At 47.0% G+C, this 144,179-nt stretch overlaps 1 protein-coding gene and 1 long non-coding RNA gene across 4 annotated transcripts; one reads left to right on the top strand and one right to left on the bottom strand.

The window, feature by feature from the left end:
- Positions 1-32,570: 32,570 nt before the first annotated feature.
- PMEPA1 (prostate transmembrane protein, androgen induced 1) lies at positions 32,571-85,339 on the bottom strand. Of its 3 annotated transcripts, none has more exons than XM_074843248.1 (5): positions 84,808-85,339; positions 67,991-68,029; positions 44,660-44,814; positions 38,036-38,089; positions 32,571-37,935 (listed from the first exon to the last, which is right to left on the bottom strand). In XM_074843248.1, exons 1-5 carry the CDS (start codon positions 84,908-84,910, stop codon positions 37,387-37,389), a joined length of 900 nt encoding a protein of 299 aa, XP_074699349.1. In that variant the 5' UTR covers positions 84,911-85,339; the 3' UTR covers positions 32,571-37,386. The 3 variants fall into 3 exon arrangements, with proteins under 3 accessions (XP_074699349.1, XP_074699350.1, XP_074699351.1); XM_074843249.1 differs by having other exon boundaries at positions 32,571-37,932; XM_074843250.1 differs by lacking the exon at positions 67,991-68,029.
- A 137-nt stretch (positions 85,340-85,476) lies between these two features.
- Positions 85,477-89,198, top strand: LOC141931303 (uncharacterized). Its single transcript, XR_012625542.1, has 2 exons — positions 85,477-85,587; positions 88,648-89,198. It is a non-coding gene; the product is annotated as an uncharacterized LOC141931303 (long non-coding RNA).
- The last annotated feature ends 54,981 nt before the right edge of the window (positions 89,199-144,179 follow it).

The following is a 144,179-nucleotide window of genomic DNA, read 5'->3' as shown; positions in this document are numbered from 1 at the left end:
GAACCTCCCTGTGGAGCAGATAGGACATGGGTCCTCTGAAAAGTAATCCAGATAAGTACTACAGCTCGCAGGACATTGCAACATCCAACCCAAAGTTCGTCGACTACTTCATTAACATGCTGATCTCTAGGAATTACAGCCAAACAAAACCTCTTCAATTTCCCTATGAGAAGCAAAAAGATCAGTGAGTTATCACTGAGCAGAATGTTTTTTATAATTTATTATCTATAGATGTATCCATATAAAAACACCATGTCTGAGGACAAAGAATAAGCAAAGCTATCACAACAGACCACGAGTAAACAGACTCCACGAGAGTGAAGGGAAGCAGAAGAGATCATTTCAGAGCCATAATTCATGTCTAATCTGTTCATCTCTCTGAGCACACCCTTTTGAGCAAGAAACTATTTGCCTTTGCTTCTTTGGGACAAGAGTCTCCCATTTTCACACAAAGAGCCCATGTTACAGTATCTTGCAGGTCTGTGTTCCTCTCAAAGTCTGCCATGGCTCAGGGACTTGCTGTTCTTCTTTCTGGAAGTTAGGGCCAGGGAGATTATCATACTAAAGTAATTCTTACACCAGTTAAGAGGACTGCAAACACAGCCACCTCAGCTAATCCTTCCCCTGCTCTGGGAGGAGGCCAGCCAGCAAGCAGCAGGCATTTGCCAGTTTGCTGCAAAGAGCTTCCTAATAAACAAGCCAAAGAAAGTCTTCTTAAAACTTTATGGTCCTTTTGTGCTGATGATTCTCAGAATGGGAAAACAAGTTTTGTAACTCAGTGGGAGTGAAGGAAACAGGCTCCTTCCAGGAACATCCTCCATCATCTCTCCAGCCCCCACCTCCAAAGGGCTGGTCTAAAGCAGTGTCACTGGGAGATACCATGCTTCTTTCTGCTAGTTTATGTATTGGCTGCTACTATGTTGAACCAACTTATTTACGCAATAAAGAGCCCAGGAAGCAGTCGGTGTAAACTACTGCAAGTTACCACCAAGCAGCTCCAAGCTCAGCTAAAATGGCCAAAGCTCTCAGCCTCTATAAAGTTCTCCTACATAAGAGGCATCTCAATTCCCTGTTATGGGAGATGCTTTACGCTGCTTTCTGCTATGTTGCTCCCTCATCTGACTTTGCCAGAAACTCAGTCCTCTGTAGCTTCTATCAGCATCTTAATGATTATCAAAGACATTATAGATTTTTTTTTTTCAATAAGTTTCTTCTTTGGAAGATATCATCCAGAAGTTCTGACAAATATTTGTTTTGATGATACATTTGATAAGACAGTCAACAAAAAATTCAGAAATACAGAAACATTCAGTTGCACTTTCACAACAGAGCCAGCTCACCACACTAATATTTTAATGGAACCACGGGATGTTTTCATTAGCTGCATTTGCCACTTTGACAGCAACAATAACTCCCAGACAGAAGTCAAGACAAGACATAGTAATTAGGTCAAACCTTCGGGATAGAACTGTCATCACTAAACATAAATGTAAGTTACTTTTCCACTGCCCAAGCTCTGTAAGATGTGCTATTGCACGGGGCTGTCTAAGCAGGTTAAAGAACTGGAAGAAATGAGGGTCATTCTGCCTTTTGCTGTTCTTCACAATTACCCCGTGTTTAATTGATCTTGATTAATTATTTAAGGTAAATGGAGATTTCCTGACCTAATGGCAACATGTAAACTGATTAACTTTACAAAGCCAGCAAAATGATCTGCACAGTGAGATCAGTGCTCTTGTAATGTATTATTTAGGCCAAGTTACCCTGTGTCACTAGCAACGATGTGCTGCCAAATACAAGGCAGTGATCATGAAGGTGTGATGCAGGTCCCCTTGGGGTGAGGGTTACACTCCCCCAGCCCCTTAGCACCAGTGGGAAGGGAGGAGGAAGAGGAATATGAGGGAAACTGTCCTGTGCTATGGCAGCACATGGTACCTCCTGGGGCTGCATCCATATGGGCTTTAGGGGAAGGAGGGAAAAGATAACCACCTGCAGGGTGGGACAAGGGCTGGGAGCATGTGGAGAGCTTGAGGGAGACAGCAGAGCAGCAATGAGGAATGAGGCACCTTCGAAGGCAGGTTTGAGCAGCCCAGCAGGACCAGGCTGCAGTTTGGCTAGCAGAGCAATACACTGCTGCTAGCACAGCCCAACCCCAAGAAGCAAATGCAAACTGGCCCTTTGTCTGGCTCTGTTTTGGCAGTCCTGTCATGGTCTCCCATCTGTAACATCACTAGGGGTTACAGGGCAGAAAAGTTTATTTTGTGCAGATAATGCCTATCTTTGCTAAAAATCAAACCTAGATAAAAGCTCTCCAAGAGACTCTGCTAAGATTTGGGTGTGAGCTTTGCAATGGCAGCAGCAGTGCCCTATCCGGACTGATAAACAACGTGGTAAAATTGATTCCTGGAGTAACTTATGCACATCAGAAGAAAGTGATTTGTTTAGATATCTACAATATTCCCCATCTCTTCTGGCCAATCGCTAAGGCAGGTACACAGATAAATGAGAAGAAAACACTTGTCACAGCTCTGGCTTCAGGGGAGAAGCAGATAAGGCTGATAAGGCAGTAAGTGAAATTCTCCTCCAGGCTCCCATGCAAATATGTACTTGGGCAAAGGCTGCTCAGCTAGAGCAGAGATACTGCTTTGGTTGTTTAAAATAACAGCACCCCCAGGCACAAACAGGACAATAACCTCCCAACCCCATCTAACGCTTCTTGTCCAGAGAACATATGGTCAAAGCAGGAGAGATGATAGAGCAGCTGGGAGGAAAAAGAGGCACCCAGTGTCCTCCTTGGAGGCACAGGGATGGGTGGGAGACTCAGCAGGAGGTGGAACTTTAGACACAATCCAAGGCCACCACCCCTGGGGAAGCAGCCTCCCCCAGGCTTCTTCTGTGTAAGGGTGAGGATGCTGTTAGCTTACAAAATAGAGGCAAGAGAGATGTGGGCACCAGAAGCCTGCTCACAGGCCAGCACCACCAGTGAGGTCCCCATCACTGCAGGTTGAAGGAGACAACACCCATCGAAACCGTCCCATGCTGCTGCCACCAGCCAGGAGGAAAAGTACAGACAGCAGGAGCATCCCCAGCTTGCAGGAAGGACTAACCTCTGTCAGCTGTGCACAGAAACCCAAAATCCTTCGGTCAGTGAGAACTTCCTTAACGATCTGGTCATGCCACCAGAGGCTTTGAAACCATCTCCCTCCTTTTTAAACAGATATTCATAGTCTCATGAGCCATATTACAAAAGAATTAGAGGCTTCTGCCAAATTGCTGAGACTTCAGGGGTGTCCCCCCCCCGGTTTCTTTTACATCCCAACAATTCCTTCCCTGTATTTATTTCTACTCAGTTTTCTACCTCTGGGACCCAAGCAAGCCATCGAACCTGGATTAAACATGCCACAAAAGAATTCAAGCTTTGACATGGCCAAAATATTGGTTTCCAATGAAACAAAACAAAAGGCTAGGATGAAGTAACTATTTCAGCAGCTTGTGCAGCCATGTAAATAGATGTTGCCAAGGGAGACTGAGGAGAGATAAGACTCTACCACCCCTCTGGAGCTCACAGAGGAAGCATTCAGATCCAAACCCCATTTCCCAGCAGCATTCACCACTCCTGCTTCAGCTGAAATGATGGATAAAGCATATTTAAAAAAATAAAATGTTTTTAAAAAGGACAGAAAAATTCAGGCTTCCCAGCTGGGCACCAGGAAGGCATTTCCTCTCAGGGCAGGTTTCATTTCTGAGCCGTAGGATATCTGCAGTCTCCTAGCCATGAGGAAAGGACTAAGCAGACCTCAGGACTGACCCAGGCCAGCAGCAAGAACAAGAGCTCACAGCATTTGTTTTTATTGAAAAATATGTATTTTTTCGGATGATAATCTTCACTGGCAGCTCCTAGACCTACCAGGCTGCCTCACTCCAACTACTCCAAAGGTGGAAACCGAGCAGAGGGGGCTTGGCAAGGCTGGAAGAGCTGACCCTTATGTCCTGCAATGCCGGGGACATGCCAAGGGGCCATGGTCTGCACCTGGGGAGGTTCAGGTTGAACATCAGGAAAGTTTATCCCGGAAGGCTGGTGCAATATGGTGAGGCTGCCCAAGAAACCAAGGCATTTCTGTCCTTAGAGGCTTCTAGGCCAAGACACAGCTGACCCAAACCAGCCCTGGTAACAGCTCAGAGACCAAACTAGAGCCCTCCTGAGGTCCATCTTACTCAACACTTCCATGAACACGAAGAGAATCAGTGCAAAAGGAGGTGAATGAAGCTTGACCACAAAAATATGACCAGCAGGTACAGAAAAGAGGCAGCTCTAAAATAAGTGGATTTATCCCTGTGTGTTAATTTACACTGAACCTGATAAAGTCTAACTACACATTTGTTTTAATTAAGAGAAGGGTCCACTTGGCAACTCCCCCATCGGCTCCTCTATCCCAGGGACACCCACGCCAGGCAAAAACACTCAGGAATGCAGCTCCAGCTCACCCGCTGGCGTAACGTGTTTGTTCTCCGACGTGTTGGATTCCTGCTTGCAGCCGGCTGTATTGGCTGTACTTTGGTCCAGGAACATTTCACCTGCGTGTATGAACCTCACGCTACAGCCACCAGGGTAAACATTGGATTTTTAGAGGGCAACACACACACCACTTTGTTCAGTAAACCAATGGACATATCGACTTTATTTGTATTCAGCCTTTTTGGCAAATGACTAGGGCAGATATGCTGGTTTTGCAGAAATTGCAGGGATTGTGCTGGCATAGGGGGCTTTGCTGTGCAAGGAGGGGACTGGCAAGCAGTTATGGGTAGGCTGGAGGCCCAAAGGATCCAGCAGCCCAGGCCAGCGGGCTCATAGGCTCCCACAGAAGCAAAACCAGGGGATTTTTGTGCTAGTCTGGATTTGAAGGGGGCAGGGGAGAAGGGAAGAGATAGGGCTGCCTGGAGGCTCAGGCTGTGGTTAGCAGGGGCAGGCAGACCAGGCTGTAAGCAAGTTTGGTTCTTGGGAAGAAAGAAACCTAGCCAGAGCCTGCAAGCATGGATTAGTCTATACACTGAAGACACATTGGGAAATAATTCCTAGCCAGCTGCATCCTTTTCCAATGTTGTTGCCTGAGGGCAGAGGGATGCTACAGACCTTGGGGAGGGCAGCCCCAAAGGACACCTGACCCAAATACCTGCACACCCCTGCCATGGGTGCGTTTGGTGGTGCACAAGAACATGCAGGATTTCAGGAAGGCTGCAAGGAGATACATGCCTTCAGCAGAGACAAAAGCACCCCATGCTCCAGGCCAGTGGTTCAAAGCTGGGATCAGGCCAGGGAAGTTAACGCACTGGCTGCCTTGCTGGCAGTTACCCTGCACCACATTGCCCATATGACACCTTCTCTTCCCAAACCAGCTCCCCAGTGCTAAGGAAATCAGCCCTTCAGAGCCAGGCGGCTCCCTCCTACACAGGGCCCCCACTAACACCAGCCATGGGGTGGGAGTGACACAGACCCTATCCTGCACAAAGCAGCACAAAGTCCCTTCAGAGGAGGCTGGGTGCCCACCCAGCTGGGACAAGCTGTTGCATGACCAGAGGACAGGCTGTTTTGGGTCACTTAATCTCAGTGCTGCATGAAAGAAAGCAGGATTTGGGGTTTCTGTAACTGGATGTTTTGTCTGTTTTAAAAGTACATCTTGTTTCAGAGATTATTTCAGGTAACCACTGAAGGGAAATTCAACATTATTGGTGCAAAAAGTCCCCCGATGAATATACAAGCATGCACTGGTTTAGGAGGGAGCATGCTGCCAGGACTTAGGTTGCCCCCTCTCAGCTGAACTGCAGTCCCTGACCATAAACACACTTTTAGCACAGACTGCCTAAACTCTTTCACAGGAGGCTAAACTACCCCAGTACACATGCCGAGGACCAATGGGCCAGTTTCTGTGGCTCAGCTAACATTGCCACTAAGCTATAGTGCCTTGCCTATCCATGCATTGGCACCCTTCACTACAATCAATGTTTAACCCCAGTAACCTAAAATGACCTGGAGAGGTGCCTCACATCTGGATACCTGCCAAAGAGTTTAGGGCAAGCCTGAGCAAACTTCACCTCCGATGGCAAGGTGAAGCTGGCAGCACCTTTACTCATTCCAGCGAGAGATCTCCCCCCACCCAGGCACCCTCCCAAGATAAAGCTTCTGTCCCAACTAGGGCCAATAGCTCCAGTTTATCACATATTGTCTGATTGTTAACATAATATGGTGCTTATCTCTTCATATACAGAGAGTGCAGGGCAAAATAACCCATCTCTCTACTTGCCTCCTATCTTAAAAGGACAAAGTAGCCAGAAGTTTCTGTGCACTAAAAATAAAAAAAAAAATCAGGATACTCTGGACTGTCACAAATTGTAGCTACACAAACAGGTCTGCAGGTCAAAGCACTACTGGAGGAGTACTAACTGTGTGTATATTAGATTACTAATTCTCATTACAAAACAGCTGTCATAACCACCCTCATTTGTCTCAATAGGGTAGTAAAGTAATTGCTGTGATATTGAAAGATAAAGGGACTCCGATGCCTGTTCGGCACTGCACCCCCAGGGTTCGGTTCTGGAGGCTGCAGTGCTGAACACGCTCCTGGTCCTTGCACAGTGGCCAGTCTCGCTTCCAAACCGCAGCCATGCAAATGCCCACCCCGATCAGCAGCTCTGGGAAGGTGTTTAGACGGCTCACATACAAATTCCATGTGTGCACATATTTAACAAAAAGCCCTTTTTGTTCCTGCAGACATCTTTTCCAGTGGAGGTGTGAGCTGGTTTCCACAGGAAGCTTTTCCAGCAGAAATATCCAGGGGGGAGTAGCTTGGCTGCCCCTTTTGCAAACTGGGGCAGGGAGGAATCGCTCCCACCCTGCATCACAGGGGACAGACTGGCCTGGGGATGGCCCAAACACTCCTACCAGGTCAAATCCCCCAGGCAAGCACCAGGACAAGAGCCACAGCCCAGCAAAGGATGGGGCTCACATGCATACCCAGGAGCAGAGCACTCGGAGGGCAGGAGGCAGCCACAGAGATCTGATTACTTCAGAGGAAAGAATCAGATGAGTAAGACTTCAGCCCTGCTGCTCATCCTCATCACCATTACCCTACAGCAGGGCTCACCCCGGGCAGAGCCAGCCCCCACCACTTGCCTTCGTGCAGCCACCTTCTTCCACCGCACCCAGGAAAGGGCCTTTCTGCTGCTCCCCGGGCAACACCTCCAAGCTGGGCTCCTGTCCTCCCTCCTCTCCTTCTAGTAGGGCCTCCCCACCCTCCAGGTGCTCCTCATCAGCGCTAATGGGACTGCCATTAACCCCCTCCTGCCCTGGCCCTGCTCCCACCCATCCCGACTGCTGGCGGGTGGGACAGCAACGGGTTATCCCGGCAGTAACGGGGATGGAGGGGGGAAGCAGGGAACCCTTCCCTTGCAGATCCAGTGTGTCAGAAAAGTGGGGGGGAGTCAGGGGGTACGAGTTGCCACGGGACACGCTGCCATGTAATCCCAAATCCTGCTCGGCTAGTTTCAAGCATCCTTATTCTTACCCAGCCTGGCCGTGGGTGTCCCCATATTTGTTCCCCGCCTTCCTGTCATCCCTTGCTACGGAAAATCACGCTGAGATAGCCCATGCAGCCGAGAGCCGAGCACCTTCCCCTCGGACACCCGCAAAGAGGCTCCTTCGCTCGCCATCTCGTGGTGGCACAGGCAGCCCGCCACCTCCCACGTCCCGCGTCCCCACACCCACGTCCCCGCATCCCACATCCCCTCGCCAGGGGCCCAGAGCACGCTGGGGACAGGGCAAGGGGCTGGGGCACCCCTCTGCCATGGGGTGCTGGGGACCCGCAGCACCGGACGCTGCTCAGGTCCCCCCTTATTGGTCCCGAATCAAGTGACTGACCCCAGTGGTGTCAGTGGTTTTACACCCGTGTAACCAGGGTACGGATTTGGCCCCCGTGCCTTCAGGTCCTCTCTGCAGAGTCGCTCACAGTCAGGAGTCTGTCATACCCCAGAAATTTCCCCCGACTTTGATAGGAGATGCACCAGGAGATTAACACGATGGGGGCAACGATGTGTGGGCCATGCAGCAATTTCATGCTCCCAGCCTTGTAATGGATTTTAAAAATTTGTCTCTTCACTCCACCCGCACACCAGGTCTGGGGTGCCCACCCTTGGGGAGCTCAAAACTGCTGTAGATGTCACAGGTCAGGCACCCTCACAAGTGCCTGCAATGGGAAGGGACATGCCATGGGAGCCCCTCCGTGACGAGGGGACCGTCAGGGCAGTGGGTGGGCAGCTTTGTGCCAGCACAGCTCCACAACTACCCGGCAGTTTGGTTGCAGAGCTCCAAAGGCGAAGCTTCTGCCTCAAACCCTTTCAGCATTTTTTTTCTGAACAGCCAATGCAGGACCCAGTATCGTCCCTTCAGCCTGCGTAGCCCTGGGGCTGGCGGCTGAGCCCCAGCGAGCTCTGCCATGGTGCCACCCCACGCCGGGCTGCACTGCTGCTGTGCACACACTCAAATTGCAGGCTCGGCCAAATGGTTTTCATTAAACCTACAAAGGGAAATTCGCCCCAGAAAGAGCAGATGCCTGGAAGCTTTTCCAGGCCTGGATACCAAAGTGATGGCTTCTGCAATGTGCCCCCTCGGGCAGGGTCCTCCAGGACCTGCTGTGCAGCCCCAGCCCCTCCTCCAGCATCCCTCACCCTTCCCACCCCTGCAGCACTCCCCGTCCCCCACCAGACTTACCCCTTTTCTGGTTTTCCCCTCTAATTTGGGACGAACAGCACAAAAGGAGCAATTTTGCTCCCCACCCCCTTCCCATCCTCCCTCCTCCCCTGTCTGGCAGGTCTGTGTTATTATTAAGACACTTGAGATTATGGTTGTCTGAAAGTCGAAGAATGACAGCAAAGAACCAGATGCTGTACACTGATAAATTACAAGGGCATTATGCAGAGGCAGCTGTACCATATAAAAGCCTAGTTTTTATACCACGCCATGATTTTCCATGTGGCATCGTATGGTTCCAGCATCTGGGCGTCACCGTCAATGTCTCCCGTATATTTTGCTGAGCACTGTCATTATGATAATGAAGAAATTGCAGCAGACGTTAATTGCAGTTCCCGCTGGCTATTGCGAGAACTCGAAGGCATCGAAGCGGGCTGGCAGGGCCTGTCTCATCTCATGGGGGGTTTCTTCACTGTGTTGGCAGCAGACAAGAGGGGTCTGGATGGCTCCGGGTGCTATGAGCAGCATCCAAGCCCTGCTCTCCCAGTGGCCGGCCTCGATTGGGACCGGCCATTGCTGGTCAGCATGCTGAGATGAAGTCAGCAGGTTTCTGTTCAGTTCTCACTGCAGAGATTTGTAAATTTACTTCCCCCGTTTGGTTTTCTCATTAGTCTTAGCAGAAACTCATGGACTGCATGCGGGAAGGTCCCCATGTCCCCTCCTCCGTGTCCCCTTCCCGGGCAGCACACAGTGGGGGGGCACCATGGAGGAGTGGGGCTGAGCTCACAGCTCTTGGTTCATGTCTGGATACAGCCCTGTAGCAGCTAATCAATTCAGAGCCTGGAGGGAAGGCAAAAGGACCTTTAAAAGTTTATTCTCTGTTGTCATTTAGGGATGTCAAGGCCCTGAGCTAGAGCTGCCCATGGCATGAGCTGCCCCAGGGCTGGCAGAGCTGCGGGAAGGGGCTCCCTGGCGGTGCAGACCTCCAGCTGCAGCGGTGACAGCAACTTGGTTGCTTGTGGTGGGGAGGTAGATCTCGCTCAAAAATGCGGCTGTAAGGTGCACAGGTATCTGGGGATCTACTGGCAGGACAAAACTTTTTGCTAATTAGTTCTGAGTTTGGAAACATTCAAATTATCGTCCTCTCTGGGCCTAAATATCAAGGGTCACCTCTATGTCTTCCTCCCCTCCAGCCCCCCACAGTCCAGTGAACTCCAGTTGCATGAAAAGCTACTCATTTCCAGACGTTGCTATAGGATGTATGGAAACAAAATGACCAAAAATTCTCATGACATTACAGGGGCTTCAACAGGAACCAGGAACATTCATTGCTTTGATGAGCAATTGCCTCTGTACCTGTGCAAATCCCTTTGCAGGACTGGCCTCACCTGCCGGTGCTCGCCCAGGGCCAGGAGACCTGCCTTGTCTTGGGCTGTGGTCTTAGGGCATCACAGTGATTGCTCAAACCAGGCAGGATCTTGGTGCTGTAACCACACCACAGATGACACCAGTGGCACATTGGAGGGCAGCTACTGGGAGGCCCAGGGCAGGAAGATTTGAACCTCTGGTTTGTCACCCCGTCACTCAGCTCTCTGCACGCAGCGGCTGGCAGAGCTGTTCTGCAGGTGGTCCAGCCCTGGGTGTGGGGACACGGGACACCATGACAACCCCTCACACCCTGGGCTGATTCACAGTGATATCTGTCAGCCACCTCTGGGTGATGGTTTCGGTGTCATACTGGGGGGTCACGGGGAGGGTGGCACGCACAGCCTCAGGAATCCACCACAGGGATGTCTTTGCTCAGCAGCAGTGGGGTGAGGATGGGCAGAATTGCTGCCCTGTGAGTCACTCTGCAATAACCACTGTTAGACACGAAACCTTCCTGCTTTCTTGCTCCGCCACCCAGCGGAAATGGGGCTTGTGTTGGTGTCGTGACTCACGTTGGGGAGCAGGAGCTCGGGGTTTATTGCACTGGTATTGCCGGCTTTGGTAACTGCCTCCCATTTGCTCTGGTGGACATCAAGGACAAGTAAAGCATCACTCCCACCAAAAAAAAGCTGCAGCAAGGCAGGGGAAAGAGGCAGCCCCCACACCCTGGGACCAGTAGATTGGATCAGGACAGCCTCAAAGCCTTCCCCCACAACTCCACCAAAGATTTTACAAGTTTCCAAAGCCCATAAAAGCAGGTACCTCTACTTTCCCCTTCTTGACCCCTGCCAGACACACATGTTTCTTTCCAAACAGCTCTGTAAAGTCGCAGGTGGGACTGATGCTCTGCCAGGGCATTGCTGGTCTGACCAGCAGCAGCAAGGCCTGGGAAATCCTCACGTGTTTCCCTTCCAGCTCTTGATTGAGAAGCAGGAGCTGTGGCAGCAGTGTGTGCCTGGTGCTGTGCCTCCTGCCAGGGCCTCAGGGTGGCCCAGGGCTCCTCCAGCACCCCTGAGATGTCACCATCAACTGGGAGAGCTGACCTCTCTGTCTTACACAGCTGAAGAGCTGACTTGAGAAATGAGCTCATTCCTTTCCTCATTGCTTGTCATGCCCCATGGCTTCATAAACCATCCCTTGGGACAGCCCTGGGGCAGAAGAAGCTCCCCACAGCACCATCCATCTCGCTTGCATCCAGGAAGACCTTTGCTTGAAGGCAACAGCCAGATGCACCAACACAGCATTAAGCCTCTGCCTCTCTCAGGGCAGTGCTGGCAGTTGTAACACTAACATCTTTTTTTCCGTCGGGCAGTGGAAAATATGATGAGTAAATGTATATGGCTGCAGCTTCAATGGAAAAGTACTTTGGGTGCCTGCGCCTGGTCGGCGAGCTGTCCCATGAGATGCAGTGTGCCAGATTTTAACATAAACAAGGAGGATGTGGGGTGACTCAAGCAGGTTGTAAAAAGGGGTGATTTTTCCCCTGCAAGGGGATGTTTTAGCTGCCTGCCAGCCAGAGCGCATGCCTCCGGGTGCATGGGCAGACGGGGGTGGCAGGGAGGTGCATCGGGGTCTGGTATCAGTACCTGCACTGCACAGGGCAGGAATCACCAACTCTGCCAGGGGCGAGATGCCAGGATCCTGATGGAGATGGTCCTGGGGTGCAGTTTTCAGCAGGGAGGGGTTCCAGTCAGAGGTAGCCTGGAGAGCTGATTCAGAGAGTATAAAATTAAAAGGGATTCAAGAGGTGCAGTGAGGTTGTTGGGAAACGGGCACAGGACTGCCGTGTGCTGCTGACACTGCCATAAAATAAGGGGAGGGAAGTGTCATGGAGCTCAAGTGAGCAGGGCACTTTGTTCACTGGACTTGAAAGCATTTAATATTACACTGAAACAAAATAAAAGCATTTTTTAAGATCAAACAGCATTCATGCTGGCTATTGTCAAACCCCCAGCTACCAGGAAAGAAGAGATGAGATGACCGCCAGGCATTAAAACAATGGAGAGTTGGAGCAGGACAGGCAGGGACCCTCCCACAGGGGAATGATACTGACCCAGCGCTGCTGGGGAATTAGCTCACTGCTCAGGTATGGCTCAGCCACAAACTTTCCCCTGGCTGCCACAGGAAGGGAGCCACAATTAGCAGCGATGCTCCAGCAGCTGCCTTGGGCATGTCTCCTTGGGGTGGGACGAGGGTCTTGGTAACAACACGGGGTCTGACTGCCTGGCCCTGCCTCTGCCCCAGCATGCAGGGCCTTTGGAGGTGCCACAGCTCCTGCCTCTGGGCTGGATACAGCCCTGTCCCAGGGAGAGTCCCCATGGAACTTTCTCTGAAATTTGCTTTTTCCCTCTTTGCTTTAGGTCACAACGGGCTCACACCAGAAACTCACTGTTCAGCAGCACAAGCAGTGTTAGAAATGGGCAATACTATGGACGTTCATCTTTAAAATCTCCCCCACTCACATTAAAATAAGGCAGCTCCTCCCTCCTGTTTCCCTTTCCCCAGAGAGGAACCCTCGCCAGGAGAGGGGCATCATCCCACCCTTCGAGCACCCAGAGCAGCAGCTGTGGGGGTCACCCATGGAGCCAGCACCGCCTGCGTGCCTCAGCAAGGTTGGGGAGTGCATAGCAGCCCCATGGCATGGCCTCCCGTGTTAGCTGTGGGCACACAGAGAGGTCCCGTGTGGGCTGGCACTGCTGGCTGTGGGGAGCTCGAGCCATGCCAGGCCGGCAGCCCTGCACAGGGGCTCGGTGCCCGGCAGTGTCAGGAGCCAGCCCCATCGCCCATCGCTTGGGGCAGGCACTTCCCGCAGCCCCCAACAGAAACCCTGCCATGGAAGTGTCGGCACGGGCCCCTTCTTGTTCCTGGCAGATGTCTTCAGCGGAAAGAAAAGGCCTGAGGGACTCAGGGGAGATTTTCCTGCAGGGGGGTGGGAAAAAAAAAGAAAAAAATGGAGAAAGAAGAAAGAGGGAGGCTGCCCATCTCAGCTCATTGCTGCCTGGCACCTGTGTCCCAGGGCAGGCGTCCAAGCGCGCCGAGAGCAGGCGCGGTGCCATCGCAGCAGATGGGCACGAAGGCAGGCAGCCCCGAGCCCGCAATCCTGCCGCAGCTCGGGGAGGGGGGCGGCTGTTTAGGGCAAATTTCCCAGCTGAGAATGTCAAAACAGCTGCCAGTCTGGAGTTTATACACCTATAATTAAGGGAGTATGTGATTACTAATCCAGCTCAAACGGAGCTGGATTAATTGGCAAACCTAAAAATAGCATCCGTGACCATGTAAGGCAAGCTTTTGTGTGTGGTTTAAATTAGGAAAGTGGGCTCTGGCTGTTTGGAGTGAGCTGGGAGACACAGAGACATCCTTCTGCCTCTAGTCAGCCTGCAAGGGCCTGATCCTGCTGAGGGACAGGAGATGCCCACAGTGCACCCTGCTACCCAAGAGCAGGAGCCTGGAGCCAGCAGAAGGAGCCAGGGCAGGAAGGCAGCACCCTCATACCCATAGATGTGTCCTGGGGGAGAGGCAGACTGTTTCCCTCGGGGGTGACCCCTTGGCAGCCTCAGCTGGAGCTGCTTTGCTTCCCCTCCCCGCACACCAAAGACCCAACTGCTCACCATTTTACCCTATCATGTCATTTTTGAGTCCACAAGAAGTTTGCCTGCTCTGTTTGTGATGCCCAGCAACTTTACAGGGTGGAAAGGGATTTTCTGAAATCCTGGAGCCTCCCTGTCCCCCACCAGGAGCCACCTCAGCTTTTCCACACCACTCCTGGCTGTCTTTGCACCAGTGCAGCAAAGAGCAGAACCACCCCCATTGACTTGTGCTCTGTGATTTGCTCCCTTTCTCGAACGCTCATCTACCCGAAGCCAGACTGCAAGGTTAAATTGCTTTTAATTTTTGTTTAATTATCTGCAGTGGCACAAATAACTAACAGCATCGATTTGAACTTGGCACACAAAGGCAGGTTCCAAATGGCAAAGCATATTATGAGATCGAATTATTAAACGTAGCTAATGAGAAAAATAATGATGTGGTGCCAAGCTATAAAAGGTTAGACTTTAAAGTTGTCACAGTTCATGAGCAAGAAAGATTTAATCGCATTCTTAATCAAATATTTATATGATAATGTGTTTTAATCAAAATAATAGCAATTAATTTGGAAAGCAATATATTGTACACTTCCTGTTCTTGCTTTATGGAGGTTTTTTGCGGTGGGGTTACAAAGCACGTATTTCCTTATTCAATAATAAATCCATCCTAGTTGCAAGGTATTCCAGCTGTCTGTGCCTGGGGACACGCTGGTGGGGCAACAAACTGCAGGAGCAGTTCAAGATCTGCAGGTGCCCTTCACCCTCATTCCCTCTCAGGTGCCATCATGGGGTCGGTGCTGGGTCCTGCTCTGTCCCACCATGGGGCTGGGCAAAGCACGGGGCAGCGGGACCCACGCTGGCACCCGCCAGTGAGCCAGGGCCCCTCACTATGTCTTTGAAGCACTTACTATTCACAAATGATTTAGCTGCTACCTCTTTCCCTCTGAATCCTGCCAAATCTCATAACTCTCTTTGGCAGCTGATGCTATCGCAATGATTTCCAGCTGTGCAAGAAGCAGCTTAAAATGGCTGCTGTGCTGGAGCACCGATCCCCTCCTTCCCCCTCTTCCTCTTCTGGGCAGGGAGGCAAGGAGACGCATGGCCAGCGCTCGCCTGATTTCATCCCTTTCTGGGGCCCTGCAGCCCCTCCTGCCCTGCTTGGCAGAGCTCAGATCTGCAGCTGGATGCTGAGCATCAAGACGCAGTAAGTTTTGCTCTGAGCTTTTAGTCTGGTGTATTAAAAATATAAAAATGGGCAGTTTAAGGAAGCAACATCCCCCACCAACACAGGGTTTGATTTAGAGTGCCTGCAAAGCATGGAGGTAGCTGTCCTGCCAACCCCTTGCTGAGATACCCCATGTAAATGCCATGAAGGAAGAGCCACGGAGGTCGAAGAGGTTAGACATGTGTAAACCTGTCAGTTTGAAGAAAAAAGATACATCTAAAACTTTGCTCAAAAACTCAAAATGAATCTTGTTTGAAATTTTAAAAAGCCTGGAGAACCATTCCTAGCAGGCGCTGCAACAGCCAGAACACCATGAGAAAACATCACCTCTTAAAGAACGCATCAAAGTCCTTCCAATGCAATTAGCTGAGGGAAGCATCCCCACAATTCTAGTATTTCTTTTAATGGAACCTTCAAACTAACAGCATTCACTAAATGTGGAGAAAGATCTTCAAAACACCATGGCAAGTGAATCAGAACCTACTGAAAGGGAACATCACTCGCCCAAAATCCCCGATAAGGATATGCCATTACTCTGTGCATAGCTCTGATGAAGTTTTTGAAAAGGAGGAACGAGACAAGGACTGTCAGGACTGCAGTAACCTCCCAGACAGCTCCTGCAGACCAGCCACGAACTGCCCTCACAAGCCTCCCTGTCCTACGGTGCCCACAGGTAGGGGCCCACGGAGCAGCCGTTGCAGGAGGCACCACTGGAAGCAGGTACCAGGGACTTGCAAGGCAGCCACAGCACCATTCGATCATCAGCCTTTGCAATAACGAGTCAGTTTTGGAGCCATGCAGCTGCTGGGAATTCAATCAAAAACACCGTGACAGTGTCGAAACGCTGGCCCTGCCTCTGGGCCTTTGGCACACACCTCTGTGTATGCACAGGCCAATATTTTCTCTCCTCCATTTAGCCTCTTGTGCTGGGTGGATGTATATGCACTTTTCGCTGTCCGACTTTTTAACACTTCATCAGAAAGCTGGAATATTTTCTTTTTTAAGTGCTAAGTTTGCCATTTCTGTTGGAGGCGAGATGAAAAGCTTTCAATGAACCACCTTTGATTGGAATCACTTCTGTCGCCTTGGGTTTGGCCAGATGTTTCCTAATTACTTATCTGTCAAAACTTTTTTTTTTTAATGCACAGACATTTCCTCTAAGTGAGAAATAGTGTAAGGTTCTTGTTTAGTGTCTTTGCCTGAGTGAAATAAGCCAGGCTAAGCTTCATCATCAAGGCTGGATTTTATGCTTGAACATGCAACTTAACATCAAAAGGTTGATCTTTTTTATTATTCAGCACAGCCTTTTTAGACCAACTTCAGCAGGAGCCAAATGGCACATCATAACTTGGGATTTAAAACTTTTATTTTTAAAGCTAGATCTGAGTCATGCAGCTTTCTCCTGAGCTTGAGATGGTTTCGTGTAATAACTCAGGGCCAGAATCTGCCACCATTACTCATGTCAGTGAAGACTTACATGAATAGACTTATTGAACTAGTGCTACTTGGGGTGAGTAATGGTTACAGAATCAGGTCTGATCCTTCTCCCATCAAAAAATATTCTCACTGATTTGAGTCAGTCACTAGGTCCTGCAAGGATGTCCTGTCTATGACTCATGCAGCAATTACTTCAGAGGTAGAAAGACAAAGGAGAGAACCTTGAAGACTTTAATTCCCCAAACTGAGCACCACTAGCAGTGCAAGCCCGCCTGGCAGGGAGCAGTGATCTGATCTAATGAGGCAGATGTCATTATGTGTCAGTCATTTGAGACATTTGGCATCGATTTGTTATTTGGATGCTGTCAGAAGTCTTTTACTTTGGGTAAGTGTCCCAAGGACCCCAACAAAACGGAAGGGGAAAACCAGCAGAACTGAGCCTTGAAAAACTCTGTGGGTGCTTTAAAGGTTTTGCTCTATTCCCTCTCCATTAAGAGAAACAAAAATCCAGTGCCTGTCAAAGTGTCCATGGATAATATACCAATACACCAGAAGGGGACTGAATTAACCCAAAATAAATCCATATAATAATTTTTCAATAGCTTTATCTGTCTTCAAAGCCAAGTAGCATTCTTTAATGAAAATAGGATCAGGCCACTAAAGCTTTAAGAGTTTAAAGTTATTTGATAGCTAGTTATTTTTCTTCAAAAGGGACTAAGTAAACCTCTGCCTGTAGCCTTCATCACTCCACCAGAAATGCTTTGTCAGTGTATTTGTGACAAATTAATTATAGTGATGGAAAATCTCAGTAGAAATGAATATTCAAAAAACTAATTTTTTTAGGCTGTTGACTTCAGGGAATGCACTACTGTTTCTAAAGATGTGTGTTTTCCTCATTAGCTCTCTCCCTCCCCCAGTTCTTTTCAGAAACTTTCAGAAGTGATTAGGAATGGTTTTATTTTCAGCTCGCCTGGGGAATGGCATTAGCAGTAGAACAAACCAATGATGTTAGAGTCTTGCTGGCAACAAGAAATGGCCCATCAGCAAACTTTTCAGAGAAAACATCCTGAAATTACCCTATCAGTCCTGACTACCTGACGCTAAGGTGCAGTAAGATGCTTGCATGGGGTTATCTCACAAAGCTTTAATGCTGAAGGATCTTGTCCTCACAGCTCTGGGGAGACACAGGAGCACAGCTCAGCGGCTCCATCCTCTAATGCATCCTGGCCTGATCCTGCAAACAGAAGAAGGAGCAGAGCTGGGGCAGGCCACAAGTAGCTCTAACTTACTGGAAAGGGATATGTGGCTCTTGCTCACTGCAAAGGCTCCAGTGAAGCAGAGGACTCCTGTTTGTCTCTAGTTATCATCTGTAAATTGCAGATCTTTCTTGTCTTGTGCAAAAGTAGTTTAAAGGAGCACAAGCCACCACTGCCCATTACCTCCCACACCTCCAAGTCACCCTCCTTACCTTCATCCCATGGTCGCACTGGTCCTGTCCCAGTGCTTACACAGCTTAGCCCTGTGTGAAACACTGAGATATTGGCCTGCAAGTCCTGGAGTCTCTTCTTGACAGGTTGCTTTGGGCCTACAGCAAGAATAAACACAAACAAAGCTTCTCCCAAGCTGTGACTGCACAACCCAGCTGAGGAAGTGCCCACGACTGATGGCCCCATGAGGAAGCACGTTTCTGGTTCTGCCACAGGAACCAGGCAGAGATCCTCCTCCCCCTCCTCCCCTCCCCCCCCCAACAACTCAATTAACAAGCTGCCTCATTAGTGTCCTATACTTAATTAACAAGTTGAATTAATAAGTAGCCTGGGCTGCTTAATTAATAATTAATTAATCCTTGGTTAATAAGGACACCATGAACTAGTTCATAGGGAATCATTTCAATAGATTAAAGTGAAATCAGGATCTAAGGAGGTGGTGTCAAACATCTGCATGGAGCTGCTGCTGGACCCTACCCTGTGACCAGGTGTCCCTCCCTGAGTCCAGCTATGGGGTGCCACCTCACCTTCGAGGTTCTTGCCTGCCTCCTCCAGTCCCAAATCCAGGTTGGAAATGTCCAAAATGCTCATTTGGTTCTCACTTCCACTGGAGATGTTCTCCACAGCTACTGCTCACTGGCTCCTCTCTGGGAAGTCCCTGTCTCTGCTGGAAAATGAGGAGCTGGGGCAGTCGTCTCACCCTCTGGCACTGCAGCAATGCAAAAGGGTGGTGTTACTTGAAATGAGCAATAAAAAAGGGAGGAATACGTACAAAATACAATCTAAACCATCCTTTCCCTGCCCTGCAATGGTACATTATTTTCCAGTGAAGGACTGTGAATACATTTTAGTAGTTGAAGTTTAAACCTGCTCTGGAGCAACCAACCAAAATTTACTGGGGCCAGGTGAGAGACCTTGAGCACAAGGAGGTGCGAGCGGTGCTGAGGATTCTAGTTCCAGGAGGAAACACTGTTCCCTTGGGCTCAGGCAGTGTTCAACTCAACCATACCCAACTCAACATGTTGCCCACAGTTTGACAACATACAACATTTGACATTTTTCAGTAGGAAAGCATGAAGAATTATGTTGATGTTTCCTTCTCATTTTGATAGTGTCTTGTTTCCATATTAATATTGATCTCAAGGTGTACATACATATCTATACACACACACTGAATTAAAAAACACTCATATTATCATATAACATTTAAATTTAGCTAAATAGAAACAGTTGATTTTTCCTGATGGTATTGGTTTGAAATTTCCTATCCACAAACCATTTTGAAATCCCAAACAAAACAAAAATCAGAGTTGTTATTTCCCACACAACAGATGCAGTGCAACAATCTCTAGGAAAATGAATTTTTAGTTTATTGTTGCTTATGGTGACTTCTGTTCATGGCTGGTTTCAAAGAAGATACTGAGTGTAGCAACAAAACACCTTTACAGAGAGATAATTACCATTATTTTCAATTATAATGTTGTCATTTCCAATCCAAGTGTTTCAAGATGGGGAAATACAAACATTATTGTTATTGCCACATTGATAAATTGTGTTGTTGCTTTATTCCGAGAACAACAATTAATGATGCTCAGTTTTGTTCCAAAATTTGTTGGACAACCTGAAATAAAACACAACATAAATTTGTTACTAAATCACAGCAAGGAGGGGGGTGAAAAACCACTCCAGACACAGTATCTATAAGCAAAATTGAACTGGAAATTCAGCTTCCTAGTAGAAAGATGTGAGATGGTATTGCGCTACTTTATATAGCGGAAATCAGTGCTCCTCACACCTCTTATTTAGCTCTTTTTGGTATCTAGTGTTTCTCTAATGTCTCAGACTGCCATTTGCCCAAGCATCAGTAGGAAGGAGCTGAAAGCAAGTACAACTTATCTGATGACAGAAGGAAGTTCTAGTTAATTTTGGATTCTTTTTTCTGACATAAATCTGTATTTTCATAATGTCTCATCCCTATTTAGAGCCAAAAATGCATGGTGTCTCAGACTTCGCCCTGTTTTTCAAAGGGTGGAAAGGAGGAGGAGCTCAGTGGTTTTTCCATCTCCTTTCACCTGCTGCCCTCTTCTCTGTCACAGCACAGGCAGCTCAGACCCAACCTCCCCACTCCTGACCATAAAGGTTAAAGATAAATCCAGCAATAACCATTAGCATCAGTAACTCAAGAAAAGCATCAGAAAATGAAAGAGTAGTCAGTGTTCTCTAACCCAAGGAGAACTGGGAGGGAGCTTTTTGTTGGCTAATTGAAAGTATCAATAATCAAAAATACAAAGTTCCTTTAAGCGTTACCCAACACCTGATGTAACAAAAAAATAAATCTCAGAACAATGCCTGCTGCACAGTCATTAACTGATTGCTTTGTGTTTGATCAGAAGTCAAGACTCTCTCTCTGCAGTTTGTATGACATGGATTGTCATCCTTCTGCATTGTCTTTCCAATGAGCAGCCCCTAAAGCCCTCTGAGGTCTGTTTTGATGTAGAAACACAGGAAATTATTTCACCTGAGAAAAAACATGAAGGTTATTGACTTCCAGAGCTTGACAGTACAGCATAGACCCTGTTCCAGCAGATACAGGTCATGGTGTACTAGTGTTCTAGTGGCTTGAACCATTCAGGGTTGACAAAACTTTGTAGATATTTACTGAGTTATTATCCCTAATGAGCTTCATGTGACGAGGATGTAGCGCGTGAATGTCTTCCATCACTTTCAAAATATATGAGAAAGACCTGTGAAGCTTCTCACTCAAGGCTTCTAGCAGGCCAGTAGCAAAGCAGATATGCAGCCTTCTCAGCAGGACATTTCTAATGCAGGACTCCCCCATTGGCTGTGGCTCTACAGAACCCAAAGGGGTTTTCTGTCTTTTCTGCAGATCCCCCAGCAGGCTGTTAGGGCAAAACCCATCAAGTGCTGAATGGGATTTGTGTTTTAGCCAAGTTTAAGCTCTGTCATAGCCAAGCAAGAAAGGATGGGAAGAAAGAGGAGAAAGAAAGAGGCAGTTGACTTCATCCCCACTGGACTTCAAATAACAAACGCAACTAATTGAGGTCAAGGACTCCTCAAGTCAGCAGCATGGTTATAGTCTTGAGAACAAAAGCCTGCTCCCAAATGCTTCCCACGGTCAATGTTGCAGTAACAACTTGGAAAGGTTTTCAAAGTATTTACCAGTTGCTGCGTCTGTCGCCTGGCATGGAAGTTCCCACTCTGTTGTCTGCACAAATCCACTTGCATTTCTCTGCTTGCTTTACCTGCTTCTCATTACATAGGAAGTTTAACACTGTGTGCTTCTGGCTTTGCAATGCAAATGGCAGTAGCAATCTGGATGGCCTTTGGGGCAGTTTTGACTATTCTCAATGATGTTAAAGACAAACAAAAAGCTATCTACCCCTCAAGGCAATTTAACAATATTTCCTGTAGTGATTATTGCAGCCAGAGATTCCCCTGGTTCCTAACCACCCTCATCCTGAGTTTTGCCTTTGTGTAGTCATAGAACAATGATTACAGATTTGGGAGGGAGCTGCAGTCAGAAGAGGCATGGTGTAGAGAGTATGCACCACTCCCATCCCTCTGAGCAGCTGGGAATTGCAAACATAACTACAAATTCCTGTCCAGTGAAAACTTATTTACTCATTCAAAACAAATCCACGTACGTCACCATTGCCAAGGGCTCTTGGTCCTATTTTGGACCACAACGGACCACACTGATTCATATGCCTCCTAGATGCCTTACTAGAAGACTGGGCTTGCTGTGGGCGACTGGCTCTGGCCTTGCAAAGATACAAGCTGACTTAATTTCAAAGAGCAAGCAGGAAACTTGGCACGTGTCCAGGAGGGAGCCCTGAGCCTCCTGGCTGGTGCTGCCCCACGAGAAGGTGCAGAGTTGCAGCTCCATCTCCCATGAGTGACTTGCTCCCACAGGTCAGCACCATCATGGCTGATGAATCGACACTACCATGTGAAAACAAACCAGGGAAGAAACAGATGTCCCAGGTCTTCCTGCAAAAACATCTCTTCCAGAACATGATATCCTGTGTGATCACACTATCTTGTGCAAGCTGTATTAGCTCTGAAGCTGAGGACACACAGAAGATCCTATCCCGTTTCCCATAGCCGAGCTCTGCCTGTTCCCTGTGGCAGGAGATGGACCTGGCTGGAGCTGCCAGCTCTTCTCCAGCAACTGGATTTCATGTGATTGACGCTCAAGAACTTGTGCTAGTGAATCCCTGAATCAACGCATCATCCCCTCTGAGTGTCCCCCATCCCAAGACTCCTGCCCTTTGGTCAGACATGGTGTGTTTTACCCAAACTTAACTTCCCACTGGTGCAGTAGGGCATGCGATAAGGCCTCCAGATTGGTTTTTAACCTTCTTGTTCTTCCCAGGCCTGTCTTGACACATTTTTTTCCTTTCCTATTTTTCATGAAATCCAGGCCAACAAAGGAGAAAGTTCAGTGCGTCTGTTCACCACTAACATTGACAAACAGCGCAGAAAAGCTTTGCTAACCTGAAATGTATTGGCATGTGTAACCAAAACCCACTTGATTTCCCCTGGAAAGCAAAAGCTGTGAAAGGCCATTACTAGCAGGTTGCCCTTGCATGTGAAGTAATTGAATCAGGAAATGGGTAATGTGAGGCGGGAGAGCTTAGCTGTCATTTTACAAAAACAATTAAATGCATGAAATGTATCTTAATGATATAATTAAGGCAAAATTCCAATCCGCCATTAGTAGTGGCATTAATTATTGCAGGCACATTACATTCAGTATTGCTGGAAAGATGAAATCCTTTCTTATGCAGCTTCATTTAAAAAAAAAACCAAAACCAAAACCCCCAAAACCCCCTCAATTATCTGTTCCTCAAGAGGAGTTCTAAAGCAAAATTACTTTTGCACAAACCTTGATTACTTTTATCTGTTCAGGCTGATAGTAAGAGAGGTCAAAGCGACACAGAGAAACTACTGTAAAATACTAAACTGCTAGAACCCATCATGGGCTGTTACTGAAGGTGTGCAGTGAGAAACTTGTACAAAGCAAGTTGACTAGTACCATCATGCACATGGTAAACTGTTGCCATACACTTGCAAGAGGTACATCCATCCCACGTATAGCCCAAGATACTGGACAGCTGTCACCACAACCTGCAGCCCAGTTTGCAAGCCCTCCCTGCCTGCAGCCACCAGATAGCTGGGACACTTGACCCTGAGCTGCCCCAGGCTGTGGTCTTGCTTTCCTCCACACTCCCAGATTTCAGCATTTCCAAGGCTCAGACCTCAACGATCAATGGCTGGGAAGTTGTTCCATGTAATCCCCAGCTTTCAAAGGGGCCACAAACTGTTTGTGTAGTCACTCCTGGTGCAAGCCAAGTCCTGTAACCTCATGGCCACTCACAAATCTCACATGGGTAGAATCTGACCCTCAAGCAGCCACTAAATATAATCATATCATTCAATGCTCCATTGCATCTCAGTATGCTTTCAGCAACTTCTTAATTCCTGGATTTCACAGCATCTTTCACAAAGGGTCCCAAACATCTTGTAACCTTTTCCATCACATGAGAAGTTAAACCCAACTCATGTAAACAGCTGACTTCCCCACGTGCAAACCCTGCTTTCCAAATTGCACTGGCCAGGTGCCATTCTGGTGGGGTCTTTTTTGCCACAAACCCCTTTGAAAGGGCCAAGCCATCTGCTCAGCTCCCTGGGAGCTGACGCTCCCCATCCTGCCGGGAAATGTCAAAGCCAGTTTGCTCCTTTTGACTCAGCTCCATCCCCAGTCAGTCTTTCCTGACTTCCCCTTGGCATCTACAGATTGCAAAATGAAGCATAGCTCTTGCATTTTGACCATTTCCTATGCTTCCTAGAGGAAACCCCTCTCCACTGGCAGGAGAGCTTCATGCACTGCTAGGCCAAGACACCCAGAACAGCAGAGGGAGGTGAGGGATGCTCCTGGGTGGAACACTGGCCCTGCAGCTCTCCTTTAACACACTGATTTACGCACCAGCTATGTGCGGGGCTTGTTTTTACCCTCCTAGAATAACTGAAATCTGTTGTCACCTTCAAGACCTGGTTTGCAGTAGGGCAAGATCTCACCTGCCTTATACAAGAGGCAACAAATCACAGCTTTTCAGTTTTACAACTTGTTTTTCACTTGTTTTTATACTCTGTTCCCACTCACTCAGACTGTCAGTTCTCTATGTTAGGTTTCTGGGGTTCTGAGGCAGTCGGTTTGGCACAGCAGAGACAAGGGCTTTGAAGCCGAGTACCTTCACTGCAGAGGAGCCATCGATTAGCTGCTAAAAGGCCCTTGGATGTTGCTCAAGACTGTTTTACATATTGGGACAAATGGTGGAATTATTGATCTCAGAGGTGCGAAGACATCAAATACACCTTTCCAACCAAGGGAGGAAGCCATCAATAATATTCCCCCTATGAGCACATTTATTTGGGACTATAAGCAAACTTATTAGACATGGAAGCCTGCTTATAGTGATTTTCAACACTTAATTCAGATCAAGAAACAAAAATTAGAAAAATTAACCCCCTCCAGACAGCCACGTAACTCCTAGGCGATAACTGCCAGAGTACCAGCAAACACATCAGTTGAGTGATTATGTAGATACCTGCTGAAAGAGGGGGATTTTCAATTATGCATGGCTGATTTTCTACATGTACATCTCCCGTTATACAGGGAAAATCAATTAGCAAGAGTCATTTGTTTCTGAATGCATTGGTTGGAGAGAAACATTAGTTCAGAAACATTAATTTCTGGACAAATGTTTACAATTAAAATGCAATTTTGATTCCACTCAAGTCCTATACTGCCACCCTGTATCTCAGCCAGATCGGGAGAAGAAACGAGTCTCCAGGAAAGGCAGATCAGGTGTTGCAGTGGTGGGAAGTGCTGCCTGTCATTTTGCCATGAGGATGTTGAGATGCATCGAAGGACAGGGCTGGGGGACTGGGCTGTTTCTGCAGCTGAACCTTGTTCTTCAAGCCATGAAGAAGTCCTGCGTTAACAGGAACCCAGAAGCAGAGAGAAGGGCAGCACACACAGATAGCACATAGGGATGGAGGACAACATGATGCAGTCCCTGAGGGTTTGGGGTTTTTGTGTAGGACTGATAATGCAGAATTTTTTTAAAAGCAACATGTATCTGTGCTGGATGACATTTGTGCCATTTGCCCAAGTCCTAAAGTCAGTCCAGAAGCTGAAGACTGAGACAGAAAGTAAACAATGGGCATAGTCTCCTGGGGGTGTCAGAAACCCTCATGCATGAGCAGCACACACAGAAGCAGGAACTCCCACACATGGTGCTGAAAGCCAGGGCAGGAAAGTGAAACCAATGCCTTTTCTCTTAAAGTTTCGGTTTATGGGAAAAGACAAAACCCATTTTCCAATCTCACAGTTCATTCCAGCAATTACTCACAACTAGTTACATTTGCCCATGACTCAGTCTGAGAAGGCCTCGATTCAGGGCAGAAACCTCACCAAGGAGCTGGGCATCTTCTGACAAATCGGAAGAGCTGAGTAAACTTGAACAAATTTTTTAAAGTTGTTCTACTTCCTTAAAGCTTTGCTTCATACTGTGCTTGTCTACACCACAAGGAGTCTCGATTATATCCCTTGATACTGTCCCTTTGTTCTCCAACACAGCTACTCAAACACCACGCACTCCGACATAGAAATTGCCTTTGAAGCATCGCCAGGCTATAGGCCACGGCAACCACATCCTTGTGTGCACATAAAGAACAAGTGTGCTGAAGATGCCTCACCTTCCTCAAGATCCGTTGCACATAAAGCACCTGCCTGTATCGCCTTCCATAGGGGTTTTCTGCAATAAAAGTTGCCTTTCTACCACAGGTTACTCATCGAATCTAAATTCTCAGCAGCAGGGTGCAAGTGCATTCAGACACTGTGTAAGCTTGCAGAAATTGTTTAGTTAAATAGTTTATTTGGACACTTACAGTAAAATCTGGCCTGGAGAGGGTAAACAGAGTTCCAGTTTCATGCCACTCTTACAACATTACTGTAAATTTAGTCATATTTAGTATTTTTTCCTTCAAGTGCAGGAATTATGCACCCAGCTGACCTTGCACTGGCACAGGAGGAAAGGAAGCTTTCCAGACCTCCTGTTTGCAAAGCAATAAAACATAACAGGGCTCAGAGATCAGAGGGAAAATAAACAGATCCTCTTGCTCACCCTCCCCCACCCCCCTTTTTCCCCCCCTTCCCAGCTTATATTTAGCTCCAGCTCCTCCATGCCCACGGGAGGGCTGTCCCTGGGAGTGGGGAGGCAGGGCATCAGGACCAGGCTCTTGGGGAACCTCAAGCTTTCCTCCTCAGAGCAGAAAATTTACAGACCTGGTCAGAGAAGGGGGAAACAGCAGCTCTCACAAGAGAAAAAAACAGAGATGAGAAAAAGAAAGAAGTGAGGCCCATCAGGGTCATGCATCATTTGGTTTTTAACCTGATTGTGCTCATCTGAACCTTGCAGAGCCTTGATTTGAGATTCAAATAAAATAAAAAAAAAAATCTGTGTGCACTGTGATGGACAAGTACATTAATAAGTTGTCTGGAGTGAACATGTGCTTACAGCTCGTCATCTTCCCTGAGAAAGGCATTGGTGTGCGCTCACCCCAAGCTAAAACCCAACCCAGCTCCCTCCTCGCACTCACACCAGCTCTGCTGACAACCCCAGACATACACAGACTCTCCTCAAAATGCCACAAAGCACCTCAAAGGGGGTTCTCTTGCATGACTGCATGCTTGCAGGACTATTTTAGAGCTCCTAAAGTGTTTTGGATGCCTAATTCTTACACATCTTAATGGGCCTAAGTACCAAAATGCTGTAAACACCTCTTGCAAAAAGGTATCTGACTGCACTTGGTACTGAAGATACTAATGCTACAGTACTGGAGCAGGAGCTGTGGCCACAGCCCAACCTCTGTTGGTAACACAAAGGGGACACAGCGTGGCAATCTGAGAATACCCACCCGTGACACTACAGTGACTGACTGGGACTTACAGCCACTGCCGTGTCCTGCTGATGAGCAACTCAGGAGAGCTGCTGTGGTCCCCAGGGTGGTACAGGTGTTCCCCTCCCTGGGCCAGGTATATCCATCTTAAAGGTCTTTTGAAGTAGCCCAGTAGTTTCTGCGGTAGTGGGAAACAAGATATGACATCTGTGCCAAGCTTCCAGTGCAGTAAAAGCCACCTTCTCCTCTCCATTTATGTCTTGACAATAACAAGGCCACAGCAGAAAGCAGAAGGTGGGAGCCTGGTGCAAAGCCACCTGCCTTGGTGCAGCATGTTGCTTGGTGAGCCGTGTGGTGGAGGTGCTTTATACTTAAGCCTCTACTCTCTTTTTTTTAAAACCAGGCTCCTTATTAGCGATGCACATCAATGCCAAAGCAAGAGCTTTGTACTTCAGAGTTACTCTCTTAATCAAACGCAACTTCACAGAGCCACGCTGATCTAATTGTTCAATGTCCAGGTTCCCTGCTTTTGCAAGAGATAAATACTCTGAGGAGCTGCATTTTGACTGGCATCCAAAACTCACCACTGGCTGCTGTGATTGTGATTTATTGCTGCTGCTAACAATCAATCTCAAGGCAACTGTATGCATTTGAACTGAGAGTTAGGACTGAGCAAGGGTGGGGAACGAACACCCACCAAGAGCTGACAACTAATGAATCCTGACCAGCAGTCAGTGCTCTCCCACATTTCTGCCTTGCAAGACCCACTCCAAGTACACAGCATAGAGTGCTTCATGTCACCTCTCCTCTGCCTAGTCCAGAGCCATCAGTCTGATCAGCCAGAGATCTAAATTTCATTTATGCACCTTTTAATCTTACCTGACAAAAGACTCTCCATACGCAGAGCCAGGGAGGAAGCTGCGGAGCCGTGCAGCTGCCAACCTGGCCTGCTGGCAACACCGCCCAGCAGACAGGTCTGCTTTCCAGCAAGCCCCACTCACACGGGGAGCAGCGGGTCATGTACCCCAGGGGGGAAGGCAGCCAGGGAGGAGGCCCCAGAGCTGCAGTGACTGATGCACTTTCAGCCACAGAGGAAGAAAAAGCACGCCTGCAGCATATGGCTCCAGGACACCCTGAAGCTGAGTTTTGGGTACCCTAAAAAATGCCATAAAATGCATTCTTACCTCAAAAAGAGTAAGCACTGAAGTGGCAGAGAATTCATCTTTCCTTCACATCACCAAGGCAACTTCAGAAACCTGAGGCATCACTGAACCAAAACCCAGTCCTGCCTCACGCATCTGCAAAGAGTAGTCAGGAAACCCCCTCTTCAAAACCTTTAGCTCCTACTCAGCAGGAAAGGAGTGAAACTGCCCCTCCCTGGAGCTGCTTAGATTGGCCTCCTGGGCCATGGCAGGATTGTGCCCACCTGGGTCAAAGCCCCCAGCTGCCCCTGCCTGCCCACTGAGCAAAACCCATGAGTCTGTCTGCACTGGGTTCAAAGGAGAGGGGTGAGCTGTCTGCAGGGCTCCTGAGAACGGGAAAAAGGGGGAGTGAAACAGTTTTGACCCCATCAAACCTTTGATGAAGTGAATTTTGAGCACTGCTTTTCCAGCCTGATCATGTCTAGGAGCACAAGGCAGGAATTATTTCCTCTTTTCTCCTGTCCAGTTTTTTGCTTTTGCTACTAACTGTTACAGAGTCCTGTTTTATGTCAAAGCAGTGGCAATTTCTAGACTCGTTTCTTAAAGAAAAAAGAAAGGATAGCAGTGTTTGGAGTAAATTCCCATTACAGTCAGGATAGTCAACATCAAGGATTCCTGTGAGACCATGCTGCTTTCTTAATAAATCTCAGTGTAACCCATCACTGAGACAGTTGCCATGGGGGAGAATTTTTGTTTCCAGCCACCTTAGGGGTTTCTGTCCCTGATCAAGGCTTCCCCTCCCTTGATGGTGGTCTCAGCCTGTGCAGGGGCTTTGGGGACAGCAGCATGGAAAAAAAAAACCCAACTCCAATAAATCATCCCAAGGGAAAATCAGCCTGAGCAGGTTAAAAAACAAGAGGCTGAGTCCAAGTTTCACAACTTCCCCACCCCAAAGTACCCCAACCCATCTCCTCCATCTTTACTGGGAAGTAATCACTGGTGGGCACCATCCCCAAGCACCAGGACTGGAGCTGAACAAGCCCTGGGGGAGGTTTGCTTCACGCCCTCCAGGCACAAACTGGATTAAATGCAGGTGCAGGCAGCAACGTGGTTCGAGCTGCTGTTGACCCATGAGAAATGAATCATCTGCCAGGGAGAGCAGGAGTGGGGATTAATGTGGGTCCCAAGGAAGGTGATGGCAGAGAGGAGGCACCGGCAGACACAGGGGGAGAGTTTGGGTTAGGACAAGCAGATAAAATATGGAGACAAGAAATTAAAAAAAAAAAAACAAGCCTGCTGTGAAGTTCAGATACTTTGAAGTTGGAATTTACACCTTCCAGCGAGCGCAGCCAGGGAGGACCAGAAGCACTGCAAAAAGGGATTCAATTCTGGGAGCACAGGGGAAAGCTGAATCTGATTTTTTAAGTTTTATTCAATTTGCAGCACAGAAATCTGTTTAAAATCAAAGGCTGGATTGATGGGCCAAGGCCAATTGTATGAGGTTTGACGAGGCTGAGTGCTGGGTCCTGCACGTGGGTCACAACAACCCCCTGCAACGCTACAGGCTTGGGGAAGAGTGGCAGGAAAGCTGCCTGGTGGAAAAGGAGCTGGGGGTGTTGGTCAGCAGCTGGCTGAATATGAGCCAGCAGTGTGCCCAGGTGGCCAAGAGGGCCAATGGTATCCTGGCTTGTATCAGAAATAGCGTGGCCAGCAGGACTAGGCAGTGATCTTACCCCTGTACTCGGCACTGGTGGGGCTGCACCTCGATTACTGTGTTCAGTTCTGGGCCCCTCACTACAAGAAAGACATTGAGTGTGGCCAAAAAGGGCAACAAAGCTGGGGAAGGGTCTAGAGCACAAGTGCTGTGAGGAGCAGCTGAGGGGACCAGGGTTGTTTAGTCTGGGGGAGGCTGAGGGGAGACCTCATCGCTCTCTACAACTACCTGAAAGGAGGTTGTAGCGAGGTGGGGGTCGGTCTCTTCTGCCAAGTAATAAGTGATAGGACAAGAGGAAATGGCCTCAAGTTGTGCCAGGGGAGGTTAAGACTGGATATTAGGAAAATTTTCTTCACCAAAGGGGTTATCAAGCATTGGAACAGGCTGCTCAGGGAAGCAGTTGACTCACCATCCCTGGAGGTATTTAAAAGAAGTGTAGAATATGGTTTAGTGGTAGACTTGGCAGTGTTAGGTTAACGGTTGGACTTGATGATCTTAAAGATCTTTTCCGACCTAAACGATTCTATGATTCTTTGCCATTTGTGGTTTCCAAAAGTCACAAAATTGTTTCTTCCACTGAGTTGCAACAGAAAAAAAAAAGGGTTAAAAATAATCTTTTGCCAATCAGCCGTGCTGCAGTGTCCCCAGATCACCTCATTAGCCGGGGAAAGGTAGCTTAGTAACAATATTTCTCTGCCCATTCCCACGCACTGTGCTGGTTGAACTTGGCTTTTTTTTTAATTTGAAAAAAAAATCCCCTTTGGAAAATGTGGTTTCAGCTGAGTTCCCATTTTCTGTGGGAAGATGTGGTTTCAGCCATGAATCCGAAAATGAAAAATGTCATTTCAAAACAGTGATTCAAAACAAACCCTGCTCTTCCCCCCTGCCTCGCTGTGCCTGGAGCAAGGTGGATGTTTCCCACCTTGGATACTTGTGATCATGAGGCTGGGGCAGGGTCATTGCCCCTCTCTCAGAAATGTAGCATTTCGGTGTTTCTTTGCACATGGGATGGAAAAGCGGGTTTGGAGTCGTGTGAGACAACGCTGGGGCCACTGGCATCCCACCACAGCTTCTTGTCCTGCCCAGGCTGTGCTGCCCCCACAGCCCATGGCATCGCATTTGTCAATCAAAGCGCTGTGTTGGTAAAGCAAATCGACTCATCCCCGCTGTGGGTTTTTGCCTTGTTTCTTCCTGCCGGCCCTGATCCCACAAGACTCCCGTGTGCAGTGTTATACACTAAGCCATTTGAATTTTTATCTGTGTTATTCACAGTGCATAAAATAAGACATCTGTGTCTTTTCAGGATGAGGCCCTGGGTTTCCGCTAGCCGTGTCTGCTCCTGTGGAGCTCCCACTGTATCAAGGGTTACTCCTGGTCGTGCTCGTATGCATGTGGAAGATGAGGCAGGAGCAGGGTTAATGAAGATTGCATTGAAGACAAAGCTCACATCTTCAGTACCTACCCGAACACACACAACAGGGGAGTCACTTGTTTTGGTCCATGCACTCGGGCTGAAATGCAGATTTTGCTTCCTAAAAGCTATCCCATAGCACAGTTCCCCCAGGAGCTGCCACTGGCCTCCTCACAAGCCTGCTTGAGCTGCTAAGGTACTGTCCCAACAAGAAATCTAGCCCCGGAGAGCTCAGTTTTGGGACAAAGCATCACTCTTGACTGCAAACTGGTTAAAATTTTTAGCTTCAAACATTCATGTGAAAGTTGGTCAGTCACTAAAATGGAGTGAGCAGGGTTCTGCTCATTTAAAACATGATATAGAGGAAAAAAAGTCTTCCTGGCTAATACAGCTGGTGGTTTGTAAATGGAATGGAAGGCACCGAACACTGGCAGCACAGAGCAGTACTGCACACAGCACTCTCCAGTACCTCCAATACATGACCTCAAGTGCTCCGTAATGCCCCAAGAAGCTGACTCGCACCTCCAAATCATCACTCACCGATTCATCCTGGAGCCCAGACTGCTGTGGCCAGCGTCCTGCAGTCTCAAATGGCAATGAGAGCAATTTAACCCATCGTGCTGCTCATGAGCCTTGCCTGCACAGCAGCACACTCTTCCTCCAAGTGGTACCCCAGCTGCCACCCTAAACGGAGGCTTGCAATCAGCCAGAGAGAAGGGCTGGGGAGACCAAGGGCTTAGAGCTGACAGCCTTCAGCACACTCCTACTGCACACTCCTTAGTCCCAAGAAGGAACCCAAGGTCTGGGCAAATCTACATCACATCCTTCAGAAACACAAAAAGAAAACCCCCTGCAAACAGTTAAGTTTTCAATCATTTTAATGTGATCACTGCAATTTGACCACAGTCTCAGAAAGGAAAAGTCACACAAATAATCTGTGCTTAGGATTTGAGTCAATCTACACAGTTCTTGTTGATTGACGGTTATTCAAGTTAAGACCTTCTGACCATCAGTGATGTTCTTGGCTGAAAGGCAGGATCGCAAGTGTTGGACATATTGGTGCAAACCAGGAATGCTTCTTCTGGGATTAAAGCTGCGACACCTGATCTACTCAAAAGAAAACAGAATTGTACACACACACACACACACACACACACACACACACACACAGACCGAGCATGCAAATACACTGGGAACCAGCTACAGCTTCACGGGAAGAACACGTTGTGGCAATACAGAGGTTGGCCTGTTATTCAAGAAGGCTACTTAACAAGGAAGGGGGGAAAACCACACAAATATCAAAAACTGAGAATATTCATTTTCCAATATTCAAAAAGAAAATAGGAAGAGCTTTTGAAATTACATTGTGTTGGCAAACTGATTTTTGGGTAACAAAGCAAAAGGTGAAGGCAAATTTTCCAAAGTATTGTAAAATTTATTGTATAAGTATTGCAGCTTTTAGAATGACATATAATTGCCACTATCGGTTACTGTTACACAATAAGCGTTTACAACAGATTTTTGTAAATTGGCATCAGAGTACATATTCATACTAAAACAGCAAAATATAGATAAGTACTGCATTGCATGTGCTGTCAATAGTTTACATAAGTTTAAACTTGAACAGAACTCAGGATACAGGACTGCCTATAACAAACTCCAAAGCCAAAGCAATGCAACTGGAAGTTTAAGAAAATATTAATACAATGAAATGTGTCTATAAGGCAGGCAAATTAGGACTTTAATGTTGTCCTTCATGAGCTTCTATAGTACAGCAAAAATTTGAAGCGCGGTTTCTGGAAAACTTCTTTTTGTTTTTTGTCGCTTTGTGTTGTACATAGAAAATCTCTGAGCAATACAGAGACAGAAGAGATTAAAAATTCATTCTGTTCTCACCTAGCACTGTTAATGCTACACATCTGGATTCAGTTTTTTTCCCGATCCTTAGTAAAAATGTTGGGCTTTTATTTATTTTTTAATATAGCAGTTAGTGCAATTTTATAGTTCAATACACATACAAAAGGGTGATTCTCCAGAAAGCAATTGTATTTCCTTATACCCCCACTTAAGATAGAATGAATTTCATAACACTTATGGAAACAACGCACTAGATTAGTAAAGCTGAATCTTCAAACTGGTGAAATCGAGGGTTGTGAAGGGAACACGAGTTTTATCAGTGTCAGCCCCAAATGAAACCCACCCTTCCTCACCATCCTGGTCGACAAAGCCACGTTCCCATTCCAGGCCATTAAGATTTGGGGGCACTTTAAGGATGCTGTTTGCCGTACTGTAAACTAAGAAACTCTGTAAGATTAACAACCCCTTTTAAAGCTAACGTGACTCTTAAAACTTCGAGCAAAAAGGCAGGCTAGGACAAGAGGTTGCTAAGCATTAGCAATGCCTTGTTTCTTCTGTATTAGTTTAAAAATAAATCATTCTTAAGGGGCCTGAATCTCTCTGCTGGCAGCTGCAAGACACTAGAGACTCCTATGGAGCAGGACCACAGTCCAGCTTCTAGTACAGTTCTCTCCTGAGCTGCATGAAGGCCAGAAGGAAACGAGTAGAGACATCAGCAAGGGTGTGCAAAGCAAATTCTCTGCCTTGGTGGCAATACAGGACATGGGAATTGGGAAGAAATGGACCCCGAGGCAAAAAGTAACATTAAATAGTAATAATAATAATAACAACAATAACAACAACAACAACAATAATAATAATAAAAAAGAACAGACCATTATTTCTACACACCCATTCAGAACTTGGAGTTGATCTGGGCCCCAGATCTGGTATCTGCACTTGGAATACACAGTTCTTGGGACTGCAAAGCAGAGGGATGGACAGAAGAAAGACAAAAGGTGACAACTTGGCTCTGTCGAGGTGAACTTGAGTTGCACCCGCTGCCTGGGACCTGGGGCTCCCCCCCACCGGGGCTGCAGCCGCTCCCCAGGGACCTGCACCAGCAGTGGGGAAGGTGGCAGCTTAGTTTTTATTTGTGCATGGCATGGACTGAAAGGCATCATTTGCAACAGAAATTTGGTGATGAGCCACCCCATTTCACACATTTAATTCCCCAAACTAGAGAAAGAGGTAAATGAAACTGAACCCAGGAACAAAACAAACTGATCACTCAACTGCAGATGCTTGGGGTGATGCTTGAGAAATAAAAGCTCACACTGGGAGTGAACTGGGGAGAGAGAAAAAAAATGGGGAAAAAAACAGAGAATCAGTTGAAATTTTGAGGACTTCAAAGCATGAGAGCTGGGTTTAATTGCACTGCATTGTTAGACCCTCTCCCACTATCCCTCTGTGCCCTTCCAGACACTACCTGCCTCCCTGACCTCTCTATGGGGTTTGGTGGCCAGGTGACACCATGTGACAAGACAATCCCGTTACTTAACAACCTCCGGTCCCCACGACACCTCCTTATTCACTGCTCAGTTTTAAATGCGTGATGCATATTCCACCCAAAACCTGCTGAGGTAACCAGTTTTTCTGTAGCAAACTAGTTCAGATCACAGAACAACACCCTCCCCTCCCACCCAAAAAAACCACCCAACCCCAACAACACTATTCATGCATTTTGGCTCAAGAGGGCAGTAGATATTATATTTCTGTTTCTCTTTTGGTTGGTATCTCATTTACAATATCCACCAGTTTCCTACCTCCCTGGGTAGGATTATGTGCATAAACGTGTTAAAATTCCCTTACAAACCGTGGGAGAAGAGCAGCGGCAGAGGAGCAGCCTGCATGGCCAGGCCCACGGGGCTGCTCCGGGGAGCAGGCAGCGCTGCCAGAAAAGAAGGGACTGGAAAATGAATTCAAGGTCCAAAGGAGCAAAAGACCAGACGCTGGTTACTTGTGATGCTAACGATGATTTTGTTTTCCCCTCTCTAAAAAGGGAGGGTTACTGTTTCTTTAATAAGGCACTAAATAGACATGTTACATAAAGGAAAGATACATTTTAAAAACTCGTATAAATTCATCAGTTTTGTACCTTTCGTGACAAACTAGATTTATTCCTTTGCATGACTTTTTTTTTGTGGCTTTTTTTTTTTTTTTTTAGGTCATCAAAATTTAGGTTACATGACTGTAAAGCTATGAAGATTTCAAGAGCTGTGGAAAAGCAGTTTGAAATATTGAGAAGGTACAGGACTATTTCTAGGCAAAAATAAAAAAAAGCAAAAAATAATGATCAAACTTCAAGTTCAGCTATTCATCGTCTTCTTTAAAATATATATAAATATTGTTCAAATGGTCGGAACTTCAAAACCGTTCTCATGGTGGTTTTTTTTTTTCAAGTAATAGAAAAGTTGCTTAAAAACAATAGTTATTGCCTTTATATCTTTCATTTATGTCACTCTACTAGATAGCATCCTGCAAAAAATGAAATCACACCTCCTTGTAAAATCTTCGCTCTCCGTGGTTCCCCTACCGACCCTTCCTCGCGCTCGGAGAGACGCTCTCCCGGCCAGGGAGACGGGACCAAGAACAGGTTTTTTCCCTTTTGCTTTCTCTCTCTTGCGCTCTCAGGTTTCTCACTCGCTCACTCCGTCACATACAAATTCACCGCGAGGGTAAAACACCTACCAGACACCTACGCAATATAAAAATGTAAACAATAGCATAGTAAGACAAAATGCTTCCGAAACCAAGATAAATTAAAGACGCACAACACCCGGCGGGCGGGAGGGCAGGTGGGACCGTGCTGCTGTGGATGAGGACATCTTCAGAAGAGGTAAAGGGGGTTTGCTTCTAAAGCATTAAGCATATTTCTTTAGCCTTTAATTAATACATCACAGGAGCAGATTCATTTCCATCTACTGTATCTGATGCCTCTTTAGCTAGGATAATAAAGTAAAAAATAGCGATGACCAGAGGCAGCCCGGGGGACGGCGGAGCTGCGAGACACGGCTGCGCCCGTATATCCCAAATAGAGGTTTGGGAGGTTAATACAAAATGAAAACTACCTTCACCACCACCACACTTTTCAGATTGTACTTTCAATGAGATACTTAAACCCCAGCTGAAAGGCAGCCAGTGGGTACGTTACCATTTACTCACATTAACTTCCATAATCACCCTTTTAGCTCCAAATAGGGCCCTTCAGTTGAACATTGAAAGAAATAAACCAAAAAACACTTTGTTCCTTCAGACACAGAAGTTTATTCTCATCCCCACCACCCCCCTCCAAAAAGTTAGAGGTTGTCCAAAAAAAAAAAAAAAAAATCAAGTAATTTTTGTCTGCTTCAGTCATTACTGACTCTCAGAAGCAGGGAGTTTTCATTTTACCTTTTTTACTCCAATAATCCTACCGGATGACATACAAACACACACCAACTCCTCTTGCTTTGTAGGGAATGTATAAAGCCGTGACTGTCAGCGGCCATGCGCAGGGACTCTGGAAATTAAGGATTTGCATAAGATGCAGTCTCGCTCACCGCTCCTCCCAGGGCTGGCATCTTCACTTCAGCGTTTTCCACCCCCTTCCAGCTACTTTGTTCTTCACTTCGACATATATCCCTTAACAGGTTCATGGTAGACATGATAGAGGCTTTGACCAACACAAGCACTGACATATTTATATTAAAAAATAGTGCAAAATTTCAACATTTATATAAATAACTCTAAACCCCTGCTTTTGATTTTTTTTTGTTTTTTGTTTTTTTACAATGTAATACACACTTTTTGAGTTGGCACTCAAAAAATTGCCATTTTTCTTCTAGTTCAGAAAACAACTTTTTTTTTTTTGAATAGGCCTCTTCTAATACAAAAATACTCCTGCTCCTTACACATACACTTTCTCTTATTTTTAATATATATTTATATATTTATATTGCAGATCTTTAAACAAAATGTTTTTTGTGCAAATATTTTGTCTTTAAAGATAAGTGAAATAATCAAACAAAAAAAAGCATTCACACACAGCTCAACTAGAAACAAAAAAAAAACGGGACTACAGTTGATTTTTTTTTCCTTTTTAAACGTCTAGACACAGCTCAATAAAGAAATGTTTTTGCAAGCTTGGTAGGCTTGTGCATTCAGACCAGACATAACAAGTAAATATTTATACATGGAGAGATGGGGAAGGGCTTTTTTTTTTTCTTTGCTCATCTTCCTCAACTCTCTCTCTCTCCTTTTTCTTTTTACGAGAAGTGCAGAGTGTTTCATTTACTTTCTTGTTTTTTCTTTTTTTTTTCCTTTTCTTTTCTTTTTTTCTTTTTTTTTTTTTTTTAAAAGGGGTGCCCTTTTTGTTTCTCTTTCTCTTTGTTCCATGCGGTTGTGCTCTCAAGGCCATTGATTTGTGAATGATGGAGTCTGCTGCCCTCCAAGATGGAGGGCATCCCGTTGTTGTTCTGCTGGTGCTGGTAAAACGTCGACCCGGGGTAGTGCCCTATCACCTCGCTGTACGTCGGCGGCGGTCCCTCCATCCTACCATTGCTCCCATAGCAGGTCGCGCTGATGCCAGAGTTACTACTGGGGGGGCACGGCCCCCCGTACACGGAGTTATCTATCAAGTCACTGTCGAAGATGGTTCTGTTGGGGGGGGCCCGGACCGACTCTCTGTTGAGCTCCATTTGCTGCTCGGGGTCTCGCAGCTGCAGCGTGCAGGGTCCCTGGTACGGGGGGGGCTCCTCGCCATCCGACAGCGAGATGGTGGGCGGCAGGTCGATCTCGTGCTGCATGTAGGGGTAGGTTGGCTGGAATCTGTTAAAGCGGTCCCTCTGCAGAAAGGATGGCACTGCCAGGCGGTCACTGGGTCTCGGGGTGTAGATTTGCTGCTGAAAGGGAGAAAAAGAGAGAAAGGGGACGAGAAGTGTGAGACGCTGCAGCCTGCGACAGCGGGAACGGCAGCGACACCCACACCCACATCTCCCTCACCTCTGTTATTCCATTCCCCGACACGGTGCTTTCCGAAGGCCACAGGCTTCCCTCCTGCATTGGAAAGGAGAAGAGAGTGCAGCGTGAGTCTGACTGCCAGCGGTGGTTAACCCCCTTCTGCGAATGGCTCGTGCCAGGTTTCATCCTGCACCAGAGCCCAGGTGAGCTGCTGCTGCTGCTGCTGCTGCCGTCAACACGTTCCTGCCCCGGCTGCAGCAACGCACAGCACACACCTTCCTCTAAGCAGGCAGCCAGCTCTAGTAGGGCATTAGCTGTTATCATATATGCTGGGTATCATATGGGTATAGGCTAAGGGTATTAGCATATTACCACTGAAAACAACACTTTGATTAAAATTTCCCTCCATTTTCACCTCCATTTATATTTAATAGATCACTTGCAGAATGAATGATGAGAACGACACCAGCAAACAACGCTCTCCCATTTGCAGACTTCCCCCCTCCCGCCCACACCCACCCAGCATGTTTCTCTCCCTGGTTCAAACATGCCAGAGGAGTATTTTTCAATTTGTGATCCATGAGCCGTGGGTGATTCACAAGACATCAGAAAATGCTCCATGAAATAATGACAAGATTTTAGAAAAACCTCACACCCACATTCTGATGCATACAATCAAGGAAATCATGGGAAAATAAAGATAATAAGTGAATAACCAAATGTTAAGCCTAATTTTGATTTGGCTAAAAAAAAATAGAAATCTGTAGCAACAGGATGGTTCTAGAGCATGTTTTCCCCAAAAGGATAAGTGATCCTTGGCTTAAACAGACAAAGAACTGTGGTCTAGAGGCTTTCTTACACTGCAAGCATCACCCTGATCCTGCAATCTGAACCTAGGCACCAACAACCCCAGGCATGATAAAGCCACAAGCCAATTTCCCCCAAACCATGAGATTAGTTTACAATTCATGATCAAAACAAACAAACAAAGGTTCTTCACATTTTCTGGTGATACTTGAGCATACACAGTTCACCCTAGACACTTTTGCCTTAAGAACTAAAATATTTAAATATTTCTAATATTCACATATAGCAGCATCCCTCCGGCAGGCAGGACTGCAGGAAAACAAGCCAGAAGGCTCATAATTATAACCTGGAATAGCTGGCACTTCTCAATTCCTTGCAGGTGAAACTCCAGTTCTGGCACTAGCAAGTCAGGAGCAGGCAGAAGTATTTACCACCAGTGGAAGAAAAATGGCAAGGGCGTTTCTTTTTGCCCTTTTTCCCTTTAAGGTGCCCCATCCAAAGGCCACTCTCAGGCCCAGCCTCTGCAGCAGGACTCTCCAGACAAGCAAACCACAAGCTTTCCTACTATGAAGATACCTATTTCTATATAACTGTGGTGGCCATCTAGGCAGCCTGGTGCTGCAGTGAAAGCCTGTAAAAAGCTGCAATGGTACCACAGCACCAGACACCTTTGCTGATAAAGTCTGAAGGGATTTTGCCTGTCTGATGCTCCCTGGACCTCCCCCAGCTGTGAAGCACATCTGGCCTCATACCAGGCTGTGGCATGCAAGGAAAAACATTACTGCATATCTTTGCAGCTACCCCAGTAGGCAGCTGAGCGGCGTCTCCCGTCCCCCCAGAAGCGCCTCCGGGATCAGACCGACTGGGGGTGCCCCTGTGGCAGAGCCAGCCCCAAGCGCTGGGCAGGAGCCTCAGCACCCGGGCATCCCACACCACGCACCCAACTGCCCCAAACGCAGCACCGGCATCGTGTTCAAATCTCCAAAGCAGCCACCCATTATATTCCCCCTCTCTTCTCCCCCCCTGCCTTTTTCTTCTTTATTTTCCCCAACTTCAGAATGTATTTTCTCCTGTGGCATCACACGTGGCATCAGATATGGAGAGAATCCCATCAGGTTCCTGTTTTTGAAGCTCAGCTCTGCACATAAACCTCAAGGCAGTCCTGTTGCCAGTGCAAGGAAAACAGTGATTTATATGTAAATGAGACGGCCCAGATTCTTCCCACTTCTCCGTGGTTTTTAGGGAGCATCTCCTCGGAGCAGAGGTTAAGTGCTGCAATACCAGCGCCCTCCCCAGCTACAGCTAACGAAAGCGCTGGCTGAGCTGTGCGCCGCATAGTGCATAGTCCTCCCTGAGCAACGCACCACCGTGTTTTGTACAGACCTTCAGACTTCAATATGCAACTGTTTACACAGGCATCAACTGTTTCGGTCCATTTTACATGTATTTCTTGCCTGCAGGGATAGTCAACAGTCAAAACTCCTCCAGCAGCCAAAAGACCCAAGAGGAACTGCGTCTGCCACAATCAAATCTTCGCCTCTGAGCCCCGGCTCAGCCACAGTGCTGACACCAAAGGGCACAGGGGGGTTTCCAGCACTGCCACACGTGCTGCCAGCCCTTCACCCCATCCCGAAGGACACCGCAGCAGCGCGCAGGAGCAGGAAGCACTCCGAAAATTGTGTTTACTTTGCCATGCCCCCGTGGCAGACTTCCTGAGCAGCGAGTACCCCGCTGCCTTCTGCTAGATGTTTTATATTTAACTTGGCAGTGGGCAGTGCCATGGCAATATCCCATCTGCTTCCCCCTTTCCCGGGAGTGATGTCAGCCGGCTCCCGCGAGGGCGGCTGCAGCCCGGCGCTTCCCGGCGCGCGGAGCATCGCCGTGCTCAGCTGGGGCTTCCCGCTGTGGCGGGCAATGGGGAGAGCACGTACTTGTCCCTCATGTGCGCTGCTCCACCCAAAACATCCCCTACCCCTAAGCACCCACTCACCCAACGCCTGCACCCAATATCCCACCCAGGTGTTCAGAAGAAAAGCTCTGTCTCACACGTTAACTCATCCGTTTGCACAAAGGTCCAGGAACGATGCTCCAGCAACATGCAGATGCAAGAGTAGTAAACCAGTAGAAACACCGTTAAAATGGGAACCACGGAGAGATAAGGAGCAGACAGGAGACCCATTTTCTGTAGGAGCTAGATCTCTGCAGCTGTTATTAATCACTTCTCCCAGGACTCCAGGGCTTGACCCGGACACGCATCTGTGCCCGTGGCTGACCGACCACAAGCACGCTCACCACTCGCCAACTCCGACCCTCTGCCTCACACTGTGACGCCCATCTGGGTAACAGCTCATCTCTTCTAAAAACTCAATAGGGGAATTAAAATTGCTGGAAATGAGTACGCAGAGGATGGCAAAGCCTCACAGACAGAAAACAGACATGATTTTAGCCTCTGTGCTTTGGCCATGGGATGGCTACACAGCCCCACCGACACAAGCAAAACCATGCTGCCCCGTGAGGGAGCATCACCGCGGTAAATCCTCCTTCTCCAGGCTCACCTCACTCACCTCTGATTTTCATAATGTTTAGGACTTGAATTTATCTCAACAATGGCTGAGTCTAGAAAGCTATGGTTTTCTGAAACGAAAGCTGAGATTTTGCTGTCTGACGAGCAATATGGCTGTAAAAGCCTCCACAAGTATCCCAGGACTCACTGCAGAACCTAAAATTGCTTTTTAATTTCTTTTTCAAAGATTGATCTCTACTTTTATAAAACCACTTGTTTTAGTGATGTCAGGAAATTTTCTCTGTAAAGCTGTATGGTGCAGATTAGGTCTCTGAGCCTTCAGGAGGACTTATATTTTCCATTTTGGGGGACAAAGGTATGCATGAAAATTGCATTTAAACCACTTCTTGGGGGAGTGGGATATCACTGTTCCAAAGGTGCAGGGACAGTGCCATTCTTATTGCAAAAAAGTTTTTAGTAGCATTTCTTAAATATTCTTAGTTCTGGAAAAATAAAGATACTTGTTATAAGGAGACAGTTTAAGTACAGCGATAACAGTGATGGAGAAACACATGATATAATACAAGAATTCCTTGCTAGCAAGAACCACATTTAAAAAAATCTTTAGGGAAATTAATTTCTCCTTCAGTTGTAATTTTTGAGCTACAACAACAAAAAAGGACAACTCCGGCAGACCTAGCAGCATCCTGACCATGGGATGAACTACTTTAATATTTCAAAAGATGAAAAGCATGTATGCAGCTCTGGTGCCTGTCTGCGGTCATGACAGCAAAATGAAGTTTGGGATTTGAAAAGCCCAACACCAGTTCAGTGCAAGTTTAATGGATTACATAAACCGGTATCCAGTTCAGCACGGCCTCTGACTGCCAGCCTTCAGCGCTTGTTTAGACTGGAGCTGTTTTCTACAAAAAGACATGCTGTGCTGAATCCGAAATGAGCTACCTTAAAGATCTTTATTATGATTGATCCCACTGTAATGAGCTTCCCGCTCAGCACACGAGGGGGTTCTCTGTCCCATCAGGAGGGTGCTCAGGCCACAGGGAAGCTTGGCTGCCACTCCATCAACACGGCATCGCAGCACATACAGGGGCAGGGAGAAGGGAAAGAATTATAGAGGGGGAAAAAAAACCGAAAATGGTACATTCGCATTTCTCTCCTTAGCTCTGAGAAAGGTTTTGAAGACTCTGCATCCTCACTGAAGTCTAGCAGAGGTACGGAGGTAAACCTTTGCTGAAAAGCCATTTAATTACTGACGTGTCTGAAGACTGAATAAGTAACGGAGCTGTTTTGGTGTGGGGACTGGACAAAAAATGACTGAAAAATTTTGGCCTGGTGAAATTTAAAAAAGAAAAAAAAGAAGAAAAAAAGAAAAAAGGGGGAAAAAGGTATTATTTTTTAAACAGACAACGATTTTTGATTCAACCTGAAATTTTTGTTCAATCTCCATGTGATTTTCTCTTCTCTTTCCATGTTAGCCTTTTGTATTTTCTTTACAAAGAGGAAAGAACAGGCCACTCAAGAAAACAGAAATTAGTATATTAAAATAAAAATGCTTGATCTGATACCTGCTTTGAAAATATAAAATGAAGTATTTCGATACTGTTCAAGCAAAACATTCTGGCCATGGTAAACGAGGAAAAACTCTGAAAATGGGAATACAATCTTTCTGCTAATTTTAATAATTCATGTGCTCAGATGCCCACACTCTGCTACTGTTGGAAGCGGGTACACGGGACGGTAAGAAGAGACATAAGATTCTGTAACTCCAGGAGGAGCGGGGATACGTGCAGGGAGTTTAGCTCTGATCCCCAAAGCAGGCAGGTGCTTGAGCGATCACCACCCTCGCACCGGCTGGTTTAACGCGGGATCACGCGCTCCCAGCACTTTGATCTTGTTGCAAAGCATCGATAGACGACCACGAGCTGAGCTCGTTGCTGTGCTCTCTGGAGACACGCTCTGCAGCCCACAAAACAAAGGGTAGTTGAGCTTGGGGTTTGCACAGCTCTCCTTCCCAAGGGGTGTCTTTCTCACTTCGGCACAAAGAGTCCAATAAGGGACCTTGGTCTGCTGTGTGTAATGTGTGACAAGAAGAGCAGCTATAGAGCAGAGGGACAGTCTGTGCCCTGGGCATCTGCTGGCCGGACAGCTTTCAACAGCACTGTACTGAAGACTTATTTAATAAAATATGTTAGATATCTCTCTCAAAAAAAAAAAAAAAGAAAAAAAAATAGAAGGGAAAAAAAAAGAAAAAAGAGCAATCCCAGAATTTGATTATTTTTCTGCAGCGAGCATGGATTTGATACAAGAGAGCACGGCTGCACACAGACCACCACAAGGCAGCACCGGTGTGCTCAGCCTGCCCTGGAAGCCTGCAGAGGAGAGGGAGTGAAGCAGTGACCTTGAGGAAGCCCTATCATTTAAAGAGCTTTAAGATCCTTCAGGACGAACACTAAAAAAAAAAAAAAAAAGAATCAGCACAAGATATCCCTGCACTGAAGGCAGAGTCATGTAGGCAGCAGTGAACAGTACATGCTCCTCCAAGAAAATATGATTCCATTTCTCTGTAGGCTCTTGTAAGTCTCTCTGAGCTGCTGCATTTGAGGAAACTGCATAAACCAACATCTGCCCCAAGGCCAGAGAGGCTCCCCCTCAAGTCCCTGTCAGAGGTTCAATTAACACGTTTCTCCTCGGGCTCTTACGAAGCAGAGAGCCTGGGTTATACAGGGAACTTCTCTAGCATTCCCCTGGAGACATTTCTGCTTGCCTGGCTGACAAGTGTTTTCTGACCCCTCCACCACAGTAATGGCAGCACCACTGGTGAAAAATGGAGAAAGTCTTTCAGGATTTCCTATTCTCTTCAAGACAGGCAATAAGTTTTTATACAGTCATGCCAGACTCTCCAACTAGAGCTGCCAAAGGACTCAATAGTTTGGGGCTGTTAAAGGCAAGGCACATGCATCCCAAGCAGCTGAGGGTACGTGGTGGTTTCAGGAATAGAACACACCAAGAACAGCGTTGTGCAGTTACTTTACTGATGTAAAGTCTGAATTGGAAAGCTCAGGACAAAGGCGGAGGCTATAGCTGTGCATATATTACAACATACAGCACCCTAAAGAGCCAGAGGCATCCCTAAAAGCCCCCCCATCTCCCCCCAATAACTGAGAGACAGATTATGCCAAGACCCAACCTGGAAGGTGTCTCTTCATGCAGTGCCAAGCGACACATGGGCAAACATGACCCAAATGAATGCCTTTGGCACTAACATTTCCCCAGCGTCACATCATTTGGCAAACGGTGCAGGACGATCTGGGTTGGAAGAGCCGGGTGTAACTTACTGATGAGAGGTTCTCGTCTCTCCGCCTCCCCTGGCTGTGCCGGCTGATGAAGGATCGCGCAGAGAGTTTGTAGTGGTTCAGCAGACACGTGATCACCACCACCATCACCATCATCACCACCACGATTATGATTATCTGTACAAACTCCAACTCCGCTGCAAGAGAGACAGACAGACTTTAAGCCACCAGAAAAAGCAGCATGTAATTGAGCACAAGAAGAACTAATGTGGCTGAGATGCCAATAACACCACTGCATCCTTCCCCCATATAAAGCTCTCAAACATGCCTACATGGGCTCTGCATGCTTTGAGGCCAGCTACTTTATAAAAAACTTATTAGTTCACTTTTTCAGTGCCATAGAAGAGTCTCTAGGAGGGATCTTTAAAGACGATCTACAAAGCAGAGTATTTCCAAGCCACACTGCAGACAGGACTTCCCAAAGCCCTCCCAGCTGCAGTGTGCTGGATGTCCCCACCGCTGGGCACAAAACCAGCAGCATCTCAGCGCTGAGCACGCCTTGCTCAGGGCCACGGAGCCATGAACCAACATAACTCATCCTAATGAAACAACTTAGCTAAATGTAAGCTAGATTTCTGCAATTCTTTTCCCATCACCACCACTCCTTCCTCCAGGGAGGACTGACTGAAGTACTTCTCAGCACACCCTCACACCAGGCACGTGTCCCTCTGTCACGGGGGTCAGTGGCACAGGGAGCCCGCAGCACGGCACAGCACAGCAGGCATGAGTGCTGGCAGCCCCCCTCTCCCCGACGTCAGCCCATCCGCCACAGGGCACAGGCAGGGAGACCTCCTGCTTTCCAGGGAGACGCCAGACGGGCACGATACAGCTGCCCATGGAGGCCATGTCCTGGAGCTCCAGACATGCCTCAGCTCAGGGCTCGGCCAGCTGACAGTGGCAGCTTGAGTGGCTTGAACTGGCATAAAGGAAAACTGCCAAAAATCCTCCAAACAAACAAGAACAAGCAAACAACAGACTATCCAGTTAACTCCGGAGATACTTGGCAGGAGGCAGTAAGAAGCCACTCCTAAAATTTCCTAAGGAAATAATTCCTCACACCTCTCTGAGGCTAAGGAAAATTGAGTACTGGAGGCAAATGTAGCGCTGGGGTCATTATTTCCGTGCATTTGGCACCCAGAGAGCAGACGCCATCCCTGAACCGCTCGGTCGTCCCCCCTCAAACCCCCTCACGCCAGCAGCACCCAGGGCTCACTGTGCCCAGGACCAGGCAGCAGCAACTCCAGTGCTCACTGTAAAGGAGGGGCCAGACCAGCAAAATTCAATAGTTCTGGGGATTTAAACTTTGTTTGCTTCTCATTAGGGACAGCTATAAAATCCAGCTTTGGAAAGCCATGCCCTAGGCTATCATAGACGCTGCCACCTATATTTTATCTATACAGACACACACATGTATCTATCTGAGATACACAGGAAGACTCATCACGCCTCGAAGGACAGCACCACACTGCTCGTCCCAGCCAGGGTGGCTTCTGCTGAGTCAAGCAAATTTATTTTTTTCTTTTTTTAATGGAAAGTTTTCTCCTGGCAGGTGGCATTTAAGTGCCAGTAAAAGCAAATAAATGTCAAGAAAACAGTCCAGGTGGTGAGTGCTGCCAGTTACCTCGGAGCTCATTCTGCTAAACAGCAGCTATTTCTGCCATTGCCTAAAATGCTTAACCAGCTCTGCCCACCACCTTCAAAAAGCAGAATTATGCCTTGAAAGCAGGAGCCTTACCTGTCACTTAAAGTTAGATGTATGAGTGACTTGGAGCCCGTATACTTACAGCACCCCTAAAATGCAGCTGCCTCTACACCAGAAGATTGCACATGGTGGGGAAGAGAGGGATTAAAAGCCAAACACTGCAAAGGAGTTTTGCCTTAAAAATGCCTTTTAGCTAAAAGCATCTTGTTAAAAGAAGAGCTCTGGGTCTTTCACAGCAACCCCAGCAAGGTGCCCGAACACCACTGCGAGGGAAAAAGCCTGGAAAAAACCCACGTTCCCAACAATTTATGATCCAGTCCCAAAGCAGCAGCACAGCTTGCTCGTGGGGACAACAGGTGACAGGACCAGAGACCTACCACAGGAGGAGGAACGGGCTGAAACAGGAGCTCATTTTTTCTGAACACAAATCAGATTAACCAGAGTCACAAACACACCAAATCTTAAAGGGTTGAGAAAGGAGAATGATGCAAAACTATTAAAAAAAAGGCACAATGTCTCTTCCCATGTCATTCCTGCTATGTAGGAACGTCCCTATATAGCTCAAAGGCACATCCTAGTGCCAGCTGCACCCAGAGGCAGTGACAGCATCCCCACTGGCCTCCAGCACCCAACTGGCAGGGTGAAGCCCTGACACCCCAGTCAGGCATGGGATGCCCCACAGCTCCCCCGGGTGTTCTCCAGGTCACCCACGAAGAGCCAGACCCCAGGGGCTCACTGACACAGAGTCCCTCTGCCTCATCTACACACGGGCAGCAGAGCCCACAAGCTGGAGAGCAGCCACCCAGCTTGGGTACAGAGCCCATTTTTGCAGAATTCATTACAGAAAAGAAAAAAACAAAACAAAAAGCAACCAAGGTTTTTAGGAAGATGAGTCAATTTAGCCTCAAAATGCAGCATGTGCTTTGGCCACAGTAAGAAAACACAAGAAAAAATATAAATGAGGCCAGTGATGGAAAACTTCCTTTTCTGTTAAAAGAGGTTATATTTCTGAAGAAAAACAAGACCAAGGTAGTTGTAAAGGAAAGTTCCTTTCTTAGGATGAGAGGTCCCTTAAATGAACCAAACCTTGCTAAATTGGTCGCAGTACTTTGGTGACAGAGGTGAAGTTTTGGCCATCAGGAAGGGTTGCCCTAATTCCTTCCTAGGAGGGAACACACACAAGACGTGTCATTTACAAGTGACCTAAGCCAAGCTTCCAGCACACACGTACAGACATATAACAAGCAGAGCCTGAAACAGAAGAAAGGGTGGGAATTCTGTCAGGATCTGGGACAACACACCAGCACCTCATCCATCCCCATCCAGCCCTGAATGCTGTTTATTCTGCTTCTGGGACTCTTGTAATTGGGGTATTACAAAACAGTTGCCATGAGGTGCAATAATAAGGCACAACATGATTACCAGAATGAAGGGGATGCTGCTTTCTGGCAAGGATGCTCCTCCTGCCCCATCTCTCCCTCCCATGGTCTACTGGAACCGGTCACCTGGACAGGCTGGACCCCCCAGGGTCCACAGGGCGAGGCCAGGAGGCACAAGCAGTGTTCAGCCATGCATCATGCCTTGCTCTTTAAACTCTAAATTGGGTTATTTCAGTGTGGAATCTAGTCTAACGTTATAGCAATCACTCTGGTGTTATCAATAGAAGAGCAATTTTAGTATCTCACTTTGTGGTAGAAGGGAGAACAATTAAGCTGCAAATTAACATTCTGTAAATGGGTTTAGTGAAACGATAAAACCTGATCAGCTCCCCCGGTTCGGACTTTGGCCTTTTCATACCAATGGCCTTGCTATTCTCCAATCTCCTTTGTTAGCATGGGGAAGCAAACAGCTCCATCACTGCAGTGGAGCACATCCACCCTTGTCCTGCAGCACAGATGAGGGTCTGAACGTTTAGGTATCATATACAAGAAATGTATCTGCCCCCCATGTCTTCTTTGGTGGTGCTGTTAAAATTAAAATTTCTTCCCAATGATGTGTGTATACATGAGGAGGCCAAACCCATCAGGAACCTCTTTCCTCTGCACCAGCAAGAGCTCAGGGAAGAGCAGAGGGCACACAGTGCCCCGAGTCATGTTCTACCCCAAGCCCAGCCTGTGAGGAGCAGCGGAGCCTCGCAGTGCCTAGGAGCAAACACATCAAGTATGTCGAGATCAGCTTTAATCCCAAGAATGCTCACGTTGCCCAATCTGACCTTTGGAAAAAATAAAATAAAAATCAAACCAACAACAACAAAAAAAAAAGTCCCACATACTCAATTTGTGCTTTTCAAGTTTCAAGAGACTCATACCCACTTGAGGCGTCAAAGTTTCTGCCAACTCTCCCTCTGTTTTAACTTGTCTTCATGGACTTCATTTACAGAGGGGGAAAAAACCCAACACACTGAAAAGCTGGATATACTCGGTAAGATTTTATCCAGTAGCTCAGTCAAATTAATGAAGAAAGATCATTAAAAACCCAAACTTTGAGTTAATACATTATTATACAAGTGCAATTCAGCTGCTATGCTAATAAAAAGCCTTTAGGGAATGAAAAACAAGCCAAACTGCAAAGCACATAATTTATAATTCTAGTGATATTCTTAAAAACACACACACACAACAAAACAAGAAAAAAAATACTCAACACATTTTGTATTTGGCTTCCTAATCATTGTCACTTTTCAATTAGAAGAGACCTCATTCCATTTCTCTCTGTAATTTTCCCCAAGGGAAGTGTTATAAATGCACTAGGCTTTACAAGATGGGCATATTCAGCCTCCAAATGCAAAGTAAGGTCACACTAATTTAATTTTGCATAATTTTTATTCCAGAATACGTTTCAAACTAACAGGTTCAGACATCACATTTAAGTGACACAACCTGCTTTTCTGTATTTTCTGTCTAGACGCTGCAGCTTTGGGACTCAAGTCAGCACGCGTGTAACTGTTTTGCAACTAAGCATTTTTCCCCCAGATTCTCACAATCCTGAAACTGAATATTCGTGATCAAGTAAAATCACTTGTCACATCCCATTCTTCAAGTTCGTTACTCACTTGCCACTTTAAACCACATGTGGCCTTGAATAAGGGTTTCACAGTAGATTATAGCATTATATCAATGAATGATAGGAGACTCTGCTGCTTCCCAAAGCCTGCAGACTCCGCAACACGCAGGCTGTGGCCGCACTCCTGCTCAGAGGGCTTTTTAGGGGAAGGCAGCACGTGTTCTTGCTGCCCACACCAGCCTGCTGCCTGGCCACCAAGACGGTAAGACTCTAAAGTGTCTGAAATTTATGAAAATGGCAGCTGGCTGGCAGCTGGTGCCAATGCAGAGGCAGCTCACTGGCACGGCTGCCAGGGCGTTCGGCCCCACTCCTCTCACCAAAGACCACACTCACGGCTCAACAGAAGCAGCTGCAGAAAGATGCATCTCAGAGCTTCCTTGAGTGCGAACAAAACACTTGGCACCCACAGGTTTAAAATTCATTAGTATTTTTGCAAGGAGGGAGACCTATTTGAGTCAACGGTGACACTGGGAGCGCTGAGCCTCTGCACACACACACAGTTCACAACGGCCGCAGGGGAGGTGAGGCTATGATACACTTTAAATGCATTTCCTTACTTTTTACAGCTACACTACAGTTCATAAAAGGCTTACTATAAACTTTATTAATGCTCTTCCTTCCACATAGAGTATCACTGCTGAAGACAAATGCTCCAAAGCACTGGCAAATATAAAGAGGAGGAAAAAAAAAAAATACACCTGCATTCTGCTACAATAATTACAAAAATAATTAGAGGTACTCCAGCTATCATTTGCAAGTGGACAGAACAGCTTTCAAACAGGGTGTCAGCCAAGATGACCTTTGCTTTCAGCTGGGTATGGTACACATCTGCAGGTCAAAACAATTCTCTTTAAGCTTCAACTACAACTTCTATATATATTGGAATTATATATCTTGTGAGAAGTGATGAGAACTGAAACTACTCGGGAGATAACAGCTAAGCTGAACCAAACATAGCCGCACTAGCCACAATTCCTAAGAAAAAAAGTTTTTAAAAACATATGCCAGTCATCATAAATGCTGTGGTACACTGTGCTAAAACCCAAGTCTGTTTTGTTGAGACAAAATTAAAGCAAGCAGAGAATCCCCTGAAGAATACTCTGCTTCTCCTATGCTCACTTTCACTTCCTCTGGGGTATTTTTATCATTAAAAACCCCTTAGTTCTGACTTGAAACATTGCTGGGACAGTTCAAGCACGATGAGTCTGATCACAAACTCAGACTATCAAAAATATGCTCTTAAGGGTGTGGAGAAAAAACTCCTGCTGCTGATTTCATCTTCTGGTGGACATCAGCCCGGTGTGAGGCAACCCAACGCCCTGCTTCATGCCAGACAGGATGAGATACCTCCCAAGCAAGCCTCGCTCTTGGAAGTTAATGAGCCATCAGTTATTTTTACCCAGGACAGATAGAATATGCACCTCAGCTTCTGGATGCTCCCATAACAGTCCCTCAGCATCAGAGCCCCATTATGACTTGTATTATTAGCATTCTTTGGGAAAATACATCTAAAACTGTGTTTTGAGTTTGCTCCATGTGCCTGACAGAGAGGACAGCTGGTAACAGAGGCAGGCAAAGCCTTCATGAGGCTTTGGGAGTGTTGGGCACAGCCCCATGTCTATGGGGAAACTTCCAACGTTGCCCCAACATCTGCAATAACACAGGTCACAGAAAAGGCAAAAAATCGAGTTTAAAATGAAAGCTTAACTCCAGCAGTTTCCTCTAATCTAGAAACTGATGTGAATCTGAGTAGTAGAAAAATCCAAAAGGAAGTGAGTAAGAGTCAGGGAGGCTAAAAAGGGGCTGAGAACAACACAAATTTCACTATTTCAGAAGTTTCAGAGAATTGTGGAAACGGCATTTCCCCCTGAATCACCCCTGTGCTGTCACTGCCTACACAGGTACTCACTCCCAGCAGCCAGGCTCCTCACTGGGCAGGCGGGTGTTTGACATGGCCTTGGGTTTTAGCCCACCACAGCGCAAGGACAGTCTTGTTGAAGACCCTCCGCAAACACCTGCAATCTGAGATAACAGAATCCTTGTCTACACTAGGATGTTACTCTGCAGCCCAGCTGTACAGAAATTTCCAGACTGGCCATTTTCCACCATACATAGGGACTATTTTTAATTAAATGTCACTTATGTTCCCAGAGAAACATCCTGTAAGTGCCTAATGCAAGAGCCAAGGAACCCCTCTGCGTACTGTGCCTTCACCTCTGGTCTTCACTTTCTCCGACACACTTAAAACAACTTTTACACCAAGACTGCGTGGGATAGTTTCGTACAGAGATTCCTCCTACTGCCCCAATAAAATGGGCAGAAACAGACTCAGACTTTTCCAACTTTCTTGTTGAAGTATGAAGAGTTGTAATCCAGTCTTGTACAAACCTGGGCAGCATCTCTCTAGCCTCCAGAAGACACAGGCTAAGGATGACTTCTAATGGCAAGTAGCTTGAGCTCCCTGGCCCTGTCCTGTCCCTGCAGCACCCCTGACCACCCCGGCAGGGCCTGCAGGTGCCCACGCAGGGTTTTAGAGCAAGGATTTGCCCACAGCAGTGGGCACACCACAGTCTCCCTCCTTGCTCAGGCGGCAGAGCCATAGCCTATGGATGAAGTCAATGCACAGATATAGGGGGTTGGTGGTGGGGAATGATGTAATTAAGGAATTAAGGTCCCTGGGAAGACAAAGAAGGCAAGCAGCTGGAACAAAGCTTGGCATGGGAGATGCACCACAGCAAGGCAGAGGAGTGCTCACCCTGACCCTGGACACCTATATCACCTGCCAAGTGGTGAGCCCAGCCTCCCAGCCCATCCACCACAGAGGGACAAAGTCTTTCCCCAGGTCACTCAGCCCAGGAATGAGCGCCAGCTCTGGCTCAGCCTCGCCAAGGAACCCAGTCCCTCCTGGGACTGCAGGAGCACGGCCCTTGGTTCAGGCATGGAGCCAAAGACCTCACCAGCAACAGGATGCAATTACTGGGCACAAAACTATTGGCATGAACAAGGAACCCACAGCACAGAGCACCCGAGCCCTCTGCCACCAACCAGCTCTCCAGAGAACACGTGCCTCCTGTGGGGTGGCAGCAGGATACCTGTCGGCACCACGCAAAGAGCTAGGTGATACTTAGAAGAGTGGATCTGAGAAAAGCATCTTGCTTTCTGCCCCCAGAGCCCTTGCTCCAACTATGAAGCAGCACTTTCTGCTCCTCGCTGCGCACGGCTGCTTCATGGAATGCCTATGGTTATTTACAGAGCCTGGTTCACGCGGGTGACTCAGCACCGTGATTCCACAGATTCCAGTCGAGAGCCCGCAACGACATGGAGTGGGACACCTTGGTGGGGACTGTCCCACAGCAGCACCTGGTGAGCAGCACCAGCCTCTGGCACAGACCCCAGGGACTGGGGACAGTCAGGCCACGTCCAGTCCTGAAGCTTATAAAATCCATAAATGAATTGCTGCCTACCATCGGCTAAATATGGTGGCACTGTAATGTCACACCGCATGTCCCGGCTTCTTCCGTAATCCTTGGGGATTTAGGGTAAATTCAACAGACTGCAATGCTCCGCCCTCCATGCACCCCCACCACACACACCCCGGAAAGAAAGGTCTCTACACACACGCACACACAGAGTCTTTCCAGACATGGCAAAATTAACTGGATGAATTAATGAAAAGTCTTCACAAATCTGCAGTGAGCACTTTCATCCCTGATTTTCCATTAACACCTCTGATATCCACAGAGCTGCCCTGGCTGCATGACTCAGAGCAAGACGCAGCAGAGATGTACACAGCCCTGACTGCAGTTCCCTCTCCTCCCAATTTTCTCATCTTTTCATCCACCCCCACCCTTGGGCATCTTCTGTTTGAACAGGTTCCTTGTAGCCCTTGATGACAGCGCTCTAGTTACATAAAACAAGCATGTAAAAGACATAAATAAGGGTACAGCTACTTTTTGACTGAGCTGTGCAGATGAGGCTATTCAAGAGTAATCAGGAAGGTGGTGGGGGGAAATGGAAGTCCAAATCAGACTGGCACTGACAGTAATTTGAAGCTTGGAGCTGAAGAGTGTCCATGCATCCTTCCTCCCTGTCTGTGATTCCCCAAATTCTGCACTTACAAGCTTTGTGGGATGCCAAACAGGGATGCTCAAGGATTTCAGCCAAGAATCATTTCAGGCCAGTAACCTTAAAGGCTTCTCAACAAGCCTGTGTGGCTCCTAAAAGAGCAAATGGAAAACAAGTCTTGGAATAGGGGCAGACCAAGGTCCCGCTCTTCCAGCATCAGTAGCTGTCTGTCTACCAGGACCCAAAACCTGGGCTGCTTCACTAGCATCCTATAGCAAGCATCCTCCTCAGCCTGCTCCTCTACCCACCCAGGGGCTTTGACAGGCAGAAGAGTATGACCCAGAGTTTTCTCCAACAGACTTGGGCTGCCATCTTCGCACGAAACTTATTGCCAATGGGTGGGCAGAGACACTGCCCTAAACTAGAAGTGATGAGTCTGACTTTCAGCCATTCTCAGCACCCACATCTCTGGCTGAAGGAAGCAGCAAGGGCAGGGGCTTGGGCACCAGCAGGCTGCAGAGGAGGAGGAGCTGTCAGCTACTTGACAGCCTGGCCCGCTCCCCTCCCCAGTCTTCGCTGACATTTCAGGGCACCACAGCTTCAGCAGTGCCCAGAGGCACCATCGAGAACAAGGTGACACACAAGGACAGTCCTTGCCACAAACAGCTGAGAGCCTACCACTACCTTCCATGCCCTAATAATTAGGGCACAAAACCAGTTCTAATCACTTTTGGAAAATGAAAGCTAAGGACACCCTGTGCCTTGCCTTACACATACTGACACACATCTTTTGCAAGCAGAGAACCAGAAAGTCCAGAGCTGAAATTACTGAACTGGTCTGCAGTAGCCTAGACCAAAGCGGGGTCCACAGAGCTGGCCTGAGGTCTGCCTGGTCCTCATGCTCCGTTTAAAGCCCTGCCTGCCTGAAGAGCTTGCATTTGTGCCTGCCGGCTGCGAGCATGCTTTCAGAGAGCAGGGGATAGATGCTACAGCAAAATTTGGGCACACTTTGGAACAGCATGTGGCTCCCTGGAAGGAGCCAAGGGTTAAACTCAGCAGAATTGAGTCCAACCAAAGTGCGGTTGTTATGCCAGATGCTCATCAAAGCCTCTGTAAAAGGATGTGGGTTAAGCAATGCAGCCAAAGAGTGGACCTCATTTTTTCTACTCAAGGCTAAAGAATGTGAATTTGAGAAGAGCCATCTGAATCTAGTCACCCTTCTGAGCTATGATTTTAGGAGGGAGTAAACTCACAACTCCTCAGTGAGCAGCTGCAGGGACTTGGGCTCTGCAGCATCCCACAGGAGAAGCAGCAGGGTCAGCACTGGGACCATGTCTGGCCACGGACTCTCACCCTCCCCTCATAGATATGACATGGAGGAAAATACCCTGGCACATCAGCAACACTGCCCAGTGCAAGCAGCTCTGCCCTGGCGCATCCTTCCCAGCCCTGCTTGGAAAAGGGACATGCCCATTATGCTAAACATTACATTTGAACTGCTCTAATTTAAGCAAGAACCAGAACAGCTCCAGGCAACAGCTGGAATCCAAAGGCTGCCAGAGAGGGTGCAGCACCGAACACTGCTCCAGGTTTACAGAGGCCATTTCATCCACCAGATGCTGAGCTCCACTCGTTAAAGAGACCAATGTTCTCCCTCTCAGAGACTGTGGACAGGGAAGAAGAGAGGAAAGAACAAGGAACTTCAGATGGCAGATTACTCACCCTCCACCACTTGTCTGTTAGGTCATCTTAGAAACAATCAGACCAGGAGAAGTCATTATTGCAGTATTAGTGTATTAGCATCTGCTACATTTATCTTCTAAATAATACCTCCATAAAACCGCATACGAAGAGCCCATCAGATTGTCAACAATTGTATTTGTTTACAAGGCCGCATGGGAAGTACTGGAGATAGATACAGAGTATGATCCTGATACTGATATTGCCACTGCTGGCACTAAGCAGCAGCATCTTGAAGCTGGAGCTGCAGCAGCAACAGCCAAGCATTAAAGGGAGCAGGATCAGGCCTGTGACAACAGACAGGTCAGCTGGGAAGAGCCCACTGGATTTGGTCCTGCTTCATGCATCATCAGGACAGTTAACAGCTAAATGGCATTTCCAGATTCAACATGGCCAGTTCTGATGTAGGTAACACCACGCAAGCTAGTGATGGCAGGCTGAGAACAGGGCAGGAGGGCAGAGAGCAAGGGGGACTCAAAAAAGGAGCCAGTTTGAGAAAAAACATTGCTGGAAAATGGGTGATGGGGTCCCAAGAAGTCACGTTCATAGTGTCAGTCCTTGGGCCATAACTGCGTTTAACATAGCTCATTTTCTTCATTTGTCACCCCAAGTAATCAAGCATCACATCCTCTGAGTCACTGGCAAACGATGGCCTCATCCTGCACCTCCACCCCCTTTTTTTGTTTGTTTTAAAGGAAATAGCCCCATTTCATGCTTATAGCCACAGAAGTATCAGACTGGTTGGGCCACAGAAAATTCTTTTAGTCCTTAAAACACAGTAACTGTCCCGATCATACCACTGTGCCTGTTCTTAAAAGGTGACCTTCCCAAGCTAGCATGGCCACAGTGGCAGCTGCAGGGAGTGGGACCTGCACTCAAGGGCCAGAAAGGCAGGACCAGCATGGCAGCACTCAGCTTCTACATGGAAATTACAAACCTGAGAGCTGGGGCCGGCAGCTCTTTCAGCTTGGACACCTCCTGACTCTGAGCAGGGAGCTGCCAACTGGAGACCTGTTTAGAGAAAGTCCTAAAGACACCAACCAGCTCCCTCAGACCAATGAGAACTAGTGAGGTTCTCTGGGACACTCAAGCCCTTCTCTCCATTTTGTGCCTATTTCTCTCATCCTCCCCCTTTCCAAGATTTTGAGACAACTTATTTTATGCACAGTAAGCCTGATCCCAGCCTACTGAGATGACTGGAAGGAGTACATTGCTTTTGAAGTTACTCCCAAGGGTAAGGACAGCTAAACTGGATTAAAAGCATAAAGCAATTTTGATTTTGCACTTAAAAGATAGGTAAAATTGCTTGCTCACTAGAAACTGTTGAGCAAGGCTCACTGCCCCCATCAAGCTGAGAACAACCAGAGTATCTCCTGCTCCCCGAGAAGCAGCACGATGGCATCAGGCCTGCATGATGTCTGGGGCAGGGGCAAGGCCAGCGCATCACCCGCCCTCTTGAACATAAGCATCCAGAGAGAGGGATATAGGAACAAGACTTTACTGTCTGCAATCATAAATAGCATGAACCAGGAAAAAAAAAAAATCAAAAAATCAGCGAAAAAACACAGTACACAATATCTGGATCAAACCCTGCCAGCCAACCCTGAAAGACCAAAGAGGTTTTGTTTGTCAGGGGTATTTCTACAGCTAGTAAAAATAAACACATTAATATGTAAGTATTTTCATATACCCTGGAAACACTCCTGATCAATATGTGGCTTGCTACCGTAGAGGTTTTTTTTCCTTCCACCAAGCAGAAACTCATGACAAAGGAAAGCACATCTCATTTATGAACTTAGCTATAAATACTTTTGCTAACTGCCATTTAGGAATTTCATTTCCTGCTTGAGCAAGTCCTGTTGAAAGAGGCAATTACCAAATTTGTTTCTAGTTATAGAAATAGATGTTTGTCGCTGCCCACATCTGTTTCGACAGACAAATTGCCAGTCGTGGACGCTCCAAGGAGAGCAAGTGCTCCATCCCGGGAGGGCTTTGCCACCTCTCCAGAAAGCTAACAGCAATTACAGGGATTGGGTTTCCGATTCCAACTTCATTTGAGCCCCATCTCCCGCTGCAACGGAGCTGCCTCACATCGACGGGGCACCTGCAGCTTCACAGTCAGCCGCAGCCGCCTGCACCACGTCACCCGGCGCACACCACCGAGCGCTGCCGGCAGTGCCGTAGCCTGCTCCCTCCTCCTGCTGCTGCGGAGACACTAAGGAATATGCGTTTCATTAATCACCAGGCCCATCAAAACAAGGCAACTTTAATTCTGCAGGTCACGAGGATCCAGTACGCTGCATCTGTTGTACGCACAGAAAGGAAGGCAGCAGCAAGGCATTCTCCTCGCCTGCAAAGCAGTAAGATGGCACAGGCATTCCTGCTCTCAGTGGGACACCCCACCGCAAAACAGCCAGCAGTGAGGGCACACGGGTGCGGAGATGGGGGCTCATGGCTGTCACCGGCATGGACCACAGCCTCTCCCGGCTGAACGCGGTATACGCCAGGTTTTACTGTGTCTCCCTCCCCAATGTCCTCACTTTCCACTTTCCTCCACCCTGGCTGTCCTCTAGAAAGTTTTCTTTCCACCTATTCCTGGGAAAACCATTCATCGGCCAATTCCCAATATGCTTGGCCATGGCCGAGCCAGAGCCAGCTGCAGCTCAGGTGCCCCAGTGCCAGCACCCAACCCCCAGCACGGCACCCAGCAAGACCTGTGGGACCAGTGCTCAAGCAGGGGCACCCCGAGAGGGACACAAGGACAAGCAGGAACACCCATGCCTCCCTGCCACAAGCATAACACCCATCGAATCACACCCAGCACCCGGCTCAGGGATGTGGCAGAGGAGCAGGGAAGCTACGAAACACCATGAGCTGTGGCTGGGGAACCTGTGCTCCTCCAGCATTTTTTCTGTGTGAATCAGCACGGCTCCCCCCACACTGCCTCACTTATCAACCCGTCACAGCCCCGAGGAGCCCATCGGCATTTGGGAGCGGTGCCGGGGACCCTGCCGTGCCCCCGTTCCGAGGCCGCAGTGCTGCAGCTCCCCTGGGGGCCCCGGGACATGTGCCCCCGGGCAGCAGTGCCACAGGGGCTGCCCCGACACGCGGCTCGCAGACGGGTGTCGAAACACGGGTTGAGCAAGTTGGCCAAAGCCACACAGGTCATGACGGGGCTGTAACTGCAACCGGATTTCCTCAGCCCCATCCAGGGCCGACCAGCAGGACACCACTCCCTTCTCTGCCTCTTAAGCACTGTTACCGTCTATATCATTTTGCAGCTTTTGCTTACAAAAGGAGTGACCTTTCACAAGGTAAGTTACTCCCACAGAACAAGGACAATCTTAAGTTACAGACATAATTATGCACTGCAGAAAGAAATATGCAAAATGCATGCAAATATCCAGACACACACACTTCGTTTGGTCACTGCAATATTCAAGTTCAGTTCCTGAACTGGTCTGAACACCACCAGATGGAAGCGAATGCATGTGCATACTCTCACACAGAGATGTGAAAACAAATTTCATATTTCTATATGCACACGCACCAGAGCGAATGGGGGAGGTGAGTAAAACCGCCCCAAATCTGACAACATTAAAGGTAATAAATTTACTTCCACCTCAGCTGTAGCAACAGCCTGAGAAAGGTTTTAACTCCTACAGCAGATCTGCTGGAAAAGTCTAAGTTTTGTTGTAGCGTTTTGCATTTGTCAGTTTTTAAGCACGCACAAAAAGAGAAGCCCTTCTCCCACGTACAGCCCGGCAGCGTTTGCTCGGCAGAGAGGTTTCTGGGGCTGGGTGGCCATGCCCTCCCCATCCCCATCCCCTGGCACATCTGCGTCCCTCCTGCCCGCCCCATTGTCCCCAGCACCCCCGTCCCGTCCCCACGCAGCCCCCAGACGGCAGATTGATGACACGGGGCGCCGGCGGGGAGCTGACCCCCGAGGTCAGCCCCGACAATAGGTCTGTGGGGGCGGTGGGAGGGAAGAGGCCACGGGGGCGAGGAGCCCCCCTGGCTCGCCCACCCCCTCCACGGAGGTGATTTCGAAACGGCTTTTCAAGCCGCCCCCCCCCCCCCGCCGGCCACCCGCCACCTGCCCGCGGGACGGGGACTCGGGGCGGCCCCGGGGGGCGGGGGGGGCGGCAGCTGCCCTCGCACCGGGGCGGAGGGCGGCTTCGGGAGGACGGTGAGGGGGGGAGAACAGAGAGGGGAGGATTATCCATGGACACAGCCTGTCCCCTTTTCACTGCATTTAACAATAAAGCAGTAGCTATAGCAACGGGGTTAATTAATGCATCCGATTTGCATAACTAAAACTCTGAACCCATTCAAGCCTTGCTGATATTTTCATTCTTAAACCTGGCCTGCAAGGCTGTGCTCTTATGGCAAGGGGAACCCAAACAAACACGGTACTGCTGTACTGGCAGAGAGATGCAGGGACACACCGGGCACCGCACAAAGCCACCCCTGCTGCAGCGTGACCTGCCCGAGAGGCTCCAAGAGCCGTTTGCTCCACATACCTTTATTCCCCCAGAAAGCATTAGCATTTGCAAATAAGCATGGGGAAGAGAACAGGAAAATGGGGACTGAAGTGTCCTTCAGAAAATAAAACAGGGGAAAAAGTGATTTTCAGAGATGGAGTAAAGCACATTCCAAGACAGAGGGGGTAAGGAGATAGGCAATGTAAAGGTTTCAGACTATCGTATAACCAGAGGGGGAAATGTCTTCTCACCACAAACATGCATCTGCATGATGTCTAGACAGTCATAAAAAGGGCAATTAAAGTACTGCAGGCTGCAGTAAGCTAATGTCTCCTCTCCCAGTCTAAACAGTTGAAACATACCGTACTAACTTAGAAAAAAAACATATAGGATAGAGAGAGAAAGACAAGTTTGTAAGGAAAAATGTTTTGAAATTCAGTTTTAAATAAGCCAGTAAATTAATTCAACCTTGTCAAATCTTTGCCTTATAACATATCAAATATTCCGCCTGCGTCCTGTCTAGACTGTGATAACAAAGGGCATTTAAAGCCCTGCAAGATGCGCTGACAGAGTAGCCATTTAAAGATGCAGTATTGCTTTCTCCATCTAAAACGATTTGTCAGATGGAGTTAAAATGAAAATGATAAGTAATCACTCTGGTTCACAACCATTTCAAAAGAAAAAAAACCACAAAAACCCCACAGCTCATAGATATAAATCCCACTAAAATCATTCCAATGTATCATTCCAGTGGGATTTGTTGGGTCTTTTTTTTTTATGGCATTTGCTTTTTTTTTTATTTCGTTAATCTGAGATGTCACTAGCTTTCTGCAGCACACGCATTTCTAAATAGGAGTGTATTAAGTTTGAAAAAGCCAATTTCAAGTACTAATTGATTTATTGATATAAAATGATGACTTGCAGAGAGATGCCATTGTAACTCCAAGGGTTAACACTGAAAAGGAATTTTTTTTTATTTACTTAAAAGCAAAAGAATAAACAATATCTCACATGAGATAAACTGGCCAGTCTCCATCACTGACACAGTTCAGCCTGGGTAGTCACTGTCCTCAGGAGAGCAAGAGAGAAAGAAAAGTTAAAGCAAACTATGTGGGTGTGCACAGCATGTTTTTTTACTGAGAAAGGACAGTTTTCTGGAAAAAGCTAAACTAGATATAATCCTGTCTAACGTAAGAAATGTTCTCCTCTCTTCCTGAGCTTTATCAGCTGCTAGAGAACCAAAATCTCAGAAAATACATATACACAAAATAGCTGATCTGGCTTAACAGGACGGCTAACGCTGCCCACCGTGGAGCAGGCGCCCGCAGGCCTACAGCTACCCTCCAGGCAGCCGCTTTTAGCAAACTGCAAGACTGGCTTTTAAAGACTGTTTTGTTGTGATTGGGGTGTGCCCAGCCCCGGGTCCAACCGCACCACACAGTCGCTTCCGTGAGGGGGTCACGGTGGGGAGTCACCTCTGGAAGTTCAAAACCGGGTTGACCTCATTCTCTGCTCCTCACCCTATAGCATACCACCACCATGGCGTTCGTACCTCCCCTCTGTCTCCCCACCCTTGTTTCTTAATTATTATTTTAATAAGACTGTTTCCAACTTCACTGTTCATTCCACAATAGCCCAAGGGCTACAACTGTTCATTAGACAGAATTTCTGCTTTAATTGCACTGACACAGATGTGTCGGTTATCTGGAAGAAATTACTAAAATGAGCAGTAAAGAATGGGGCTGGATGCTTTTCCTCCCTTATGGAGAGTTTAATTTAATGTTATTTCCCCCCACACCCCATACAAACAGCATCATTCGGTGCACTGCAGGTTCGCAGAAGAATTAACCCCAAATTGTTCCCACTGCCATGGTGCATGCAGGTGCACTTTGCTCCCCACGCTGCACTAGGATTTCTACAAGGGCAGAAAGCACGTTTCCCTCCAGGGACTGCAGACATGGCACTGGAGGGGCCCGACACCACCCGACCCACCGGGCTCTGCATCCACGGATGCACAGAGCAGAGCCCCAGGGTCCCAGGAGAGGAGTGGGTGGCTGATACCCTGCCCGGCTGATATGTCCATGTTCCCCCCGTGTCCCCCAGGCAGTGCAAGTTGGTGACATGCACCTGAGACTGGAAGTATCCGAGACCACCAGTAAAGCTTTAGGGAAGAAGTTCAAGCCTTGACCTGACCATAACTTGTGGGTTTTGCCATCAGGACAACACGAAGTCCCCGATGAACACTTGGCTGCAGCCACCACGAGCACCTGTGCTGTCACGGCTTTCAGTGACTCCAGAATCACAACCCCTCATTAAGATGTGAAAGCACAAACCTCGGCAGGGCAGGAGGCAATGCCACCACTGCCCAACAGCTCGTGTCCATCCCCGCACCAGCACTGTGGCTGCCAGGCCTGGGGTGCAAAACAGGCTCCCTCAGTCCCCCCTCACCCTCTGCAAAGAGGTAAATCACAGACATAGAAAACGTCATTGCTTCTGCTCAACAGTGTCCAGGCTTCAAACCCGCCACGGTTGTGCAGCTGTCAAATCAGCCATGGAGTTTACATGAACTTCCTCTGCAATTCATGTTGGCGAGAGCCAGGCTCATAATAGCCTTGGATTCACAGAGAAAGAGCTGCCAGTGTTATTTCTATTTAAAACCTCTATTTGAGCTTCATACACTCATTCTTCACACATAATACACATGCATATACACACAAAATGTAGAAGTGAGCCAGATCCAGAAGAATTTCACTTCACCAAGAGCACTGCCTAATAGCAATTTCAGATTTTGGCTCACTGTATTATTTAATAGATTTTAATTCAATAATAAAAAATATGAACCTGCCAATTTTTTGTTACATCTTTTTGCCAGGAAGAAGAAAAAAAAAAGAAGAAACCATGCAAGAAACTTGCTACTAATTTATTTATTGAACCATTCCTTCCCACCCCACCAGGCATGGGACTGCTCTCCTAAGCAGCAGCACAAAGGCACTGGCCAGGCCAGGTGAAGGCTGAAGCTGCTCAGCCAGCCAGGGTGGGCTGAGGCAGGGGGAACAAGCAGATGCACATCAAGGGTTCAAGTCCCATCTCTGAATATGTCTAAAAGCCATTAAAAATGTCTCTTTCAGCAAAACTCATCTTTGATTTAAAGCGGGGGAAAAAATTCACAAATGCTTCATGTCAAAAAAAGTCTGCATTAATGGAAAAAAAACGTTCCTTTGTTGCTAGGGGACTTACTTGCTTTGTATCTGCTGAAAACCTTTAAAATTCCACTATTGTATTTTAACAAAACCCCGAGATTGAAGCATCTCATGTGCTAAAAATCGAGACAGAGCACATCAGTTCCATCCTTCATTTGTAAGTACTTTGCTCAGGCCTGACTTCGTTTTGTATCTTGGTCCTCGATGCTTTTTGGCAGTTTGCTCTAGACTTACTGGCAAGGGCTAAAAGGTTTCTATTTAGCTGGTGTCAGCTGAGCATCTGTGCCTGCAAGAACTGGAGTGGGGGTGATCCCGACTGCATTTCAAAAGCGCATTCCTTTTTTGGGAGCTGCCACAATAATTTTAAATCTTAAGTGTGTTTGGGTAGCAGGGTGACTCCCTCCAGAGGGGTCCCCGCTGCAGTCCCTAAGGGAGCACCAGATTCTGGGAAGGTTTCCTGACCAGCAGAGGGAAAAGGAGCTGGGAACGCTCCCTAACCTGTGACCCTGATAACAAAAGGCAGGGAGAGCGTCTAGACCTCCAGTCTGATGGCGAGTGAAGGCGGGTATTGTGCTGCCTCAGACAAGGCAGGCACACATGCGCTGCGGGACAGGAGCAGTGATGCAAACCCCAGCTGCAGCGATCAACAGCATCGCCCCGAAATGCACCAGGTTACTGAGAAGGGAGGCCAGGCACAGCCCACCCTTCCTGGCCAGCGCAGGGTTTAGCAGCGGCTTTCAGGGCAGCTCCCAGTTTCCAGCACAGCTGGACCCAGTGGAGATGAAGGAGCTCATGGGGTTTCGTGCCTCACCAGTCCTGAGTTTCCATTTGCCTCCACGTATTTCACATATACCATCCTCACACTCCCAAATGCAACCATCCTGCAATTCCAGCTCTGTGCAGATCCCAACAGGAGAGCACAAAAAAAAAAAGCTTCCTTCCACAGAGCCTTTATTTTCTGCTTTCCCTGTCTTAGTTAAAAGGGGACAAAAGATATTCCCTTTCCACCAAGCCTAGAGATCAGGTCAACATTCAGAAAAGCTGAAGTCAAGACCCAGTTCTACCATGTATTTCTTGTGTGACCCAGAACAAGCCCCTTGGCTTCCCACCGTAGTAGGTCCCCACATACAAAAATACAAATACCCTAAATAAATGCTAGAGCTAATAGCAGGTTACTGCCAGGGAACTGCACGAAGAGAAAACAAAAGACCTATTAAAAGCCCTCCTTCATCTCTGCCAGAAAGAAAACACTATTACTCAGTACTTAAAAAGATGCATTAAAGGAGAGAGTGCAGCCAGGGGTTTAAGGACACCCCTGGCAGAGCAGCAGGGGAAGTGCTCCCGACCAGCCACCCCCCATGCACCCTCAGGACAAGGTTTTCCCTGGGGTGCTCCCACACCCTGACCATGCCCTTGGCCATACCCTGACCGTGCCCTTGGCCATGCTACCACAGGCAGTGGGAGCAGCACCCGAGTGGTCCTGGCAGACAGCAGGGCTGGTCCTGTTACAGTCCCACACCAAAATGCACCAACCTGCAGATCAGGACTTCTGGCAAAACAAAAATCATTAGTTTCATACTTCCCAAAGGAAAGATAACTACCTCTCAGAACGCCTGTTTTCTGCCATGCTCCAACCCAGCTGTATGAAGGTGAAACCAGAGGGACCACATACACACAGAGGTGGTAGCACTGGTGTGGTACCACCCTGGGCATCAGCAGCACTCACTGGCCCAGGAGCACCACTCCACACAGGACCTACAACCCTGGGCACAACCAAGAGCCACCTCAGCCAGCTGCAGAGGACCCTGCATCCTTCTGCCACCCCCAGGGGTTATAGCCTGAAGCCAAGCAAAAACAGCCCCAGCAGCTGAGATAGTTTATATAGCCATTAAAAGCCCACCCCCTTCTGATGAGAGGTGAAATATTAACAGCTGATGGGGAATACACTGAATTCAGAGCAACAGAGGAGTTTTATTATCCTGGTAGCTACCTGATGACAATCCTTCACCAACACACCCTACCACATCCATACCTTTCTACCTGAAAAAAAAGTGAGGGACAGGGAGTTTCTTCTCCCCCTGCCTCCATCCCTTCCTACCCCATTTCCAAAACCTCAGCCCTCCTGCAGCAACTCCTTCCCCAGGTGCTCCAGGTCCCTGGGGCCGCCCAGGCACCAACGCTGCCTGCAGAGCTGGGAGCTGCAGCAGGACACTGCATGGTGGCACCAGGGCGAGATACCACGCACCTGCAGTCTCAGTGAGGTCCAGCCCAAACTTCCTCGCAGCTTGGCACCTCCCATGGCAGCAGCCCATCTTCTGACAACTGCGTGTGATTTATTTTTGGTACGCATGCACAGGGAGACTGAGAGATCCTACACTGGGATTTTATCAGCAGCATGCAGCTATGGAAACAAACCCATTTAGACTAATATAACAAAATGCCCAAACCCACAACAATAAAATAAAGAATGATGCATATGGGCATTTTCACAGGGGAGCGTTGCAGCAAACACAGAGCATGACCCAGCTTCTGGGAAACAGGGGAGGTCTGTGTGTCCACTCGGACAGAATTCACTCAAACTTCTAAGAAATCAGGAGATCACGCATTTTTATCTAGCTACATGTTTTGGCTTCTGAGTTTTGTTTTGTGCAAACCTTTCACCCTGCCCTTTGATTTGAAAGGGTTCAAGGACTGCATCTCCTAAATCAGATGAGTGGCTTGTTGGTGAGGGCATCTCCTCTTCACCCTCTGTACTCGTTCCCAGACACCCTCTGTGAGAAGCAGAATAGCCAACACAAAAACCCAGCAGAAATTGCAGCACCCCTTTTTGCTCCCCGTGGGGAGGACGGCAGCGCCTGACCATGCCCCCTGTGCACAGCTCTGGGCAGAGGCTGCAGCCCAGCCAAACTGATCTCCTCTCAGCAGGAGAGAGAGATCCACAGGTCATTTACAGAAATTCAAGAGTCTGGCATCCACACCAGAGGCATCCAGGACTTACCAGGAAGATGGTGGACCAGTTTAAAAACCCAAGAAAAAAACCAACAATGAAAACTAAGGTTCCCTTGAGACGGTCTCAGGTGGTGCTCCCTGCCCAGGGTTTGTGTTTTGATCCCCTGGGTGCAGGGCTTTAGCCTAGAAGGCAGAGGGATGGGCACGGGCATCTCTCCCCGAGGGTCCCGGCTCCACAGGCAGCACCAGGGCGCTCCGGGGGGACGCGGGGGGTGGAGGTGGCCATGTCTGGCAATACTGGCCCAGGCTGTAGCTGCAGACAAGGACGCAGACAACAAAGGCGAGGCAAAAAGCCATCGATAGAGGCAGCCACGTCTGGCAGAGCGCTGCTTTCAGAAGCCCTGGGGGACTTTCTGGGCATGCACCGATGTCTGCAAACGCAGCTCCTTGCTGGGCGCACAATTAAACTAGCAGCAAGATCGCTAAAGTGTCCTACACCATACTCCAAATAGTATCCAGTAAGATTAAAAACCCACAAAGAATACAAGAGTGTGGCAAAGAAGCAAGTAACTGGAGACTGCATGGAACAACTCTACAACAAAAAAAATTATATTTAATTTTCTGTTATTTATATTCTAAGAAAACCACATGTTTTCACTTGCATCTTTGCCTCCCTCCCGGAGGCACAAACATACACACAAAATGGGACAGGGAAGACCAGGGAAAGCAGGAAGAGCAGCACAGCTAGAACACATCCCTGCTCACACGCTTTCCTAAATCACAGGACAAGAAAACGGGTGCAAGTTTTACAACAGCGAAGCAACAGCAAACACCTTTTGTTAGAATGAAAATGCCCTGAGCTACGCTGCTCAGAGCGGCGTGACACTGGGGCTCCCTCCACCCGCCCGGCTTATCTGCTGAGATCTGTCATTTAAAGGATTAATATAAAATAAATATAAATAAATCATGGACTGCTGCAGGACAGTTTCCCTACAGACTGGTGTGAGTGTCCCAGCACCGAGGCTGTGTCTACCCTGCATGTACCGGCTGCTCCCAGCCTCCGGCTCCTGCTGTTCCCCTGCCTGATGTTTGCAGCATGATAACGCTGCTGGTGGGACCAGTGGTGTCTTACAGCTTCTTTGCATAAGCAAGGACTATTTTGCTGTGCAACCAAATTGTGCCAACAGGCTCAAAACAGAGCAACAGAAATAATTATTTTTTGTCTTATTTTAGATTATTACTTTTACTAATAGATGCTTGATAAAAACCTTATGAATGATTTGTAGGTACTATAAGCATGTTAAAGATCTGAGTGTGGTTATAAGCCAAGGTCATAAACTCTATTGACTTCCCAGGCTCTGTAATAATTGATTAGCCATTTATTGAAATCATTTATTCACCACTTGTTAACACTTTATTTAGTCGGTTCTTCCCCAGCAGCCTTGGGACACGACATTTGAGCAAAGACGCCTTACTTTTGAGGTACTCTCATAAACTCAATTCTAAACTGAGAGCAACCCATAAATGTTACAACAATGTCTTTATAAACCAGCAAAGGCTCTTTGCAAACAGGTTCAGCTCAAATCCAGCAGCCTGGTTCAACAGGGCTCCCGACGCTTGGTTTTCTCTGTCCTGAATGTGGGCAGCTCCTGCCACACTCAACAGAAGTCAAACATGCCATGACTTAAAAAAATTCAGGTTGTAAAACTACTTTCACAAAATACAGTGAAAGGTTTTTTCCCTCAACGTAATGCTGCTCATTAGTTTGCCAGAATAACAGCAAATGGAAGAGTACTCGTGCTTAAAAAGACATTCAGCTTTCAAAGATGTTTCTACATTGAACAGCAGAAGTAAAAATCCCATCCAGGATTACCAAGTGCAGCCAGCTATTGGTAAGACAAAAAATACCAGGTTTGCACAATCAGCCTCTGAAGACACCACTGCATCCCCCTCTGCACCCCGAACAGCAGGTACCTGCTGCTCTCAGGGCAAGGCAACGTACCACCCATTTCGTCAAGCGAGTAACCAGGGTGTTTATAGTACAGCAGCTGCAATCATGCAATCAGCCTTCATAATTAGATCTTGGCAACTCTTGAAATACTTCACTTACCCAGTTTACCTGGAAAGGTGCGACCTAAACATTCAGTGCCTGGAGACATTTGAAAGAAAAACAGAAAGCATCCGTCAGTGATGGGAGCCACCTCCGACCGGCTGCACCACACACCCCAGCTCCCCTCTTGGGGGCTCATTCTTGAAGAACTCCCCCATAGCCAGCCACAGTTGACATCTGCACCCAAGCCTACCACCTCTGCAGTAGCCAGCAGTACCAAAAGCACTACAAGCCGAGTCTCACCACTCCTGGTAACGACCCCACATGCTTTTCCCACACCAGAAGCTGCAGCGCGAGTTCCCGTTCCTCTCCAGCCATGCCACTGCATGGGCTTCCCCAGGACCGCTCTCCTCCAGCCCTCACGGCCAACTCGCCTGATGACACGCCAAAGCCTGACGAAAGTTTGCAAAGTTTTTGGGATCACTCAGCCCACCCCAGAGACCTTCCCACCACGTTCAACAGTGTCAGACCGCCTGTCCATGGCCCCGGGCAGCACTGTGCGCTTCAAGGCACCGGGTGGGCTAGTTGTCACGTGCTGTCTTCTCTGCAAACACACATAGCTGAGCCCCACGTGCTGCTGAGCCTTGGTGAAAGCTCGGGGTTTCCCAGCACCCCATCCCAGTGCGGGGGCAGAGGCTGTGGGGTGCTGAAGAGGAAGACCCACAGCAAAACCTTGCATAAAACCCCGTATGCAATGCCCAGCAGATGTATTTTCAAGCGAGGAACAAAACAGCAAAAAGTTTGGAATAAAAGACCACTCATAACTTCTCTCTCACCCGTCAATAAGCGATGCATTAGTATCTGCAAAACTGATGGGATGACAGGACACGGGTCCCCCCCAACCCCACCAGCACAACCTCAGCGCCTGACGAGCTGTGGGCCACCACAGGCTGGGCGACCGTTCTGCAGTCCCGCAGGGGATTTCACCAGAGAAAACCTGTGTACGGGACTTTTTTATGAAGCCCGTAAGAACTGTCTGTCACTGATAATGGTTAATTGGTACTAATTAGTACCTGCCACAGTCTGATGCTGAAGGAGTCCTACTGGCCTATAAAAGTGGCCTTTAACCCGAGAGCAAGGGAGGCTCCCAGCCGTCAGACACACCAAGCCAAGGCTGCTGCACCTCGGGCACCCACACACCACCCGCTCCTCACCCTGCTCCTGCCTCCACTCCCGCCACGACAGCACCAGCCACGAGTGCAGGAGAGCAGGCTAGGAGGTTCAAGGGGTTATATTAACACATCATTCCTCCTAAATAAAGCTTTAAAAAGTTACTTTCCATGCACCTGAGAGGACAGAGATAAGCAACTTTTTCACCCCAGGAAAAGATTAAGGGTCACAGAGTTGCTGTAAATTACTGCAGCAGCTAAATAACTTGAGATCCGCAGGCCCGGAGCCAGCTCACTGATTTTAAGTCAGGCTGATTTAGCGCAACGAGTTCAGATGTATTGCAAATCAATGCTTCACACGCAGGAGGCATTCAAAAGTGACCCTGCAAACGTGCGGCGTCGCCTGCATTCGCCCGGGCAGCCGAGAGCCCCCGTGCACCTGCACACCACCGCCGCCCCGCTGGAAGCAGCACTGACACTGCTCGTGATGGGAAGGGAAAGAGAGGAATTCTGGTGAGCCAAACAGCAACGTGCGGCAACATGCTGTGACCTCCCCCTCCTCCTCCGCAGCCCGAGACCTCCCCCTCCTCTTCCACTGCACAGAGCCTGAAAAGGGGTGGGAGGCCAAAAACAAGTAGAAGGCCAGAAAAGGGGTAGGAAGCCAAGGGAAAAGTAGAGGCTGAGAAAAAGTGGAGGTGAAAAGGGGTTGGAGGCCAAAGGGAAAAGTAGAGGCTGAGAGAAAGTGAAAGATGAAAAGGTGTGGGAGGCCAAAAATGGGTAGGAAACCAAGGGAAAAGTAGAGGCTGAGAATAAGTGGAGATCAAAAACAGGTGGGAGGCCCAAAAGGAGTAGGAGGCCAAGGGAAAAGTAGAGGTTGAGAAAAAGTGAGGGCCAAAAAGGGGGAGGAGGCCAAAAAGAGGTGGGAGGCAAAAAAGAGGTGGGGAGCCAAAAAGAGGTTGGGGGCCAAGGGAAAAGTAGATGCTGCAAAATAGCGGAGGCAGAAAACGGGTGGGAGGCCAAAACAGGGTGCAGAACCAAAGAAAACATAGAGGCTGAGGAGAAGTGGATGCTGAAAACAGGCAGGAGGACAAAATGGTGTGTGAGGATTTAAAGGGGTGAGTAGCCAAAAAGGGGTGGGAGGCCAAAAGTAGGAGCTAAGAAAAAGTGGAGGCTGAAAAGGGATGGGAGGCCCACAAGGAAAAAGTAGAGTCTGAGAAAAAGTAGAGGCCAAAAAGAGGCGAGATGCCAAAGGAAAAGTATAGGCTGCAAAAAAGTGGAGGCCAAAAGGGAATAGGAGGCCAAAAGGGGGTGGAAGGCTGAAAGAAAAAGTAGAGGCTTTGAAAAAGTCGAGGCCCAAAAGGGGTGGGACGTCAAAGGAATAGTAGAGGCTGAAAAAAAGTTGAGGCTGAATATGGGTGGGAGGCTGAAAATGGGTGGAAGGCCAATTGAAAAGCAGAGGCTGAAAAAAGTGGAGTCCAAAATGGGGTGGGAGGCTCAAAAGAGGTGAGAGGGCAAGGGAAAAGGAGAGGCTGAGAAAAAGTGGAAACCAAAAAGGCATGGGAGGCCCAAAAGGTGTGGGAGTCCAAATGAGCCTTGCCTGCAGCTGGCTGGACCAGGATCAGTTGTTCTCTGGTTGAATTTCCAAAAGGGCAGAAAGCAACAGCTCTCCCCCACACCCCGCTCCGCAGCACAGGCAATCCTTCTCTGGTGCTCCGCACGGCGGCCCTGCACATACCCCAGGCATGACACCCTATGCACACAGGGGCACGTCACCCCGACACATGATGTCTCACCCAAGATGTTTTGGCAATGGCCTGGGATGTGTGGGAGAAGCAAGCCTGAACCCTCTGAAGTCAGGCGGGATTTTAGGCTGCTGCTTCTCACCTCTCTCTGAGCTCGCCTGGCTCTCACATGCTCACTTTTGGCCTTCTGGTTTAGCCATGCATTTTGCCAACTTTTAAAATGCAAATTAAAATTTGCACTTAAAGTCAGAGCTTTAGACTTGACCAGAGCCACCATCAGCTCTCCTCCCTTCCTCCACACATGCATAACTTTTTTTTTTATGCAATCAGCAGCAAGGAAAAGATACAGGAGTGGCTGAGCAGTCGGCACATATTCCCTGTGGATCAGTGCCCGGAGCCCTTCTGCAGCCACAGTCCTGCCAGACGACTCCATGTGAAGGGTGGCTCACACTGTCTGCCTACCAGCAGCAGCAGCAAGGAACCAGTAATTATACTGGCTGGACCAACACCTGCTAGTGGTTTTGTCTTACACTGTTTGTGCAACCAAATAGGCTGCCAAGAAAACAAAGATGTACTTAGTCTAAACAGGTGAAAACATGAAACAGGGAATGGAGCTGCCGCGTTTGTCTCACGATGCCTGTATGCAACTCATGCTGGAAAATTATTTTTGGTTTAGTCTGCAAGAAGGCTCCAAAAGCAGGTAAAGCACTGCATGTACTGAAAAGACAAATCTTTGCTGTGGGAGGAGGGAAGAGGACTGCCTGTCCCCAGAGCCCAGCTCCTGGATCTGGCCTCACACTGTGGTGCAGGGCACATGGATGCTTTTTGCTGGACTGCAACACCAGCACCAAAAAAGCCTGGCTTGCTGGCAGCACAGCTACAAGAGTCCTGCTACACCGGGCATCTCGCATGGGACAGCATACAGGACGTGACAGCCCTCGGCTGCCCAGGGCTGCCTGCGATCAGAGCAGCTCCCAAAAAAGCACCAAAGTGCCCATTCCCACGCCCGGGTCCGCACGGGCAGGGGACTGAACCTGGCACGGCATTTCTCATTCATGGAGCCGGAGGTCGGCAGCCAGGTGGGAAGGGCAGGGCAAATACCCTGAAGGATCAAGGGCAAAGACCCCAAAGGAGCACCGGGGCCAGCCTCAGCCTTTGCTGCCTTTCTGCAGGGCAGAAAAGCCAGGATCAGCTCCTAACTGCACCAAGTCGCACCCAAGATACACTTAGCAGATGGGATTTGTTGTACATGATTTGTCCTGGAATAAAAATATCAGCCCCACCTCTTGCAGCCTGTTTACTGAAAGCCACTAAACATTAAACAGAGGCAAAAAGTGTATCCCAGCAACATCTGGAATTTATCCCTTCCTCCTGAAAAAAAAACCAAATTATGCCCTATTCTTTTTGAGAAAGAAAAATAATTATATAGAATTATAATGCTGGAAGAAGATAGAGAAGAGCAGAGATTTTCTTTGAAACACTGTTTGGACAATTAAAAAGTGATAGTTTCAAAGAAGCAGCAAATCCCATCTCAGCTTTTTCCACCCTGTCTCACAGTGCCAGGCTCTCCTCCCATGTGTTGGCTAAGACTCTTAAGAAAGCAACAGAGTTTTTTTCATCCTTGCAAGACCTTTAGTAAGCTAGAAAGAAAACCAGCTCTAAGTCCTAACTGGTTGAAGATACACCAAATAAAAAAATTATTCTTCCAATTCCTGACAAGATTCCGAGGAGTCTTGTTTTCTACGGAGATAAGCTACTCAGTGACCAGCTTTCCAAAAGAGAATGGGTCAATCTTTACCCAAGAGAGCTGATGCTCTGTGTCTCCAGACTGAAGAACAGAAAGGCTTCAAATATAGAAACAAGAAAGACTATCTGGATTAATATGAGGATGCAAGGTCAAAACACGATATCCTCCACTTCCCCAGGCTCCTGATCCCAGAATGCTGGGTGACAGCCCCACAGCATCAACCTGGCCCCGGCTGTGACCAGAGTAGCCTCGGCTCAGAAACCCTCCCCAGCCTTCCCTGACAAGCCCACAGAAGTGCCTCCAGCTACTAAATTACCCAACGATTTAAACTAACTGCATTGATCAGGCTGGAAAACAAAGCTGCAGCTCTTGGCATGTGTACAGTGAGGAGGGTACAGCTGCCAGAGTTTTGCGTTCTTCACCTGCAAGTAGTTCCAATCTTAGTAAGAGATGCCCCTTCCCCTGCCCAGCCCGGACACCGAGTGCTGCAGGGAGAGACCAACGAGCGAGAGGAAACCACTGCTCCAGACACCTTCCCAACAAACAGAGCCTCAGCACATGACAGGTATGTCCGATTTTGCAAATGAGGGCAAGGCTGTTCCTAGAACAAGTCCCACTACTCCGGCTCCTCCACCCCCATCTCCTCGGCTGCGTGTGGACTGGATGCAGGCTTTCATCAGGACATTAAACTCAGAAGCCGTAAAATCACTGTGCAAAAAACCAATTATACCTATTTTCGTAACAGCCAATTTAAGCTTGTATTTAGGTCCCCTCACATACCCCTATGTTACATAAAGCATTTCTTCCACTTGAAATGCAGCTTTCTAAAGGCCATTTTGCTTAATTTAATAGATGCTTAATGTGGGTCTGCAAATCTCTAGAAGCGTAGCCAAGGAAGACACATGGCTGCCAGATACAGCGTGATCCCTTCCCAAGCAAAAAGAAAGAACGGGAGAGGATGAAAAGCATCTCCAAACCCATGAACCTGCTGTGACTGGAGTGCACTTGTGTTCTGAAGAGCAGCAAAACCCCACGGACAAGTCAAAAGAGAAATTCCTGAACATCTGCATGCGGCTGTTAACCCACTCGAGACCAGCCAGCGCTCTGCAGGCTGCACAGCAGGACGGATAGTTCCCTTGCTGCATAACCAAATTAGCTGAACTGAGCCCCCTTAGGCATGATTCCCTCAGATTTGAAAAAGCTACTTTCTGAACTTAAATAAATGCAGTCATCTTTTTTCTTTACTTTTCTTTTTTAAAAAAAGCTGCACTAAAAAAGAAGCTCATAGTGAATCTATTAAATTGAGGCTGTCCATTACATTTACTCTTCCTTACAATTCAGGCCTGAATGGCAAGTCAGTAGATGTTGAGAAGTATTTGTCAGGAAAATCCATGAGAATGATGAGGATTAAAAGCTATCAGCAAGACAGAATATGTTTGTAACCCCATAGTTTGTTCTGTGTCTCACTTGGAGCACATGGGATCCCCATCAGAGGAGTCTGTCTCCTCTCCTTATTTTTGAGCCCATCTCTGGCACATCATTCAACAGGACAGCTATCACCTGCATTCACAGAAAAACTGAAAAAGGTGCAAATTGTATATACTGCTACAAATAAGTCACACTAAAGAAACAGAAAACATTCACTGCATTACACACCAGTGATCAGTACCGTTACGTGTTACGCACCTCATGTGTGTGTCTGAGCACGCTGGAGAGGGACACACTGAACTTGAAAATGCATCGTCCAATTCAAGCAAAGTCCCATTACAGTAATACAAATGTAACAATAGAGGTGAGATTCCTGTTTATTAGATAGGAAATTATTGCAATTTAAGATAATTTTACTCCGCATTGTGTGAAACAAGTGTCCATAAATCATGTTGTTCCTTAAGTGTCCTAAAGGCAGCACCTAGCAGGCCAAGATACTTTCAGAGCTCAGTGCTAAATTACTGAAGCCAAGAGACCACCCTTGGTAAGGCAGAGTAATGGAAAGAATGAAAAAAGCACAGAAAGAGCAGGACCCGCTCCTCCAGGAAAGCAGCTGAGACATTCGCCTTCAGCGAAGCCGAGCCCTGGCAGCCCAGACCAGCGCAGGGGACACCAATGCTCTCCGGTTCAAGGAACCGGGTCTCACTGCACCGGTACTTGTGAAGAGCACAATGAAATCCAGCCTGGTTTCAATCTGGAGCACGTACCAAGAACAAGACCAACCCTGGGTCATTTAAGCTGCTGAGCTGTGGGTTTCATCGCCGCGGCTCCGACAGCCAGCCGGTACCCTCAGCACTGGAGGAAATACAGCATGGGAGGGTGCGGGAGGCTCGGGGCACAGCTTCGCTTTTGGGGGACATTTTTTGGTTTTATATATAACAATAACAATGTTTAGTAACAATATTAATCATAATATTAAACAGAAACCACTAAGGGGGAGAATTTCCAGCACAGAGCCCAGCCCTCAGCAGACCCGCTGCGGCCGCAGCAGGCAGCTTCCCTGGGACTCGACCTCGGCAGCTGAAGCCACGGGCACGTCGCACACGGGTGGAGGTGGCGGTGAGCAGATTCAGGAGGACGGTTGTAGGGACTCAGGCCTGGAAATGTTAGTCCTAATGCTCAGCGGTTAGACGTCTTTTGGGAATTCATCCAAATGGCACTGCTTCCTTCCCACTTGCCCTGCAGGTAAATCTAGCATGTGGCTTACACAATCTGTTGACTTAAATAAAGCAAGGGCAGGAGAAGAAAGCTGTTCAGACATCAGGAGAGGCTCATCAGTCCTTTGGGCAAAAGTCTGGGTCACTTCCCCCTCTGCAGCATACTCGGTGTGTCAGCCAGGGCCTCGTCTCCCTCCATGAGAGCATGTGCAGCGAGGGTGCAGCAGAAACGGTCACAGCGTTCAAAACATCAGTAAAAGGACAACAACAACATGTTGCCAAATTCTTCCATATTTTTGGCCAGCACTGATGCTTAAATTCAATTTACAGAAATTTGAGTCCATGAGCTCTGCGCTCCAGTCAAGCCCTTTGAAATCAAACACAACTGAGCAGTGACCGCACGAGTCTCCCAGGGCTCGGGGAGACGGGGCCACAGCCGCTTCCAAACCTCACGGCGCTGGTCCACCTGTGCCTCCAGCTCGCCTCCGGCGTAACGCTTATCCATCCTGGGGATGTGGGATGTTTCTAAAGCACTGCGAGACCACCACATGCTCTGTGAGAGCAAGATCTTGTTGGATACACGTATCTCAGGTGCAAAACCAGCTGCAGTGTGCAAGACTGAAGAGCAGGCAGGCACTGGCAGAGAGCGGTCTGGAGCGAGCCCACCAGCTGCCCTCATCCGTACACCTCAGGAGTGCTTCTTGCTCCTGCTATTTCCCATCGCTAGTCTCAAACTCCTTCCTCCTCACGATCAACTCAGGCACCCAAGTGCCAGCCCTGGGGCCCGGCTCCTCCACTCACGCACACGGCAGGAGCAGACTGCCTCCCCAAAGCAAAAGACTAAAATCTGAAGAAAGCAATTCTGAACGCGGCTGCAGCCAGGACTGTTTTGTTATCAAGAGTTACAAAGGGGAAAATTAGTTCTCACAATTAATAAAATGGGACAGAAGTAGAGGAAGGCTACCTCATAAGATGCAGGTCATCTTCCCTCTGATATTTTAAAGCACTGAAGATGCATTCAGAAGAAAAACTGACTCACCTGACCACCACTGTGTCTATTAAGATGTGGCACAGCCATTCTGCTTGGTAGTGCAAGTAAGAAACCCTACCACTGATCATCAACAGCAAGTTAATTAAGTATTACGCCAAATTCTGCATGTAAATCATACAATGACTGAGGTCTGCAACAGCAAAGAGCTGGACTTCGCTACTGCAAATACCCATAGTGCAAGTTAATGTCTAAATCTCAAGTAAGGTAGAAGAGACTACCATAGCAGTTATGATGGTGAGCTCCTTAGGAGGCAAGCTAGACACTCAATCCATCTCTCATATCAGAACTATGTTAACATTTAAATAGGACCTACTGTCGTGAGCAGATGTGGTTTTGAGTAATGGTTAGTGTTACTTAACTGGTTATATTCACTAATGTAATTGACACCTATTCCATCATCCTTAATACACCCACTTCTTTCTCCGATACCATAAATAGATTAGAAAAGTTTCTGCAGATGGCCATGACCCCATTTGTTTGTGCACTTAGCCATGTATGAATCACTCTTGGCTTGTAGCAGCACTCTGGAATTACTGAAAGATAACTAGTCGGCACAGACACCAATAAATGAATCATGCTTTCCACAAGACCAAACCTTTGGGCTTTTACAGACTCCAATTACAAAGTAAGAAGAAAAGAACAAAGAAATTACTCAGTCTATTTGCACAAAGTCATGCAGAGTTGATTCATAGTTTTACAGAATTATTACTGACAATCATTTGTAGGGGGTTAGAGTAACAAACCAGCTACTTAACATATTGGACAGAATGAAGAGATGGAAAAAAATCCCCAGACCACGTCCTGCATATATTCTTGGAAAGTAGTATTGATTTTTGTGCAAGTACATCTTTTCATTCTCGGTATGCTCCAAGCCTGGGGGTTAATCAGCTTTCATTCTCCAAGGCTAAATTCTGCTTCGCTGAGTTGCTTGGGCCAAGTTTGCAAATGTGGGAAATCCTGTTGCACTTGCTGAAGTGCACAAACCTCACACCAGCAAACCATCACAGCCACAGCTCCCCAGCACTGCGGGCACGAGCAAGGTCTCATGAATGGATCAGAGAACTGCCATGTGCAAAAGCACTTGCCTTTCTAAATGCACTTTTAAATATATACTGCAAGTGAAAAATTAGCCAGTCTGAGGCATTTTATTAAAGATTTGTGCGAGACTCAATACAGAGAACACAAATGTGTGAACCATTTGAAAGCACTGTGGACATCCACCGACAACTTGTGAGGCAAGTTTCAAAAGATGTGAAATGTATCTTTATGTAACACCACAGCCTGGGACTACACTAACATACAGCACACACAGAGAAAAACACACCCTCCTCTAGATGGAGTGTAAGCCTAGTCTTGTATCAATGAGAAATTGGAAGTCTGACTACCTGGAGGAAAAAGGGGATACTGTATCAATTACAACCTTAGCAATACTACCTTGCTGTATGCAGTGAAAAGTAGTGTTAAGTTAAAAAAAAAAGTCTAAAGGTGATGGTGGACTTGGTGCCAACTTGAGCCTGCAATATGCACCCGTGCACTGGTTGTGGCGTTTCTGAGCACGACGACTGAATTTACGAGTCTCAGGGCCACGCCGCCTCCCATGCTCCAAATCAGCATCCTGTACCAGAGAGATATGCAGAGTAACAAGATAATGTCCAACTGAACAAAGTCACTGATGCTTTGGAAAAGGATGTAAGTTAAATGTATGCACGATGCTATTTGTCTAAGGTGTTCCAGTGATGCCACCCCTGACATGTAACTGAAGACCCACTTCATGGGCTGATTTAGCTTGCAAATTGAATTTGTGCCCTCTTCTACACACCAGCGGAACTTGGTCACAGGCAGAGAGCTGCCAGCCTGGTACAGCTTAGAGTCACAGCTCAGGAGAAGCCAAAAACAGCACCAGAAGAGCTACCACATAGCTCTAAATCAGTTTGGGAAAACTTGCTTATTTGTTCTCACCCTTAAGGCTGCTGATTTCCCAAGAGAGCTATTAACCCCACCCCAAACTGGCTACAAGAAGGAAAGATGCTGTGCAAGATTTAAATGAAAACCTTAATAAACTTTCCCAATTCCTATCCTCTCTCCTACTCTACCCATACTACATAAATTAATGCAACAAGCTCTCTTGTACAAGAATATGTAGGCGACAACCTTCTCCCTCCAAAGAAAGTTTATCTGAGGATGTGCTGTAGACAAAAGGGGAAGAAAAAGGTTCCCAATAGCACCACTACAGCAGCACCAGGTTGTCTTTAGAAAGCCTGAGTCACTAGAATCAAGGCCTTCAGGTGCAACACAAGACTAAAAGGATGCACGTGCTAAACAGTAACGTGTCCTTTAGAAAGAAAAAAGGCTAAATCAGGAACATACAATATTAGGTGGATGCTTAGATAAATCCTGTACAACATACCACAGCAAAAACGCTAACGCAAGTTTAGGTTTCACACTGGAGATATTTCAAAAGATTTGCAAAGCTTTGATAATATTTAACATCTCTACTAATTTCCTTTTTGGTGTAATCATAAATTTACCATAGTAGCCAAAAGATCTGGGATGAACTACAAGTTCTAGCTGGCTCCGAAGCCAACAAGAATAATGTGTGCTGTTACTATTTTCTCTCAAAACATACCTCAGCAAAACTGACTTAAAATGAGAAAAGAAATTGTGAAACTGTCATTACAAAGAAGCATTTAAAATGCAGATCAAAGTACTGCCTTAGAAGCTGTATTCCTTGCCAAATCATCAAAGCTCTCTTTACTCTCAATAGCTCCCCAAATCCTCTGATTTGGATGATAAACTCCTACAGCTGAAATTTATCCGCTTTTAAAAAAACAAACAAAAAGCCCAAACCCCACAACTCCTTTCTCTGGTTACCAACTACTTCATTAACCAGGTCATTTTGAACTACTTTCTTGTATTACTACATCAATTAACTTTCACAAATGTGTTTATGCCTGTATACACACTCCAGTACTCCGATACTTTTTCAAGTATTGAAAACTTGTCAGCAGTCAGGGGTGTACAGGTATATGGTCTCATCCTGCAACCACGGAGGTGCTGACGGCTCAGGTAGCCATTCCTGCCACGGCAGCACCGTGCTTAACGCCACTATTGCTGTTACACCGCTCCACTGCACCCTGCGCTCACGCCGCCCTTCCTCAAGGAGCTCCAAGACCACTCTTACATGTAGTGCAGCAAGGGAGCAGCAATGCAGCAGGCCATATAATCAGCTCTGAAAGAGGGGAGATGACGGGTCAGATCCTGCTCTCACGGAGAGGAACCTTGCGCCGAAATCCTCCCTGTTCCTCTCTGGGGCCGGACTCGGCCGTGCTGCTCACAGCCAGAGCAGGTCTCTGATGTGTTTCCTCACCTGGGATCTGCCCAAGTGACCTACCTTCTGCCACCCAGAATGATTATAAAATAATCACCCAGCAATTTAGCCACACAGACAGGAAGAACACTGCAAAAAACATCCCCGCCAACATTAATGATTCCTTTGCTTTATCGACGTCTGGGAGTGTCCTCATGGTGTGAACCAAGTTTCCACTTAATTGCAGCAAAGTGGCCCTTGTACCTCTCTCCTCGCCAGCTTTCCAGCCAGGCGTTATTACTTTGATGAAACACGCCAACAACAGATGCACCGTGTATCGGAGAACTTGAGGGATCTGATGAGGCAAACCGCACACCATGCACGGGATCTCCTTCCAGGAAGCAAACTGGTAGTCAGTTTTTACATGAAACACCATTGCAAATAAATGACCTTTTTTAGCTAATTAGGCTTACCAAATTCTGACGGTTGCTATTACCTGAAACAAGACCAACAGACATGACTGTACAATGAGTTACTCAGGGAAGAAGCTGGATTGTAATTACTGTCTATTAGTGACACCATGTATTTTGGTACTTCCCTTGGAAAGGTCTCCTCACGTCTATCCATTTATAATTTAGGTTTACAAATTCATTCTAAAACTGGATTTATCTAGCCACCAACTCTCAACCTGGGAAATCTAAAAATATTAGTATATTTGGTGAGCAACAGCAAATAAAAGTAAGAACATACATTTGTAGGTACTCTTCTCTCCGTCTGCAAAGGTAGCAGTGGTAGTTCAGCTAATTCAATACCCTGAAAATTTAGAGGTGATCCCAGACCCTACCTTGGGAATTCCTGGCTTTAAGGAAAGGAATACGGCTGCTGTTTTGCACACACCCTTCAGTGCCGGTCCTCTCACAACCCGGATCTGAAAACGAAGGCAAACCAAAGGCTTCTTCAGGGGCAGAGGATGCCTTCACGGGAGAAGGTAACAGGACTTGCTGTGTCAAACCATGCTCCTCTGAATATACCCTGATGCTGACTGAAAAGGAAGAATTAGCCATGTCTTGCCTCCACTTTGCATTATATATGATTGCCTCTGATTATACAGGATCACCTCTGGTGCTGTGTGTGCCAGTCCCGCCGTGCAGCACAACACAATCCAGGTGTTCACCCAGAGGAAAAAAACAAAGTTTGACTATTTTCCCTCCATTTTCTCCTCTGTGTCTTTTCACTCTGCCATTCAACACCAATTATAAAACACTAAGATTAAAATCACTGCCTGAGGGCACAAAATAAACTGTAATTTTAAGACCCCTGTGCTCTCCAGGCTCAGGGAATTCGGACTTTCCCTGCTGCCCTGGGTACAAGAGGTGGGACCTGCAGAGCTGGGACCGCAGACTGCCAGGGTCCCCGGGGACGGCCAAGGGCACACACAGACAGTTCTTAGGCCACCGTAAGCAAAAACCATCCGTGCTCCGCTCCTCCCGGGTCGTACCTTGGGATGCTGATCTCGGCAAAAAGGGCCTCAGCATAAAGCAGTGCTTGTCATGGACACATGGCCAGAGCCAGACACAGGGAACTCCCTGGGCTGGCTGAAGTCAAACTGAGATGCCACAAACTGAACGTACTCTGTGCAAACACTCACTAACTTGCTGAAATGCTGGTAAGCAGATCTGGCTTCCCTCCATGTCCCTACTTCTGGGAGGAAAACTTGGGGGGGAATAAAGAAGGACGTGGTTATTATCCACTCCACCCTGGAAGAAGCCGTCACTGCCATTGTCACAGTATCACAAAATAAATGTATCTGCCAAAAAAGCAGTATGAAGTGGAAAGGAGACGTGATCCCTGCTTGAGCCATCTGCATTTGGTTTGTTATTAAACCGAAGAATGTGAAAACCTAGAAGTCCTCGCTTGGACAGAAACCCGCTCTCACGGTTCGCTCGCCCCAGCCCGCCACCGGCCGGGCATGCCGCTCTGACACCGGCGTCTGGGCGCTGCTGCCAGCCAAGGGGAACGGCCTCATCTCCTCGGGGAGATGTAACGACACCTCTTGAACTCCCAAACACTTCGGCTAACCTTACTGCCCAAGCAAAGCCTCTGCCGAGAGCCACCCAGCCCAGAGAGAGACCTGCCCTCGTGCCCCGCGCCTGAAGCCGTCCTCTCGCAGGGACGCGCGGGTGCCCGCAGAGGCAGGATCCCCAGCCTTGGCACCCAAACCCTCTGGGGGAAGTCCCCGCGGGTGCGAAGCAGCCCCAGCGCAGGCGTGAGGCCCCCCCGGCGGCGGGGCCGTGGCGTTGGCCGGAGTGGACAGGTGCTGTTGGCTCACACCGGCCCTGCCAGCGGCGGGAGCTGAGCTGCTCCGGGTGAGCGAGCGGGGAAGCCGGTGGGGAGGCAGGCACGCCGCCTCGCTCCGCTCCCTGCGCCAAATAATTAGTTATTGACAGACTCTTCCGCCACGACAATCACCCCTGACCTCTTTCACCCAGCCAAAGCGATTAGAGACCACTGCCGCAGATGTCTGGCTGCTTAACGCCGCCCGGCATATTGGCACTACAGCCCCGGCGGCGGCGGGCGAGACTCCGCACCCCCGCCCCCAAAAAGCCCTTTTATAATCCTAATCTGGGAGCGCCACACACAGAAACCAGCTGCTTCCTCCACCGCAGCGCCGCAGCCTGCCATACGGAATAAAGCCTGCAAAGAAATATTTTTGGGGATCAGTTGTACAGTTAACCTAATTAGAGGGTTAAATTAAAAGAGTTTACAGTTATGCCACTTTTCTGAAGCATTCCTGCGTGGTAACTTTTGGCTAGAAAATTGAATAGCATCTGGTGGTAGCCGCTCTGAGGTTCTCTCAAAGTCGTATTGGAAGAATAAAGAAAATCAAGCGATTGGAGGGGAAAAAAAGCTGTATAATGCATTTATCTCAGGGAGACTCAACTCTGTCCCTTCCACTGAACCCAGGTGGAAGAAGCGATCAGGTAACAGCCCCTGCAGTGCAACCAAAGCCCTCCTATAGCACAGAGGTGAGCTAATGCTGCCTGCCATCGGCAGGAAATAAATAAATAACGTTGGCGATAAAGAAACCTATCCAAAAATGAAATAAGGAAGGGCAGCATTAAGGAGCTCCCGGGAGCTAATGGGAACTCAGCATCCGAGTGTCAGGAGCTGAGAGGATGACCTGGGGGGACAGGCGCAGTGCTGGCAGGGGACAAACCAGGGAAGGACCTCAGAGCCGTACGGCATCAGGCACGAGGCTCCCACAGCACCCGTCTGAATTCAGGCAAGGTGTCCTCCAGCGTACTTCACCATCCCCAGCCTCTCACACAACCCCCCCATAACTGGCACCTGCCTCCTACCAAGCCTTTCATGCGCTGAAAAAATGGGAAAATTATAAAATATGCTATTTCTAAAAAGTCAAGGAATGAAATTAAAAGCCTGAGTTGTTCCAACAAAACCTCATGCCAAGAGTTAGACTGGAAGAGAAGGTTTTTCTTCAAAGGACATTACACATTTTAATTCACAACTTTTATCATAACCATGAGCCTTGATCAGACACAAAGTAAAGTCTCTCATCCTTGCAATTCTGGGGGACACGGTTTATGTTCACCAACTGGCTGACACAAAAAAGAACTGTATCTTCATTATTTATACACCGCTATTGGTATGCACATCTAGCCCGGCCTGTTAAAGTCAGGGAAGAATAATGGTCTATTCAGTACCGGTAGTGTTAATAAAATCAGGCAAATCCAGCTTAGTTTTGTCTGAACACGAATGAGATTAAATCAAGATTAAATGTGCATACAGTACAAAGGGTATGGTTTATGCTAAAATTCAGAATGAACACATTTTAGTACCTGGTATACAAATGGCTACAGACCTTCTCCAGGACTCAGACACCTGAATTAAACAACGATGAAACTGGAGAAGGTGAAGGCAGATGACACTGGACAAAAGCCATCCAAAATACCAAGGGACAGATGCTGGCTCTAAAATACTGCTCTGCAACCCCGCTGGAGGTAATGGGGCAAATCCTGTGCTAGCAGAAACAGGCACAGCTCAGCTGACTTTCCCCTACATGCACCGAGCACAAGCCTGCCCCATCGCAGTGCCAGGAATATATGCAAAATCAAGACTCTTTCCCAAGTTTTCATTTTGGGCCATTTTGCATTAGTCTGTGCAGGATTTAGATTTCACAGCCCAGAACAAGGTGTTAAGCAGGGTACAATCCTGACAACCCACCCAGCCTTGGGATGCCTTGAAAACCTTCCCTTTACAGAAAATACCATTCGCTTTAAATTGCCAGAGAAACCAACTCATTTCTCTTTCCTCGGCAATAATATTCTTTCTCTCACGTCCACGCACTTCATTTTCAAGAGGAAAAGAGCAAACAGAAAAGTAGTGGATATTTAGGTCAGGCGCTGTACTCACTGCTACTCTGCGAGGGTTGAAAAATATTAATGAAAAAAGGCAAATAGCCCTTCGTAACAAAAAGCCCCCAGGGGCTGGAGGCGGGGGAACAGGTTCCCAAATATAAGCTCTAGTCGGGTGTCCGGACCGCAGGGCTCCCCGCGCCCCGGGAAGGAGCAGAAGGTGGCTCACAGGGGCTGGTGACGAGCCCCGGAGCAGGCTCGGGGCCGCCCCGCAGGAGGGAAACGCGTGGGGCAGACCCGCGGGGCAGGGGCGGCTGCACCCGCCGGAGCATCGCCGGGGCTGAGCCGCGGGGAAGGGGCGAGGCGCGGGCGGGGATGGAGCCGGGCTGGGGAAGCGCTGGGATCCCACACACTGGTGCCGGGAGGGCGAGGCCGGGAGAGGCGAGCGCGGGAGCGGCCGCGCTCCGCAGGCGGCCGGGGGGGGCTGCGCCCGGGGCCGCTCCGCCGAGACCCGCCCGCCCCCGGCCCGCCGCCCGCGGGCGCGCACTGTCACGCGTGTCACACCCGCACTGGACACCCCGACCGCAACAGACGAGCGATCGGAGCTCGCACGAAGATGTGTGTGTGTGTGTGTGTGTGTGTGTGTGTGTAAAATCCCTCAGAGAAAGCGAATCGCAGCGAAGGGTCCCGGCGCTGCCGGGAGCCCCCGCGGAAACTTCCCTGCCCGCGGCGGGGGCGCGAAGCGCCGGAGCCGCCGTGCACACCCGCACCCTCGCACCCACTCGCACCCACACGCGGGGAAGTCGGGGCCGGCCCCGCGGCAGCGGCAGGACAAGTACTTACTGATCTCCATGCTCTGGAACAAAGACCTTTTGCAGTTGCATGTGCAGGACACATTGGGCTGAATAGCTACGGCCGTGCTGTTCAGACCCATGAAGTTATACATTTAAAAAAAAAAAAAAAAAGAAAAAAAAAAAAAAAAGGAAGGCGACGGCGACACAAAGAACTTCACGGCCGCCGAGCGCTCTCCGGGCAGCACCACATACAGCCGGGGCTCCTCCTCGGCGCGGGGGGGCGGGGGGAGGGAAATGCAGCTGCGATCAAAAATTGGAAATAAAAAACCCGGCGCGGCGCAGCGCCCCCCGCAGCGGCTCGGCTCGGCTCGGCTCGGCTCGGCTCGGCTCAGCTCAGCTCGGCGGCTGCTCCGCGCCCCCTCCGGCCCGGGAAGCGGCTGGGCTGGGCCTGGCCGCGGCAGCCCCGCACTTTTGTGGGGCGCGGTGGGAGCGCGGCGCGGCGCGGTGGGAGCGCGGTGGGAGCGCGGTGGGAGCGCGGCCCGCCCGCTCCCCGCTCCCCGCTCCGCTCCCGCCCCCCGCGCTCATTCACGGCCACGGGGACGCGGCCGCGCGCCGCCGCCAGCCGCGGGCGGGCTCCGTGACGTCAGCGCCAGACGGGGACTGCCCTTTCCCCGCGCCGCCGCCGCCGGGCGGGGGGGGGCGGCGGAGGGGGGGGGGGAGCGGGTGCGCGCGGCCCCGGCTGCCCCGCGCGGCGCTGCGCGGCCGTTGGGCTTTGTCAGGGGGCGGCGGGTGGCACCGGCCCCCGGGAACAGCAGAAACACGCGGGCAGGTAACGGTCACCCCCCGCAGCCCCCGCGGGGGACGGCGGCAGCTCCCGGGAAGGGCGGGAGGGAGGGGGGGGGAGTGGGGGGGTGTCTCGGCGCCCCCCCACCACCCCCCCCCAGCCGCGCGCGGTTGGTTTTTCCGCGGCGGCCCCGCCCCGCCCGCCGTGGGCCCGCGGGTGCTGCCGCCTGCGTGGGCCCGCGGCGCCGCCCGCCCCCGTCCCGCCGTGGACGGGACCTCGCGCGGGTTCGGCCGAAACCGTCCGGATTTGGGCATCTCGCTGTAAAACCACGCGCGAGCCGAGCTCCGTCCCACAGCGCCCACCGGAGCCGCGGCGGCCCGAGTGGGCAAACCCCCTTCGGGCCGGCCCCGGGAGCCGCGGCACGGCGGCCACCGAGCTTCGGGCGTCCCTTGCACAGAGAGTTCCCAAATGCAGCATTTCAACGAAAAAACGGGAAAGATGGAAAAGAAATGGGGGGAGGAGACCTGTAACGCGGATTTGGCCATGGCTGGACTCGGCTGGATTCTGCCCTGAGCTCTAGTGTTAAGGCCAATGGTGCTGATTTCTTCTACAGAGCTCAGGAACTGTTTCAGACACAGAAATTCCCATTTTTGTTTCAAACTGCCCGCTTTAAAATGGAGTGACCCCATTCACTTTTTAGACTGGTAAAAGGAAGAAAGATCATCTCTTCCCCGGGTGTTCAATGTGCCAAGTTTTAGTCAACACAGATTTTTTTTTTTTGTTGTTGTTCTGGGAAATAAACCTGTGAAAACAGAGGTTTATAACGAAAATGCTGAAACAAGCTTAACTATAGTGGCGCAAAGTAGCTGCTATAATACTTGGTGAATCCTGTTACTGGGAGATAAAGACAGCTTCAGTTATCTCCTAAGAAAGCATATTTTCCCATAATTCTTGATAGCTCTGATTTATGGTTTGGAAATATCCAAAGAGTCCCCAGCTGGGCCTGCGCTCCCCAGAGACGCTGCCAGGGAGCTCACACCGAGAAGGGGACTGACCCAAACCTTGTACGAAGCTGCAGAAATCACACAAGACGGATGGTGTTGAGAGTCGGGTCAGGCACGGTGGCACTCACTGGTCAGGTTTAACCTTTATTTCCCCCACAAAAATGGAATTTATTTCTACATGACTACTTACAAACTGCTGTTACGTACGTGCCTGTGCTTTACTCTTGCGGCCCCATCCACTCCTGTGAAAATGCCTGAAGAGAAGGAACAAGGAATTGCCAGGATGTTTAATCTTTTACTCTCTGCCACTTGACAGATGGTAACTCCCAACAATTACTAATCCAAAGGAAACACGGAAGAGGATCTTGCGGCTCGGATAGAAATGAGTTTTGAGAAGTTTGTGCTTCCCAGTGCTCAGCAGACATGAAATAATCGTACGAGTGCCGTTCCCCAAACGCAGGGGGAGCAGCGCCAGGGGTGGCACCAGAGGTGGGGGTTAGTGTGCAGGCCCGGGAGAGCAGGGACAACTGCCTGAACAAAATCTACGCTCGAACGGGAAATAAAGCATTTCCAATCCTATATTTTGTTCCCAGCTTCAGTTTCCTCATCGGTGACGCAGGAAGGGTAATTCTTACCTGCCTTTTGGCTGATTCCTTCACGTTGGTCCTGGAGTCTCAGTTTCTTTTGTGCCAGGCAAATTTCTAGAAATGCTTCAAGCAAATGTGAAGTGACGTTACCCCTGTGACAGGGACATGGGCCTCGAGCGGTGCGAGTCCGCAAGCCCCAGAAAGGCCAGCTTGAAAGTTAAAGCAACGGTCAAAACGCCTAAAATAAATGCCAGTTCAGATTTTTGACCTTTATCAGTCAACCCACCTTTATTATTATTTAGCTGGAAATATATTTATTTCTTTTTAAAACAATTGGCAGATGAATATTAGAGACACTTTTCCAATGGACCTTGCTTGACTGGCCAGAAATGGTGGCTGTAAGCTAAGCTGAGCCCACCAGCTTGCAACTAACAGTCCTTTGCACTTAAAATACATAGCACCGCCATAAATAAGTCAAGGAGATCACTACACGCTTCCTCGTGTTGCATGAGATGGCAGCAGCCTGCCAGCACCAGCCCTGCCACCACTGCCGAGTCCTCCCAGTTCGTCGGCTGCGTGGATGCGGCCATAGTCTCTGTTTGATTGAGAATTCTTGTATTTTAAGACACAGACGCTGTACATCCTTAAATGGTCTTAAGCAAGTAAACGCAGCTTTAAGTAATACGTTATTCTTCTGTGGCAGGTCAGTTCCTTGAGTGGTGGGTTAGAGTCCTCCTGCGCTCTCTCTGCTGCAACAAGCATGGCTTTGCCTGTCACAGCCGGGCACAGCGTCACCCACGGGCCCAGGGAACGGGAGACGGGGCGACACGTGGAAGGGCACGGCTGGAGGCCTGTTCGCAGGCAGGAGGAGCCTTGGTAGAGGCATCTCACGGACCCTAACGAGCACCGATGGCTGAGCAAGCCCAGGCTGGGAGGACCCGGTGCCCAGGCTGCATCTGAGCTGTGGAAGAGCTGGCTCTGGTGGGGGGAAAGGCGTCCACCCTCACCCTGTGAATCAGCCAGCTTGTTCTAGGGGGAGTTTTTACAGGTTTGCAAAGCTTTGGTGGATAAAGGCTCCAGCAGGCTGCTGCAAGTTCACACATCTTCCTAACCTTCCTTAAAAAAAAAAAAAAATAGAAAAAAATAACTGTTTGCAAGTCAATGCTGGTTTAAAAATGCACTGTTTACCACCATCCCGATTTCATCTGAACGACTCATGGGGCTTTAAGAACAATCAGCATTTTTCCACCATGATTTAAGAACAAATAATTAAAGTCATCCCAGATGGGCTTGTAAAAATTAAAAGTACATCAGCTAACTTCAATGCTTCACCCTGTTCTTTGTAATAACGCTATCCACTCTCCAGCCCACTGCTGTTTGTCAGCGTTTCTTCTGTAGGAGCAGCGAGTACTGCTTGACTGGTGGGATACTTCCAGAATACACTTTTGTTGATTTTGGCTCCTGTATTCAGTCACTGATCAGCTTTTTTCTGTTTCTTTTTATGTTCTCCCTAGAGACACCTCTGATGGCTGCAGGATGAGTCTGGCACTGCAAGATCTCCCTTTACTTCCTGGTTTTGCCACAAAATTTCAGGGTGAGCTGGGGCTGCTCGCGGGGCCTCAGGCTCTTCAGCGATGGGAAGGGACACACAGGAGCTTCAATAGTATCTGAGGTCCTTGGACAAACTGAACGACATGGACACATCAGTCTGCTCTGGCTAGTTTTGGACTATAACGTAATTTCACACGCTGCCAGACCAGAAGTCAGGCATTTGCCTGTGCAGTCACATTTAAATCTTTCCTCTTATTCCTCACTGCAACACTTCAACATTAGTTAAAGATTTGAGCGACCCCACATAATCATTATAATGCAGCACTAAGGGTAAATTCATAAAATGTAATTGGAAAGAGAGAGCCATGTGAGAAATAAGTAACCCTAAGAGTCAAATCATTTTCTTCCAAAAGGGGTTGAGGCGATCTGAGGAAAAACAAAACAAAAAAACTCCACAACTCCCCAAAGCTTTGTTAACTAAACAGTTGTCCATTAAAGAGACCAAATATTTCACAGCATTAGTCTTTGGATTAATGTTAAATCGATATGCACTAACGCAATAGGGCAATAGTTACCATGGTGAATAATTCTATATTTATTTTCAAGCAAGTCTTATTTCTAACAATTCCAGACATGGTTTCCACTTTCTGGTGGCTAACCTCTTAATTTTATTTTTTTAAACTGGTACCAGAAACTTGAGTTTTCTCCCTGACAATTAGAACAAGATCTCTGCCACGACAGAGGAGAACAATGCCAGGCAAGGATGCAGATGCTCGCCAGTTTTCGCTAAGGGCTTGTTTGCCTTTGAGAGTCAGTACAGCTACATCTCAGGTACGATTTGAAGAGTACGAGACACTGTGAGGTAACTCTTTGGTAGGCAAGCCCTCACCCTCCTTTGGAACCGCAGAAGCATTTTCCTTCCGAGACTTCATCCCATTTGCTGAGTGTCAATAACCTACCTCAAACAATATTCCACACAAAAGGCTCTGAAATACCCTCCCCTGCCCTCCCTTCCCCTCGCTGGGAGCCCCCTCAGCCCACCCACTCCCTCCCTTCTTGCTGGTGGGGCCAGGACCCTCCTTCCTTTCGCTGTGGCATCGGGCTGACTCGGGACAATGGCCCAGGGGCAGGAGCTGCTGTCACCAACCCAGGCACTTCACAGCTGCCTCCCAAGTGCTTTTTTCCATCTCTGCACAGTGCTGGGTTGGGTCCCATTTAGGAGGTTTTGTTCCCAATCAGGAGGGCTAAAAAGTCAATGAGTATTTGTTTGCAATGAAAATTTTTACTGAAGCCACCAGAATGTTATTCCAACCCATTCTGTCTCATTTGGGGCCTGATATAACTCCACTGACGTCACTGGAAAGACTCCACCCTACCTTTACATTTTATTGGAGGCACTGGTAGGAAATATATCACTTCACTAACAAAAAATAATCGCCCTCTGAATTCACAGCTCCCCAGCTGAAAACGTTTCATTTTCCTGTGCTAGGAAAACCAGGATGGCATATGTAAAATAAAACAGTGCTAAGGAAAGAGTTTTAAACGCATAAACATAAAATAATTCCTGACTTTTCTTGATGGAAAACCAGGCATTTTAGAGAGAGGAATGGTGCTTTGGAAAGCAAAGAAAGGTGACCCTGACTCCCCGACTGAGAGCTGACATACTGAAGTGAAGACTTCGAGCTCATCTGAGGAAGCACTTGAGTAATTCTGAAAGCCAGCTCTGAACCACTCGTAGCGGCTTTGCTGCCGGGCTCCTTCTGTAGAGCAGTTTAGAAGTGGAGCAGCTGCAAACAGTTCATGGATTGAATTGTCCTTACGTGATACCCATATACACCCACATGCACTTGCATATGTGGTTAGATACGTACATACACACGAACATACTCATATTTGCCAAAAACCAATTGCTCTGTGTTTAGTTTCTTTCGGTTCTTGCATGAAAGCCGAGATCAGAGAAACCCCGGGCTGCATTCTGCCTTTTTCTGCCTTGACACAGACCAACGGGCCGGAGCTCTCGGGAAGGTGGGCAGCCCTGCCCTGCCCTGCCCTGCCGGGGAACACCCAGGGACCGCTCAGCCGCCCCTGCCCTGTGCCCCCCAAGGGCTCAGGGGTCGCCCCATGGAGCCCCTACGGGCCTGCTACCGGGAAGGGCTGCGGGGGAGCTCGAGGTGGGGCTCTGCAGGCGCCCCAGCCTCGCCAGGCCACGCAGCGCTGGGCACAGGGCCAGCCCTCACCCCGCGCACACCCGGGGGGTGTGGGATACCCCCGCGAGGTTCATCGCCCAGGCGCTGCTCTGAGTTACCCCCCTGGTGCGCTACCCCCACCCTGGCCCCGCACCTCAGGCCCAGGCAAACGCCTTCACACCACCCACCCGGGCCTGCCGCGGGGGCTGCGCAGGCTCCCTGGGGAGAACGTGCCGCGCTGGGGGGGCACGGCTGCTGCCAGGGGCCCCACGGACCCCCCGCGGGGCCCGGGGCTCCCTCCCGGCCGGGAGCAGCCGCTCCTACGGGCACGCACGCCCCGGGGAGGGTGGGGGGGGCTCGTCCCGGCTCTCCCCAGCGACGTCCCGGCGGGACTCGCGTCAAAAACCAGGCGGAACCGGGCAGCCTGGAACGCGCCCGCGGAGCCGAGCGCCCCCCGCCGCGCGCCCGACTGGGCTCTGCGCCTTTAAATCTCCCCCAGACGCCGTGGGGGCGGCCCGAGACGGCGCCCGGTGTCACGGACAGGCGTTGCCCCGCCCCTCCGCATGTAAATGACGCGCGCGCTCAGCCAATCAGAAGTGGGGGACCCGGCCGCCGGGCGCAAGGCAGCCAGTCATCGGAGGGGGGCGGGGCGCGCCCGGCCATGTGGGCTCCAGCTCCACGTGGGGCGGGGCCGTGACCGCGCGGTGACCCGGGGCATGACAAAGGCGCAGCTCGCGCCTTCCCGCGCCGCCGCCTTAAAGAGGCAGGACCCCACCGCGGGGCGCGGCGGGCCCTGCGCGGGGTGCTCGGCCCGGGGGCGGCGTGCGGGTGATGGGGCTGTCCCGACCCGCCGAGCTGCGGCGCCCGCGCTAGGGAGAAGGGCGCGGGTCAAACGCGGTGTGTGCGTGGGGTGCATGTCACTGCACCCGCGGCACTTCCCGCACGGGAGGACGAAGCCGGTTGACCCGTCGGTAGGTCAACAGTAGGCACTAGCGTACGGCATCGCCTCCCCGGGACTCGGCAGCGGTGCTGGGCCCTGCCGGGAGCGGGGCAGAGCCGCCGCGGGCAGCGCTCGCACCTTCCCGTGGCAGAGCTGCGATGCCGGAGCCCGCTCCGTGCACAGACGTCGGCAGCAGGGCCCGCAGAGCCTGCTGCGCTGCCCGGACCAATGCCTTGGACTCAGTTTTCCTTTAGGCTTTAGTTATTTTATACCCTCCAAGTGCCCCTCCGTGACACCTTGGCAAACACCCTCAGGAGCATCGTCTGGGCCAGGCCCGAGCTGCCGGCTGGGAGCCGCGCAGGCAGCGGGCTGGGTGCTGCTGATGGGAGCGAGCAGCGGAGCAGAAGGAGAAGGCGACAGGATGCGCGGGGGGGTGTGTGTGGTAGAGGCTGAGGGTGTGCTGGAGTGGTCATGGCTCTGGGTGGCGGGGAGCCAAGCACGCAGCTGAACAGCCCCACTGCTGCAGAGAGGCCCATTGTTCGTGGACAGGCTGTTGAACTTGCACTCCATTTGCTCAGCCCATACGGCTGCGGTGCAGTTGAGGGGCCATGTGGATTGCCTAGCTGCACATTTGACATCGTCATCACTACCTAATAAACCTGTTAACTGGGAAGCTTCAACACCAAAGAGACAGAAAAACAAACAAACAGGAGGACTAGGAAAGAGGGAGGATCCTGGAACACAAATGCTCCCATAAATGCCTTTTCCGTAAGTCTATTTACTCAGCTGCTGAAATGATTTCAACTGAGTGATTAGACTTACATGCTAAAACCAAGCCATCCATTCTCTTCTCTGATAGTCAAAAATCCTACATCTGGTACTTTATCTGCAGTCTTTTTTTCCCCCCCTTTTGTTTAAAAGAGAGAGTTTCTGCAGTATTTGATCCCCAGATGCACTATACCATCACAGTTTGGGCTCAGAGGTGAATCACAGATATTAAAATTGGTTGTTTCAATCCCACTCGACTGCAGAGAGCTGAATCCTCCCTCACAAGGCTTTATTTTCTAACATGAAAGAGACAAAATTGTTAATTTGAGAGCCTGATTTTCAAAGAGAATGAAAAGAAAATGTTTTCACTTCAGATGAGAACAACCTTAAAAGGTACCTTTGACCTCCTGTGGTGCCTTGGGGTGTTGTAGCTCCAAACCCGATGTGCTGTCTCTGGGGATGAGGCTCTCCGGGGATACTCTCTTTCCTAAAACATATGCCAGGAAAAACAGCGGCATCAAAGACTTCATGTGAGGCCAGAACATTAGCAGCAGCTACAGCGATGCTCTGAACTTGAAGCTCGCTAGAGTACACCGTATATTATATAGCCAGGTATCAGTGTTGTGTACAATAAAATAACTGAACATAGGTTGTATATAAAACATCACCTGCTGCTCCATTACCAACAATCTCTAGTTTTATCGGAACATTTAAAAAGCCAAATTTTTGTACTTCTTCCTCAAATCACATGGAGTCTTGCCTGAGCCTGGTACTGTTTGGCACAAAGAGAATTTACAGGGACATCTAATTAAATTGTATGAATCAGGGATATTGACTTGTTGAAGGGTTTTTTTTTGTTGTTGTTGTTATTGCAGTTTTAGATTTCTAATGATTCTGATAATCTGTGAAATTATTAATTCTAAGGTTTAAGAGAAAACACAAAAAAGACACCTTTTTGGGACTCCAGGAGCCACGTGTGAATCTGATTTTCCAAACGAAGAGAGTTAGAATATCAGTTAAAACCTAAAGGCATCACTTTCGCAAATCTTTTATGCTAGATTTTGTACAGCTAATACATCGCCAATGTTTCCAAGGAAACCAATATGCCCTGTTCTCACTGAAACAAATCTCACTATTAAAACAATTAAAAACTTAATCTGGGTTCCCTCCCTTCCTCCCCCTCTCTCTTTTCGGTATTAGCGTATGCATTTTAATTAAAAACACGATTGTGATAAATTTTTTTACACATATGTAGGCTACACTGTAAATTACCTAAAGGAAGCTTGACTCCAGAGCATAAGAACTGGGAATCAAATACGTTGCAACAATTGAGCAAAAACAAATTAACAGGAGTCTCGATGAATCAATTGTAGCCACTGCTCATGTCTGAAGGCTACTGGCCATAGCTGATGGAGAGGAGTTTAAAACTCTGTCAGGCTGTGAAAAATCTAAGTTTAGGTATTAGATGTCGCTTAGACAAATTCCTGAATCTCAGCTGGCGCAGCGCGGTGAGACAGTCCTGGCTGCGGAAGCTCTGGCTAGCCAAAGAGGAAAAGCCGGCTCCCAAAGGGCACCGGCACTTGGCTGCTCGGAAGGAATTCTCCCGATTTTTTCTGCTGGGTGACCAAGCAATGGGTTTTAAGGTCACGGCGGCTACAGAAGACATCCGTTTCACAACCCCGCTTCCGCAAAGCTGTCGCACAATGTGCATGGCACTACTGTACTAATGCTTAACTGAGCCTACGGAAAGATCAGATGCCGCGGGATAGAGTTGCCTGAAAGCTGAACGCAGGCTCAGGGGGGTCTTCTGCCTCACACCCGGTGGGTGCACCCTTTCTCGGTGCCTTTTCAAATGTCTGCCTGTGAACTGCTTGTTTGTACATCTGCACCCGAAGGCCCATGTGGATTTGAATCAAGTGAGAGGCCCCAACACCTCCACCTGCACCCACGCACTCTGCAACACGAGAGTGCCTGGAGAAAGCGGGGGCTTGAAAATCCATCACTCACAGCAGGCTTTGAAAATCTGATGGGGTTTTGCAGCAGCTGTCAAAGTACCTCCCTCCAAAGCTGGGTGGCACAGACGGGGCAATGAATGCCTGTCTTTTGAGGAAGTTTCTTGTTCTGTCGGGTTTCTGTGTGTGAGATTTTGGGGGTTCTGGCCTGAGCTGACAGCCCAAACCAGTGCCGGAGGCACCTTCCACGTGTCAAAGCACAGCACAGTCCTGGGGACGGCGGCACCCAGCTAAGCTCTGCCGTGCTGCCTCAAGCCTCTTATGGTTTGTTTGTATTGACTTAGAGAGCACCATTGCTGTCCTCAGGAGTTAGAAAACAAATAGGAACCCCGGGTGCCAGCGCCAAGGAGCTTAAAGCCTCGATGCAAACACACAGTTCAGGCTCTGTGTTCAAAGTGTTTTGCTGGTTTGATCTGAAGAGGCATAAGGATCCAGCCGCAGGGCTTTGGGGTCTGTCTGCTGAGGAGAGGGATCTGCAGGTCAAGAGGCTCATGAAAAGAGGAAACCAGCTCCAAGCACGAGAAGTGAATGCCACCGGGAAGGCAGTAAATACAGCCCCGCTCTTTGTTTCGCCCGCATTGTGTTTCTGGCTCTGCCTGCTGCATATTGACTCGGCTTTTCTGTTCCCCTTGTGTGTGCACGACTTCCACTCCCGTGACAAGAGGCTGAGCACGAAGGAAGGGAGCAGTCGGCACAGAGATGTTTCATGTGGATCCAAGAGCTAAATCTGGCCCTGGCTTGTGTGCTCCCCCGACTCCCCAGGGAGCAGAAGGGAAACGCAGCCAGAGCTGCTTCCTCCACCATTGTCTGAACACTTGGACATCCTTCTGCCCGCACTGGTGAAGGGCAGGGGATGGGGACGGGGTGTCTGAGGAGCTTCCAGTTTGCCTCATGCCTCTGTGCAGGGCCGGACAGAGAAACTGGAGCATGGCCCAGGCTCTGTCCTCCCTCCCTGGGATTCCCTTAGGCATTGGGTTGCCCAGAAGATTTAGGGAAATGAATCTTGCTCACTCCTTCACACACATCTTCTAGGGTACTGCATGTTGCTGTGTGCTCTTTGCAAATGCAGTTTCCTGTGAAAAAAAAATCCCAGCCTTGCTAACATCCCACATGTAATGTGATACATTCCCATTCATACACACTTCCCACCACTCCGACACACGGCACTGTACAACCAGAGAGACAGAAAGTGTACGGCACGTCTCCACTCAGAAATACCTAATTCTTCTGGTGTGAAGGGGGTGACTTGGGGTTATTTGGGTGTGTTTTTCCCCCCTTTTCCAGAAGAGTTTGGAAAATTACTTTCCACCATCTGCCCTGCCAGAGCTAGGAAATATTTGGAATACATTCCATTCTCCTAATGAACACGCAGCAGCAGGGGTGCCGCAAATAAGAGAGAGAAAATCTTTCTAATGAACAACAAATGAACTAGAAATCACATCTACATAGCTTCAGCTTTTGTTGCCTATAGCTTTAGGGTGATTCATGGAGACAAAAATCAATGAATGTGCTGTAGACCCAGGTCTAGCATGACGTGCTGAAGTCTTGCCATGACCCAAGCCATATTTGTTTTGGATACAAATACAGACTCTCACTAGCTTCCTTTTCTTTTAATTGAAAAAAAAAGTAGGGGAAGAATTTAAGTATGGTTCCTACAACTCTTGTTAACGCACTTCAAAATGTGTTGAATTTATAGGATACTGTCAAACGCATATTAGTATTCATGACACAAATCACGTTGCTTCCAACTGGTGTATAGAGCTGTATCATGCTCATTTGTTAAAAAAATAATAATGCACTCAAACTGAAGAAATTAGTGGTTATTTCTCAGAGAAAAAGGGCCAAAAAGCTCCTCTTGATCCATGCTCTTCAGAGACTGGGGAGAGATGCTGCTGAGCATGGCCAGAGGTGAATTTCCAGATCCACCACAGTAGAAGTTAAGGGCTTTTCTCAACTGCTGTATATGCCATTATGAATATGCAATTAGCTGTTCTTCTTTTAAGAGTTTTGCCTGCTGCAAACCATCCAGACATAAGCAAGTTTCCACCCAAAGCTTTGGTGTCAGAAACTTGGACATATCAAGTGGAAACCTCAGTTCAAGGCTCAGATACTGTGCAAAGCACGGTGTGACCCGTCACAGCTGGCCTTAGCACAGAAGTGTGAGGAATAAGGCATTCACAGAGCTGCAACCCATCCCATCCTTGTTGGTAAAACCTCTGATCAGATACTGGGACTTTCCTCATACCTCCTTACAGGTGGATTTATTTTCTTACACCAGTCCACAAGCTCTAGTCCAAAATACTCAAGGAGTGACAAGTGCCAACACAGAATTCAAATCATCAGCTCCAAACCTGAGGCATCTCTCAGCTCCTCCCTTAAAGGAAAAGCCATGAGAGCACAGGGAATGTTTCCAGCCTGGACTGAATGTCATCACACTGGCCATAGCAAGCCAAAAGCAGCATTGCTAAGCCAGGGAGATGTGGGTACTGGAACAGGGAAGGTCTTAGTCCTACAAATGTAACCGTAGAAGATACTGCTGACACTTTCGATGCTACTCTGAAATCCTAGACTGATGTCACACATTTCCTAGTCCCCAGAGCACTGAGTTCCTCATAGGAAACATCACCAACAGGTGATATGGGAAACTACCTGTGGCAAGAAATCCATCTCATCCTGCCCTTACGGGAGGTTTCTGAAAGTCCAGAGCCCTAGAGACATGCATATAGCAACCCAATACATAGGGGATAAAAGTGATGGCCGGGTAGGCGTTGCTCTATAGGTACAACAATACCTGCTCTTCTCTGTGCAATCTCTGCATCCTTCACTGGGTGCAGGAAGATTGGGATAGAAGGCACTGCGCTGGCTTTCCTCTCTGCACCTGGTATTTTCACCTGTTTGTGTGCTGAGGTGCTGATTTTTTGGTGCATGCCCTCATTTTCTTGGAGCCTGACTCTGCAATTCCTTCAAGCATTTAACCTGCAAGAAAGTCAGCAGTTTCCCCAACAAGACCTTACATGACCAGGCCTCCTTTCTTAATACCATCTTCTGCATACATGTTCACCTTCTTTGTCTTCCATTCCTTGCAGTTTCACCCACCTGAAAGAGCAGCTGCATTCAGCATCCCAGACTCATTAAATAGCCACTTGGTTCCCCCTTGTTCTTGGTCTCTCACACTGAAGCATGCATTAAAAACAAAAAAAAAAAAAAAAAGGAAAAGAAAAAGAGAGAAACAGAACGTTCCTACAAAAAAGCAATTTCTTGGCTGGCCATTTTTTTTTTTTTTTTTAAAAACTCCCCTCAATATGGCAGGAGATATTTATGTCTGAACAAATCCTTCTCCCTCCCAATCAATCCAGCTCCCCTCGCTTCTGCAGTGCAGTCACACCGTTTATATCAGTCTGTTGCTGTGAAAATTAATGTGACAACACAAAACGCAACATAATGACTAAAGGTGTGTGAAATAGTCCTGGAGAAATACGAAGTGACTTCAAATGCAAGGTATTTCCTCCTTCCCCTTTCTCCCATCCTACAAGCTGCTGCAGTTCTGAAAATGGGACAGTTTTCAAAGAGGCTATATTTGCAGAGCAAAGATGGATGCTATTTTTATTGCAAATTAGCAGATTTTTTAGCAGATCCAACCTCATTTGCAAGTGAAAGTGACTCTACTTACCATGCAGATATAGGTCTTATGTTGGAAACTCATGGAAATTCATGTTTTGAACATACTTACAGAAGAAAAAAATAGACCCTGCCTTTATTTCTGGCTGAGACAAGCTCCACTGAAGAAATACCAGTGGGGCAATGCGTATTTGCTAAACTACTACATTATGTGAGCAAGTGGAAGCAAACCTGAAGTAGTTTTTAGCTGTGCTCTGTGAACTTCTGTGGGCTTGGAGACTTCAAGGAGTTCACAGAGATATGAGAAAAGGTATTCAGCTGTTGGCAGCCTTAAATTTGCTATCCAGGGATCCACGTTTCCCCTGGAAACTTTTGAATGGTCTGCATATTCATGAGGACTGAAAAATCACTGCCCTAATATATAGGGCTAGCTAGGGTTGTCCATGGTCTGCACTGATGTGAAAAATTCAATGTAGTAAACAGTAACAGGGAAAAACAATCAGTTAACAGTTAGTCCTGCAAAAGATGCCATTTCAGAATGCCAAAACTTTTCATTAAATTGGAAAAAAAAATCTGGTGAGTGGTTTAAGCCAAGAAAAACAGCTGAAAAAAAATTAGGGAAATAAAGCACTGCATTTAAGTGCTACCAAATCAAAAGATTTTCTGGGGGTTTTTGTTTCAAAATGAGATTTTTCAGTTAAAAGTCAACCTACAACTTGAGAAAGGTGAGCAAATGGTTAAATGTCTCCCAAATAAACCAGAAGAATAAGTCATTACATCCCAAACTGTGCCAGTTGTGTCAAGCCCAAACCCACTTCATAAAAATTACTGAGAAAGTAAAATTTGGGGGAGCAAGAGAAAAAACTGTGCACACCTTTAAAACCTTCATACAACATTGATACCGGATTCCCAGAAGTGTGATTTTGGATTTGGTTACAGCTCCACCATGAAAATGAACTAAGAAGATTAAAAAAAAATAATCTTCATTTTAATATGGGCATTGCAAGAAGAAAGTGAAAAATAAAACAGCAGGCAGGGAAAGCAGAGAGCTCCTATTTCAAGAAGTGGAGTCTAATTTAAAGGGTGCAATTTCTACCTGCCAAATTTGCACATGCATTCCTTCAACCTGAAGCTATACAGCAGGTGTGAACCTGTTTGTACCTCTCCTGACAGGAGCACAACAGGGGGAAACCAGCGGTGCAAGTATTCAGGTATGCTAACAAATTCTTTTGGCAGATGCCAGTTTTGCAGTTATCTGCTACACATGAAAAAGCAGAAGGTGAGCATCAGCCCTGCTGTTATGTTGCAGTGTGATGGGCTCAGCCCTTCCTTCTCCCTATTCCATCCCTATGCATTTTGGGGTATACAGCTCCCATTTCCATAATGTCCATTAAAACTGACAGATCACATTCCTGAATGCTGTTACCATGGACTTTAATGAGAATATTTTCACCACAAACGAGTTCAAACTCAGAGGTAACATTTTAAAACCACCTAAATTCATCTTACAAAAATATGCAAGTATTCAAAGCTAAAGTTGTAAAAAAAAAAAAAAAAAAAAAAAGTCTCACACACACGTCCCAAACCTCCCCTGTTCTGCAAGCTCAGGTCCTTTGTTCACACACATTTAGCAGCAGGTATTGAACACTCCATATACCTGTCCCAGACACCGATTCACTCCCCTCTGAGTGATGACACCCGTGGGTTGGTATCACAGCAGTAGCACTTTTACCAGCACACGCTGCGTCGCTACAACAGAAGTTACATTTTGGAGACTGAAAAAACGCGCTTCACAGTTTTTACAGGCCTTATTTTCCTTAATATAGGTACAGACAATATATTTTCTTATTACTGACAAAAAGATCAGGGTATTCTTTTGTGAGCACGGGGCATCCTATCATTTGCAGCAGGCATGAATTATTGCAGTGTCTCCATCCAAACAAGTGAACATCTGTATCCCATTTTCACTGGCACCATGAGATACCTGGCGCAGCCCCAAAAGGGAATGTTTAGCTACAAGGGTTTAAAATACGCAGTAATTTGCTGTTGTGTTATCTTCTGGTATTCTCTGCTTTGGAAAAAAAAATACTTTATCACTGAAGTCCTCCCACTGTCTATTTGCCTTGCTCTAGCCCAGAATGAAATGAATCAAGTGAAACAATTTTGAAAGCCTCATTTATTTTCCCTCCTGAAGAGCAATGCTTATGGAAGGCAGTTGGAGCAGGACTCTGTGAAGGATGGGACATTTCATGTCCCTCCCTCTGCTTCTGGTGAGGATGTTTTATACAGACATAGGGGGACTGTAAGTTTATTCAACCCTCCCAAGGACAGGATTACTGGGAGAACCATATTCAGCAATCCAAGAGTGGGGGGTTCACAGAAAGGAAGTCTGGGAGCTCTTTTAGTCCAGTATTGCATCCTCGGCTTTTGAAAATATGTTTAAGACCATGTCTTCATTGAAAGCAAGGTGTGTTTTTACAGCAGATTGTTATCTACAGCGATTAGCCAACTCCTGTAAAACTCCAGGGCAGAAAAGCTCATTTTCTATTGCTTCCCGCTCAGCTATGATCTTATATCCAGATTCTGCTTGGGCTGAAAAGATCTTCTGCTACTGAAAAGATCTTTTTCTCGGTTGCTTATATTTACCTGGTCTCTACATCCCAGCTGGGTGTTCCCCACCTCAAACAGAAGCACCTTTGGGTTGAGCCCCATTTCACTGGACTGGGGCTGGAGACGAGTGAAATGGGGATCCCCCCAAAGTCATCAGCTGCTGCTTCCGATCTCCCCAACTCAGAAACCATCCTTCACCCTCCATCCCACGCCAAGCTTCAAAGAAGTCACAGCTACCTCCTTTAAATTCTTTCTTAAGACTTACCTTTTCCAAAGATTTCTGTATAAAAGGGAAAAGCAAAGCCTCAGCACCAGTGTGTGCTGTGACTACTGCCCATGCAATATTACTCAGGTTTTAACTCATCTTCCTTGGCTGTTTACACCCATCTGTAGCTTCCCATCAGAACTATGGGGAAGGGGATGCCCATTTTCCCTGCGTTTGTACAAGCACTGAACTCTTTTGAGCTGCTGGAGCTCTTAGATGGTTACTAGTAGTTGTGCTACTACTACTACTTTGGTCAGTCGTGGTGGTTGCACTACTCTCTGCCTTTCTCCAGCCAGCAAGTGATCCCGTCAGAGCTCAGAGTCACCACACCATTTGCTACATGAACTCATGTAATCCAAGTCACTGTCACCTCAGTGTTCAGTTACAGTTTCATTAACACCTTCTCATATGTGACTCCAGTTTAACTGCCTGGGGTAGGTGAATTGGGCAGATGGGCACATTTCCCCCAGTGGATTAAATTGTTCTGGGTCACTTTTCTAACATGTTGCTACATGTAGAAGTCACTTAGTCCTTCAGCTACACTGACAGTGACAAAATGTGGCTGGCATGGACTGCAGTGCAAAGAAAGGAGCAAGGTCCCTACCGAGGCAGCCGTTCCTGCACACTCCCGCTGTGCAGCCCCTGTGCTAACCACACAGAATCCAGGAGCAAACTCCTCCAAATAGGAAGATGATAAAGGTCCTTGATTATCAACTTGGTCTTTCACCATAGCTGGGAAACTGAGGCACCCAAGGCAGATGACTGCGTGCCTCTAAGCCACAGACAGGCAGAGGGTTTCAGGCAAAGTTGGGTACTGAGTCTTGATCCAAGCTATTTAGACCACACATCATGTCTGATGACTAAAATGATGGCATTAATACTCTGTTTCAAACTCTGCTTGGCTCTGGAATAAGAGACAATTAAAATGGTAGGAAAATTCCTGTTATTAAATGTCCACAGGGAAGCTGAACTGACAAATAAGAAACAAATTCACAAATATCAGCAAACAGTATGTTGAGCTATAGAAAAAAAATGAAAGAAGTAAATAAGGCCGTGTCTCCATAGAAAAATACACTGTTACACCAGTATAGCTATAACTGCCCTGGAAACCCTCTCATCTCAGGGCAAGGAGAGCTTTTGGGCCATGGCTTCAGAAAAATGACATTAGCAAATCTGCAAATAGTCTTACTTTCAAGTGTCTTCACTAAGGAAGATACTAAAAAAAATAAATCTGTATCAGTTTCAATTCACCCCTTGCATAATACTGAGTATTTTCATAGAGTTGAAGTCTTATCACAGCCTCTGTTCAAATAAACTCTCACCAGCTTTGGAGGATTCTCCCTGCACCAGGAGTGCAGGATCCGGCTCTAATGCTGCTCGCTGGTTGTTCGCTGTGCTCCCTCGCATCCTCTATCTAGGAGAGCATCAAAGGGGAAGGAATGCCACTTGCCTAAACGTGATAGACTATCGCTGCAGGCAGGAGTAACTTGTGCTGTCAGTGTTCAATTAGCACCAAGTTAAACTAAATGTCTTGTGAATATTTCATAACGATCTGCCAGCATCATATCTGAACTCTCTGGCTTTTACCAAGCCATTTCCCTTCCAAAGTGACATGATGTGGAATTAAAGAGGAATGATGAGCCAATCTTGCTTGTTTGAGTATCTGCTCAAGAATCATGCTGTGTAACAAAAAAAGTGGTAATAATTAAAAAAAAAAACAGCACAAAATACCCCAGCAACAACTGCCACCTAAAATTATCCTTTGATAATAAACTGTCTTTGAACAAAGTGAGAGTTATATAAAGCACAGCTCTTTTTTTTTTTTTTTTCCTGACTGTAAATTTATTGTCGCTTTCCCATTTACTTTGTGAGTTACAGGAGCTGATGTAAGCTTTTATATTTCCCTTCTTGTTTTTCACAAAAAGCTGAGAAGTTAAATGGGTTGGAACAGACCTTAAAAGCCAGGGCTAACTTTAACTTGAAATGCCGATCTGTGGCAAGCGCCAGGTGAGCTGCACAAGCGAGCCAGCCTTGCCTGTGCTGCGTGCGAGACACAGTTCTGAGCAGGGCTCACTGTGGGATCTGGGGCAGAAAAAAGGCGCACTCACAAATGCAAATACCTCGGTGCTGCAGACCAGCCACTAACCAGACATGCAAACCTCAGGCTGGAAAGTAGCTGTGGGATCCACATCGCCTGCCTGGGGGAGCTGGGCAGTAAGTCACAAGGGAGCTGGCTCCTGCGCCTCGCAGCAGGCTATCCAGAGCACCCACCAAGCCCTGGCAGAAGGGAGGGCTCCAGAAAGTAGAGGCAGCAAAATCTCAAGGGTCACTGTGTGGATTGCTCACAGTCCCCGCTGAAGGACAGCGGCTTCCTCCAAGGAGGGAAAGGTGCCACAGGCCACCAAGAGTCTTTCCCAGACTTTCTGCTGAGGCTGCCAATAAGGAGATCAGTTGGTTCCAACAGTAATGGACCAAAGCCACCAATTCATATCACCTCATCCATCACACACCCAGATGATAAATGACTCTGGGTTTGCACCAGCCCGGGCTGATACTCTGCAAAACACAGCCAAATTGCCTAGCTCCGCTTGCTGAGGAGTCGGTCCCCTCGACCGATGAAGGGCAGGCTAAACTAGAAACTTCTGCTGGCTTGGCTACACAGGCTAGAATGAATGTCCCAGTGAAGTGCATTTACACAAGCAGAACAAGTGCTGAGACAGGTTTTTAAGCTAACTCATCAGTTAAAGAGCAATAGTAACTCTGAAATAACCACAGGGACCAAACCTTGTGCAACATTAAGCGGCCCATGGCTGGTCTCACCTAGCAACACTGCGTTTAGTTCTTCAGTCTCATCTCCACTGGATTTTACAGAAAAATGGTTAGTATATATTAGCTATCTGCCCACAGAGAAAAAAAATAAAAGTCACACCTCTTCTAGCAATGAAGACTTAGTATGAAAGTCCACATGGGAGCTATTCTACAGCATTGAATACAATTACATGTTGCTGCAGCTGTATTGATATAACAGATAAAACTTGCTCACATAGGCAGGATCTGGGCTTTGCCATTTTAAGAAAAGTATTATATAGCATACTAAATATAAATATATAGCAGCTCTTCACCTCTGGTCTCCCTCCCCTTGGCGCCCAGTCCTCGCCCACTTTGATCGCTCACTTTGCTGCTAGAGCCACAAGCATCGTAGCCAGGCTGCCCACGCCAGCAAGCAAGAGCTGCTGCTGACCCCGCAGAGACATTCCTCTCTCCGCCCAGCTCGGCTGGCACAAGCACACGGGGAGGGCAGCCATGGCAGGGAGACATCAGACACGCAGGCAGCCACAGTGTTCCTTGTCCCCAGGGCCCTGCAGCAAGCACAGCAGGTATGCACCCCGTGGCCCACATCCCAAGAACACGTCCTGGCCCCATTGCCATGGCAGAGGGGAAGAAGGTCATGGCTTCCCACTGTGGGAGGCTCAAGAAGCCCCTTGGCTGTGCAAAGGGACATTTCTTAAAAGGGCCAAATTAATTAAGAGCTCAAATGTCAGTAAAATCTGCACTCACTTCTAAGCTGTTTTGAAAAATAAAGTGCCTTACACCCTTCTCTTGCTTCAGCCCACTTATTATCAAGAGTCTTCTAGTGAAGGGTGCTACAACACTCCCCACCCCCCCTCAAAAAAAAAAAAAAGCCTTAAAAAAGGTGGGGGAGCTGCATGAAGGAGGGGCAGGGAACTCCAGAGAGATTGGAGGCACCTGGGGAGATAGGAACTAGATCTGGAGGAGAAAACAAGACACAGCTCTATTCTCAGGGCCAGGGCACTGCTGTTAAACCCTACACTAATACATGCTAATTAACTCCACACCTTTCCAGATAACGAGGGAGTTGGCTCTGCTGGAGAGGGGGATTGGCAGGAAGCCTTATTCACTTCTCTCTTCTCGCACCTGAGCGATCTGTGTACTGTCTGTGGGGGATAAAGCCCAGCACATGATGTTTAAAGGCTCCCATAATTTGTTTAACAGACCTGAAGACCTACCAGCATATAAGTGCTGCAGATATAGATGTAATGCAAACAGCAAAACAAACCCATGCATGGCTGGGCTGGAATATTAATCCATCCCTCCAAAGGCAATGGAAATAGGGAAGTGCCCGCAGATCACGTACACAGTGGGGATTTGGCTGTGGACAGGCAGCCTCATTAACAGCAGAATGCCCTGACCCTTCTGAGTCACAAATACTGACATTTACTCTCCCCAAATGGCTGAACTAATATACTGATAGTGGTGGTGGCATCCTTCCAGCAGATGGGACTGATATGTTTTGTACATAGACCTGTTGGGGTTTTTGACACAGTCGCTTGTCTGAGTGCCAGCATCTGAAAAACAACTCAGGAGGCCTTTTATGGCTCCAAACTTGAGGCTTGTGGGACCTTTTCTATTTTTTTTCTGTTAGACAATCACAAAGAAAGAGAATGCTACTGAAGTCTGGGTAGATAAGTAATGGAATAGATTTGCCTGATTCTGTGTTCAGCTGTATAGCAGTTGCCAGCGTAAATTCAAGAATGTGCTCTAAAATGCCAAAATATATTAGTAACGCTCATCTATGAAAATAATGATTATGGGAAAGGGATTTGTTTGTAAGCCTTAAAGAGAAAACACAATTCATCCCATATTTTGCTGGGAAAAAGTCCCATATGAATTGAATCTTGCTTCTGGAGTTTCAGCTTGCTAGAAAAGCAGGGACTGGAACGCTCCCAATGTCACCAGAGCTTTTCTGACCCACCCAGTCCCACTGGCTTTTAGCAGGTTGTTAGAAATAATCAGGAGGCCGTAAAAATAATATTTCTGACTTGATTAACATGATGTTCCACTTAGCCACTCCACTGCTGTTGTTTTTTGTCCTTGATAATCAACGGGTAGAGGCTGATAGTGAGTGTGTAATTGCTAACCACCAGATTGTATGTCAGCCTCAGCCCTCCGCAGCAAAGGGAGCGAGGAAAAAAAGAAAGGAAAGGGACCCAAGAGGAGGGTCATGGGGGAAATAATTTTAGAACTTTACAAGAGGGAGTAGTACATGTGTAACTGCTCCTGTAAACAAGGGGACCCGGCAGGACAGGGAATGAAGGGCTTTGCTACTATTCCCTTACTTATCTGTCAAAGTTACTCATCCATCATCAGGCATAGGCAGGAGTGCGACAGTTATTGAATTAGGGGCCTCAGAGCCTGAGCCATGACTTGTGTCCATGCCTGTGCACTGCCTGCAGGGTGAGGTGGGGACCCCCCTGGCACTCCTTGCAGCTCTCTGGTGGAAAGCCATGAAAAACCCCAATCTTTGTGAAGCATTATAGTTCACCTGGTGCCTCCAGGTTTCTGTGAGATGTTTTATTGCATTAGTGTTGTCAAATGGTGACATTTCTGAGTGTAAGTCATAGGGTTGTTGTTAATGCCAATTTAATGGTGCTAAAATGATTAAATATGGCAGGCTTTTAAATAATGAGGTACGTAAAAGGTGTTAATAACCTCTTAAGTGCTTTAATAATATTCTGTTCTATCATAAAATGCTAGTAATTGGACCTCTTAACTTTCATCTGCCATAAAGTAATGAAAGAAAAAATCTCAACAGAGGCACTGAATGGCTGAAAATTTTGCTTAAATAAAAGAAAAAATTGAACAATGGTAAAACTGAGCCCTATTTGTTAAAAAAAAAAGAAAGAAAGAAAGAAAGAAAGAAAGAAAGAAAGAAAGAATTAACTGGAAAGCCCAATGGAACATGCATTTTAATATCATGCAAATTCTTACCATTTCCAAAAAATTTGTTTGGTATAAGGTACTGCAAGAACAAAGGATCCCAATAAAGGCATGATGGCTCGCTGCTAAACCCAACATCAGATGGGCTGCCTAGTCTGACGTAAGACAAACCTGTATGTTACTGCATGAGTTAGAAATGACATCTTACATGTACATAACAGAGCTAAGCTGAGCCTGGGCTACTCTTGCAGACCGTGCAGCTGAACTGAGCTTCTTACACTGGTTAATAACAGTAGATCAGCTCCTGCAATGGGACATTTCCTGTGAAAGGTCTTCTGGGACAGGCAGGGCTGTAAACCCCCAGAACTCCAGAGGAACTAAAGGCGATAAAGCCTAAAGGATCATTGAGTGTCCCTGTAGGTAATGAATTCTGAGTGTTGAAGAACACGGAGTGAAGCACTAAACTGGACTGGGCGGAGAATAGCCAAATATAATTAAAATTGTAAACAGGGACGCCAAATAAGAATATCTAAAAATCTGGACAGGATCCTGGGTAAGCAGCAGCTTCAACAGAAAAGGCCAGAGGTCTGTAAAATCCCCTTCAGGCTACTGCTTGAATCCCACCCAGAAAATAGCTAAAGGAGCTGTAGCAGCGTCCATAAAATGTACTGACACTGGGCTGGTATTGCCTTAAGACTTAGCAGGCTCCCCAGAATCATTTCCAGTAATGTTCTTTAGGTCCCTTCTTCCTAAATACAAATCCAACCCAATCAAATTATTGTGAAAAACCTGTATCAACAAAATAATTTTCATTAATGGAGATTTGCAGGTTTCTGATTCAATGGCTCTCCCAGGGAAACCCTTTTAAGGTCTTCCTAGCTGCTGCCTTACATGCTTTGCTTTTCTTTATTGTCTATTAACATGTGCACCCAGTTCATTTAAAGACCAAGCGCTTTGAAATGACTCTAAAGAAGAATCTCTGAATTTTGGGGCTAACCATGTAACAAGTAGTGCAACAGAGGACTTCTGAGCCATGCCAACCCACCTCCGTGAAACACGGGGAGCTGTGATTTTTACCAGCCCTCTATTTATAACATTGCGTCACACAGGCAGGGAGGAAGAGCAGACCCACGTGAGTCAGATAACCAATTGCTCAGCAGGAATAACAATAGGAAACAACAGAAGCCAAGAGTTTGCCCATAGGTATTGAAAAATTATAACGAGCAAAATTGATTTTGAGTAGTCTAAATTTGCTTGGAGATAAATCAGGAACAGAACAAATGCTCTATCTAACAGAGAAATGATTCACCAAGTACAGCATTCCTAGATCCATGCAGAAGGCTCTTGGCTGCTGTTAATGCTAGCTCCTTTTTTTTTGGTTCCTTTTTTTGGGTTTTTTTTGGCTTTATATTGCAGACAAGACCATTATTATTTTCTTGTTACAGGTCTAGTGCCGATCCTGTTGAAGTCAATGACAAATTTTCCATTAGCTTCAATGAAGGACTTGGCCTCATAAAAGCAATTACTCACCCATACATAAAGTACTTCCTTGACTCTTGTATTTAAGAGAGAGCCTGCTACCCACTCATCGGCATCTCTCTCCAACACAGCTACAATTTGCAAAGTTCCTCCATGTCCCACTGCAGGCCCCAGCATCCCAGAACAGGATCATATTTCTTCTTCCTGAGATGCTCTTTGGTTCATTTGATGTGCCCATTATTTGAGAACCATCTCTCCTTTTGTCCATTAGGTAAATTCTGGATGAGCTTATTATTCTGGTTTGATTTGTAACAATCCCTCTGGATCCATCTTTATGCTTATTAGGATTTTAGAAATGCAATCTAATTTGTGCTAAAGCATACAAATTCAGATCCCCTATGATCTATGCTGTTCAACATGCCATTACTATGTCTGCAACGCAGCTCTAATCTATACACATTAGTGGGAGTAGCAGTGGGGGGGGTTACAGGCCAAGCAGGGAACCCCACTGAGACAAATACCTGAGCTCTGGTGAGCCTCGGGACCATAAGTGAAACCAATTGGTTTATAGATAGTTCTTTTTAATTCCTTTTCAACTCCCCATGAAATACTCATTTTTTCAGCTTGACTGGAAATCATCAACCTCCTTTTGTGGCCGTAAGTGCAATCTATATTTTGAACAATGTTCCTGGAATGTCAAAAGATGTGCAAAGCCAAAGAGATGCTTATGTGCTTTTTTAAACTCATTCTCTATGTTTTTTTTTGTCTGCACGCTAGTTCAGATTGTAGCCAGCGCAAGCTTCTGCCTTGTTCTTGCTTGCAAAGCTCTGTGCACATCTTCAGCAATGTGGAGAAATGCAGCCAAACCAGACACGCCAATAGCTAGCAATGACTGGTTTCTGGTGTTGATTGGGTAAGTTAATTAAGAGCAGAAGTTATTTTGCTAGGATAGGTTAAAAAAAAACCAAAGAGAAAGTGTTTTATTTTGTGATTTGGTAGCTTCAGTTTCTGGAGAAACATCTCCAGACATTATACTGTGCTTCAGTGTGGCTCCTATCTCGCACAGAAACGTTGCCGTGGCACAGACACTTCCAATTTCTTCCTGATTTCATCCCTGAACTTTCAAACACGAGAAGTCGCTCACACCAACCCAATACCTGAAAACAGTCACCTCCTCTGGTACCCCATCTGAGCTTTGTCCCCCACGTTACCAGATGGCAATCTTGACCCATCGGAGAAGAGCCAAACACACAGGACAGGGTAATGCCACCAGAAAGAAAATGCTTTTCACCCTTGGTTACGTCGGAGCTAGGAGCGGGCTCTGCAGCAGGCTGCTTGCTTCCCTGCTCTTGCAGTGGGGACAAGGGAGCAGACAAAATGTCCACCCTGGGCCACCGGCAGCTCCTGGGCTGCTTCTCTTGGGCCACGAGAGACACCAAGGCAGGTCAGCGGCGCTGCCACCCTGACAGGCCCACACTGGCCACCATTTTGAGAAACCTGGGCTCTTTCTTGTCAAGGCTGAACGTCAAGTACTTACTTTCTCCAAACTCCATACTAACTTCAACCAAGCCTTGTCTTCTTAAAGATTCTTTGAGTACCATTTAATGTTTAATATGCCGTGCTCTACATCATGTAAAAGAAGCAGATAAAAAAAATCAATAAAGTGCTTGCAAAGTTGCTTTGTACTGAGTTTCACATGCATATTTAGAAACCCTCTCTTCCCTGCCACTCACCTCATGAATCTATTCTTGGAGAATAAAAACTGGGATATACTTTGCAGCCAAAAGTAAAGTCATAAAGAAGTTTGCTCACGTTCCTCGACACATGAGATACAGAGTTAATTAAAAATTGTTCTCTGTACAACAGGTTTGTTTCACTGGAAAATGTCACTGATGTAAGGCTGTTCTACTCTTGTTGCCAACTACATTGAATTGACTCCATTATAAGCTTACTCCTCCCCCCTCCTCATTACTTTTCTTCCAATAATAAACCAGAGAGATCTTAGATCCCACTATTTTATTGGAAAAGGTGCATTAGGATTAGCTGAGTTAGAGCAGCCATCTTATGCCCCTCCAGTCCCTGTTTATCTGTGGTTCTACAGAAGAAGCAAACACTTGCCCCAGCCCTGCACAGTATAAATGAGATATTTGATCCTACAGGCATGGTGCTGTTAAAAGATTTTTAATTAGATAAATACATTTTATAAAAAGCTTGTGCAGAATAGTTGCCTCTAGCAACTGTAACAATCTTGAAGCTTCATCTTCTAAAGGAAAGAAAACTCTTGCAGGAGGCTAGTGTGTTATATAAAAACGAAAGATGGTATTACAGAATTAATAGGAAGGGGCCAATGGAAATGTAGTCCCACTCCTGGAAAAGGGAGTTTGTTTCATTACTGACTTCAAACAGCACATGGATTTGTGCTCTAATTTTTCCAGCCAGATTGCCAAGTCTCAGCCATGGGCTGGAAGAATAGCTGGACCAGGCTGGAGGAGATCCTGTGAGTGCTCTCTTTCCATAGCTGACGTGCTTCAGAAGGCATCGTGCAGACATCAGCCCTGAAGAAAGCACTTGGCTCTCCCTACGCTGCCAGCCTTGGTGCTTCATGAACTGTCTGGGGCATCCTCATCCAAACATGGCTGAATGTCACCCATACCCTGCCCTTTGCAGCACAGCCATATCTCAGCAAAGCTGCCTGAGCTTGCTTTCCTTGCCAGCCATCCTGGAAGTATCCCTAAGATCAGGAAAAGATCTGGTAGCTATCCCTCACTGCCTGAGGATGGCAACTACTGGAGAACAGGCAGCATCCTGCAGGCCAGTGCATTTGCAGGGCACCCTGACCAGCTAGGCACAGAGAGTAGGTGAACCCAGACCTCTTGATCCTACCACCACAGCTGGGAGGCCTAGGAAAGAGCAATATTAAGTTTAGACCTGAGCCTGGTTCATGCTGAGGTGACCAGTGACTACTCTCACTTCTGAATGCCATGTCCCCAGCAGACTTCTCTGCTGCTGGGGTAGGACCCTCCCTCTTCCCCTTGCAAATCCCAGTGAATGAAGCTTCCCAATGTGCCGGCAAGGTGGGGAGTTTTATCCCCGCAGACTCAGTGGAGGATAGCAGCTGGAATGGGAACTTTTCCATTCTCACCCCCATACTCAGTATATTTAGCCCTGACCTAGAAAGACCATCCTTTCTAGGGCTGAGTTGTGATTCAGGCAGTCTGCTTACTGAGCAGAGGCTGCCAACTGTGCCGAATCATAGCTGATTAGAGGTGGGAGAGAGCCTGAAAAACAATACACCCAGGCAAATGCAGTGGGTTTGGAGCACTTCATGAAAATTATATTTAACACCATTTTGGTGACTTAAAGAAAAATTAAAACAAACAACCCTCGCACCTTCCAAAATAACCCTACCTGTCTCTGGTGGGAGAGAAGAGACTGGCAAAGTGTTGCTATTTTAAATCACAGTGGAACAGGGTAAGAAGAATGTACTTATAGATAGATACATATATATAGGTATAGACACACACACATCTCTAGATGAAGCAGGGGACACTTTTTCCGAGAAAGGAAGGATGGACAAAGAAGCAGATACTTTCTTGCAATTTAGGGGAAATTCTATCTCAAAGCAAAACAAATCCTATTATGTCTAAGGGGAAACAAGAGCAAAAGAAAAAAAAAAAAGTATGAGAAGATGTCTGGAGACATGTAAATTGCTCATACAGAAATATCTGCTGTCAGGTCACAAAGTGTCCCACCAGCACAGCGTGGGACTGGAGCTTGTATCCCACAGGCAGTTATCCTCTGCCTGCAGACGCGCTCAGGCTATCGCCTGGGATCTGAAGGAGAAATCTTATCTGCAGGCTTGTGAGAAAATAGGAGGAGGTACACAAAGTTCTTAAAACTAGTAATACAGTCAGGGAGTTAAACTGGAAAATACTGCATGGCCCGGTCTGGAGAGAGCAGAACAGGAGACTAAACACAACAGTTTAACAAATAATTACAGGTTCTTTATATGGACTAGAATTTGTAATCCGCCTTCATCCACTTCTCTTTGCACAGTTTAGAATTACAATGCCAAAGGGATCACAGGGAATCATGAAATAATGTCCTGCATTTGAGTGCAGAGCAGACAGTCTCTGAGGGTTTTAGACAGTCCATTTGATACTCTTTTCATGAAACATTTACTATGTTGTACCGAAGTGTTCACTCCATTGTACCTTAGCAAACACAGTGGACATGCTGTTACAGTCACTCACATGTGCAGGATGTTTGCAGCCATTAAAAGTGATGAGAAAAAAACCTGACCTGGATACGTTCTCCTGGATTTAAATTCAGTTAAGTGTGGGCATTGAATATTATCTCCATAATAAATTTGCCACACCATAAAACATAGTGGGGAATCAGGAAGTAATATCTTGCATTTCAACAAATGCTTGGTCTCTGAGGACCTGCACCATCCATTTGATACACTTGGTATGTAGGAGTACAATTTCTAGTCATCTATATTTTTTATCTTAACTGCATGGAGAAGATAATATTATGACAGTGGTGCTGCATTGATATTTGGGGGACTGTGGATTAGTTACCAACCCTGCAATAGACTCCCTGACTCCCCTGATAAGTCACAGCCATTTGGTCTCCCATCTGCGGAACAAGCCACTAATGCCTCTGCTCCTCTGCCCTGAGCCCATTCTCAGCCCTGCTGCCAGGACAGGGACCTCCTTGTTCCCCTGAATGACAATAGCGTATCTGATGACTCGGAGACGGGGGCTTATCTTTTAACTGAATTGCAAACAAAAAAGTCAGTCCATGTTCCCACTTCAATTCCAATGTATAGAGACAACTTTTATTTCGTTTGTTTTCGAGACTTCCAGAACTAGCTCCTCTCTGCTCTCTTTTCTCCGGAAAACGCTGTTGGAGGCTTGCTGGAGGTGGAGCTGGGAAGCTGAAGGATTCCCAGCCTGAAACGAAGACTGAAGCATCTCCTTGGCTTGGGGGAGAGATGCAGCTCTGGGTTCTCACGCTGCACACACGAGCTCATATTGCAGCTCCTCCACGGCTGCCAGCACTTGGAGAGAAGCACACCTGGGCTGGCCACCCTGCGGGCCGGGGGGAAAGATGCACAGACACTGATCCTGCTTCAGTATGTCCACCAGTGCTTTTATGTTGTTTTATAAGGGAACAGCTTAACTAAAGAAACAAAGTCTTGCCTGGTAGTCAAGAACAAAATAATAATACATGCTGATAAATACTAGTCTAAAAACAACTCAGTATTTTGTTTCAGAAGAACTGGAAATGAATATTTGTCAAAAATCTTTGAGGAGTCACAAAGGAAAAAGAAAATATCTGAAGTCAAATAAAAGATATTGTTTGACTATAAATAAAAGGCGCTTTTTTTTTTTTTTACATTATAAGTGGTTTTTAAACATTTCTGCAAAATGCTGGAAGAAATTGCAAAATGACAGTTTGCAAAAAATCAAAATGTGTTCCTTAGAAACACTTTCACAAACATTTCACCTTTTTTATTTTATTTATTTTATTTTTTTTCCTTACACAAATATTTTGGTAAACTGACACTGGTTTTGGGAAACACTGCAGTATCACATACTCTCCATTTTTTGCCCCCCCCCCGCCCCCCCAATGACCAAAACCACGCATTCAGTTCTAATCGGGAAGTTTCTTTTAACAAGTTATATAATAAAAGGCTTTACTTTAAGCACAAGCTTAAATTCGTTTGATTTTCGTGAGTTATGCACAGACTGAAATTAAGGAGCTGCCAAGTGCTTTGCTGAGTGAGTCTGCAGTCAAGGACCGAGAGCCTGGCTGAGTGGGGTCCTGGAGCACATGATGAAAAGTGAAAATAAAGCATGAAGAAATAAATAGAAAATAAGCATGGCACTTGGAGATTTTGAGCTTTGTTTGTACAGTATTTCTAAGGTGTGTTTTGTACGTTTGAAAAAATCCCGTTATTCAGGAGCCCGGAATCGCTCTTCCATCTCCAGCTCTGATGAATAGCAGAGGCGCAGCATGCAGTCCTTTATTCTGAGAGCGCCTTAATCACTCCCCTCCCGAAACTGCTGCTCCATTTGACTGACAGAATTAGAAGCAATCCACATATTGGAGGGGGAAAAAAGAAAGGCAGACCCATTTGGTTGTCAGACTGTGGGTACATACACAAAGCTTTTAGCAAAAAAAGAAAGAAGAAAAAAGAAGAAAAAGTTGTTGCCCTCCTAAATCACATCTATATTAATGACATGAATGACAGGCTTAAGGGGAAAATTATAAATCTTTCTTTCCAGCTTTTCTTTTATTGCCCAACCATATATTTCATCTTTCCAGAGAGCAGAGCCATTAAACACACAGCTGACAGACGCGAGCGCTGTAGATAAGCCGCAGCTAGACTCGTCTGAAGCAAGGTTAAGCACTTTGGACGCACTTGCCCAGTGCTGCGAGCCGTTCTGCACCGGGCTCCACCACGCAATACCAACACAACCCATACAGCACTGTGCTTCTGTAGCCCCCAGAGTGCCCGGTCACCATCCCTGTGTGTCAAAGGAGAGGACTAAGAGACTGGAGCACGCAGGTGGGGCTGTGCAGTTGGCCAAGAGTCCCAACACTCTGCTCATTTGGGACCCCCCACCCCTCGATATCCTGTTTCAGAGGGAATAAGCAGCCCTGTTCTTGTGGCAGAACAACTCTCGGTGGTTCCAACCCACCAGCAACAGCATCCAGAGTGACTCCAAAGCCTCCAGAGCCCTCAAAGGATGTCCTCTGTGTTGGCAGAGCAATAGCATATCTGTCTTTATAAAGGAGCTTTGGACTCCTGATGGAAAGAAGAGTGTTGGCTCTCCTCTCTCATGCCATACATGAGGCTGCCCCTGTCTCCAGAGCAGCCACAGACCCCTGCATTTCTGCTTTGTTCATTTTCCTACATAGTCTCCAGGGAAAACACAGAGGAAGACAGAGAAACCCCAGTGTCTTGCAGGATCACAGATGTAGATGTAATAATCCTCAGTTAAAAATAATTCCTTTAAATTTCCCCAAACCCAAGTTCCATTTTCCCTGGAGGCGACACATAACTAATACGACTGATAGACCTACCCTCTGTAGCGTGTGTATGCTTGTGTGTATATACATTTATATATACACATACATGTTATTCTTCTTCTGTATGAGTCTCCTGTGAAAGACTGTTACGGTCATGTATAAACTGCCTGTGCTCAGGCATACTGCAAAGATACTTCCTTGGGTTTTATTGTCTGTGACCACTATACTTATGTTTTATAGCAGCCTAATTACAGACAATCCACTTTAAATGCTGACATGCAGTGTTAAGTTATTCTGCAGGTGAATGAGTAGATATAACATTTCTCTGTGTTCTCTAAAATTGTGTAGTGTTATTAACTGGATTTGTCAACGGCAGGACTGTCTGGAGAAATGAATCTATTTAAAAATGGTCCTTGATTTCCTGTCACTAGTGGCACCGAATGCATAGTGTTTGGGGAATGTTTTTTTTTATGAAGGAAGTGGAGGATTAAAAAATTAAATGGTTTCATTTGAAACCTCCTGCACAGCTTAGTTTATAACAATAAAAGGCAATGATGGTTCCTTACAAATCAATTGAGGGGAAAAACAGAATTTAAAAAAAATCAAAACGAATAATCCAGGTGCTGCCATGACTTTACTTGTGCTACACAGCCCAAACAGATATGGCTTCCAGCTTTTCACTACCACTGCTACCATATATAATAAAACTAATTTAATTTTTTGTCACTCTTTTCATCTTAATGGATACCCAGAGATTTCACAACTGTAGGAGGAAACACAAAACCACACCTTTCCTGGAATGAAGAGGCATGGAAAAAGAGAAATTTTGGGGTGGAAATGCCAGAAGAAACATTCATGAAAAGCAGGTTTTAAATATTGAAAACACATAAAGGACAACATACAGCACAGGGGAAACAGGCTGAATAAAACATGCTGCTATTAAAGCCCTGGAGCTCAGTCTCGAAGGGATTTGCATTTTTCTGATGCAGACCGTGATTTTTCAGGGATTCGGAGTGCCACTGGAAGGCCGTGGGTCTGCGGAGACGCCGTGCCTGCAGAGTGGTCCCCGTGCTGTGACAGGTAGCTATTCCCTCCCAGGCTCTGTCTAGCACATTAAAAATCCAACAGTATCTTTCTTTTTTCAGCTCCCTGCTTCAAAGGCTCTCTAATGCGTTACCATTACCCCATGTTCATCCCCACCACAGCGATAAGCGCAGTATAAATAGCTACCAGTAGATGACAGATAGAACATGGACATGACAACAGTGTCCTCCCCCTGTTCCCACAGTCGGCACAGCGATATCCGTCGTGATCCACTCAGCGGTGGGACTGCAGGAACGCAGTGGAGAGGCAGAGGTGCTGGCAGGAGTCAGGCTGAAGCAAGGCAAACACTTCATGCTGTCCCTGAAACCCCACTGGAGGTGAATGTACAGGTGAATATTTATCTGAGCAAAGTAATAACCTCAGGGTTAATTAGGACTTGGCATAATTTAAGAGTTGGTCATAACTAGGAATTGATGTAATTTGATGCTGAGTGCTTTAGTGAGCTCTCACTTTGGCTCTTTTTTCTCCTAAAATCCTGCAACAGTGCTATCCAGCTCAGGGATAATGGAGGGGATTAAAAATCAGCTCCTCATCTCATGCTGATTCTGTTTGCCTCACTGTCCTCCTAGGTCCAAAGCAGCAAAATACGAGCAGGATGTCCAGCTCTGGGCACCATAATTTGAGAAAGACACAGACTGATTGGTGAGAGGCCAGAGAAGAGCAAACAAGAATGATAAGATATTTGGAAAACACGACCTGTAAAGAAAGGTTGTAGGAATTGGGTTTGTTTAGTCTGGAAAAGAAAAGAATGAAGAAAGATATGACAAAAGTCGTCCAATATGCAGAAGTTTGTTATAAAGAGGACAATGATCAACAGCTCTCCTTGTTCCTTAAGAAATCACCTTATTTACAACAAAAATGACTGACGTGAGGCATTAGGAAAACATCTTTCCAACTACGTACAGTACGGAAATCCTGGACCAGACTGTGTGAGGCAGTCCTGGTGCCTTCTCTGCACCGGTGGCTTTCACAACACACTAATGAGGCAGAGTCCATGCACCTCAGAAACCCTCTTCTGTTGCTTTGTGCTCAGCTCCTGCAGCCAGACGCTGCTGGTGACACCCACTCTGTGTGTGTCCGTCACCCCCCCTGCCCCAAGCAGCCCCTCTCCTCTTGCTGGTAGGGTTAGGGAAAAGCTGGAGCTCCCTGCTGGGCAACGCTGACCATTGGGGTACGGTTACCTTCTGGAGGTAACTCTGGCCTCAGAAGGATCCCGTGTACCCCCGGGCTCCCACGCGGGTTGCAGTTATCACTGGTCTATTTGTCATGTGCAGGGGCAGAAGACGACTCTGTCTGTCTTTCCAGCTCAGTGCTTCATCACAGCTTGGCCCTTCATTTGCAGCAGAGGCGTTTCTTCCGCTCGGGGTACTGTTATTTATTGGTATTAGCCCCTCGCAGCTCGAAGGGAAGCCCCGCTGCGTCAGGCTTTGTACAAAGTGAGACTCGTGGGCACAACACAAACAATCTGTGCAGCAGGCAAGGAGAGGAGGGAGAGCAAGGCAGGGACACGCTGGAGAAGAGACTTGGTCCAGGTTGTGGCTTTGGGGAAGCGCACCCCTGTGCAGGTGCTACATTTTGACCACTGCCTTCACATGGACATGTGCATGGACACCCAGGCAAAACAGTACTGTCCTGGGAAAGAGGTGAGCCCTGACCTGAAGTCAGAGGAGAACTGGCTTGCAAAAGTCAATCACGTTCTGCAAAGCTAGTAAATATTTCACGAGGTTCACAAAGCCTCAAACTCCACAATCTTGGCAAAGCCTGACCCGCCACTCTCCTCAAGAGCTATAAAGAGTCTGGATTCAACACTTAGCTGGCAATTTGCTGAAGACACATGGGGCAGAAAAGAAACCGAATTTGCTCTGTTTAGACTGACATTGGCTCCCCACTGTTGACAGCAGTCCAGATTTGGGGTCTGGTCTTTCTCCCACTGAATTCAACAGGGAATTTTTCTGTTGGCTTCAATGGGGGCAGTAATAAGCCATTTTATCTGTCAGTGCAGATTGCCAATGGAAGACAAACTGGAATGGCTAAGTGCTGTCTGTAATGAGAGATCATTTTTTTCCTCCCTCCTCCTCTCCCCCAAGTCCATTTTCAGACCATAACCACATTTTAATGAATAAAAAGTTGTTGTTTCAAATCCTTGCAGAACTGCAGTCCCTGCCAAGCCTGTTTTTCTTCTGGAAAGACAGATGGATGTGCTCACATTATGGTAGTTGTTTTTTGCGTGCCATATATTTTCAGTGATGTTCATGAAACTAGAATTAGTGACACTAATAATGACAAATCAGAGGGCTAATATTGTTTAACCCTGTTAAAGAGTGTTATTACATTTACATGTTCCCACAGAGTAAATGCTGTTTGGCTCAGACATATGTCTTGCTATCTGTTTATTTTTATGAATCAGAAATGAATCAGCAGTCAGTCTAAGAGTGTCCCGTAGATTTACTTGTCTCATATACCATTTTAGAAGGGGAGCCCCCCCACCACTAGGGTTTATAGAGTAATTTTGTGTTCAGTAGAGGCATAATAGTATTATTAAATTAATTCTAATCAATAAGACAGAATATTGCAGGTCTGCATGGACTTATCCCAAAATGCTGAGCCATTGAGGATGCTAGACTGTGCTCTTGCTGATGTAATACTCATTCCTATTCAGATGATGAAGACAAAACTAACCTTCAAATTGGATCTTAGGTCTGGTTTTCACTGTTTAAAAGCAGATACACAACTGCCTTTTTCTCAAGCCAACAGGTCTTTCAGAATGCAAAGAGCAAATGCACCATGTAGTCTGCAGCACTTAGGTCTTATTTGTGGACAAAAGCTACAGTAATTTAATGCTGGGAAATGATTCCCTCTCTGCCCTGCACTCAGCAGATAAATAAAATAAAACAACAGTCACTAATATGATGCTTCCATCCATATCCTTCTTCAATACTCAGGGACTTTTGAGAAAAGGATTAGGATGCTTAGACAAGACTTTGAGAACAATCCCCTACTCTTTGAATTGTTAGTTCCCTTCCTTATGCCTTGTCCTTGCATCTTGTTTGTAAGCAGCTGATAACAGGCTTGATAATCTCTGCCTTAAAAAAATAAAATCAATACACTGCTTCAGAAATTTGACCAAAAAAAAAGTTATGTAAGAGGTAAGAAAAACATCACACTTTCTTAGAGCATTAGACATTCCAAGAATTACAGAAGGTAATTTAAATTCAACTCAGCCGCTACTGTTGCAATATTGAGGTTTTAAAGTCAGTTTATTTATATTTTAACTTTGCAGTTTCCCATAAGGCATGGTCAAAGTCTTTAACAGAATCACTGACATTAGGAATTCTCGTCCTCCTTTTCCCTTGCTCCTTATCAAGTGTACTTTGTTTCCTGCAATGGTTTATTGGGACCATCTGCATCCCCTCCTGTTTTCTCTCAGGCATGGAGATAAGATTTCACCTTTGGATGTCTGGTTGAAGTCCAGCTGGCAGTCTGGATGTGTTTGGTGGCTGTGGCTTGGTGCCTGTTGCATGCACGCGCTAGTCTCACATGGTGGCGACAGAAAAACCCACGTGAGAACCACCCTCTGTGTTCAGGACCAGCTTCATTTTCCTCTTCAAGGCCAAGGCCAAGAGCTTCAAACCTGGCTGCCTGAAATATAAACTGCCCCAAGTCCTTATCTGAGTGATTCAATAAATGGCTGGGTTTTACAGAGACTGTGAAGCCCTCACTGATGTAGGAAAGGAATGGCAAGGCCTGCTAGGATGACTAGTGCACTGTTTGCCAAACCAACACCCAAACTGCCTTCCAGACTTTTTCAAACTGCTTTTGGGCCAAATTATGTCCTTGCAGCTTCCTCCCTCTCTGGTCACTGCTTTCCTCATTTCTGATCCCACTGCCCAACCTGAGAGCAGCGCAATTGCTCTCTGCATCCTCTCAGGACTTAGAGTGCTCATGCCTACAGCAGTCATTGCTTTATTAGTGGCAAAAGCAAAGAGGGCACTTCCACCCAAAGTTGCCCAAGAAGGGGAAATTGCCATAGGAAGAGATATTTCATGCAGCTCCAAGCACTTCTGGATGTCTGGCCATCTTACCGTTCTCCCCTGTTACTGGTTTCTGCCTTATTCAGTACTTGAACCTGAAGCAAAAAACCTTGATTTCAGTCTCTGGAAGTTGTAATACTCTCTGCTGAGGCCGGCCCAGCTGGGTAATTGGGTTTATTTGCAGCTGAAGCCTGGTAAAACACGCTGCCGCAAATGGTTAGAAAGTGAAATCAGCCCTCCACCAGACAGGCTGGAGGACAACGTCTCCCGGAGTGGCAAGAAGGATGGGAGAGCTCTCCTTCACAGTTTATCTAGAAACCCTGCAGAAATGTTGCAGTCTTTGAAGATAATAGGAGCAAAGACAGTTCCTTTCTTCTTCCTTGCCTCCTCCTTTCCTCCCTTCATTTTGGAGACACATTATCCACACAGAGGGTCAAGTATCTAGTTAAAGGAAACATTTTTCAAAAGCTCAATGTGAAGGTTTGCAATGCAGACAAACAATCTCGAGCCTCACCGCACATTTTCCCAAGAAACCAAAGGAACACCTTATGTACTGAATCTTTTGTTTCTTTGATTCTTATTTTTTTTTATTCAGTGAATATTTTTATTCTTTTTTTTCCTAGTATCTCATCAAGTAGAAGAAACCAATAATCTTTGCTCTGCCTATTTGATGTTGTAGAAAAGCCAAAGACGCAAATCTGTAAAAGCGCTTTCTCTGTTAGATTTTTTTTTTCTTCTTAAACACAGGCTGCAAGTCTCAGAAGAAGTCAAGGACTCGAGTTTCTCTTTGTTTTTAGTGCCTGGCTGCTTCTACTGTGTTAAAGTGTCAGCTCCAGATAAATAAGGGAATGAAAACAGAGAAGGTCTATTTAAGAGTAAATGTCTGTCCTTCAAAGTCTGGAGAGATAGAAGTGGATTTATAGTCCCCTGGGCAACATCCAGGGAATGTTTTGGAGCCTTGAGGGAAATTGTGGAAGCCGGAGCCACAGTCCTCAGTGGTTTTGTGTGTTCTTAATATTGCACTGAGACCAGAGCTGCTTCACATCCAGAATGACACCTGGAAAGGGAGTGAGCAAGAGGAAGGCCTTGCACTGTGGGCCACTGCAGCAGTGTTGGCATGAACCTTGCAGGAGGGGTCTGTACACGGCCCAGGTGGCAGAGGTAGCTGCTGGCCAGGACAAAGAGGCTTTGGGCTGGAGGCTGCAAGTTAAGAGAAAGTTTGGAGCTGTGAAATTCAGACTTTGATCTGAAGAAACTGCTCGCAGCTTGAGCATGCTGGGCTCTGCAGTTGGAGATGCTGGCTTGGACCATCTCTACTACAGAGATAAAGGTTAACGGTTTCATGACCAGGTTTGAGGGAGCTATTCCTCAGGTGAGCTTGCTGAGATCTCCATCACACACCTTGGGGCAGAGTCAGTTATTACTAGAGAGGTCAGGAGCACATCCCCTCTCCCCTTTGTGTGTAGTGGTCAGGATCAGCAAGTTGTACCCTCCCTGCCTCCAGCTGGCCCTGTCTCCTCGCCTGGGGACCCTGGGAGTAACTGCACAGGGACACCATCTCTTCGCACGTGTGCCTCCGCTTTCAGCTCCCTCCCCTAGCTCTTTTGGGATATACTGAGGAAGGTCTGGCATGGGTGTACAATTTCTGGACCTTGACAGAGTTGGGTGAACGTGGGCTTTTCTAAAGCACCCCTGTGTAAGTATCACAGCTTATATAATCATTTAAATTAGTACAGTGCAGTCTTGCTTATTTGGACTCGTGACTACCTGAGAACCAAGGCTGAATTAATTTAAAAGGAAAAATACAGTAGATGTCTGTCTTATAGCTGTGGAGACAAGTTCAAGGGATATGTGGACTTCTCCACTGATTTTCCACAGAAATATTTCTGATGTGTTGTTTTCCCTCGTCAACTTTTTATTTTAACAACATATGGTAAAGCAGCTCTGCCTCAGTGTGGATGTGCAGGTCTTATTGAGCAATGCTGGTTCCCTGGACTGGAGACAGCTCAGATTATTTTAAAACAACAGCATTCATAATTGCACTATATGCAGAATCAAGACTAATACAGAAGAGTTACCATAACAACAACACCTCGACATGGTGCTTGCACAAATACCTAACACATCCTAGGGAATCGATTCAATACCCTGTTGGGTGAAAAGCATTCCTCCTTTGAAGAACAGACCACTGAAAATGGTGGTGGCCAAGTCGTCATTTTGTAGCAGGAAATCTGTCCATAAGAACAGGCTTTAGCAAATTAATTATTAGAATTTTATTGCTATTTTACCTATCCAGTGGCTATATCAGCTACTGTAGCGACGGTCACCCATTTGCTGACAGATGAGTCCTACAACTCAGCACATGCAGGAGTGGTTCATCATAGAGTTTATGGCAACAGAACAGAGCTCTGTGGTGCTAGGCACTGCACAAGCACAGGGTAGCAGGAAGAGAAGTTCTTCCAGAGCTAAAGCTAAAGATGACCCCAACACACAGTAGGAAGGGAAACAAAACACACAAAGTCATAATGGCAAATGACAGATTATCTTCATGAATATGTGCTTTTTTGAGGAAAAAGTGTGTCCATCAAAAATAATCCAACTGGAAAGAGATGTAATGGGAGCAAAGATGAGGGGGATAGGGCAGGGAGGAGAGGGCAGAAGGGATGCATGGAAAATCATGAGGGTGGACAAAGAGAGGTGACTCCACCAGATCAGATAAGAGAGACCTGTTCTTCCATCCTCACACCCAGCAGTTGCAACTGCTTTCAGAAACCCCTTACTGACTTCCATGATCCATTGTTATTGCATTTCTCAGATAAAATACCACATTTCAAAGACCATTTGGCCTATTGAGAGGTTTGGGGGTAAGGGTTCTTTATTTTTTTTAAGTGAGACTTCTTGTTGGTGTTCAACAATTTGCTATCTTAATCCCACAAGTTTTTTCATTTAGAAGCCAGGTAGCTGAACACCATGCAGTTCCTTTCCCCTTCAAAGTAATTCTTCCACTTAGATTGGCTATAATGAGGCAGTCTGCTCATCATGCAGAGCCACGCAGAATATTCGCTTCCACTAAAGAACAACCCAACAGGGCAAACTCCCCACTCCAATCACTGCATCCTCATTATTCTTCTTCACCTTGCAAACCAAGTATCAAGCCCTAAGTTTCCTCTAAATTTCCATCAGGGTTGCTCTAACACAGATCCCTGCTCTTTTATTTATTCCCAGAAGAACAATGCTTGATTTTGCTTACAGTCCTTCACTGCTATTACAAAAAAGAGCTCAAGTCATTTCTGCTCTGCTTGCTTTGATAGTGATATTCAGCACTGAGATTCTTTGTGTGAAAGAAACCCAGGAAAAGTAGCTTTTCCTAGCATTATAATTTGTTATAGTTAGGTGTTAAAGTTTTCAGCTGAGCTGCTTGTGATAAACACTGCATATGCTCCAGCCTGCGTAGGCTCCCACTAGCTTTTCTTTGTCCAGGTTAGCAACACAGTAGTTTTAGGTTCCCACTGCAGCTAATGGAGGGAAAAAGGCTTTTAAGAGCTGTGATTTATCCCACTTAAGATCTGAATCATTCTGAAGGTGTCTCTCTTCCCCATTGAGTGCAAAGCGATCACAGGGCAGGTGCTTTGCTAGCTGACACAGGTACTTTTTAGGTTGGATGGCGCCTGCCCTAAGCTGCTCACCACCTCAACAGATAGGAAAATAAGGGAATGGGAAAGAAAGGCAAGACACAATAGCAGGAGGTAGACAAGGAGGCTTAGAGAGATCAGGCACTGGCTGGAAGTCATACAAGGTACTGGGATGGGAAGAGAATCCAGATCTCCTGATGAATCCCATTTTTGTGCGTTTTGTACCACTGGGCTCTGCTCTCTGTCAAATAAAAGAATGTGATCATATATTTCCTTTTTCTCTTCACTTCCAGTAGTTGCATGTTAATTAAGCACTTAATTTTTTCCAGAGTAATTGTAAGACCAGAAACCTCTAAGTCAGATGGAAAGAACTAAACATTTCAGCCGATGTGAAGTAGCCAGAAAAATAAGCATGCGGGGAAAAAAATTGCGCACATAACATTGCTGAAGGAAATACAAAAATCACATGAGAAGGGCAGATAGGGGCATTGTGCAAAGGATAAGGAAGGAGAGTTAGGAACAAGAGAGGGCTGCTAATTTTGCTTTGTAAGCACAGTTGGTGAACAATTATCATTCCCATTCCTGCCTCTGCTCCCCAAGGTTTTTGACCCTCGGAGCACAGCCACACAAACACTTCGTTTCACACTCTGCACAACCATGTGGGCCCCACGACCTTCAGCAGCCAGGCAGTGGGGACAGGAGGGAAGATGGGAATCAGGGGTGGGAACCTTGCCAAATGGATCTGCCACTGACAAAGAAAGGAGCTATCCTGCCCACAGCTGACCTACCTCAAGAGTTTCTTGCCTCTGTCTTGCTTTTCCTCTGGAGCTGGAAATTTCTGCCTAACTCATTGTGCCAAGTACCAGATTAGCTCTTTGTGTGGCTACAGAGGCAGAAACCTCTAAAAATTATAATCATGGACTAAACTGATTATTTTATAGGACCTGATCTGATTTTGAAAATAGCCCTTCCCTGAGCAGACAGTCAGACTAGATGGCCCCCAGATGTCCCTTCCAACCTAGTCTTTTGATTTTGTCACAGGTTACCAGCAAAAGCTGCAAAGATTCAGGAAAACCACCTTTCTATCCTGTGGACTACAAAAACGGCATTTCCAACAGTTGTTTCTTTTCATTATCAGAAAAAACCTAGACCTCAGGGGCTCAACACCCCTGAAATCCTGGAGGAAAGAGAGGGTCTCTACAGACAGACCACCAAGCTACTCAGTGACAGGTAAGCCTTTCATTCTCTGCTTTTGCTTTGGGATGGCATACTAGCCTTTTCTCTCCAGTTTATTTGACTCTTAAGAAAAAGGCCAAAGCCAAATGAAAGATAAGCTGCAAACACTCCAGACCTTGCTTCTGCTGGTCTCCCACAGCAGTCAAGGAGTGATGATTGCAACATTAGATCAGTAGAGTTTCTTCATTTATTTTGAAACTGCCTCAGCTGGGACACGCACCCCAGCTTTCTGTCTCATTTCTTGACTGTGTTTATAACTGCTGTATGCAGGGCCTACAGGTGCTCAGCACCCCCAGAAATATAGCTGAAATACAGTACATGCATGCCAGTTTGTGCACTTCAGATTATTTTCCCCCAGAAGTTGGCCCCATGGAGTCGGAGGCAAAGTGAAGAGTAGGAGGCACAGGGCTCGTGTTCAAAGCTGCGGCCGCAGTGCACAGCACAGCCCTGGGTTACAGGCTGAAGCCAGCAGCCCCGTGTCCTCACAGAGGCATGGGCTTGGATCCAAGTGGCACAACAGCCACTTGTCTGTGGTGGTGGTCCATGGCTCTTCCAGTGCTGATCTACACCGCCACAAGTGCCAACCTCATGAGGGTACCTGCATCTCAGCCTGCACCACCCAGCTACACATAGCGGTAACGACCTCCCAGCTCTGCACAGTGCTCATGGGACACAGGTCAAGTGACCTGACTTCTGGAGCTGTGCTTCGATCATTAGACCAGCGTATTTTGGAGGCATTAAGACTTTATTATACCCCCTTACAAGCTTAACAGCACTTGGCACTATGCCTCTGTAACAATTTTACTCAGTGTGGTTAGAGGGGGCTCTTATTCCAGCTGCTGTGTTTTAAACCAAACCAAGATGGCAATTCACAAACCCAGTCACAGTGGGGTTAGATCAAGCTGCCCCCTTTAATGCTGACTAGTGAATTAAGTCCTTAATAACACTTGGAAAAGGACCTTTGCATCACGGAACAAACTTTGCTCAAAAGAGGTTATCAATGGGACCCCAGGAGACCAGTCACTGTGAAGCTCTACTTCATTCCAGAAATGTTTTGGAAGCAATTACTTCATCTTGTTCTTTATTCACGGGATTCACTTAACTGATGACATTATAGCTCAGTCCATTAAGTAAATGGGTTATATATTTTCTCCAAGTTTTGAGTAAGTAATGTTGCAGCCTATGTCACTATCATTGTCAGCAGTCAATGGGGACAGGGACAGATCTTAATTTCTTTAGCGAGGTTTACCTCTGCTGAGATCTTAAATAGGATATATCTGGTTCTGGGTCTTTTATAACGTTTGAGCAGGATTTTTTTTTTTAAAAAAAAGAAGAAAGCAAGTGTTATTCTCACAAAAATTCCTGGCAGCTGTACCGTTTATTATGAGAGGAAAACGGAGCAAGAAAAATTGGCATGTCATTTCTTAAATGAATTTATATCCTCATTTCCTTTAGAAAATGAATCCATGCTCCATCTAGCCATTTTCCATCAGTCTGCAGGGGCAAAGTTTGCAGAGCACAATTGAAATACACAGTTATAGCATAGGCCAGCATGCCATATATGGCTTTCATAATAAGATCCTCCCCCACCCTTGCTGCCGGTAGCGCTTATAAAGGTTTTATTTTCCATCAGTTAGCCATGCAGTAGGTCTTAAAAGTCAGCAGCAGCTCAGAAAATAATCAGGGACACATGATCAGAATTCTGGTCACTGGGGCCAACATGACTCTGAAGGCTGCAGGAGCCGTCACTCCACTACAAGCCCATATGCTGAGAACTGACTCTTGAGCTGCATTCATCCCGTGTCCCTGTGCCACGGGGGTAGCGTACCAGGTGTTTCTTTTGTTGTTTCTTTACAATGTCTCAGTATCCAAAGGAGGAGAGGCAGCAGGCTGGGGAGGAGATTTGCCAAAAGATAAGCGAATTCAGGAGCCAGTAAAAAGCACTGCTTTTGGGAACTGTCACAGAATGCTGTCAGTCAAAAGAAGTTTCGCACAAAATCTCCAAAACAACCTCTTCCTCCTCCACATTCATCCGCCTCCTCTGAGGGGTGGTGGTTAATATACTAAATACAACATAACCACTTGGAAAGCACTTTTCATTTTGAGTCACCACCTTGCTATTTTTGCAGCCGCAAATACAGACTGGTGGAGTTGATGTCATTAATCTGGTACATACAGGAACAACCTGGGGAGACGGGGTTGGAGTTTCTAAGGAAAAAGAGGCTCCCGGGAAGTGTCTTCTGGGGAAGTCAGGATGCAGGCAGAGCAATGCATCAGTGCCAAGGAAAGGAAGGAAAAAGATGATAATAGCACTGTAACGTCATTTCTGGTTGAGTACAGTTTGTGTTTTAAACCATTATCAAATTAGGAAAAGGGGGGGGGGGGAGAAAAAAGGGGAAACATTTAATTTGCCCCCAACATAAAAGATTTTGTTTTGGATACAGCCTTTTTATTCTTTTCATCTGAAATCTTAAAAAACATCCAGGAAAGAAATTTCAACCCCCAAAGTAACTTCAAAATAAAAAATCAAAGGCTCCTGTTCCAGCAAAAAGCTCGCTGGGACTGGGTGGCAGACAGGGTGGGAACGCCAGACATCAGTCCCTGGAAGCCTGACAAACACAAGGGAGGGCCTGAACGCAACAAAGCTGGGACACGAAACCCACAGAATCTCCTGATGATTTGGGTCAACATATGGCTCAACGCACCATCTTTGGCCAACCTCAATGTGTTTCAGTCTCCAGGGTAGCGTATGTGATTTTCTCACATCAGAAGTGGAGAGCATTGATGGCACTATGGAAGGAAAAGCTACTCTCACATCATACCTTATACGTGTTCCTGTATAAATGGGGTGCTAAAGTGCTGTTTACTTATGCAACATCTGATCTACAGCTCTCCTGGATCTACTTAAAGCTCAGAGGAAGTGTCCTGATTGGTATTTCTGCTGTTGCATGAGAAAGCAGCACAACTGGTGTTAGCCAGGGTCCCTCAGTCACAACACAGTGTCAGTGCGAGTGTGAGACGTTTTCCCTGACAGGGTGTTGGGTCTGCACGTCCACCGAGCGCAGGCTGATGTCAATGGGACTATTATGATTTCACCCAGCCTTGCTGCTCCGGCTGCAGTTTCCCTGATTCCCTGAACAGCAGGGAAGGTCTAGACTGGAGCTACAAAGATTTCCACATACACACACAACACAGACAAACACTTTTTTTTTTTTTTTTTTTCCTGTCCTGCCAGTTTCACCAACCATGAGAGCAATCCACAAAGCATACGAAGGCTTTCTTTTCTCTGACCTGCTTGGCTGGCTTTTCTTAGCCTGTCTGAATGGCTCTGCTAGCCTAACCATGAACGTACAGAAAACACGTTTGAGCCTCTGTTTTGGAAGAGTTAAACTTTGGGAGAGAAGAAATGCAGGTATTGAAGGACCAGTGAAAAACATCCATGCTAGAAGAGAAGATAACTCCGTGGGATAGAGAGGGACAGTTCAAGGCTGGGACTAGATATGCAAGAAGAGAAATATCCCCAAACACCAGTATTTTCTTTATACAGGAGACTAGCATCTGCATTTGGATCAGCGCTCCACTGCTGTCTCTCTCATGAGACTAAGGACAGACAAACCCTGGGTCCAAAGCCTCCAAATGGGGGGCACTGCCAGGGCACACAGCTCCACACAGAGGTCCTTCATAGTGCTGAGTCTGTCCGAACGCTGTGCTGCTGCCCCGCTGTCCGCAGAGCAAAGGCTTCCTCCAGGATGGGAAGGAGCTGTAATCAGGGATAATTTATTCATCCAGAAGAGAATCCAGCATCTGACTCTGTTATGTGCTGGGTTGCGATCTGTCCATTTTGCACCAGAGGAGCAGACAAAAATGATTCAAGCATTACAACTCCTCCACAGTACTCCCTGTAGGCAGATGTTCTCCTGCTGAGTACTTTGTGTCTGCACGGGCGAACCCAGAAGCATTTGAGAGCTCCAAGTTGTGCTCTCAGCTCTTTCCTTACCCAGGGTCAGGACAAGCCTTGAGCCTGCAGAGCAGCTGCTTTCCCCAGGGAGGGAACCACAGGGAGACAAGCCACAAGGGAGAGGTGGGCCAGGTGGGAGAAGAACGGCTGCACTCAGGTCCTTGAGCAAACCACCTCTCAGTCTGGTGAGCTTTAGATTGTCTCTGCACAGAGAGCGCCCTCAAACACAGAAGTAAACAGAGAAAGACCAACAACATGATAACCTGAGCGGGGATTTGCCCTGGCGCTGTTAGTCAGGATGCTCAGGCTAAACCATTAGCTACCGTACAGGACAGACTGGTGCTGAGGTTGCTCCAGCCTCGGAGAGCTTGCAGCCTCAGCTGGCACACGGGCAAGGGGCCACAGCGCTGCTCTACAAGCAGCAACAACAACAACCCCAGGAATATGAACTCTACGGGGGCCTGGAGCAGCCGCGGCACTGAACGCTCTGTGTACAAGGTGTGTAACGAAGAGCTGCTTGGCAGCCCGGGTTAATGCTGCGACATCTCCTGTGTGACTCTGATCTACAAATCTGCTCAAAAAACCCAAAAGACAAACAAACAAAAACCAGCAAGGTCAGAGAAAGCAAGAGAAAAATGCTGCAATGATTCATGTACCTGTAACCAATCTGAAAAAAGCAGCCATGACCAGAGGCATTTTCAACAGACGATACCATGTCAGCAGACTTGGCTGCTTTTAAGTTAATTTCCTTGAAAAGGGCTGGTTTTAGTGTAGGCAACAATATAAACAATTTGATAATAATCTGACTTTTATCAACCTCAGGGTTTAAAAACAAAATAAAATGGGGGAAAGCGACCAACACCCACGTGCACAGGAGAGAGGACCTTCAGGAAGAACACAACAGCTTGTTTTACTTTTATTTGATTTTCAATTTTTCTTAAGAAAGAGTAGAAAGGCATGTAATATGTAGTAAGGCATTTCATTAATGAAATATTGATTCAAAATATTAATACACTGTAAGAATAAACCATTCAATCTCCTGCTGCCTGTATTTTTAATGAAGTCTCTGTTTTCAGACTCTGTCATACAAAAGATTCCTTCAATCAAAGATTCCTTCTCTCTGCCCTTACTTGGTGTGTACTTCCAGTCCAGTGCAGTTGTTCCAGTTATTCTTAAAAAACCCCAAACAAATCAAAAACCCTTCAGGAAATGAAAGTTAAAGGAATACTTGTTTCATTTAATGATCCCTCCTTCTCTGATATGTTTAACATATTTGCGTCAGGTGTTACAGTTGGCATCAGCTGCTATTGTATTGGTGAATATTTGCTTTTCTATTTGAGTTTTCACAATCCCTATCTCACAATGGTGCATGCCAACAATTTCCGTGCTGGAAAACACAGAAATAAACACAGGAACAACTGTTCTGCATTACTGCATAGCGACCAAAGAAAATTATTCCCCCCGCCGCCCCCCCCCCTTCTTTCCTAATGACTCACACCTTCCAAAATCACATAAAGTCCATGTAACCTGCTTTTCCTCTTGAAGTCACTTCTCTCTTTTTCCCTCTCCAACTAACCAACCTAGTAAGAAAAAAATTTGCATCTCAGTCCTTTTTATTCTCTCTTTGATAAAAGTGATCTGATCTCCATGAGAAGCAATGGGGAAACCTCCAAAGGTTTAAATTCATTTATTTGAAGCTTAGCTGAACCTTTAAACGTCCCACCCTTCTGCCTAATCCCTCAACAAGCTCACATTTCCCCTTTACCTTCCATGCGCGTGTCTACAGGGAAATACCTTCCCAGAACAGCTGTACTAGAATAATTAATCTACTATAGACAGGCCAGTAAAATAGCCTGCCTAGATATTATTATGGAATGAAATTTATCTTCTTCTGGAAGCATGTCTCTGTGCAGCCATGGCTTTTATTCCAGAACCCATGCAGGGTGCAGCTCGCACAGAGCAGTTACTGTGACACAACTATGCAAGGAAGTTTCCCTGCACAAGCACGCTAGGAAGGAAAATCCACCCAGTAAGGATTTGAGAGAGAATGAACTGCAAAAAGAGACTGGGATTAGAACTGGGGCCTCTCTCTTCCTCCCTGAGCTGTTTCGCTCTGCACTGTCATTAACCTTGCTTAACATCAGCCCAGGACAGTGAGGTCTTTGGAGCATGGAGAAAATGCTTGAAATATGGGACAAATCTGGTTCCACTGAGGTTAAAGACCATCACCTTTGCTTGCATTAGGTGTACAGATCTGTAAGCTTTTCAGACATATGGCTACTCCTAACTGTGTTTTTCCAGAGAGATATATATCTCTCTCTAAGGGAAGGTTTCAGTGGTCTGAGGTTTTATTTCTAGTGCCTGGCCATCCCTCTGGCCCCCTCCTGATGACAGTTCAGCAATGCACATGGACTGGCAGGCCTTGGTAAGACACCTCTTCTAGAGACATGTGATATTCCAAGATTTTTTGTTTTTCTAAACCACCGTCTAGTCCCCAAAATCCAGAGGAACCCAGATTCCACTGCGGGATCTTTCCAGGACCCCTGGGTGATGTTTTGTTTCATCACACCACCGTCAGGGGAGGGCAGCTGGGGAGAGGGAGGGAAGGGCCCAGGCTACTGTGTTGATGGTGTCAGCACCAGCTCCGTCACCTCTGCCTTTTGGCAAGTCCTTCTCACCCTTGTGCTTTGGTTTTTCATTTTTCTAGTGGGAATGTAATACCGCTTTGGGGATTAATTAATTGATGAATATAGAGAGCCTGGAAAGTATAAAGCACTACACAGGAGTTAAGTGTTATAATTAGGAGCAATTCTGATCTTGATTACAATGAGGTAAAGCTGGAAGTCCTATACCGTAGAAAGATTTAAACTGATAAAAAAAAAAGATCAGAATCAGGGTCTTATGATTTTAAATGTAAACTCGGGCAGATTCCCTGCTGAGTTACATCTGCAACTGTAATAAGATCATGGAACATGACAACTTGTCATTTCAGTAAGAGATATAGGGAAAATGCCCTTTAAAAAAAATTAAACAGGAAGGAAATTTTTAAAGTGTTTTCTTTGGCTCTGAAACATATGCCCGGGGAGAAACTGTTCTCAGCAATGCAGTGGATCTTGAAATATTTACTGGGTCTGGCATTTAACATAATCTTTCTTGTATAAACGATATAGAAAAAACACATATTATCTTAGACTGCAATCTAGTGTGAGGATGAGATGATATTTTAATAGGGCTGCATTCATCAACTGTAACAAGAGAGGAAATGTGCTCCAAACCAACATGCCCTGTGGGCAATGTAAATAAGAGTAAGCGACTTCGACCATCAGATAAGTACAGCAATGGGAGGGAGGCAGACAGACAGACAGACAGACTGCTAGGGAAGGAAGGCAGTTGGGGAAGGGTGATCTAACCACAACAGGTACGGCACCCATTGTCCGCCTTACTGGGATCCCACCCTCTCACTCCACTCTCATAGGTGTACCCAACAAGGGTCCTCCTGGAAACCTGAATTTCTTACTTGGCTTGCAGTGGGATTTGCATGTCTAGCCAGTGACACGACTATTTTCAGAAGTAATTAAATTTTTAATTATGCTTTTTAATAGCCAGTAGCTATTGCTTTGCAGTTTTACTTCTGTCCCTGTTGGATGCACCATGGAGTGGCGCCATGAACCTCCCAACTGTTCTTCCAGCAAGATTTGAGAGTTTGACCACACACCTAGCAAGGGGGTCAGGCTGTGTGCAGCTGAGCTTACAGCCACACGTCACAGCTGCAGACTGAAATCAGAACTGGCCAGTACATTCTGGAGCCGTAAGAACAGCTCCTCAAGATTTTCCAACACAAGTTTGGAGGAAGAACAGTGAAGACAGAAAGGCCCAGATCCTCAACCATTATCAAATTTGCAGACAGACTTATTCCCAGGAACAATATAACAACTTTCCTTCAAACTGGGCTTTCAGGCTGAGCACGTGTAACTGTAAAAAAAAGGGGGAAGTGATCATATACAGGTAGCCACAGTAAAACTGAAATACAAACTCTCCAAAGAGGACTTGTGCTGGAGCACATGTTGTATTGAAAATCATCAGGGGAAGTCAGTGAGTTATTTGTGACCTTGTGCAAGTTGCTTAATCTCTTACTAGTTCAGACAGGCAGTCACACTCACACTAAAACCTCCCCATTTCTCCTCTCTGCAGAAGGGGACAGGAGTGTGGAAGAATGACTGAGTGTACAGTTTTCTAAACAGATCCAAAGGAAGAAGAGGTCTAAATAAAACATGAAGAAATTAAAAGGCAACTCATTGTCTGCCTTGTCTTCAGACAGGGACATCTGAGCGAGATCCAGCTGGATCCCTCAAGCTTTTGACATTTAAAGGACCCCTGACCTACCCGAAGCAGTCCCAGGACACCCTTACACCCATTTGCTGAGAAAACAAAAGACCCTAAACAGCAACTGCTCATTAATTTGCATTTATTTTCTCACAGTTGATTTGCTAGCTTGTGTGGGAAAACAGAGCAGGTTTTTATTATTTTCTAGTCATTGGTTGATCCACCTGTTGCAGGGACCATTGGCAGACGATGGAGCACAAGTTGAACATCACTGAACTGTAATGTCTGTAAGTGCAGTGTCAGGACACGTGTCTGTTCCCAGTCCCTTTAATGTCAGTCCCTCACAGACACCTTTTACTCAGTGTGTTTCAGCTGTACAGCATAGCAAACACTGAACACCTACAGTATAGAGGGGATACTGAAGGCCTCAATGACTTAAATCTCCAGTAGGCATCAGAAATGTGCCATAAATGGTAGCTGCCACTGGTGTGGCTAGCTGTGCTGCGGGCAGGGCTAACACAAACACGCTTCAAGGCGCAGGAAGCTCATTCACAGCCATCAGTGAAGCCAGCTCACGTGCACAATGAAGACAACCAAGCAGCTTGCACAAGGAAGACCTGCTTCCATGGCGAGGTGTGTGACCATGGCTCTGCATCTTCTGGCTCAGTTCACAAGGGCTGGGTGGGCTCAAAGGCATCTTTCCCTTTTCCCTCCCCTGGGATGGTCAGCAGCCAGATCAGTGCTGAACATAATTTACTTTTAGCTTGAACACTGATCATCCTATCGAGACTGTCCTGCCCACCTGGCACTGCCAGAGGGCAAATGCTCTGCCCACATGCCCTGCCACTCTCAACCTGTCCCCGGGCAGTGGCATCCATCAGCAGCTGGGATCCAGCCCCAGCAAGGTCCCACCACACCAGCCCCGGCCCAGCGCCTCCCCATTGGTCTGCATTGCCAACCAGGTACAAACAGCAGCACCAAGTGGTTGCGATTTGGCTTCTAATTATCACCATGACTTCAGAAATTCAGGTAACCATTTCCAAATTGCTGCTAATTGCTATTAATTTGTGTACACAGCAGCGCAACTGGATATACAGCTGGGGTGGCAGAGGGCAATGCCTGGTTTTCAGGTCCTAATTTTACCTTGCTTTTTAAAGCAGGGTCTGAACCTCCAAAGTTTTGACTTCTTCAGATCCCCTTGTTACGAAGTTATGAGACAACATTTGTGGTCGGGTGATTTCCTTTTGCCCTAGACAGCTGTCAAGAGCAGCAGAATGGCCCAAGGCAAAATGTGATGTGGGTGTAAGGAGTGTCTTAAGCCAATAAGTTAAAGCGATGGGTTAGAAAGCCTGAGGAAAAAATGAGCCAGTAATTGCTGAAAATCTTCCTATTCTGCTAAGTTTATTTAGTCAAATTCAGTGGCCCCTCTCCAGGCCTTCAGCCTTCTCCACGCCTTAGAAAAGAACCTTATTAATAATTTTGCTTCTATTGTTTAATTATCCTAAGCATCAGCAGTACAGATCAACGCTTGGCTCTTGCAGAAGAAATCCCAGCCATCTCACAGACTGCAGCATCCCGGTGGCTCCTGCTGCAGGAAAAGCAGGCACAGCTTTGCAGACAGCAGAGGCCAAAGAGGATTTAGGTCTCAGCAAGCACCAGCCGGCACAGCGCTCGCCCCTGCGTCGCACCACACACAATGCCACCGTCCCCTGTGCCAGCCAGATCAGGGCTGGCTTTCTCTCTGACTATGAGTTGGCAGTCAGGAGTCTTTTAGGAAGTTTAAGCATCTTGAAGAAAGCATTGTCACAAATTACATTTTAGAAACTGGGAGATCAGCTGCTGCTTAAAATCCTCTGAGTAGATCTGAGAAATGCAACCAGATTCTTAGAAGCCCCCACAACAACTCCAGGTGAATCAAACTGAACACTTCTGTTGCCCGTATGTTGTTTGGAGTAAAAAGGGATTAAAAATCTCTTTATTATACCCTGCCAGTTCTGCTAGAAGATTCATTTAATGAGTAGTCTTTATTGAGAATGAATGAAAACTCCACCGTATATTAAAGGAGAAGGAGGTGAAAAAATGGATTAATAACTCAGAAACAATTGTCAGAGATCCTGTTTGTTCTTCTTGAAAAATCTCAGTTTTAATGAACAAATACACTTCTCACCTCCAAAAAAACATTACCTTCAAAAAAATCCGTTTAAATAGTTACTATTATTTTCAGTGGTATTTGGTGGGGGGGACAGGACTTTTATCTGCCAAATTGAGAAGTTTGTGAGAGACAGGAAAGGAGAAAAGGGGCGTTTTGTATTCATTTCAACATTTTTGCAAGTAGTAGTCACAATGGATGTGTCCTTGGCTCTGGACACATTGCTATGTACAAATATGAGTCGACATAGTTTGCAAATTGCTGCTTTTTGATTGACAATTGCTGTTGTTCAGAGCTGCACTGAGGCCTGGGGGCTTGGGCAGTGCCTGACTGCACAGGATGGGGTTTCTGGCTGCACCCCTGCACTGAGCTGCCCGGCACAGGGTCCGCTTTCACCCTCTGTGCTACAGCCTGAATCACTCATGACCTGCAGCTTCCCTGAAGTTTGGGCCCCCGTTGCAGCACGCTTCATTTTGCTAAGCAAACATTTGCAACACAAATACAATTACCTTTCTCTCTGGTAGCCGTTGCACTCTGAATAACTTTACTGGAGTGCTCATTCTCATTCAATTAAAAACTTAAATTATGTTTATAATAATAGCAGATTTTTATTTTTTATTTATAAAGACTCTTAAAACTCAGCTTTTACTTCTGCTAAATGATTGTGCACAGAGTTGTCTCTCTTTGGAGGTCTCCATCAGAGTCTTTCATAAGGCATTTACTGAATATAGACTGGATGGTTATCAGGTAATATTTTATACAAAGATTGAATCTTTATTTAATAGTCAGAGTCTTCTGTTGATTCATGCAGCCAGTAATGGTGACTAAGAAAGCTGAGATTCATTGGCACCTCTTGGTGTGGGGGGTCTGAGGTTTCTTTTCACTCTACAACCTCTTTCTTCTGCTTCCTCTAAACACACACTTTTTTTTTTTTTCTTTTAAATACAAAAGAATAAAACAAGAAGGCTATCTTTTGGCAGTAGCTCTACAACTGTAGTAAAATTCATATCTTAGTATGTGTCATACATGCAGCTATTTCAGACCCATCTCCAAGTTCCTAAAACCTCTCAAATTTACCTACCATGCTACTTACGTTTATTTTTTTCATCAGATAGCAAATACAAGGTGAAGTCAAGCATGTGGGCTATAAGAAAACAGTGTCTGATTCATGACAGCTACAGTGCTCAAAAATTAGCTATTCCTTGTCCCTTTTATACATGTACATACATAGTCCCTGCCTAGAAGAGACCCATTTTTTGATTTTAAAAAAAAAAATTTAAAAAATCAGTCATATTCATATGTAGTTGGTAATAGTACCTTTGAATCAGCCAGCAAAAGGAATTAGCAAGGCAGGAGTCTCCAAAATTATGGAGAAAAAACCAAACAACACCAAAACCCCCATACACTTTCAGCGCAGTTCACTAGTTCCAAGCGCAGTACTGAAGCTTTGGAGGTGCCCCAGTCTCTACAAAGTTACTTCAGAGCTTCCCAGCAAGGAGCGAGCCCCCTCAGCGGGGCAGTCTGTAGGCACCAGCCCCTGCACCAGCTGACTCCAGGCTCAGTGTTCATTTTCGCACAGAGGGATGGTTGCATCTCCAGGGGCGGTGGCCTAGGACCTGGAACGGGGCCACCCAAGCCATTTTTGGTGAATGAACCTTTGCCAAATCCTTTTGGTTATGCTCTCAGAGATGCAGACGCTAATGGTCTCAAGCTTTGCTCTTAGTGGTCTGAAATCATTACCTTTAATGGTGGGTGTTTCACTCTTTGATGACTCTTTAAGAGGTGCCTATGGCAGGCGATGAAACCCTAGACCTTCTTCCCACTGGGGAGCCTCCCTGGCTCCTCAAACCAGCTTTGTACTCCCACTTCCCCTAATCATCCTCCTGCCCAACAAGATTATGAGCATCAGGCATGAAGTCTTGGCCTTGTTAAATCAAGTCTGACTTTTACCATTGGTGTCAGTGGGGCCAGGATTTCATTATAGGCCCTATTTCTCCAGGCCTAACTAATGGCAGACGGAGCTTCAACTGGGGTAAAGCTGCGTTACTGCAGGATTTAATTCATTAGTGGGTCACAATTTAACACTTGCAGACACACCACTGATTGCTTCTGTGGACCTGTGAGTCCAATAAAACCCAAATATTTGAAATGCAAGTTCCAAGGCCACTCAGACCAAAACCACTATTTCTTTCTTTTCTTTTTTTCCTTCATCCTTTGCTTCACAATCCACCTTTAAAATCTTTTCTTCCCTTGGAGCCTGTCAAAGCTGCCTCCCCAGGGTTCTCCCCTATTGTGCATGTCCTCATGCAGTCCCTTTGTAATACCCAAGCTGTGCAGTTGATTCTCAGACTGAATTAGAAAGCAGGCCTCCGTCTGATCTGCAAACATACCTCCAGCCTTATTTTCCTTCCCTTAATGTATTCCAGTCTATGCCTGGGTAGTTAAAATCTTCAATTCCTACCACTCTCTCCTTTTTACATGCCTGTTTTATTTGCACAGTCATTTCACAGTCCAGTTGTTCTTTCTGGTCAGGTGGCCTATAAAATATTTCTATTACTAGTTTACTCTCTGAAACATCTCCAACTGCAGCCCATAATGACATAGCAGCCCCATTCCAGCCTCTCTCAGATCCCCACTTTCAAAGGCTAATAAATCCTTTTCCTTCTCAAATAGCTCTCTCTTCTCTCATTCCCTTCTCTTCCTCCCCAAACAATCTAAACAATCTCTACTCTTTAATGTTAATACCTCTGTTATCTTCTAAGGAAACTGCAATTCCATCCATACCTATTTCCCAATAGACAATGCCTACACGTACAGCTGAACTCCCAGCATCCATAGTGAGGCACAACAATAAGCATCCTCCTCCTCCTGTTTCCTGTACAAATATCACCTCTTCCTGACCGCACCTGGGACGGACAGCTTTGCTGTTCCTGATCAGGGTAGGCAGGGCTGGTCCTTATTTCTGCCCATCACCCAGCAAGTCTCCACCAACTGCTTCCAATTTGTCTGGAAGGGAGGATCTAGTTAAGAGTCAAGGATTTCTACTTTGTAATGAGTTTCTTCCACTGTATCCCATAAATATATCTAACTAGTTTTTCCCACTTGCATCGTATGAACCACCCTTCCATCTGAGTTGTGGTGTAGGCTGCTAAGATGAACCTAGTGCTTGGGGTTGAAACTGTCCTTGAGGTTTTCACTGTGTACCTTGATCTCCAATGCCTTAAAATCCTCCAGCTGCATTTTCTTAGCACATGCTACTGCTGCAGTGGGTGAGTGACTGGTAGTTCATGAGGTTCTTCTGCCCAGCCAGGTCTCTGCAGCTGTTTCAGGTAAATGTCCTATGGACACAGTTGCAGCTTTGAGCAAAGCCATGGGCTCTCCCTTGCCACCCACCTCCCCAACCACCTCACAGGTGACTCGCATGTGCCCCACAGAGAGGGGTGACCAAATGCCTTCACATCTCCTATACTAAATCTGATCAAGGATGCTGCAGCTCAGACCCAGCGGGAGATGCATAATGCCCTCCTGTGTTCAGCCTGTCAGGAGCTCCACATAGGGTGTCCTGAGCAAGATTTTCTAAAGTAGCCAAATGAGGAGTTCATGAACAACTCAAAGTCCAGAGCTTCCCAAATGATGCCCAGAACATCCCTGGAAGCGGGGACACCCATGTTCTTTTGTCATCATTGATATGAGAAACTAAGAAACAGCAAATCCCCCCACACTGGGGAAAAAGTCAGAGGAGGTAGGAGTGGCTTAGGATTTGCTCCCATGTGCCAAGGGTTACTAGTGTGTTTTGAAGCACCAGGACAAGGTCTGAGGAAATTTACACTAAACTTAACTATGCTAAAAAGGAAATTTGGCCCCAAAATGATTTGGTCCTATGGTGACTGTAAAATGGGATTTAAATTTATTTGTACTAGTGATCTGGAGAAAAGCTTGAGAGGGATGCAGAGGGATATAGCCAGCACAGTTCACAGCACCCAGCAATCCACCCTGCTCACGGCTCCAACTTTGTATTTGCCAAACAGGAAGAGAAAAGTGATTTTTCTTCTTTTCCTCTCTTGCAGCCCTGTAACTGGACTCTCCACATAGCCCCATGGGGCTCCCTGGAATCCAGGGAATCAGCTGTGTTCTGCACCATAGGAAAGCTCTGTTAATACTATGGTTACCCACACCCACAATCATCACTACCATGCTACATACATCCAGCCAAGCAGCCAAATGGTTTTGAGCCAGGCTGTGGTCTGAGAGCCAGTACCATACAGCTCTGGGAAATCCCTGAGAAGACCAAATGCAGCGAGTGTCCACCATTCTCCTCTTTCTCATGGGCTCTTCCAGTTTCCCAGCTATAATAATTGGTGCTGGTTTTGCAAACTGGGCAACACGTGAACCTGTCAGGCTGCCTACGAATGCACCACAGACCCAAAGCCCAGTAGCTGCATATGTGGCTGTGAGATGATAGAACTACTGGTAGTGGTGGAATCTCCATCTCCTTCTCTTCCGGCCCCAATGAGCTTGTGATGTTTCTAGCAAGCACACAACCCAGGTGATACCTCTACAGCACTGCCCTCCAGGAGATCTCTGTGACATCCTGAGCAGAAGGACTTGGCTAGAGCAACCGTACTCCAGTGCTGTAACTGGAGAGAGGACTGGAATTATCAGCCTCTTAGCCCACTTATGTGAAGTTGGGAAGATCCAGAGCACATATCTTCTTATAAATCTTGGAAAAGCTCCCACTATGTTTTCCCCATCCCTGGTATTGACACATTTTGTTGGGCCTTATAATACAGCAGTTGGACTTGGTCCTAACTTTTACCCTAAGTCCCTCTCACCCCTCTTCCACCTTTCAGTTGACATTCTGAAAAATCTGGGAATCTGTTTTTCTTTGTAAGCCCCCAAAAATAAAAAAAAAGCTTGGAAGAAGTTGCAGGAGAAGTTGTCCTGAATAAGGACTGATTCATGCCTCCCGTGGGCGCACATCTTGCATTAGGGGTCAAATATAAGACTCACGAGTCAAGAGCAATTAAGGGTTTGATCCTGCCACTGATATTATATGTGACTAAACCCAATCAATTTTACCTCTTTATCTATAACTTTTCTCATCTAGAAAATTTGCTACTAAAGGTAATCCAAACCCATACGTTTTCTGGTCTCAAGCTGGCTGACAATCATGCAGTACTCTCAGAGAGAAGGGTGAGTTTATTAGTAGTTATCTTGTCACCTAATAAAATAAAATTATTAAAATGTGTTTTTTCTCTTCCGAACAGAAATTTCTACCATCATTTACAAGAACAGAGGCAATACATCAGGACAGGTCCTGAAGCTCCAGTGCCCTATAGCATCCCCACAGCTACATGCAACACGAGTATGTGAACCTGGGCTATTCCACGACACACCATCTCCTTTCCCAGCTCATTGCACAGTCTGTCTCCATTCCAGAGTGCTGAACCACATCTCAGCTGCTGCAAGAAGTCGCCCTAGGACACTGCCAGGAGGAGGTGCGGTAGTGCAGGGCTGAGCATCTCTGCCCACTCTGTGCCCTGCTATTTGCCCTTCTCTTGTGCAAATGATAATTTTGCTAAAAGGCACATCAGAGTAATGCTGGGCAGCTGTAATTTTGTGCAGGGACCCCAGCATTTATGGTATACAGCATATAGACACAGCTTTACTAGGTAAATGGTACAGTTAAACATGGTAAATCAACAATGAGGGAAAGAATGAGAAAATTATATTGACTGTAATGTTTACAAACACTGGTCACCTTCCAACTCACTGATGAATTGGTAATTTTTTTGCTGGAAAAAAAGATCCCTCTTGCTTTAAAGACAGCTATTTGATGAGGCACAAGGGAGACAATTAAACATTTAATTCAGTTTGACCTGCTCTGTCATTACAGCTCTTTGTTTCCCCAGCTCTTTCTTTTACTCTGACCTTTAGGATGTGGTACTTCGGGCGTTGTTTTTATTTATTTTTTTTTTTGACCAGGTCAGATCAAACAGATCCTGTTTCCCAAAGATAACATGAATGCAGAATATTAATGCAGACTTCCCCTATTGTGTCCCTTTGCCTCCCTTCCCCCAATTTCCCCCACACCCCACATGCCTCCCCCTGCCTGCAAGCTCATTTGCACAAAAGCACACCGAGTCCCCACTCAGCAGCCCACCTTGAACAAAACACTCCAGGACTCTTGAAACAGCAGAAGTGCTAATCAAGCAGGGCCCTGTGCTCTGTGCTTCTGCAGTGGTTGCCTGGCATAGAAATGGGCTGTCTGGCCGCAGCTATGAGGTAACGTCTGGCTTTTTTGCCAAGCTGCAGAACTAGTCAGACACTCCCTGGAACAACATTTCTTCAGGAAAAAAAAAAAAAAAAAAAAAAAAAGTTAGGCAAGAAATGATCTTCCAGAAACTTCCTTGCATCTTTCTGTGTGTGTGGTTTTTTTTCCCTGTGGGTTTTTTTTTTTTTTTTAAAAAGTTATATAACCAAATTACTTAGAATGCAATGGGTTTCATCAGCTGATTTTGGGCAGTAATCTTATGAAACTGATTTCTCACACTTACTAGGCAAACTGGAAATTTGGAAAGGGGAAAGAACACACACACACACACAATATATACACACACAGATGTACCCCACTCTTTTTCCTGCAACACTGTCTAGATCTATCAGCTATTTTTGGATGTAAACTGAAATAGAGCAATACAAATCCAAGCAAGGCAGAGCTAACCTGCATCTGCAGCATCTTTTTTTGCAGCGCCACCGATTAATCTAATTAACCAGTTAGAGGAATTTTTTGTTGCACTGCAGCAGCAGCAGCCCTTCTCTTTCCTTTATAAATTCCTTATTTACTGAGATTGCATAGTATTCTTGATTCAGCATATCCTGCTTTTTATAATATCACTGACAACTTGATTTTTTTTTTTTCCTGAAGGACAGAAAATATATAGTTCATTTTTCTGCAGTGAAGGCTGGGAAATAATCTGAAGAGACATGGCTATTCCTTTGGAGTTTCAGGCTGTAGCTAACAAAACCTCTTGTATTAAATACATGTATATACGTATCAGTCAAAAATTTAGACTTGTCCCTAGGTGACACCCTTCAAAGAGTTAATTCCTGAGAAGCAGCAGCTTTGAAAAGGTGCAAGAAGGAATGTCTTGTCCTCAGGGTAGGACCAGCCAATGAAGCCGAGTGCCGGTGATGTAATGCTTCAAACTGGTGCATCATTGGTTCTGGAGATATTAGACTTGATATGATTTTGGAGAGTTTGGTGAGAGGAGTTTTTGCAGAAGAGCCTGTAAATTTCCCTGCACCAAGGACATTTCACTTCAATTCTCTAGTGTTCTTCAGCCAGGGCATGTCTAGCTGGTAGAAGTTTGCTCTAATGATAATACTTCTGTCTTGAGTCTTCTTGGTACTGTTCAGCTATTCTGTATCCTGCTATCTGGGAGGCATTTCTCTGAAGTCAGACTGTGCTAGAATTACTTCTTCAGCCTGCCCATGAAATTGAAATGAATTTTTAATAAAAAGCAGTTGTTTTTTCTCTGACTCACCTCTGAACTCTTAATTGTTTCAGGCACCAACTTCCATTCCCCCAGCTTCTATTACCTTCCCAGGTTTTCATCTGCCCAGTCTTATTTCTTTAGCTGATTACTTCATGAGGACATGGCTGATGATGTCTTGAACGAACCTCTCGTCTGGGCTTGCTCTGGAGGAATCTGCTTAAACCACCGTCAGTCAGCTCAGGAACACAATGCCTTTTGCCCGCCAAGGTCTCATGCTGCCGGACTTGCAGGAATGCAGCTGCAGCTCCTGAAGCTGCCTGGCCACTCCAGTGCACGAAGTAGCTTGTTTGGACTTCAGCCATGATTCAGTCACAGAATCCTCTGAGATTCTCATCCCTTTCTCTCATCCCTCCCTAAATGAAATAGAGTCTCGCAAAACCCACAGGGACGATTTAAGCTTTTGTCAAACCAGGGAAGAGGAAACAGGAACTGCAGAAGATGTTCACAGGCTGTCTTCCACAGGTCCCCTGGAGATGTGGGCACTGGTGATGCTGAGGTCAAGGCAGCAACACAGGAAGCCCAATCCAACCCACAGATCTCTGGAAGCTCTGAGCTTTCAGTTTCCCATACTTCCCCTGGGCACCCTGAGGAGCCCTGCCAGTTGCCAGAGGCCAAAGATCACACAAGTGCTGTGGAGAGTAGAGCTGTTCCAAAATACAAACAGCTTAGCACTTCTGAGGTTTGCTTCTTTTCCAAACAAGAACAAGAACCTAAAATCCTTAAATTCCCTGAAAATTATGGGTAAATATAATTTTTGCTCAGGCTTTTAATTTTATTTCAATAAAGCCAAATTATATGTTTTGTTGTGGACTTTTGGAAAGACACAGGAAAAGATATTATTT

This window comes from Strix aluco, chromosome 17 (genome assembly GCF_031877795.1).
Source record: "Strix aluco isolate bStrAlu1 chromosome 17, bStrAlu1.hap1, whole genome shotgun sequence".
NCBI lineage: Eukaryota > Metazoa > Chordata > Aves > Strigiformes > Strigidae > Strix > Strix aluco.
Note: the sequence above shows the minus strand (reverse complement) of the source record. Positions and strands in the feature narration are given on the sequence as shown.

Coding starts and splice junctions, on each gene's coding strand:
- PMEPA1 (XM_074843248.1), bottom strand. CDS start 84,910: ATGTATAACTTCATGGGTCTGAACAGCACGGCCGTAGCTATTCAGCCC. Junction 68,030..84,807: donor GTTCCAGAGCATGGAGATCA/GTAAGTACTTGT, acceptor AAATGTCTCCAG/GCACTGAATGTTTAGGTCGC. Junction 38,090..44,659: donor GAGACGAGAACCTCTCATCA/GTAAGTTACACC, acceptor TTTCCAATGCAG/GAGGGAAGCCTGTGGCCTTC.